The 144,179-nt window shown below is 39.8% G+C and overlaps 1 protein-coding gene and 1 pseudogene across 1 annotated transcript; both read left to right on the top strand.

The window, feature by feature from the left end:
- Nucleotides 1-26,692: 26,692 nt before the first annotated feature.
- Nucleotides 26,693-97,250, top strand: TNKS2 (tankyrase 2). Its single transcript, XM_028098608.2, has 27 exons — nt 26,693-27,128; nt 41,112-41,336; nt 43,477-43,572; nt 47,103-47,139; nt 47,306-47,381; nt 47,746-47,840; nt 50,302-50,368; nt 54,339-54,525; nt 55,575-55,696; nt 58,473-58,564; nt 58,651-58,729; nt 61,581-61,752; nt 64,231-64,310; nt 67,562-67,707; nt 68,574-68,739; nt 69,691-69,910; nt 72,747-72,856; nt 73,563-73,751; nt 75,440-75,692; nt 76,544-76,626; nt 77,944-78,064; nt 80,761-80,858; nt 81,700-81,774; nt 86,796-86,901; nt 89,830-90,016; nt 93,740-93,896; nt 94,925-97,250. The coding sequence occupies exons 1-27, from the start codon at nt 26,930-26,932 to the stop codon at nt 94,985-94,987; spliced, it is 3,501 nt and encodes a 1,166-aa protein (XP_027954409.1). The 5' UTR covers nt 26,693-26,929; the 3' UTR covers nt 94,988-97,250.
- Nucleotides 97,251-109,073: 11,823 nt separating this feature from the next.
- On the top strand, nt 109,074-109,505 carry LOC114205450 (small ribosomal subunit protein bS21m pseudogene; annotated as a pseudogene).
- Nucleotides 109,506-144,179: the final 34,674 nt, after the last annotated feature.

Raw genomic sequence — 144,179 nt, 5'->3', positions numbered from 1 at the left:
CTGCCAACTTCACAGGCAAACATCCTACCTGGCGAAACCCCAGCCAGAACCCCCCCACCTCTGTGCCTACACCCAGGCAACTGATGTTGCTGGGGAAAATCACACAACCGTGCAGATGATCTGGCTTTGAGTGAATGACCATAAATCCCAATCAGATAGATATCCTGCACTGTCCTGCTCTTAAAGACAGTAACTGCATTTTAAAGCATTGTCTACAGACTGGATCCACTTCCTTATCTCTCATTCACTTTCAGTCTCCCCCCAACTACCCCCTTCACTCACTCACTCTACTAATGTGTTTCTTAATCAGGTTGCCAAATCCCATAGACACTTTTCAATCTCCATCCTATTAAACCTCTCAACTGACCACATCCTCCACATTGAAAAGTCATTCTCTTCTGATTCCATGAAACTTCACTCTGCTTTGTTTCCTCTTTGCCTTCCTGCTTGCCCTTTATCAGTCTCATTTTCCAGCTTCCCTTCTCTCGCCAATGTCTAAAGAGTAGAGTATTCCAGCCCTCTATTCTGGGGTCTTCTCATTCTATATTGGATTATCTCATCCATTCACATTTATTCTAACATCAGTTCTGTGCTACCAACTTCCAGATTTTTACCTCCCAAACCAGGTTTCTCTCCTGACCTCAAGACCCATATCACCACTACATTCTTGACATCTCCATCTGGATGTCTTGTAAGCTTCTCAGAGTGGATGTGTTCAAAGCGAAGCTCTTCCCTTTCTACATCCTCCCCCATCCAAGCCTGTTGGTCCACATGTCAGTAAATGACACTTCCATCAAACCAGTTGCTTAAACCAAAAACCTGGAAGTCCTCATTGATATTTCCCTCTTCCTCACCTTCCAGACCTAACCCATACCAGTTTTTGCTCATTCTACCTCCAAAATAGATCTCAAACCCATTCTCCCCTCCTGAGGACTTGGCCCCATCAAAACCTTCATTTCCCTGCTAGACTACTTTCAGAGCCTTTTGACACTTCTCACTCCCACTCTTCCCTTTCTCCAATCCATTCATCACATAATGGCCAGGAAAATACTCTTGAAATGTAAATCTGATCAAAACTCTTCATTGGCTTCCTATTAAAATTAGGATAAAAATCCAGACTCCTCACCATGATTCTACAATATCTGGCTCCATGTATGTTTTTTACTTCATTTCATATCCTTTCTGACTTCTCATTCTACTCCAGCCACACTGCTCTTCTTTCAAGTCCTCAAACATTATCAAACTCTTCCCATGTCAGGGAGGTCACGTGTGCTTTTCTCTCTACCAAACCATTTCCCATGACTCCTTGCCTGTCTAACCCCTATTTATCTTTCTGGTCTCGGTTTAAAAGTCATTCCCTCCAAGAGGCTTTCCCCAACCACCACTACCCCCCACAATCTAAATTTGGTCTATCTATTATACCATCTTATTATACTTTGCCTTCATAGAAGTTACTTTGGTTTGTATTATATACTTACTTATGCAATTATTTCTAATGTGTTTTCCCACTAGAGCTAGATCATATACTGCATGAGAACAGGTGCCAGCAAATATTTGTTTGGCTCATCACTTTTATAACCAGCACTCTGCCAGCACCTGGCACATGGTCTTGGGTTTTTTTTTTTTCCAACAATTGGATTAATGAATACATGAAGATTCAGCTCAAGCCTTACTTATTCTATAATTTCTTTCTCAATCACCCTTCTGTTCCCCCACACTGGTAGATTTCAGCACGTGTTTCCTTGTTCCCCACTGGGTACTGTACATATAACTCACACTTGACAGTCTCACTGAACTTCTTTTGGGTCCTTAGATGAGCCATTACTCTGTTGTTTCTGTGTCTTCACATATGCTATTCCCTCTACCTGCTATACTGCTTTGCTCATTTAACTAAATAATCCTACTCACATGGTCAGGGTCAATTAATGTTAAAGAATGAATTGTGAACCTGCTTGAACAGCTCCCTCCCTAAGAAGGTGAGAGTAGATCTGCTTAGAAGATCTACTTCTTACACTAAAATTTTCAGTGTAAAAACCACATTAGAAATAGGAAATTCGAGAGGCACTTGAGTGGTTCAGTCAGTTGAGCGTCTGACTCGATTTCAGCTCAGGTCATGATCTCAGGGTGGTGTAATCAAGCCCCGCGTCGGGCATTGTTCTGGGCATGGAGCCTGCTTGAGATTCTCTCCTTCTCCCTCAGCCCCTCCCTGCCCCAACTGTCTCTCTCTAAAAAAATAAGAATAATAATAAATAGGAAATTCTAAAATGACCGACTACTGTTCCCAGAATCACACTTTGCTGCTGAAAGTATTACAGACTTAACTATATCTCCAACCAATGGAGAGGAAATAAATAAACCAGTTTCTCTGAATTGGCCTCAAGGGACAGTGTCAGTGCTATCTGTGTTAACAAAATTTCAGGCAAAAAAGTAATGATTACATGAGAGTGCCTAATTTTCTACATAGTTGATTGGCTTTTTCAGAAGAACAGCCTTGAAAGTATCCAGAAATCAATTGATTGGGTAATGCACACTCAGCAACCCCAAAGTTGACATAGGATGAAAACCAGGGAGACCTTAATAGGCACTGTCCAAGTAAAGATGTGCCCTGAGAACAGAGAGGGAGGAAATGACTGACATGTACTGATACAGAGTCAATCATCAATGATATGGCATGTGCTATTTTTTTATAATAACTGCGTTGCAGGCACCATAGGTTGGCTTACTTGGCATCCATCCCTACCTTTTGTTCCTTGGCTTCCTCTACTATAGAAGCTAGGAAAGCTAAATAATCACTTTCCCAGCCTTTCTCAAAACCAAGGATGGCTAGATAAAAAGTTTTGCTGAATAAGATATCTCCATTCTCCCGTTCGCTTAAATCAAAAACTTGGAGTCATCCCTGACTCCTCTCTCCCACACCCCATATCTGCTCCATTAGCAAATTGTTTGCTACACTTGTGTGATATATTCCAAGTCCAAATATTCCTCACACTTCCACTACTATTATCTTGCTCTAAGTCAGCATTATCTGTTGTCTGAGCTATGGCAATGGTCTCCTATTTGGTCTTTCTGCTTCCATCCTGCCCCCCGTACAACCTATTTTCCAAAGAACCCCTGAAGATCTTTTTAAAAATGCAAACCTCATCATATTACTCCTTTGCTCAAAACTTTCCAATGTCTTTAAATACAATAAAACATAAACTCCTTGCCATAATCTACAAGGCCTTGCATGATCTGACTTCCAGCTTCCTCTGTGGCCACCACTCTGCTGCTTGCTCACTCTGTGCAGCATCACTGGCCTCCTTGCTGTTACTCAAACATGCCAAGCACATTCCTGCCCATCATTCTCTACCATCTACCTTCCCTAACTTCATTGCACACATTGCTACGTGGCTTTATATTTACTATGTATTGATTTCTTTATTATCTCTCTAATACATACATACACACACATATACATGCACACTATTTTATTTACCAGTATATCCCCAGCATCTAAAAAAGTGCTTCACATGTAGTAGGAGCTCAATAATTATATTTGTTGAGTTAGTAAAGTTTCCATAGACCTCTGCCCATACTTGAGTTATACCATATCACCATTCTTTATCATTTCTTTTATATTTTCTAGGTTAATAATTATGGCAGACATTGTTCATTGTCCACCCATCACTTAAGCCTCATACCCTGCTTCCATGACAATAAAACTTTGATCTGTTTGGGCAACCATAGAGCCATTGATCTATCCCAATCCTAAATGATGAATCATGATTTTCCTAGACTAGTCATGGTTATTCTATTCCACTTTGCCACAGATTGTTGTACAATAGACATGTGATCTGATTTTGTCAAAGGGAAAGTTAACTAAAAGGTTTCCCTTCTCAAATAAAAGACAGAGTCTTAGAAGTAGCTAATCTTTTGTGCTTGTCTCTTCCTTCTTGGAGTATGAGTGTGAAGATAAAATGTTCAGAGCTGTAGCAGTTATCTTGCAGCCATGAGGTGACAGGCATGAAGACTAAAAGTCACTCAGTGAGGATAGGAAAATGGAAAAGTAGAAAGACAATAGGCCCTTGATGACATCATTGAGCCAGTGACTAAACCTGGAACTGCCTACTTCCAAAGTTTTTATTAAGTGAACAATAAATGTCCTTATGGCTTAAGCTATTATTAGTTTGGTTTTCCTTCATTAACTACCAAATGAAATCCTAACTGATTCAGTTATTTTATTTATGAATGTGTTTGTGAGAACAAATGTATTTTTCCTTTACATAAAACATTCTAGTTAAGAAAAGGAAAAGAAGGGCGTCTGGGTGGCTCAGTTGTTAAGCATCTGCCTTCGGCTCAGGTCATGATCCCAGGGTCCTGGGATCCAGCCCTTCATTGGGCTCCCTGCTCTGCTGCTTGCTCTCTCTGTCCAGCATCACTGCTTCTCCCTCTCCTACTCCCCCTGCTTGTGTTCCCTCTCTCACTGTGTCTCTCTCTGTCGAATAAATAAATAAAATCTTTAAAAAAAAAAAGAAAAGAAAAGGGAAGGAAGAAGGGAGAGAGGAAAGGGAGAAACAAATTCAACAAACTAACTTGTGGATGATATAATCCTGGAAGTGGAGTAAATTACAGGAAGGATAATTATGTGTGTGTGTGTGTGTGTGTGTGTGTGTGTGTGTGTGTATGTTTGTAGATATATGTATATATATCTCCCTCACTCATCACCTAGTCTCAACCTCCTCCACCTTGTCTTTATCCAATCTTTCCACTGATATTGAAGGATCATAAACTAAGCCACTCTTTTCATACATCTACCACCACACTATAAAACCTTTAATGGCTTCTCATGATTCATCAGAGAATGTTCATCTAGTTAGCATTCAAATGTTCTAAAATCCAGTCACACCAATTCATTGAATTTACCTCCCACTATCTCCTAACCTAAGCCTTCCTGCTCAAATACATAAGAACAAACTCTCCTTATTGAATTCTTATTCCTTATTACATCTAAGTAATTGATCTTAACATTCCTAGTTGCTGAATGACCCAGTAGACAAAGTAGGTATTTAAAACACTAGCAAAGCAGAGAGAGATGACTATAATGGACTTACCCAGAATTTTGGAACCAGAAAATATGGAATAAACCATTTTAATTTCATCATATATGCAAGTTTTGTGCTTTACAGTTTTAGAACTGTTTATTTTGAATTACATCTAGTATATAAATATCATAATATCATAAATTTTCTTCTAAAGGTTAAATTAAGTGCTGACCATTTAGAACACATCTTCTATCTAAAGCCTGCTCCATCCCTCGAGTGCAAGTCAAAATCCAATTTTCTCCAAATAACCTAAGACCACAATAGATCTTCTTTAATTGCATTTTTAGTTTTTATTCAAAACAGTCTATTAAAAATAATATTTGTTAAAAATATTAAAAACTGGACTCACGTTTCCACTTAAATATATACACTTATTTGTATTGTAAACTGTTCTGTGTGAGTTATAGCTCCTCTCTCTTATTAGACTCAAAATTTCCCACTCATAAAATCACCCTCTAGACTGCATCGTACTTTCGCTTTAATCTCCCACATTGCAACCAGAACAGTAAGAATGCAATGAGTACCTTTTGAACCACTGACCCACCAGTGTACATGACCAGTGTGCAAATGAATGTTTGAATAAAAATATTTTATGTTTCAAGAGTTATCAGCAAACTATTAGGCTAAAGATAAATCTCAGATTAAGTTATAAAGCAAGATACTATAATCAGCGTCAATAAATGAAGAACTGAATCCTCCTTTATGAAGTTCTGCAGGAGCGCACCAATTTTAACCAATTGCTCCTTGCAGAGTCTCTCCTAACAGGCAAGGGAAGCGCCACCCAGGAACTCCTTTGGTCAGACATTAATCATCTCTCCCCAGTCCTGCTCCTATCCCTCTCACCCAGCACTACTATCACCCCCATCATCAAAAATATGTCTGTTTTAAATCAGAACATAGATTGGCAACCAATAGCATCTATGCCTTATCAAAACTGGTTGCCAACACATGCCAACCCCCTGCTGCCTATGATTGTCTGCTACCTGCCTCACGGACAAAAGCTGGCGGCCAGCTTGCTTCTTCCTCCACTTCATTGTTAGCGGGCTATCCTGCTCCCTCCCTGTTTGGAAATCATGTCCAAACACGCTCTTCATGAGCTCCCTCCAACATGCCAAAGGGAAGGGAGGAGCTACTTTGGCACCCTAATTTTAAAAAGGTGCCAGCCCATGATGTAAAAGGAAGACAATATTCTTCTGCAAACGTGGACACTGCCTGTTTCCGTTACCGCAGTCATTAGCTGATGTCTTTGGCAGAGAACATATCGAGTAAGCATTTCCAGAATAGGCCTGTAGCCTTGGAAATATATCATCCAAAACAAAAAGCCAAACTTCTGATTGTTTCTCAACTTGCACCCACATATTCACCAAGACTCCTCATTTTAAAACAAATTTTTTAACAAAGCAAGAGCCAAATTCATATTCCCTCTATCCCCATGCCAATGACAGGTCATTCTGATTTTTACTTTTCTTTTTGGCCTATTTTCTTTCCCTTCTCAATTAAACATTTTCTGTCACCAGTAACTATTGCATTTCCCATTTGCCCATTTCTGTTCCCTGGCCTCATTTTTCCTCTCCTCTACCTGAACAATAGAAATTTTAAAAAATAAACTGAATTTTGGGTAATCTATAATTGAGATTTTAAGGTCAGTATATTAAAAACTGGATATGAATAGGACTTGACTCAATAGATCATTTATTTCCTTATAAATCTGAATATAGATGTGTTTAAGATTCATTATAAAGTACTCCTAAAGAGAAATGTAAAATTTTTCTCAGGAAACTTATTTTGGAAAGTTGCATACTCACATTATGCCAATATCACATTATGAGAGATAATAAAATTGAACTATTATAAAATCTTCTATTAGATTCAATGACATGAGTTTAATAGGCAATCCAGAGCTCCAACTTCAACTTCAATTCCAGTGTTAAAACACCTGATTATCATATGCTCCACTTAATGAGTAACTAGCTGGAGAGTGAGATCTCTTTGATTGCAGCATGATATGTACATACCAGACCACTGTTTTTTCCTATTTTTAACACAGTTAAAGAGTAACAAGTATGTTTTAGAAGGCCATGGAAAAATACCACCTAGCTGGGAATGTTGAAAAAAAAAATAAATGCTTCTAATTACAGGTTAAGTTTCTCTCATTCTGGGCTTGATTTTCCTTAGGGTCTTAGAAGGATATTATATGATATATCAAGCCACAGAAACAATAAATAACTTCCACCAACATCCTATTATTTAAGGCTTGGTTGTCTAGTGTGAAGACTAGGTCTTCAAGCACTGATTCAAGCATACCCATAATTTTTATTAACTTTTTCCTAAGAATTAATCAAGATCTGAGTCCCAATTCTACCACTCAATAGCTGTGACATTAGCTTTTCTGGGTTTCAGTTTTCTTCATTTGTAAAACAGAGTTAATAACCCACTTCACAGAACTGTTGTGAGGATTAAATGAGAGAATATATATGAAATACCTAGTTCAGAGGCTAGAATCTAGTGAATTTCCTTCAAACCCCTCTTCATCTTCAAACTTCCATGCTTACTGTTATGAGCCAATAGGGATGTATGTGAGCGTCCTTTCCACTCCTCTATAACGATGAGTTAAATGAGTATCTTTGTTTTTGGTGTTCTTGCAAAAAATATTGTTTTGTGTGTGCACGTAATTTTAATTTATATAAATAGTATTATATAATATATCTCATTCTACTCCTTACCCTTTTTATTTTTTGGTTTAGGGCGTGAAGGAGTTGTTTCTTATTACTGTAGTTTGGGAAAAATATAAAACTGTTATGAATTAGTCCTTAATAGCTCCTTTTCAAAAGAGAGACTTTCTAAGTCAGGTATGGAACAACTTTATCTGAAAAGATTAGATATACGTGCAAAGCAAATACCTGATGAAAGCATGCAGGAGTTTTTTTTATCTGCAGAGGTGAGAGGGTGCGGTGGATGCTCCAGGGTTGAGTTAATCATATTCTTCACAGTCCATTATCATCATTGGTCTGTGCAAGGCCTCGCCCTTATTTAATTTATTTATTCCCTTTAATCCCCATTCTTCATGCCTTGTTCCTTCACCCCCTGATAGGCAGCCATGCCAGTGAGTTGAATGGGTATCTTTTTGTTTATTAAGTGTACTTGCAAAATATATTGTTTTGTGGAAACATAATTTTAATTTGTTTAAATAGTATCACTCTGTATCTTTTCATTTCTTATTTTTGTCACTCTGCACCATGCTTTTAAGTTCATTTTTAGTGCCACGTGTAAATCTAAAATCTACTTAGCCATTTCTAATTCTTTTTTGTTCCCATGGTGTGCAACCATCATATTTTTACCTAACCACTTTCCCAGCAATGGACACTCAGGAAGGCATCAAACCACCTACCACCACAAATAATGCTGAAATGAAAATGTTTATATGAGTTCCTACATTTACCTGTGTGACATTTCTTTGACGTATATACCCAAGAGTAGAACTGCTATATACTAGCAATATAACTATATGCTATGTACTACTATACAAGTATAATATAATATACTCGCTATAAACCTCTAATTTTATCAAGTACTGCTGGATAACGCCTGTCTAACAGTACCAGCAGTACCTGGGAGTCCCTGTAATGTCAAACCTGGCATGACATAACTTTCTAATAAATGAAAACTGGTATCTCATTGTTTTAACTTGCATTTCTCAATTACTGATACATTTCTTCATGGGCTTGTTGGAGTTTCCTATACTGTAAATCAGGCAATCTGTGTTCCTATCCTTTGCACATTTTCCTATTAGAATTATTGTCTTTTTCTTGTTGATTTGTAGGAGTTCTTTGGATATGTTAAATATTAATTTCTTGTCAGTCTTAAATTTTCAAAATATATTCTCATTATGTCATCTATTAATTTTGTCCACAGTATCCTTTGTGGTAACTGTTAATTTTGATGTAATACCTTTGTCTTATGATCTGTGCTTTTGGACTTTTTGTTAAGTCTTCTTTCCTTGCCCCTGGGTTACAAAAAATATTCTCTTAAGTTTGCTTCTATTAGCTTTGTAACTTACCTTCCTCATTTCAGTCTTTCAGCCATCTAGACTCCAACTTTGCATGTGAGCTTAGGTAGGAATCCAGTTTTATTTTTCTTCATGTACTGAGCCAATTTTCCCAACACCACTGCTAATAAAATCCATAACATGCAGTGCTCATCACGTCACGTGCCCTCCTTAATGCCCATCACTCAGTTACCCCATCCCCTACCTACCTCCCCTCCAGCAACCCTCAGTTTGTTTCCTGTAGTTGAGTCTCTCCATGGTTTGTCTCCCTCTCTGATTTCTTCCCATTCCGTTTTCCCTCCCTTACCTATGATCCTCTGCACTGTTTCTTATATTCCACATACCATGATGTTTATAATGCTGAGGTTAAAATACTGAGATTTCATAAGAAAAGTGAATTGTAGTGAAAATGATTCAATAGTCAAGAATTTCACACAGCCAACACTTGATTCTCTTTACTCTTCAAAGGAAGAACTCTATGGTATATTAACGGGCATATTTTAAAACTGCAAACAGATGCCGCAAGAGGATACCAAGAAATATTTCTTAGAGCCATATACAACCAAGGAGTGTGTTATTAGATATTAAAATGTTTGAAACACTTGAAACATTAGCAACTGACTGAGAACCAAATGTGCTGTTCAGAGAAAAATCTCCCCACACTTTTGGATCTATATCCAGTCCAAAAATCCAAAACCATCTGACAAAGTCTGCAAACATTTTGTCCCACATCTAATGACTTAAAATTGTGATTTAGCATTTTCTAATTTGGAAGAAAATAAAGAGTAAGAAAACAGCTACATAAAACCTGAACTACAATTCAAGTCATCCATGATCAAACCTGTCAGAGAGTATTATTATTAATTTTAATATGCTTTACTTTTTTAAATGCTAATAGATTTTAAACCTAAAATTGGTGATTTATATACGCTCTAAAAATCCATTAAGTGGCCCATGGACATCCCAAGTTAGAGAAACACAGGTGATAATAAGTTACGATGACAGAGTATTTTACTCTGTGCCTCTGCATACCACTGATTCACAGCTCGCATCCAAGGTTTCTGGCAGGAACCAGGAGAGAGTCACTCTCTTCCTAGATACATGTGTTACTATGCCACACTATTTTTATAAGCAAGAAAACTGTGTAATTTGGATAAGTAAAATGAGCAGAGTCATATAGATTGCACACACCAGCAGATTTAACTCAGGTCTTTTCACCCCTAATTCAGATTCTGCTTTGCACCATTCCTTCTCAGAATTGGAGCCTTTGGGTGCGTTTGGCATAGAACAGTGCTTTTCCATTTCATTTTTTGTTTGTTTGTTATTTTTTCTTATTTAGTATTCTCCTGCTCCTCCTCTACCCCCCCCCGCCCTCCTCCTCCACCTCCTCCTCCTTCTTCCTCTTTAATATAGGTGGCACATTGCTTTAGCTATTCAAACCATCAACTTAAAGGAATTCTTACCCTAGAACTCTAACTGGGTTAATGGCTACTAACTCTCTGAAGTTCCTACATCTCAGCTAGCTGCAAAGCACTTATTCTCTCTTTTGTGCCTGTTAATGCAAAGCATCGGTTTCTCTCCCTACCTGACAGCCTGCCTCCCACTTCACTTCCAGACCTGCACATAAAATAGGAAAGCATGTGAGTATTGGATTTTTTTTTATTTCTTTTTATGCCTTGAACCAACATTGTGGTTTGTAGTTGGGCTGAAGGTTCATATTTATCCTCTCTGCCAGTCTTTAAAACTCAGTAGAACTATTTCCACTAGATGGCGGTCTTTACCAAGAACTCTAAGAGCTATGCCAGCCGGTAGGGGCAATTTGTACGTTTGAAAGCCTACCTTTTACAGAGGTAAGTATATATGTGGCCATTTAGTAGACTTACTCATACAAAGCTTCTGTCTAGGATTCCATTTTTTAACCCCCACTTTGGAAAAAGTCAATAAATGTTTAAAAATATAATGTGCTCTCAGGTGCCTGGATGGCTCAGTCAGTTAAGCATGTGACTCTTAATTTTGGCTCAGGTCGTGATCTCAAGGTCTTGAGATCAAGCCCTCTTTGGGCTCTGTGCTCAGCCCAGAATCTGCTTGAGATTTTCTCTCTTCCTCTCCCCCTGTCCCTCCCCCAGCTCGCCCACTAAGTAAGTAAGTCAGTAAGTAAGTAAATCAATCAATCAATCAATCAATCTTTTAAAAATGTACTGTGGTTTTGGGCGCCTGGGTGGCTCAGTTGTTAAGCGTCTGCCTTCGGCTCAGGTCATGATCCCAGGGTCTTGGAATCGAGCCCAGCTGCAGGAAGCCTGTTTCTCCCTCTCCCACTCCCCACTTGTGTTCCCTCTCTCGCTGTGTCTCTCTCTGTCAAATAAATAAATAAAATCTTTTAAAAAAATGTAATGTGGTTTTTAAAACATAGAACAACTGTGTTTCAAGTTGAAATTTTTTGCTTTTTTCTTTTTTTGGTTGAAATATATTTGACCTGTAACTGTGTCAATTTAAGATATCAACATGTTAATTTGCTGTATTCATATAATATGTTTGTAGCAATAATTACCTCTATCATGTTACATATTTGTCATTTCTTTTTAGTAATTGGAATAATTAAGTTCTAGTCTCTTAGCAAATTTGATGATAAAACAATATAGTTGTTTATATTCACTGTACTGTGCATTAGATCTCTAGGACTCATTTACTATTCAGTGCAAGTTTGTTGCCTTAAACAACATCTGAAAATTTTCTTAAAGAAATAAGGAGTTTTGGGGCGCCTGGGTGGCTCATTCGGTTAAGCGTCCTGACTTTGGCTCCGGTCATGATCCCAGGGTCCTGGGATCAAGTCCCAAATTGGGCTCCCTGCTCATCAGGAAACCTGCTTCTCCCTCTCCCTCTGCCACTCCCCCTGCTTGTGCTCTCTCTCTCTCTCTGTCAAATGTATAAATAAAATCTGGAAGGAAGGAAGGAAGGAAGGAAGGAAGGAAGGAAGGAAGGAAGGAAGGAAGGAAGGAAGGAAGGAAAGGAAGGAAGGAAAAGAAGAAAGAAAGAAAGTTTCACCCCGAAAAAGACTGAAAGACATATATAAAAAATTATCTCTTGTAATTGTTCATATTCTCAAATCAAAAAGTACTTGCTGATTATAAAAGTTGTGAACAATATTTGGGAAAAGTGATTGACTGTTGCTATGTATAGTTGGCATTTGTTTTGCATCTTTTCTCCAGGTGATAAAAATATTTTTAAGTTAAAATATAATCTGTTGAGGGCCACCTGGATGGCTCAGGTGGGTAAGCATCTGACTTTTGGTTTCAGCTCAGATCATGATTTCAGGGGTTGCAGGATCAAGCCCCTTGTGGAGCTACTCCCTGACCCCTCCAACTCATGCGCTCAACGGGGAGTCTGCTTAAAGATTCTCTCTCTCTGCTCCTCCCCACATGGGTGCTCTTGTGCACATGCTCGCTCGATCTCTAAGTAAATAAATCTTTTAAAATATATTATATGTTATAGAATTTATTATGTGCTACGATTTTTCCCCTGGTCATCAATGAGATTATTTCTTCCCCTCAGATGCTTTCTTATTTATTAATATTTAACAACTTATTATTTGATTAGTAGAAAAAATTGAGCACCTTGTTTGGAGAAGGATTGGTTGGTTGATAGTTTTTCAGTAAACTTTTTATTGAAGTATAACATAGCTAAAGAAAAGTACACAAATCATAAGCATATAGTTTGATTAATTTTCACAAAGTGAAATGAATGTAAATGTTTTTGTGCAATTGCAGATTTTATGTTTTTAAAATTCATTTGCTATTTGTTTGGTTACACCCAAGTAATCAGCACCTAGATCAAGAATTAGAACACTACCAGCCACTCAGAAGCCTATCTGTGCTCCTTCCTAGTGGTCACTTCCCTGCGATGGTGAGCATTATCCTGACTTCTAATACCATAGATGACTTTTGCCTCTTTTTGAAACTTATATGAATCTTCTTGCTTCTGTTGCTTCCCATGGTGTTTGTGAGACCAATCATGTTGTTTTCATTGCTGCATATCACAACTTTTTATTCATTCTACTATTAATGGACACTTGTCTTATTTCCAGTTTGGAACTATTATGAATACTGCTTCTATGAAGTTCATAAATATACCTTGGATCAAAGTATGTATGCATTTCTTGGGGTGAGTATATACCTAGAATAGGTGGGATTGCTGGGTCATGCGATTTGCGTATGTTCAGCTTTGGTAGATACCGCCAGTTTTCTGAAATGGTTGTACCAATCTACACTCCCACCAGCAAGACATGAGTTCCATTGTTCTATTTCCTCCCCAGTGTTTGGTATTGTCAGTCCTTTTATATTGTAGCCTTTCTGATGGATAAGTAGTGATTGATATCTCACTGTGGTTTTATTTTTTTTTAAAGATTTTATTTATTTGAGAGAGAATGAGAGAGAGAGAGAGCATGAAAGGGGGAAGGGTCAGAGGGAGAAGCAAGCTCCCTGCCAAGCAGGGAGCCTGATGAGGGACTGGTCCTGGGACTCCAGGATCATGACCTGAGCTGAAGGCAGTCGCTCAACCAACTGAGTCACCCAGGCGCCCCTCACTGTGGTTTTAAATTGTGTTTCCTTGAAGACTAATGAAATTGTTTATATGCCTATTAAGAATGTTCCAGTCTTTTGTTCACTTTCTTATCATCTTCTGTATCATTTTTTAAATTAATTTATAGGACTTCTTTATATATCTGAGGCTTTTCAAGTCAGTGGGTCAGACATAAATATACTGTAACTATCTTTTCCCACTCTGGGGCTTGACCTTTTTATTCTCTTAAAGGTATTTACCAACTTTTTTCCTATGTTAGCACATTCTTTGGGCCCTCTTTTTAAAACTTTGCTTATTCCAGGAGTGCCTGGGTGGCTCAGTGGTTGACTGCCTGACTCTTGATTTCGGCTCAGGTCATGATCTCAGGGTCTTGGGATCAAGCCCCACATTGGGCTCTGCACTCAGCATGGAATCTGTTTGAGATTCTCCCTCTCTCTGCCCCTCACCCCACTCATGCACTCTCTAAATTAAATAAATAAATAAATAAATAAATAAATAAATAAATAAATAAATAAAATCTTTTAAAAAAACTTCACTTGTTTGAATTTCATGAATAAACTACTCTATGCTTTCTTTTTAAAGCTTTATTATTTAACCATTTATATTTAAAAATCTAATGCATCTGCAGTTGTTTTTTTTGTGAGGTATGAGGCAAGGGCAAAACTCATTTTATTTTTGTTAACACCAACACCATTTATTAAAAAAGACCATCATGGGGCACCTGGCTGGCTGAGTCAGTAGAGCATGTGACTTGATCTCAGGGTTATAAGTTCGAGCTCCACTTTGGGTGTAGAGATCACTTCAAAATAATAAAAAATCTTTTGGAGCACCTGGCTGGCTCCGTCGGAGGAGTGTGCAACTCTTGATCTTAGGGTCATGAGTTCAAGTCCCACATGGGGTGTAGAGATTACTTAAATAAAAAACCTTAAAAATAATAATAATGGGGTGCCTGAGTGGCTCAGACGGTTAAACATCCGCCTTCAGCTCAGGTCATGATCCCAGGGGCCTGGGATGGAGCCACATGTCAGGCTCCCTGCTCAGCAGGAAGTCTGCTTCTCTCCTCCCTCTCCCTCTGTGTGTGCTCTCTCTCTGTAGCTCTCACTGTCTCTCAAATAAATAAATACAATCTTTAAATAATAATAATAAATCTTCTAAAAAATAAATTAAAAGACTATCATTTCACTATTGTACTGCAGTTTTTATCTTTGTCATAAATGAGGTAACTATATGTGGGTTTCTTTCTGGAATTTTTGTTCTCTTTCATTGGTCTATTTGTCTTTCCCTGGCTCTTCATTATTATAACAACATAACAAGTCTTGACAACTGGTATTTCAAATCACCAGCCTTGTTCTTCTTCAATTATAGGATTGACTATTCTTGGTCCTTTGCATTTTCAGATAAATTTTAGATTCAACTTATCAATTTCTATGGGGCAATAAAAACAACTGCTAGGATTGCTCTTAGAGTTGAATTAAATCAATAAGTTAATTTGGGAAAAATTGATACCTGTGGTAGCTTTATAATGTGTCGATTTAGGTTGGCAAAACTACATCTTCCAGAATTCCCTTCCCTGATGGTTTTTTGTTAGAGTGGGCCACAGGAGATGTTTTCTTTTGGCATGAGATTTGAAGGGCAGAAGTAATGCAGCAGTCATAATTTTTATGTTTAGAATTCCGGAGCAGGCACTGTTATAGCTCATGCACATTGTCACTTACCTCATGGCTCACCTTGTTGGTATGGTAACAGCAGTGGGGCCTGCAGTCGCTCCAACTTCCTGTGGGTGCTCTTTCAACTTCTCTGACTTCTATTAATTTGGTCATCTTTAATTTATCTCAATAATTATTTGTAGTCTTTTGGTGTGATGGTCTTGCCCACCTTTTTTATATTTATTGGTAGATATTTGATGTTTTTGATGCAATTGTAGATTTTATCTTTTTAAATTTTATTTGCTATTGTTTGTGGCTGGTAGACAAAAATACAAATTGATTTTTACGTTTTCATCATGTATCCTACAACCTTGCTTTTAAATTTAGTGTTAATAGTTCATGAACACTTTTGGATTTTCTACATACACAATCGTATCATCTGAGATTAATCTGTTTCCTTTTTCCTTTTCTTGCCTTTTTTGGACTGTCTGGGACCTCCAGTACTGTTGAGTAGAAGTGATGATAAAAGGTAACCTGTGGGGGCGCCTGGGTGGCTTAGTTGGTTAAGCATCTGTCTTCAGCTCAGGTCATGATCTCAGGGTCCTGGAATCGAGCCCTGCATCACGCTCCCTGCTCAGCGGGGAGTCTGCTTCTCCCTCTGCCCCTCCCTCTGCTTGGTAAACAAGGTAAACTTGTTTCATTGCCCATCTCAAGGGGGTGTTTTTAAATAATTTACTCTTACGTATTATGTTTTCTCCAGGTTTTTTGTAGATATTCCATATCAGATAAAAGAAATTCCTTCTAGGGACACCTGGGTGGCTCGCTCAGTCGCTTAAATATCTGCCTTCAGCCCGGGTCATGATCCCAGGATCCTGGGCTGGAGTCCCACATTGGGCTCCTTGCTCAGCAGGGAACCTGCTTCTCCCTCTGCCTGCTGCTCCCCCTGCTTGTGCTCTCTCTCTCTGACAAATAAATAAATAAACCTTAAAAAAAAAAAGTTCCTTTTACTCTAAATTTGCTGGGAGTTTTTATCATCAATGGTTTTTGCATGATCAAATGCTTTTTCTGCATCTACTGAGATGATCATGCATTTCCTCTTTTTTCCATTAATATGGTGAGTTACACTGATTAATTTTCAAATGCCAAACCAACCTCAACAAAAGCCAGTTTGGTCATGATATATCATTCTCTTTATACATTGATGGATTTAATTTGCTAATATTTTGTTTAGGATTTCTGCATATCTTGTCTTGTAAGAGATTGTAATGAAAATCATTTCATTTCTTAATGTCCTTTTCAAGCTTTGATACCAGAGGTTATGCTAATCTCTTAAAATGAGTTGGAAGTGCTTCATATTTTTCTATTCTCTGGAGGAGCTGTATAAAAGTAATGTTATTTCTTCCTGAAATATTTGTAAGAATTCACTCATAAGGCCATGTGGGCCTGAAAACATCATTATGGGAAAGTTTTTAATTACAGAATCAACTTATTTAGTAGATATGGGACCATACAATCTATGTTGTATATATCATCTTATTTTTTTTAATGTCTATATGATCTGTAGAAATGGCCTCTTTTTATTCCTGCTTTGGAATTTTGTGTTTTCTTCCTCTCTTTTCCTTGATTTACCTTGCCACAGGTCTCTCAGATTTACTAGTCTTTTCAAAGACCCAACTTTTGGTTCTGTTGGTTTTCTCTATTGTGCATTTGTTTTTATTTAATTAATTTCTGCTCATATCTTTAATTACTTCTTCCTACTTTTATAGATGTATTTGGCTGTTGTTTTTCTAAACTTTCAAAGTGACTATTTAGATACTTCATTTTCAGTCTTTCTTCTTTTCCAATATATGAATTTATTTTATTTTTTTATTATGTTCAGTTAGCCAGCATATCGTACATCATTGGTTTTTGATGTAGTGTTCAGTGATTCATTAGTTGCGTATAACACACAGTGCTCATCACATCATGTGCCCTCCTTAATACCCATCACCTGGTTACCCCATCCCTCCACCCCTTTCCCTTCTGTAACCCTCAGTTTGTTTCCCAGAGTCCAGAGTCTCTCATGGTTTGTCTCCCTCTCTGATTTCTTCCCATTCAGTTTTCCCTCCCTTCCCCTGTGGTTGTCTGCACTATTCCTTATGTTCCACATATGAGTGAAACCATATGATAATTGTCTTTCTCTGCTTGACTTATTTCACTTACCATAATCCCCTCCAGTTCCATCCATGTCATCGCAAATGATAGGTATTCATCCTTTCTGATGGCTGAGTAATAGTCCATTGTATGTATGAACCACATCTTTATCCATTCTTTTGTTGAAGGACATCTTGGGTCCTTCCCCAGTATATGCATTTAAAGCTACAAATTTCCCTGTATCTTTTTGGAGGAACACAATTTAACCCACTACACAGCCTTAAATTAATTGTTATTTTTACTACTTCCCTGACAATGCTAGTATTTTAGAACACTTTAACTCCATTTACCACCTCCCGCCTTTTGTGTTATTGTTATTGTACATTAATTCTATATATTTTAAATTACAAAGAACATTACTGCTATTTTATATAGTCAAAATCCATTTATATTTACACATATATTTAGCTTTTTCATTGCCCTCCATTGGTTTTCTGAATTGTATTTTTCCATCTTGAAGCATTTGCTTTCCCTTTTGCTCTTAGTCTGCTGGGACTCAAATTACATGTATGTCAGACCTGTCCACTATGTCCCATTTGTCTCTGTTGAGATTCTCTTAATCTATTTTCTCCCTTTTTTCTATTTTCTTGACTATCCGCATCATAGTTATATTTTTAAAAATTGGCTGATATCTATAATTCTAAATCACCTGTCTGATTTTTCTCTTGTGTTCATGGTCATTTTTCTTATTTCTTGGTATGCCTGATATTTTTGATTGATAGTCAGGTATTGTATTGAAAAACCATAGAAGCTCTTGGTCATGAGGGAATTTCCAGGGAGGGTTCATCATTTCCTCTGCTAGATAGGTAGAGTTAAGGCAATCACCTTAATCTAATCAGGACTGACGACTCAAGGTTAGGCTGCAGTTTTACTATAGGCTTTTTCTACCTCTTCATTATTCCCACCCCAGAGTACAGGCTGCAGAGTTCCAACCAACAACTTGGGCAGTTACCCACATTCCCCCCTTCATGACCTACCTTGAACTCTAATCTTTAACTCCTTGGTAGACTTAGATCACCAAAAACTCCACTCTGCTTTTCAGAAACTTTCTCCCTAGCTTCTTGCCTCCTATACTTTGTTACTTCAGAATTCAGCAAAATGGCTTAGAATAAACTTAATCAATAGGCCTCACTTTTCTGCCCCTCCAGCCTCTAGTTTGTGTCTGTTTAGATCCACAGGACTGCCAAAAGCTTTGATGGTTTCTCTGCCTTCCAGCAGCAACCCTTTCCCCCAAGACTCTTATGGGTTTCTAGCCACATTCCTTGAGCCCATATTTGTGAAATTCCTCATGGAAAAACATGACTGCAGAATGTTAGTTCAGCTCTCCATGGTTTTCCCCTGTTCAGAACCTTGACCTCTCAAGTTCTAAGTTGCCTTTACAGCGTCCCCATACCCAAGATTTTTTTTAATCCAACTTCTCTAGTTATTCTTTTTTTTAAAAGATTTTATTTATTTATTTGACAGAGAGATAGAGCGCACAAGCAGACAGAGGGAGAGGGAGAAGCAGGCTCTCCGCTGAGCAGGGAGCTGGATGCGGGGCTTGAACCCAGGACCCCGGGATCACGACCTGAGCCAAAGGCAGCCACTTAACTGACTGAGCCACCCCGGCGCCCCTCTAGTTATTCTTAAAGGGTGCATTTTCCTGCCATAAGTTACTCTATTGTGCTAAACGTAGAAGTTCTAACCACAGAGTTTCAGAGTTTCCCCTTCAGTAAAGCTATTGATTATGATTTGGGAAGTTAGACTGCTGAACAAGAGAGTTTATCTTTTTTTTTTTTTAAATCAGGTATATGATGGTGTCTAAATCCCAACTGTAATTAGGTGTCCTATAACAAAATATATATTTAAATTATAGAACTTGTCACTGGATACTTCTGTCTGTAAATGAATTTAGAAAAATAAATATAGAGGGGTGCCTGGGTGGCTCAGTCGTTAAGCGTCTGCCTTCGGCTCAGGTCATGATCCCAGGGTCCTGGGATCAAGCCCCACATCAGGCTCCCTGCTCCTCGGGAAGCCTGCTTCTCCCTCTCCCACTCCCCCTGCTTGTGTTCCCTCTCTCGCTGTGTCTCTCTCTGTCAAATAAATAAAATCTTTAAGAAAAAAAAGAAATATACAAAATAAAAAACAAATCTTTCTCACAGTTCTGGATGCTGGGGCCGGCAGACTCATGTCTGATGAGAACCCTCTTTTTGGCTTGCAGATGGCCACCTTCTGGCTGGATCTTCACATGGTGGAGAGATCAACTTTCTCTGTTTCTTCTGAAGGCACTAATCCCATTATAAAGATTCCACCCTCATGGCCTGATTACCTCCCAAAGGCCCCACATCCAGAAATCATTACACTGGGGGTTGGGGCTTCAACATACGAATTTTGGTGGGGACACAAACATTCAGTCCATAGCAGCCATGAATTGTGGTATATGATTAAATCAATTTTCTGTAGCTATATGTGGTGGATGCTGCATTTGCCACCCAGATCCCTCTCCAGAAATGGAGGACTTATCCCCTCAGCCCCTGGAAGTGCTGCAGGAACACAGCCCTCAGCTCTCAGCCTTCTTTGGGGATTGTTTTGCCTGAAGAAAACTGGCCCAAGATCCTACTTCCTTCCAAGGGTAGCTCATACCAGTGACTGATGAGTGCAGGAGATGTAAGCACCTGTTCCCCTGGCCCAAACTTGGGACAATTTTGAAGGGCTGTCCCAGATCCAGAGTTTGTCATCAGGTTGGTTGATTGAGACGGCATCTCAGTTCAACTTTCTCCCTCTACCCAATCCTGTCTCTTTGCCCCCCTTCCCAAGACCACTCGCTAATAAATGTCGGGCACACTAATCTCCATTTCAGAGTCAGTTTCCCAAAGAACCCAAGTTATGACACAAACATTAATACAGGTACATGGTGTTAACCTTTGTTAACATAATTTTCCCTTTTGCTGACCTCTATTTTCCAAATTTTCAACAACAAACATTTGGGGAAAAGAAAAAATATGAAAGGTTCTTTTTTTGTTTTTTTTTCTTTTTTTACAAAATAAGATGAGGATATATTTCTATCAGCTTTAGCAATAACAAAACATGCCAAATTTTTGTCTTGAACATAAAATAGCTGAAAATACCATAGAAATTGAAAAGCCAAAATACCATCCCTATTTATCTGGAGAAATTCGAAGGAATACACAGATTAAAGTAAGTAGGCCAAATAAAAAATGCATTTTTATGAAGCCTGTGCATTTAGGTAGGTTTGAAGCTAGGGGGATTTTCTTTAGAATGCTCATTTGCATGTAAAGCACAAACCATGTTTCAGTTTAAATTCATGTCTTCCCTTTAATTTTTATGGGGAAGACAAGTGAGTCACAAACATTCTGTTGAAGGGAAATCTAGTCAATTGCTTGAAAGAGCACAGCCCAAATAAAACAAGGACTGACTAGGTTGTAAAGAAATGACCTTGTGATTTAAAAGAAGAATTGCTGCTTTGACAGTGCTTATTTAAAGAAAAATACTGTTGGAAAATTTCCAGTTTCTATGTTCACCGTCTCTCATGAGATCTGACATATGTTGAAGTTATATTTTGATTTGACACACAGCATGTTCAGTGGTGGTTACTCACCTAGTATAAGACATGGAGAAGAAACCTTTGGACACAGAGCAGGTGACACCTCCTTCCGTTTTGTACTGTATTCTGGTGTCATTTTCTCTGAATGTGGTCAGGTAGACTTGTTTTTGTTGTTGGGCTTTCTTTTTTCTTTTCTTTTTTTTTTTTTTTTTGTCTCTTTTGGTGGGGTGGGGGTGAGCTAAAGCCACAGGAAGAAAAATGTGACGTATGTGTCCAGTATGTACTATATTGTTTTTGTTTTGCAAGAAGAGTTGAACTATTTTTGGTAACAAGAGTAAATGGTGGAAAATGAAAAAAAAGAAAAGAAAAATAAGAGGCATATAATCAGTTCCCATTAGGTAGTAAGTTAAATACCAAGCCAAAGCTTCCTCACTAAATCATTTTGCAGTGGCTGTCTCATTCCCAAGTTCCTGCAACATAACACTTGAGCCGAGATCACTTAGTAACACTTTTTCGTTCCCTCACCACTTGTTCATTTGATCCATCTGCCCAGTCTACTATGATCTTGTGAGCTTTCAGTCCCACACATATCTGTGTTTGACAAGCATTTCTTTTTTTTTAAGATTTTATTTTATTTATTTGAGAGAGAGAGAGACAGAGAGCACAAGAGGGGGTAAGGTCCGAGGGAGAAGCAGACTCCCCGCTGAGCAGGGAGCTAGATGCGGGACTCTGTCCCAGCACCCTGGGATCATGACCTGAGCTGAAGGCAGTCGCTTAACCAATTGAGCCACCCAGGCATCCGACAAGCGTTTCTTAACAACCATCAGTGGCTCAGTGTATTAATTTCCCAGGGCTGCGTACCACGAACTGGGTGGCTTATAATAACAGAAATTTATTCTCTTGTAATTCTGGAAATCAAGGTGTCGGCAGGGCCATGCTTTCTCTGAAACACTCTATGGAAGATCCTCCCACGCTTCTTCTAGCTATTGGTGATTACCAGCAATCCTCACATAACATTTTCCCTATATGTCTGTGTCTATGTGTCCTTTTCTTTCTTATAAGGACTCCAGTGGTTGTATTTAGGGTCCATCTTAATCCAATATAACCTCAACTCAAAGACCCTATTTCCAAATAAGGTCACATATTGAGGTTCAAATTAGATATGATTTTAGAGGAGATACCATTCAATTCAGTATAGTCTGCCCTCTGGCTCCCCCAAACCCACATCCATCGCATGTGCAAAACACATTTTACCCCATCTCAAAATCCCCCCAAATCTTAACCCATTACAGCATTAAATCTAAATATCATCAACAATCAATTTGCTATCTATATGAAAAAAATAAAAGATATTGAAAAACTATCATGTGCCATACTCCAAAATCAAGGGCAGAAGGATTAAGGATATAAGTGTAAAAAAGCAAAAAATTTTCACTTTCAGAAGAAAATAAAAAATATGTTTTCCATCTTGGGGTCATCTTTTCATTGGGAAAGTAAACAAGCAAACCATAATTGGGAGAAGATAGTTTCAACACTGATGAAGGATTAGTATCCAGAATATATAAAGAATGCCCATAAGTCAATAGTAAAAGGTAAACAACCCAATAGAAAAAATGGGCTAAAGATATAAATAAGCCTTTTACTGCAAAGGAAATACAAATAGACCATAAACATGTGAAAAGATACTCAACTTTATTTGCACTTTATATCATCTTAACTGTTTTTAAGTGTACGGTTCAGTAGTGGTAACCACATTCACATTGTCCTATCACCATTTATTAAAACTCCTTCCTTTCAGATGAGAGTTGCAGTGCCACTTCAAGCTTCCATATATTCATGAGTCTATTTCTGGACTGTATTTCATTCCATTGATTGATTTAGATATTCCCCCTCCAATACATCTTAACACATCCTCTAGGACTATCATAGTACAACTTGGTAATAAGTTTTAATATCAGGTGGGGCAAATCTCACACCTAACTCTTCCTTGTTTTTTTTTTGAGATTTGTTCTCCCATATAAATTTTGGAATATGTCCCAAGTTCCTTTAAAACCCCATTGGGAATTTGATGAGACTTGCATTGAATTTATAGATCAATTTGGGAAGAATTGCTATGTTCAGGATATCGAGTCCTTCCATCCTTGGATGTGGCATATCTCTCTGTTTATTTAGATCTTATTTAATGAATTTCAATAAAATTTTGTTGTTTCCTTCATATAGGTCTTGCACATTCTAGTTTTATTGCAATCATAAGTGGTTTTTTTTTTAAGTATGGCTTATCAAACTACTGTAAAAAGGCATTTTTGAAGCACTTGTTGACTTTTTAAAGATTTTATTTATTTATTTGACAGAGAGAGACACAGTGAGAGAGAAAGAACACGAGCAGGGGGAGTGGGAGAGGGAGAAGCAGGCTTCCCGAGGAGCAGGGAGCCCGATGCGGGGCTTGATCCCAGGACCCTGGGATCATGACCTGAGCCGAAGGCAGATGCTTAACAACTGAGCCACCCAGGCACCCTGCACTTGTAGACATTTTAAATGGACTGGATATTAGATGATATTAAGGTATTGATGTTAATTTGGTTAGGTTAATATGTTCAAATGGTATTCATTATGGTAAAAAAACAAGATCCTTGATTATTAGAAACTTATACCTAAATATTTACTAGTAAAGTGACATGATACTTTGTTTAAAAGTTAATAAAAATCATTTTACATAGTTTATTTTATAAATAATGGAAGAGATAAAAGAAGAATGGCAACATCGTGACAACTGTTGAAGCTGGGTAATGGTTACAGGGGAGTTCATTATACTATTCTCCTTATTTTTGTTTATGTTTGAAATTGTCCATAATAGACTTTAAAATATATTTTCTACTTATTTTTTGTTAAGGTATAAAAATGCACATACCCACTCTGTGGTATTTTATTATGGCAGCCCTAACAAACTAATACACTTCATATAAGTGGAATCATACAGCATTTGTCCTTTTTGCAACCGGCTTATTTCACTTCGCATATTGTCCTCAAGCTTCATCCATATCATACCATATGACAGGAATTCCTTCCTTTTTTAAAAGTGGAATAATATTCTTTTTTTTAAAGATTTTATTTATTTGAGAGAGAGAGCTCAAGCACAAGCTGGGGGGTAGGGGCAGAGGGAGAGGGAGAAGCAGGCTCCCTGCTCCTCAGGGAGCCTGACTCCTGACTTGGGGCTAGATCGAAGGACCCCAGGACCCCAGGATCATGATCTAAGCGGAAGGCAGAAACTTAACCAACTGAGCCACCCAGGCACCCCTAAAAGTGGAATAATATTCTATTGTATATGTATACCACATTTCATTTATCCATTCATCTGCTTGTGGACATTTGAGTTGTTTCTGGCTATTGTGAATAATGCTATGAACACGGCTGTGCAAATATCTCTTAGAGATCCTGCTTTCAGTTCTTCTGTATATGTGCAAGAGGGATTACTGGATCATATGCTAGTCTGATTTTAAATTTCTTGAGGAAATGCCATAATGTCTTCCATGGTAGTTGCACCATTTTGTAGTCCCACCAAAAGTGCGCAAGAATTCCAGAATTTCTCCACATCCTCACCAGCACTTATTATTTTCTGTTCTTTTGATAGTAGTCATCATAATGGATGTGCAGTAGTATCACACTGTGGTTTCAATTTGCGTTTTCCTAATGATCATTTGGTATGTATAAAAATGCAAACTAAGACCTTTTTGAAATACCATTTACATCCACTATATTTATTGGAAAAATTAATCTGACAATACCAAGAACTGACAAGGACAGAGACTTAAAAAAAAAAAACACACTGCTGGTGGGCATGCACATGATTAACAATCTCTTCGAAAATCAATTTGGCATTACCTTGTTAAGTGAACATTCATTTTCCCTAAGATTCAGCAATTCTATTCCTCGGTAGTCCATTCCTGTGGTGCTTTTCAAAGAGTCAACACTCATTTGTGAGTTCTATAATCCATTCACTGTGAATCACAAATAGCATTTTTTAAGCACTGGGGAAGTGAATATTTTATTATTTTCTTAAACTTTTGTTCTATATATGTGAGTATGTTTACTGGTTGAAGACACCAATTGCATTTGTCTCTCAAATAAATAAAATCTTTATAAAAAATAAAATGATCATAATAACAAAACTTGGAAGCAAACCAAGTGGCCAGTAAAATTGTAAATTTGTGGTGAATTCATACAAAGCAACTCTATAAAGCAATGAAAATGAATTCATGAAACTTACAAATATCTCCTTAAGTGAAAAAAGACCACAAAGACTGACATTTTTATAAAACTCCAAAACAAAACTGAACAATATGTTGTTGAGGGATACACACATGGGAAAGGATTAACAAGGACAAATTAGTATACACAATAATAAAACTGGGAACACATTTGGCAAGTGGATGAAATGGGAAAGAAAAGGGTAGATGCAATAGTATTGATGCTCTAGTTCTTACATGCATTCATGGATATTCATTTTATTAATATGCAATATAATTTAAATTACTAAATATATTATTATGTATATATAGTTATATATAATTTATATATGTATAAAAATGTTCCTTCCTAAAAGGAACATCTTCTTACACAGTAGTGAGTCAACATTCCCAAACAGAAACTGAATTTCCTGAAAAACAGGTTAAGAAGTTAGACAAGGGGGAAAATGCTTGTCAGCATGCCAAAGGTCAACATGTATCATTTCATGTGAGCATACCTTACTTTCAAGCAGTTTCCTGAAGCCAGGGCATGGAGTAGGGAATGAAAACAGCTAGATCACCTTAAGCGTGACAGTTAACTGTGCTTTCCTTCCTTTGATTGTCTATATATATATATATAGCAAATCATTAAACTTTGTCAGTGATGCGTATACCCAGTGTATCCACACCCCAACCAAGTACAATGATGATATCCCTCCTTGTGGGCACATTAGTAACTTCTGAGCTAACGACTTGGGAGGAGTAATTAATCAGAGCCATCCCTCTGAATTATTAATTTAGAATTGGAACAAACTTTCATCGCTTTCCTAATTTTAAATGAACTTGGGGCAGCTCATCCAAACGTCCCATTAAGTGGAAAGAAATTCATTTGTTTTTGAGATGTGACTCACAAGAAACAACAGAATAGCAGTTGCAGGGGAAGGGAAGAGACAGTAAAGAAAACGGAAAAGAAATCCCTCAGGGATTGTGAAAGCTGAAAAATGGAAAATTTCCACACTAAGAATTCCAAAATAATATGCAAGATTGGGGGGGAACTTTCAAAGGGCTCTTTTCAGTGTAATAACAATAAGGAAATTCATCTCAGGAAATCCATGCCTTAAAAAACACAAACCAAAACCATTCGACTTCAGCAAAACCCACTGCAAAGATGGCGGTGGGACGAAGCCCCTCTCCTCCCGCGGCCAAAGGTTTTCGCCTCGCATTTCCCACAAGCCCCTCCGCACGGCCCCGCTTGCCGAAACCTGCCGGGCCGGTCTCCCCCCACTGCGCACGCGCCGCACCAACCACGTCACGTGCCCTCCCAGGGCTCAGCGGAGCTGGCAGGAGGGGTCTCGCCTGCTTCCGCCGCCGCGTCGCTTTGGGGCCGGAACGGCGGGTTCGCGCTGCCTCCGCCGCGGAGGGGCAGCCCGGGGTCGCGGGGCCGAGCGAGGGGCGCGCGGCGGCGCGGCCATGGGACTGCGCCGACCCCGGTGACAGCAGGGAGCCCAGCGGCCCGGGCCCTGAGCGCGTCTCCTCCGGGGGGCCTCGCCCTCTTGCTCGCAGGGCCGGGGCTCCTGCTGCCGTTGCTGGCGCTGCTGCTGGCGGCGGCGGCGGCCAGGATCATGTCGGGCCGCCGCTGCGCCGGCGGGGGCGCGGCCTGCGCGGGTGCGGCGGCCGAGGCCGTGGAGCCAGCCGCCCGCGAGCTGTTCGAGGCGTGCCGCAACGGGGACGTGGAGCGGGTCAAGAGGCTAGTGACCCCCGAGAAAGTGAACAGCCGCGACACGGCAGGCAGGAAATCCACCCCGCTCCACTTTGCCGCAGGTAAGTGGGACCGACGTCGCCTCGCCTCGCCCTACACCCCACCTGCCCACCCTGGCTCCCAGGCCTGAAACCAAACACTGTGCTCCTCTGCCCCCAGCTGTTCCCCCTAGGACTCCGGTGCTGGTCGTCTCGTTCTCATCGATTGGGACCGAGGCGAGAACATGGGGCTAGGGGGCGAGCGTGCCCCACTCACTGGATTTTTTTTTTTTTTTTTTTTGCTTTGTTTTGTATCAACAATACCTATACCAACTTCCGGTCTTGCTACTCCAAGAGCCTTCCATACACAAGAAAGGGTAGGGGACGCAGTAGACCTTGTGGTTTGAAAGGCCAGTTATCTCCAAAATTTATCGTTCTTGCAAGTTCCACTATAACTTTATCAATCCTTTGGGTTAAGGTCTTAAAGGCCTTTGTAAAATACAAGGATGTAATTTAGGAGGAGTAGGTTAATTAGCCATTGACACATTAGTGTTAATGGGTTTATCAGGGGAGTCAGTCATTATTAGCAAGTTTCTGGAGAGGCTAGAACTGGAAATAGTCAAGTTTGGGTAAACTGAGATCTGACTTAGGGTGGGTGGGGGCAGGTCGTGGCTGCCACATACACACAAGTTGGGTGGAAAGTGGTAGGATGAGAGGAAAAGATGGTGGAGGTACTTCAGGTTGGATCTAGAATTGAAATTGGGACGAACCTCACCTCATTCTGAGAGATCGTTTGAATTACATTTCCTTTAATATTTACTAGGTTGACTTTATGATATAAAGGTTTTTAGTTTAATTGAAGAATTTAAAAGAACTAGGGATGAAATACTCAGTTTATTTCCATAAAGCATTTATACCTTTCACTTGGAGAAAAGATCATGACTGTATTCTCAGGTGAGCTATGCATGATTGAAAATGGGAGTAGGTTCTCATACTTAATGATAATCATGGTTTTTTATTTTGTATTACATGATTGTTTAAAGTAATTTTTTGAAAAAGCAGAAGGATACATTTTAAAACGTTCCCTCCTTTTGGAGTAGGCATGATGAGCAGAGAGTGTAAGAAAAATTTCCATGTTCACAGGCATTGCCTTTACTTGATTTGTTTGCTTTAACTTGTCCCTGTTTTAAAATCTAAATCCTACTAGAAGGTATGCTTTCTTTATCAGTTCCAACTTTGTTGGGTTCCTATTTGGGGAGCCTTTTTAAGAGGAAGGTTTGATGGGTGAACTAGAAACAGCCTGTGGGCAGCAGAAAGGGAAAGGAGAAAAACACTGAAGTCAGATCTCACCAGTTTGCCATTTTGCCTAAAATTTTAGTGATCAGTGCTATCTTTTGTCAGCTAATTTGGATTGTCCTGTTGGCCATGTAGTCAACATTTAAACGACCAATTTGGCAAATTGTCATAACCAGCTGATAAGTAATCCAAAGGGTAGTGTTACTTAGATTCTGTTCACTTGATCTGTGGGATAAAAATAGCCAAGCAAGATCTTAGTTGCTACCTTTCAAGAATTTGGTGTATTAATGAGTTCATATCTGAAAATAGTAATATTTAGAGGTTATGGGATTAGCTTCTTCCTGACCTGTTCCTCCTCCACCATCCCACCCTCCGTTCTTTCCCAGCATTTCAGAGTAGTTTTTTACAAAGATTTCATGTGGCTCTGACTGAAATGGAAAATTTGTTTTGGGAACCAACCTGTCTCACTGTTTATCCAAATTATCTGGTACAGGTTATACAACTAAGAATTTAAGGTGTAAAAGGAGAGTAAGAAAATAAAAGTTGCTAATGGTGTACATTAAACCAGAGCATTAAAAGCCCTGCATTTAAACCCAGGCATATAAGAAACTTTTTAAAAAATTAGCTTTTTTAGATTAGATTTTAGATTTAGATTATTCAATTAGATTGAATAAATTCAATCTGTTATTAATTAATGAGAGAACCTGTTTTAATTTTTAAATAAATGTATCCAGCTGCATTTTCTCTTATATGTGGAAAATACATTTTATAATTTCTTGTAGACAGCTGTCACTCATGTTGGTGTGCATATAAACATGCCATTGGAAGTTCAGTGTAGGTGTTGGGACTGGAACTGCTTGATGAAGCAGTTCCTGGTGTTTGTACATTGTAGGGTAAGCTGTGGAGGGAAATTCTTTTTTTTTTTTTAACCAATTAAAGTTTGGCGGTTTTATGGGGAACTGGACACATTTTTGTTTTTCTGTTTTGATTTCCAAGGAATAGGAATGAGATCTGTGAAGACTAAGGAAATGAATCATGATAGAACAGTTTAGGAAAAATTTGGTTTGTCTTCTGATCTAAAATATTGAGTTAAATTAAAAGAAGGGGCACCTGGGTGGCTTAGTCGTTAAGTGTCTGCTAAGTGTCTGCCTTCGGCTCAGGTCATGATCCCAGGGTTCTGGGATCGACCTTGCTGCTCAGCGGGAATCCTGCTTCTCCCTCTTACACTCCCCCTGCCTGTGTTCCCTCTCTCGCTGTCTCTCTCTCTCTGTCAAATAAATAAAATCTTTTAAAAAAAAAGAAGAACAGGCACTTGCTCCCAGTAGTTAACTCCCAAGGAGTTAAGTTTTTCTGTTAATGAAAAATAATCGACATTAATAGGAACTTTTTTTCTAGTGGGTGCTTTTTACTCTTAAACTAGATGGCATTTCTTCTAGATAAATATGATTTAAGAAGCCATTTGGTTTGGGTTTTTTTTAAAGATTTATTTATTTATTTTAGAGAGAGAGAGCTCAGGGTGGGGGGCGGCAGAGGGAGAGGGAGAGAAAGAATCTCAAGCAGACTCTTCCCTGAGCTTGGATCCCGATGTGGGGCTCAATCTCGTGATCCTGAGATCATGACCTGAGCCAAAATCAAGAGTTGGACACTTAACGGACTGAGCCACCCAGGCGCCCCTTCAGAAGCCATTTCTTATGAGAAAAATTGTTTCCTCTTCAGTCCCCCACCATACACAGGATATGAATGATTTTTTTTTTGTAATGCATCACAAAACTTGTAGAGGCAAGTTGATGGATAGGGAGGCTGCAAGTCTAATTTTGCCAAAAGCAATAGCATCTGAAATTCTTGACAGTATAATCCCCTAGAAAACAGCAGATTTCAGTAAAGGAGATTGGTTCTCTGAATTTATTTCTGAAAAATAAAGAAAGAGAGACAAAAACTTTGGGAGAAAGTCATGTTGTCTGTCATAGCCAAAGAAAGAAATACATAGCGTTCTCTAGAATCTTAGAATGGGGTTGGGGGTGGTGATAGAATTCCATGACTTCGGTCTTTGGGGTGTGCAGAGAGGTATCATTCAGTGAGAAATATGTAAAACATTTATTAGGTTTAAGGAATTCACATGTAGAGATGATGGAAAGAGATGAGGTACATATTTATATGTTATTAGACGATGACGAGTTGAAAAGAGCTTGTATTGTATTGTTCTGGCTAAACAAGGTAACACTTGTTTTGTATTTATATGCTACCCATATCTACATTGGACTAAAACTGAATTTCAGCTATTATATTCAGATTTGTGTGAATTGCATGTAAAAGGGTTTTGGAGGGGTTGGTGTCTTTTTTTGTTTTTGTTTTAAAGATTATTTGAGAGGGAGATGGAAAGCATGCTAGCAGAGGGGAGGGGCAGAGGGGGAGAGAGAGAGAATCTCAAGCAGACTCCCCACTGGGTGCAGGGCTTGATCTCATGACCCTGCACTGAAATGAAGAGTCCAGCCGCCCAACCAGCTGGGCCACCCAGGCGCCCCTGGTTTTGTTTTTTATTCAGAGGAGGGAAGTAGAATTAGAGCATCTGGAATGTATTATAAAAGGAACAGATAGAAAACTAGAGTCACTTTAGAGATGAAAGAAGACTACGATTAGACAATGCGACTGTCATAACGTGTGTAAAAGACAAGTAGAAAAGTGAAGTGGATATTGGATATGAGTTGTGTGGCTTGGGCAATCAAAACCAGCACCAGTAGGTGAAAGGTTACAAGGAGTCAGACTGCCTTTAATAATCTGTTCAACTGTGGAATTGGCTGGAAGTGTCCAAACAGTGGTTGGAACATTGGCATCTTTCGGAGATGTAGAAAGAGTGGGCAGTTGGACCAAATGGTCAGAATCTGGACTGGTATAAGTGGAATGTTTACCCCAATTGAATGTTCTAGCAAGTCAGCTACTGAAGATATAATAGCCTTTGTGATTGCCATTCATATCCTTTCCCAAAATGGTGCTGTTGAAGACCTCCAAAAACATCTCAATAACATTTCCTACTTTTGGCTATAGGCCAAAGCCATAATTATAGGAGATGCACAAAATGGACGCATATTCCTTACCTAGGACTAGAATTATAGATTGTTTCCAGGATTTGTTTTTGTTGTGGGAAATGATTAAATCCCACATCAGTAAAAAACCGCAATATCAAGTAAAGACCAAAGAATTCAGAATCTTTCTTGACTTGCCAGATCTCCCAGTATATTACCAAGACTTGAGCTATACCTCTTTCTTCAGATCTTGTTGGACTTAGAGATTGACTTCAGTAATAACTAGTTTGGAGTATCTGTTTCAGTACTCCCCCATTCAAATTGTCAGGATTTGAACAACCCAGAGGCTATGGCATTCTTTTCCAGGTTTCTCCTAGTCTGACCAGAGAGGTGGTGTATCCCAGGTTGAGCTGAGCAAAACCTTGTTCCTTGTATTCCTCATTCTAAAGAAATATGTATGGAAAATACCTTTTCTGGATCTTGGTAAACTAAAGTTAATAGTAAGTGAGAGGTTTAAAATGGCATCCTTCAGAAAAATCTGGTAAGAGTCCTGGCTGTCTAAGTCAAAGCTGAAGGCTTCTTGATTATACATTCCCAACTTCCAGACCACAAGAGCCTTCTCTGTCTCATGGTGTTTGTTGACGTTTTCTGTTTCTGAGCTTTTCCTTCTGACAAAACCTTGTGTGACAGCCCAGCCTGGACATCAATATCATTTCATATTGGACGGGTTATATCAATAGCCCATCCCACATTTGGACTGTAAAAAAAGGGGAGGTGGTGGCCCTTGGTGAAACTTCCTAAGAGTCTAAATTGTTTTTCCTGTTGTGACTTCCACTGCTCTTTGGAAGCCATTCAGATTAAATCATGTTTTAGTATAGTAGCAAAATAAGATGTTGTTAACAATAGTCATGGTTGGCAATAGTCCTAAAACTGATGACACCAAGATAGTAGTGAAATTTGACAAGAAAAAAATTGAATAGACTCCTTAATGATCACAAATCATCAACTGCATATTCTCTTGTGAGGGTCATTTGCTTACTCTTACAACAAAGTATTAGACAGTGTACTAAACAAATGTTTATCAAGTCCTGCTATATGCCAGGTACTGGCCTTGGCCAGTGAACAGAAATGAATAGGACATAATACCTACCATTAAGTGACACAGTTTATTGATCAGCAAATTTACTTTCCAAATAAGCCTGTTTTGTTTTCCTGCCGGTGCTTTTTAGTGAATTCAAACTCAATATATGATTTCATCAGTATTTTCAAATGTGGAGCAGTATTTGAAGATGAGTCCTGTTCCATAATTATAAAATAGAGTGTACCTGAGCAGTGTACCTGAGCAGCCATGACTACTAACTTTAGGCTTCTGATACCTTTGTAAAGAGATCCTTAGGATTTGGAGATTGGCATTAACTCTAAGGATATGCCTTCTCATGTTTTACCTGGCCATGATTGGAATATATCCTGCTTTTTTTTTTCCTTTCTTTTTTTTTTTTTTAATTTTTTAGAGTACTTACCAGAAGACTGAGCTGTTCTTGAGCCCATAAGAATGAGGATTTCATCAAGGATTAGCCCTCAGAGCTTGAGAAGCATCTTAAATCTAAAGGTTTTGGGCGCGTGGGTGGCTCGGTTGGTTAAGTGTCTGCCTTCTGCTCAGGTCATGATCTCACGGTCCTGAGATCGAGCCCTGCATCGGGCTCCCTGCTTAGCAGGGAGTCTCCTTCTCCCTCTCTGTCTGTCCTGCTAGTGCTCTCTCACTCTCTCTCAAATAAACAAAATCTTTTAAAAAAAAATCTAAAGGTTTTGCCAAACTCCTAAAAATAAAAGATTTTAAAATTTGAAATAGCTACTTACTGATCCCCTCTAAATAATTTTTTTTCATGCCAAGAAGTGGCTTCAGACCTTCAAAAGCTCCAACTCTTCATTTACTCTTTCAGGATAGCAACATGACCTCCACTCACATATTGTAGTCCTTACAATGCAACTTTAAAAACGTGCTGATTTTGAGGGCGCCTGGGTGGCTCAGTCTGTCTTTGCCTCAGATCATGATCTCGGGGTCCTGGAATCGGGCTCCCTGCTCAGCGGGGAGTCTGCTTCTCCCTCTCCCTCCACACCCCCCCCATTCTCTCCCTCTCTCTCTCAGATCTTTAAAACAAATAAAAAATAATTTTTAAAAAATAAAAAGGTTCTGGTTTCTGCTGTCAGTCTCCAGACAGGTTTCAGTGATCTTAATGACTAGGGAATCATGTTGATACAAAGCTATTGAATTAGTCATCTGTGTCTTGGGACTGTTGGTAACTATGTAGCTATAATAACTTGACCCTTTCCACCCATATCTTCTCCCCAGCTAAAACTTCAGTTTTAGTATTCTTTCATACATGTCAGTATTGAGTCTCTTTAACTCTGGTTTTAAGCAACCCTCTTCTCTTCCCAAATGATATTTTAACAAAAGGCTACTTCTGGGCACCGGGGTGGCTCAGTCGATTAAGTGTCAGCCTTCGGCTCGGTCATGATCCCAGGGTCCTGCTTCTCTCTCTCTCTCTCTCTCTCTCTCTCTCTCTCTCTCTCTCTCTCTCTCTCTCAAATAAATAAAATCTTTAAAAAAAAAAAAAAAGGCTACTACTTGACCTGTCTTCAGCTAGATCACCAATCATTCAGAACAGGTATCTTCCTAATTGACACTATCTGTTGCAACAACCACATGTTCAACTAAAGTTATTTCTGTGCCCACCTCACCTTTTTTGAGAAGTTAGCCTGTGAGTCTCCATTTTGATTACTTCAGATGTGTTGATTACCACTGAAAAATAGTGATCCTTCTAAAGGTTCTTCAGCACATCGAGTAACTTTCCAAAAGAAGGGGTACTTTTACTAATTTTTCTTTATTCTGATTACTTTTCTCTTACTCTCCAGATCAAGAATTCTTTTCCAAAAGTATTTCTTCGTCCATGTGGGTACTGAATGGCTGGGGTAGCAGAACCATTAATTGGGGCAACTGTGGATGACTTACTTGGAGAGGACAGTAAGATCAATGATGACCAGGCAGAGATAAGGGAAGACTCAAGTCAGAGCATAGTGGCAAGAGATTGGGCTTTTTCCTCCTTAACCTTTTCCTTCTTGGCTTCTGCAATGTCATTCTTTCTTAATTTTACTTCGCAGTCTCCTTTTCTCATGTATTAACTCAGCAAATATCAATAAATTGCTGTGTGCCACACAGTATGAAGGACACTGGGACAGTAATGATAAATTAAGAGAGACTGGTTCCTGCCTTTTATGGAACTTAAGAGTCCAGGAGATAAGTAAATAGTAAATTCACATTTTAGTAAATACCAGTGCACATTGCTGTGAACAACAAAGACAAAAATCTCCATTTTTCTGCAGCTTGCATTCTAGTGGAGAAGAGGGGGAGACCAAGTAAACAGAACGTTAAGATAGGAAGTAATACAGGTGGGTAGAATGGACTGCTTGGAGGATGGTCAAGGATGGTCTCCTTAAAGTGGAGACATTTAAACGGATTAAACAATAAGTAGAAGGAATGAATAGTGAGGGTTGACTACAGTGAGTAGTGAGAAGTGCAGAGAAGAACGGAGGAACAGCCCAAGCAGAAGGGCAGTATGTACCAAGTCCCTGAAGTAATGTTGGCATACTTGATAAGCTGAAAGAAAGCTGAGTCACAGCTTGGAAACTGAAGAGTGGCATGAAATGAAGTTAGAGAAGTAGGTAAGAGCTAGTTCATGCAGCATGCCTTGTAGGACACAGTAGAGTGATTGAATTCTATTCTGTGAGCAGTACTGGGAAGCCAGGGAACTATTTTAAAGAAATATTATATCACTGGGGCGCCTGGGTGGCTCAGTCATTAAGCGTTTGCATTCAGCTGAGGTCATGATCCTGGGGTCCTGGGATCGAGCCCCTCATCGGGCTCCCTGCTCAGCGGGGAGCCTGCTTCTCCCTCTCCCACTTCCCCTGCTTATGTTCCCTCTCTTGCTCTCTCTCTGTGTCAAATAAAGAAAATGTTTAAAAAAAAATTATATCATTGATAATATATAATACTGGTACATATTGTATCATGGTTTAAATAATTTAAATAACTTAATAATGATTGTTTATTTGTTTTTTTGGTGGGGGGTTTTTTTTTTTTTTTTTTGGTTTTTTGTTTTTTATGTAGGCTCCATTCCCAGCGTGGGGCCCAACCTGGGGCCTGAACTCACGACCCCGAGATCAAGACCCGAGCTGAGATCAAAAGTCGGAGTCTTAACTAACTGAGCCACCTGGGCACTCCATGATGATTGGTTTTTTTTGTGTTTTTTTTTTTTAAGATTTTATTCATTTATTTGACAGAGAGAGAGCACAAGTAGGCAGAGAGCCAAGCAGAGGGAGACGGAGAAGCAGGCTCTCCACTGAGCAGGGAGCCCGACGTGGGGCTCGATGCCAGGGCTCTGGGATCATGACCTGAGCCGAAGGCAGCCGCTTAACCGACTGAGCCAGCCAGGCGCCCTATCCATGATGATTGTTTTTTAAAGGTCACTGGGAACAGAAGTGGAGAGGCCCAATTAGACTATTGAAATAGTTCAGGCTGGAGACAATAGTGGTTGGGTCTGAGCAAGGGTCATTGGAAATGAAGAGAAGTTTGGGAATATGTTGAATTTGAGATGCCTTTGAAATATCCAGGTGGAGATATGTCCAGTAAACTGTCTGGAATTCAGGTGAAGAGTCTAGCTAGACTGGAGATTTAAATTTGGAGGTTGTGTATCTAAATGGTACTTAATGCTATAGGAGTAGATGAGATCATCTAAGAAGGGAAAAACGGATAGAGAACTGAGTCTGGAAGAATGCTGACATTTAGAAATTGGGTGGAGGAGGCAAGATGGCCTCAGGGAGATAGGACTGCCCAAGACTTGAACTCTTCCTCTTCTGCCACAAACCTATTTTGTCTTCAGCCTTCCCATATAAGTTGATGCCAGCTCCACCCTTTTATCTCTCAGTCGAAAAACTTCAGTGTCCTCCATTAAATGTCATCCATCTCTCACTCTCACCTTTTCACCCCTACTCTCACCGCACATCCAATCCATGAGAAACTATGCTGGCTCTGCCTTCAGAGTATCCAGAATCTGCCCTGTTATCCTGACAGTTGCCACCAGATTCTTAGAGTGGTCCTCGAGCCTATATATCTGGCCCTCATTACTTCTGACCTCATCTCCTACTTTGCTGCTGCTTTCTCACTCAGCTCCAGTCACTCTGGCCATACTGTTGGCAATTAGGCTAACTCCCTGTCTTTCAAGTCTTTGATCAAATGTTACCATCTCAACAACGCCTATGGTGATCTCCCTATTCAACTTTATAACCCACCTCCATACACACACCCTGATCACTCTCCATATTCTGCTCTTTTTCCTATAACATTCTAGCATATTTATTTTTTGCATTTATTGCTCATCTCCCCCCATCTCCACAGAACAGAAGTTCCTCAAAGGCAGGGATTTGGTCTCTTGTTCACTAGCATGTCCCAGGCACCAAGAAAAGTGCCAAATATTCCCTGACCATTTGTTAAATGAATGGATGAGACAGGAGGAAAACCAGGAGTGTGTGATGAAATGGAAATTTTTGGAGAGGCTGTTTCAGCAAGGAAGGGAGTACTTAGTTGCCAAATGTTGATGAGGGGTCTGGTCAAATGAAGACAAACATGTCCCTTGGATTTGGTAACATGGAGGTTTTAAATGACCTTGATGAAAGCAGTTATAAGGAAGAAGCAGAAGCCAGATTGGATTTGGAAGAAGTGTGACTAGGAGATAGAACTGGTGACAGCCTTTAGAGATTTGATTATTCAGGGGAGCAGAGAAATGGAAATTTGAGTTTAGGGAAAATATTGTTCATAAAATGAAAGATGTAGAACATGTTTACATACTGTCAAGAATGATCTAGTAGAAAGGGAGAGGTTGTTGGGAGTGGGGAGAGAACAGAGACCTTGAGAAGATAAGAGACTAAGGTGCAAGATGAAAAATGATGGATATTTGATAGAAAGTACACCTCTTTCAACAAAACAGATAGAAAACTAGTGCTTTGTCGTCAGCCTCATTTATTTTCACGCATGGCTTCAAATGCCATCTAGATGGTCACAGCTCTAGCTCATACTGGTTTCCTGAGTTCAAGATCTGCAGAACTTTCTACTTGGTATTTGATCCACAAGCACCTTACAAAGCATTTGCAAAACCAAATCATCTTAACCCGCAGAACCTGTTTTGTTTCTCAGAGATCTGATTGTCACCCCCATTCCTTCTCTGTCCCCAAATTAAAGAAGTCACCAGATGGTGTCAGTTTTCTCTTCTCTTTTTAGTTACTTCTGGCAACATTGTCTACAGTAGCAAAAAATTAGTAACTGTCCATGAGAAAGGAACTGCAGATCTCCAATTGATGATGGTTTGACTTATTGTACAGTTTTACAGTGGTGCAAAAGTGGTATGCATTCAGTAGAATCCATACTTCAGATTTTGAATTTTGATCTTTTCCTGGGCTGGCACTCTGCGGTACAATACTCATGATGCTGGGAAGGGGCATTGACCTGCAGCTCCAGTCAGCCATGCAATCACAAGGGTAAACAACCAATTCACTTAAAGCAATTCTGTGCAACCATTATGTTACTCTTTCAGTAACAGTATCCAATCAATTACAGGAATACCCAACACTGTTATAAAATGGGCTTTGTGTTAAATGATTTAGCCCAATTGTAGGCTAATTTAATATAAGTGTTCTGAGCACATTTAAGGTGGGCTAGGCTAAGCTGTGATTGATGTTCAGTGGGTTAGGTGTATTAAGTGCATTTTTTACTTGAGTATTTTCATTTTAATGGGTTTATCAGGGTATAACCCCATCAGAAGTTGAGGAAGATCTGTAGTTAAATTATGATACTTCCAACAAATAGGTACTGATAGAAGTTGATTTCTGGGACATTATTAGATTTTTTTTAAAGAAAGATGCAGAGCAGTGCTTTGTTTTTTGTTGTTGTTTTTAAACACTACTAGATATTTGCTTGTTCTTCAGTAACCGCTTAAAATGTATAGCAGTATTTTTCATACTATTTCTAAGAGATGCCTCAGCAATACAGGGATAATTTTCTTTGGGTCTTTGTGAGGGCTTTTGAAGAAGGAGGATTCACCCTGAATTGTATCATTACACTGAATTCAGTTAATTTGCAGCCCTGTGAGTGCCAGTTATGTACCAGGCATTGGGTATTTTTGCAGTGATCATGCCATATATTGGAATTTTATAAGATTTCATTAGGAATTGTTAGCTCAAAAAGATATATGCACACCCCTGTTCATTGCAGTGTTGTTTACAATAGTCAAGACCTGAAGCAGCCTAAGTGTCAATTGATGGATGAATGAAGGAAATGTGGTATATGTATATATTTATAACGGAATATTATTTAAACCACAAGAGTGGAATACTACCATTTGTGACATGGATTGACCTTGAGCGCATTATGCTAACTAAAAGAAAGAAATACTGTATGATTTCACTTATATGTGGAATCTTATAAAACAAAACAAAAACCCAAACTCATAGATAGATTGGTGGTTGCCAGAAGTAGGGGATGGGGAGGGTGCATGAGTAAAGGTGGTCCAAAGATACAAGCTTCCAATTAAAAAAATAAGTAAGTGCTGTGGATGTAATGTACAATATGGTGACTATAGTTAATCACTACATATTTGAAAGTTGCTAAGGGATGAGAGATTAGATCTTAAAAGTTCTCATCATAAGAAAATTTGTAATTATGCGTGGTGATGGATGTTAACTAGACTTACTGTGATCATTTGACAACATATATAAATATTGAATTATTATATTGTATGCCTGAAACTAATATGTTTTATGTCAATTATATCTCAAATTTTAAGGATAGAAAATGATTCTGTTAAAATCTGCCTGAAAACAGTTTTAAAAAACACTATTCACTATTCCATAGACAAAATCCAGATGCTACCTTAGCATGACATATAAAAGGTTCTTCCTCATCTGGCATCTGCCTAATTGGCATTCTGTATCCTATTAGGAATAATTTGCTCTTTCATGCTTCCATGCTTGTGTACATTTTGTCTCTTCGGCTTGTGCTCTTCCCTTATTCCGATCCTTCCCCTCATTTTCCCTCTCCCCATTCTCCTAATGACCCCTTAATTCTTCTGTAAGCCTTCAGCTCAGATGTCATTGCTGGAATCTCCTTGGGTAGTCCTTCTTAGTCTCTGCTTTCCCCCAATTTGGGTATTCCCTTCTTTGGACTCTAGTAACGTTTTATATATACCTCTATTATGGCAGTCATATTGTATTGAAATTCTTGGCTCTTGTTTCTCCCTGTCTTAAATTGTGAACTCTTTGAGAATAAGGAGAATCAGAGATACAAAGATACTCATTTTTGTGACATGGAGCCTAGAAATATTAAAACATAGAATCCAGTTAATGTTTGCAGCCATCTAATTCTTTCATTTCTTCCATCGGCTGCAACTAGGCGAGCCCTGGGCATACACCTTAAAAACATTCTACCACTGCTTTCTCATTCAGCTCCCACTCTGGTCTTAGAAGAACTAGTATTCAGCCTTGGTGGTTTTAAGAATATTGGGGTAAAACTTTAGATGAGTAAGAAGGGTCCTCTCTCTCTCCCAGCACACACGTATACCTCCCCATCTGCTTTAACGTATGCCTGAAATTCTTTTCATTTCATTTTTTTAGCTGTAAAAAGTTTTTAAGTGCTGTTATGTGAGAATCAGAATGGTAAGAGATTGAAATTCATTGGTACTAAATCCATAAACCATTATAAATGAGTTGTAGGACTTTTTCATTTTGTTTGATATGGGGGCAGTTACAGCAGAACTGTGGGACGTGGTCTTCTAAAGGAGGCCTCCTACCTAGAAAGAAGTTGCTTGTGTTGTGCATGTGACAAAGTAGGGGCTCCTTTGAAGACACCTGACGTCACACCTTTGCCTAGGATCACTTTTATCTTCACTGCATAGACAAATATAAACTGTAAGCAGATTTCTTTTGTTGCTATCTCATAGTCCCTCAGTTTAGTGGAACCATTTTATGAGATAGATGTGGGAAAGGGATTCTGTAGCAAGAGTTATATACTTAGCACATCTAAAAATGTATGCACTCTAAATATGCAGAACTCCATATTTGCAATTAGAAATGCTATTCTAGAGTGGAAAACATTTGAATATTGGGCTTTTGGTCACCTATTTCATAACCATTCTCTGAAGTTAGTAGTACAGTTGACCCTTGAACAACGTGGGGGTTGGGGTGTTGACCCCCTGTGCAGTCAGAAATCTGCATATGACTTTCGACTCTCCCAAAATTTAACCACTAACAGCCTATTGTTGACCATAGAAGCCTTACTGATAATATAAACGGTCAAGTAATACATATTTTGTATATTATATTTACTGTATACTGTATTCTTACAGTAATAACGAAGAGAAAATACATTTACAGTGCTGTAAAAAAATCTGCTTATAAGTGGACCCATGCATTTCAGACCCATGTTGTTCAAGGATCAGCTGTATTACCTAAACTGTTAGAGAGACCCTTGGCTTTCTCGTTAAGATTAGTGATATATTCCAGATCCTCTTTTCATCAGTTATTTTTTGAATTGTTGAATCTTTTGTTATTCTTCATCCAAAGACATTTTAGCATGGCTAGTACTTAGCGACACTAATTAATATATTTTCTTTGGCGAACTAAATGTGCATAATTTGCTTTCTTCTAGGTTTTGGGCGGAAAGATGTAGTTGAATATTTGCTTCAGAATGGTGCAAATGTCCAAGCACGTGATGATGGGGGGCTTATTCCTCTTCACAATGCATGTTCTTTTGGTCACGCTGAAGTAGTTAGTCTCCTTTTGCGACATGGTGCAGACCCAAATGCTCGTGATAATTGGAATTATACCCCCCTCCATGAAGCTGCAATTAAAGGAAAGATTGATGTTTGCATCGGTAAGACTATTTACTCTCCTGAATTTTCCTGAAACAGTTTGTTACTATTCTAAGTCTAAATTGAATTCATTTGTTAATATGATCAAGTTCTGCCAGGCTGAATTTAAATACTAAAGAACACTTTGTGATTTAATCTAACCATTATTTACTGAGTGTCTGTTTTTATATGGTACTAAGCTTAAGTTCTTTAAAGAAGAGCATACAAAATTCCTGTTCACTAGAAATTTAGATTCTTCTGAGAGAGTAAGACACATGAAGAACCAGGTAAAGTCATGGTGGACGTGAACAGGAAGTGTTAGAGGGAACTGATTACTGGGACTTGGTTGGAGTCAAGTTGCTTCTTCCTGGAGTCTTTACAGGAAGTAGTGGGAGAAAGATTGGAAAGTTAGGTAGACTTCTTTAAAAGAGCATTGAATTCCAGGTTAGGGAGCTTGATATTTTTATGGAGGTAGTAGGGAATCATTGAAGACTTCTAAGGAAACAGTCTGATGAGAGTAGCATGTTTTCAAAAGAATGATCTGATGGGGGCTAGGTTGAATAGATGGCACCAGAGAGACCAGCTAGGAAGCTGTAGAATAACCCAGATGAGAAATGATGAGGGCTTGAAGTAGGGTTGTTGTAGAAAAAAATGGCAGGATAAGTACAGAAACATTTGAAGGACAAATTATCAGTCATTTAGAATGCTTTAACAAATGATAGAGAATTTCCTGACAGGTTGATCACTGACAAAATTATCATTGAAAAGGTTGCTTATTTGAGAGTTTTCGTTAATCTGGTATTGACTTTTCTGAGCCTACCAGTCAGGGATTTTGGACTCTGCTTACCTTAGCTCTATTTCCTGATGCAAAACAGGGGCAGTTGAAATCCTGGAGACAGATAGAAAACGAGCTCTTTGCATTAGGAAAAATCCAGGTACTCTAAGCTGGACTTAACTGTTCTCCCCTCATCCCAAAGCCCCAAATCACTATTTATACTGGTCAAGTTAGTTCAGGTTAGGTCATTTATAAAGATAAAAAACACATTACCTAGTAACCTCTGCCCAATTCTCCTTTCCTGTGTGTTATCTAAGTTGCTACTCCCTCTGCTCATAGTCCTTTTCTAGTTCCTGAGTCTCAGGCATATAAATAATCAGCTTTAATAATGTAGGGTTTTCCAAATATAGTTATAGGTCTTCACTGTCCAATATGGTAGCTGAGGACTTGTAATATGGCTAATTTGAATTGAGATGTACTTTTTACAAACCAGATTTCGTAGATTTACTTTGAAAAAAAAAGAATGCAAAAATCTCAATTTTATATTGATTACAATATAAAAATACTGAAATGGTGGTACTTTGGGTATATTGGGCTAAGTAAAATGTGTTTAGAATAACTTAACCTGTTACTTTTTATTTTTTTTAATGTGGCTACTAGAAAATTTTAAATTACATATATGGCTCACATTTTATTTCTATTGGCCAGCCCTATTACAGGTAGTAGTAGAGTGGAGTGAATATAACCCTGTCAAAGAACAGGAGGTAGGCTCCCCTTCCTGCATGTATTTGCCTGTCTTTCCCCAGCACCTTACTTATGTAGAGTGTGCTAGAATATCCTTATATAACAAATAACAATACAGAATATAGCACAAGTCTTTTTATGTGCTTTAGGATGTAATGTAACGGTTTTGACTTGGGGTTTGTTAACCCTACAGAGAGTATTTTTTTCTTTTTTAAAGAATTTACCTGTGTGATTTTATTTTTCTTTTTTAATTGTATAGATCCCTATTCCTGGGCTATCCATAGCTTTAGAAGTTCCATTTTTTTTATGATAGGACAGTCTAACATAGACAGTCATTCATTTGGAATGAGAGAACAAGCTTTCAAGCAAACTAGCCTTTTATTTCCTTATATACTTTTATCTCCTTAGTCACAAGCAAAGGAAACCTGACATTGAGCTTAGGGGACATTTATTTAACGTGTCTTATACATTAAATAATGCAATATTTTATACAATCTTATCTTTAAAATATAACATTTAGCATGCTATCAGGATATGAAAGGTCTTTAAATAACTCAGACTTCTGGACCAGAATTTTTGAGATGATTTACTAAAATCAGATTGTCATGATTATCATTTTGAAAGGTAATGTTGCTATGTTGCAGTGCTCTTACAGCATGGAGCTGAGCCAACCATCCGGAATACAGACGGAAGGACAGCATTAGATTTAGCAGACCCGTCTGCCAAAGCAGTGCTGACCGGTAAGTCTATGTACTCATTGGGTATTCTAGGAAGAATATACAGAATTGGGGCACCTGGGTGGCTCAGTCGGTTGGGCGTCTGCCTTCAGCTCGGGTCATGATCCCAGGGTCCTGGGATCGAGCCCCGCATCGGGCTCCTGCTTGGTGGGAAGCCTTCTTCTTCCTCTCCCGCTCCCCCTGCTTGTGTTCCCTCTCTCACTGTCTCTCTCTGTCAAATAAATAAATAAAAACTTTAAAAAAATAAAAAAAAAAAGAATATACAGAATTGAGCTTGCTAGGTAGATGGTCTGCTTCCTGTAGTTAATGACTTCACCTAGATTTTCAAAATACTATCAATTCAGTTGTTACTCTTTTCTACATCTGGACAATTGGCATTTGATTCTTGTCTGAGAAAAGTAAAACTTCTCTTTTTTCTTTTTAGATTGATGTTTAAATTTGTGCTTCCTGCCTTATTTCGGTCAGGGGTAATAGATAATTGTGTGTTACTATCATATATTCAGGATGTTCTTTAAATGTCCCTGACTTTTCTAAGCAAAAATAAACAGTTGGAACTACATCAAAATAAAAAGCTTTTGCACAGAGAAGGAAACAGGCAACAAACTAAAAGGCACCCTACAGAATGGGAGAAGATATTTGTAAATGACATCTCTAATAAAGGATTAGTATCCAAAATATATAAAGAACTTAGAAAAATCAACATCCAAAAAACAAATAATCCAATTAAAAAATGGGCCGAAGACATGCACAGATATTTCCCAAAAGACATATAGATGGCCAACAGACACATGAAAAGATGCTCAACATTGGGGCACCTGGGTGGCTCAGTTAGCCTCCAACTCTTGATTTCGGCTCAGGTCAGGATCTCAGGGTCATGAGATTGAGCCCTGCATCAGACTCCATGCCCAGCATTGATTCTCTCTCTCTACCTTTCCTTCTGCCCCTCCCCACCCCACTCCCATGCGCACGCGTGTTCTCTCTCTCTCTCTCTCTCTCTCTCTCAAAAAAAAAAAGATGCTCAACATCGTTTATCATGAGGGAAATGCAAATCAAAACTACAATGAGCTATCCCCTTACACCTGACAGAATAGCTAAAATCAACACGAGAAACAACAGATGTTGGTGGGGATGTAGAGAAAAAGGAACCCTTGTGCACTGTTGGTGGGAATGCAAACTGGTGCAGCCACTCTGGAAAACAGTATGGAGGTTCCTCAAAAAGTTGAAAATAGAGCTACCATACGATCCAGCAATTGCACTACTGGGTATTCACCCAAAGGATACAAAAACACTCTCATTCAAAGGGATACGTGCACTCTGATGTTTATAAAAGCATTATTTACAGTAGCCAAGATACAGAAGCAGCCCAAGTGTCCATAGATAAATGGGTAAAAAAGATGTATATATACACAATGGAATATTACTCAGCCATAAAACGATGAATTCTTGCCATTTGCAACAACATGGATAGAGCTAGAGAGTATATGCTAAGTGAAATAAGTCAGAGAAAGACAAATGCCATATGATTTCACTCTTGTGAGGAATTTAAGAAACAACAACAACAAAAAAAAAACAAGCAAAGAGGGGAAAAAAGAGAAACCAAGAAATAGACTCAACTATAGAGAACAAAACTGATGGTTAGCAGAGGGGAGGTGGGTGGGAAGATGGGTGAAATAGGTGATGAGGATTAAGGAGTGCACTTGGGATGAGCACGTGGTGATTAAAATAAAAAGAAAGTAGCTTAAAATATTTGAAATCTCAGAAATTAATGTGACCAGTGAGTAGGTTTATGAAACATCTCCTTTTGAAATCAAAGAATTGATATTTCCAAGCCAGAACTGCCTAAAAATGCTACTTTTCTATGCATTGCAGTTCTGATAAAAAATTTTTGTAATGTGGGCGCCTGGGTGGCTCAGTCGGTTAAGCGACTGCCTTCGGCTCAGGTCATGATCCTGGAGTCCCAGGATCAAGTCCCGCATCGGGCTCCCTGCTCAGCGGGGAGTCTGCTTCTCCCTCTGACCCTCTTCCCTCTCGTGCTCTCTATCTCTCATTCTCTCTCTCTCAAATAAATAAAATCTTTAAAAAAAATTTTTTTGTAATGTATATGGTTTTATGATAAGGTTTTATATAGGCTGTCAGTTTTAAAAAGTAAAATATTTTAAAATCTAAAAAAATGATAATAAATGTCCCTGAGTTTTCCAGATAACATGTTTCACCCCTTTATATACTATTTTTTTTAATGTATTTTAATCTTTTTTTTTTTTTAATGGAAACCTTTCAAAAAGCTCTAACCATTATCTTTTCTAAACAGTGGATTCTGGTCATACCAGTTTCATTACCTTGAAGCATGTCAGTTAATGTTCTCTCGTAACATATTCATGTCTTTGGAACCTATTAACATGTATAAGGCTTAGTCTCAGGTTCATTTTAGACTCTCAAGCTTTTTTGAATGGTAGTATCCCCTTCATATGTTTCTTCCTCATCAGAGTGTTTCCTCTTAAAAAGCTCTCTGCCATATTGTTTTCTGTATTCTTATCTGTGTGATCACCATTAGAATCATGTCTGATCTAATAGTCAAGAGCCTGAGGTGTTCTGCTATGAGCTCTTATGCTAGGGCTTTGTGATATTTCTTCTGGTATTACCAGGAAAATTTAGACCAGTCGCCAAAGAGGTTCTAGAAAAGCGAGCTGTTACTGAAACTATCACTTCAGTGTTCATTTCCCCCTTCACTATACCATTTTTTACAAATGTATTTTACATTTGTAAAATACAAATGTATTTTACAAATACAAATATATTTGTATTGTGGACAGCAGTTTGGATTTTATTTCAGCAAATCAATAAACACTGTCCATTACATTAAATTATGTTAATTTAAGTTGTTTTCATTTTAAAGTTTTGTTTGTATGCATTTGTAAATATGGAAGCTAAGCTATGGGCATAAAGAGTTTACATTTAATCCTGTTCTTATTTGTATATATTTAAAGTAGCAATAATATAATTTTAGTGTTGAAAAATCTTCTGCATTGATAAAAATATTAAGGATTATATCCAGTTGGTGATGCCATAAGATTATCTTTTGTTATCTCTGTAATGTTGACATATTGGATTTTGTTTTGTGTTACTTTTGAATGAAGTTGTGGGTGCATTTTGTCCGTTGCACAAATAACATTAGTTTTAGGAAATTTGAGGAGTAAAAAGAAAAGGAAAAGCTCACAGTAACCTACCACCTAAGACAAACTTTGTTGAAATTTTGGTATATTTTCTTCTTGGCTATCCTTTTTTGGTGCATACTGTTTTCAAATAGCTTCATTATGTAATACTGGATTTTTTTTTTTTTACTTTCATAACAAATGTATTCCATGTTCTTCACATAAATATTTTTAAACTGCACAATATTGTGTTAATCATTTTGTATTTATTGGAAATTTATTTCCAGATTTATCTACTTTAAATATAGTTCATGAGGATCTTTATGCATTAAGTTATTACTTTTGTGATTAATTTTTTTTTAATTTTTTCCCCCTAATTCACAGGTGAATATAAGAAAGATGAACTTTTGGAAAGTGCCAGGTGTGTACTGGTGTTATAAATATGTATCGTGAATAACTTCATCATTAATTTTTTTAAATAATAAGCAAACTTTAAAAGAGAATGAATTTTTGTTTGCTCACATATATGTCTCCAGATAGGATCTGATGAAGAATACAAATTGCTAATATGTTTTTTTGTGTGCTAGGAGTGGCAATGAAGAGAAAATGATGGCTCTGCTGACACCCTTAAATGTCAACTGCCATGCAAGTGATGGCAGAAAGGTACTTCCTTTTACAGCTAAGCTTGTGCATCCTCCTGGGAACATGGAAATGCGTTTGTCTTACTAAAAATTAAAACATTTGATGAGAATGCTGATACTTTCTTTTAAGCAGTAATTTGAATTAATTCTTAAACTTAGTAAAATTTTATTGATAAACATTTTGTTGTTTGCTTCTGCCTTATAATAATGAACTTACAAACTTTTATACTATGCCTTTGGTAAATATGTTGGATTTTGTAAAACCAAAATGATAACTATGAAGATGGTGAGTTTTTTTCTGGAATTCTGGTATTATATTTGGTTTTTTACCTTTTCACATTTTTTTAGCTATTATTGTAATTTCATTCATTTGATTAATATTTCAGTCAACTCCATTGCACTTGGCAGCAGGATACAACAGAGTAAAAATTGTACAGCTGTTACTGCAACACGGAGCTGATGTCCATGCTAAAGATAAAGGGTAAGTAAGCATTGGGAAAAAATGAGGATTACTTAAATGTTACTGTCTTTATAATAATCTCTGTAACCATATAAAAATCTTCTTGCTAAATAGTATAAGCATTGAGCTTTTACAATATGCAGATTGCTCTAAGGACACAGGAATTATAAAACCTTAAAGCCACCACTTAGAGGGCTTACGCTACACCTTAGGAAGCATGACTAGGTACCTAACAATATAAGTTCTCTACTAAGTGTGAGGTGATAATAGAGATAGTACGGTAGGAGTTCCCAGGAGGAAACTCTCAGTGATGGCTGTACTGGATAGAAAATCCTTCAGGAGGAGGTGATACTCAACCTGGACTCAGCTCACGAGAGCAGAGAGTTTAGGGAACATCATTGTGCAAGAGAATTTGTGTGAGAGGATGTGCTAAAGCAGATATTACAGCATATTTAAGAAACAATGACTAGACCAGTGTGGCTGAAGCAGATGATTTACACAGGGGAGAAATGAAGGTTAGGGTTGGAGAAATAGGTAAGAACCAGGTTTTAGAGGACTTGGTATTCTAGTCTAAGGAATTCACGCTGTGAGCCTTAAGATCTTCTTAAGAAAGATCTTAAGCAAGGGGAAAGATTTTTTCTAAAAGAGGAGTTTTAAGGAACACATTCTGGCTGCGATGTGTAAGGTAGTTCAGAGAGAAGGACCAGAGGTCAAAGAGCAGTGAGAGTAATCATTGTAAGGGTTCAGGCATAATGAGGATCTATAATAATGTTGCAGAGGAATGGAAATAAAGACACAGGTGCAAGAGATACTATAGTGTAAGAATGGGTAAGATTTGTTGACTGGATGTGAGGAGAGAGAAAGGAATAAAAAGATAACTACATTTCAAATTCTGAAGCTGAGTGACTGATACCCAGTGATACACATACTAAAATCCAGGAGGGAAAATTATTTTGGAAGAATTATTTTGGAACCAGAACTCTTAGTTTCATGAGATGATGAAGGAAACTCAAGTAGAGGTAGCCAGTAGATAGTTGGGGAATGAAATTGGTGCTCGGGTTAGAAATCATACAATAAAAAATGGTGAGGGGTGCCTGGGTGGCTCAGTCGGTTGAGTATCTGACTCTTGATTTCCACTGAGGTCATGATCTTGGGCTTGTGAGATTGAGCCCCGCATTGGGCTCCACACTCAGTGGGGAGCATGCTTGAGTGCTCTCTCTCTCTCTCTAAAATAAATAAATCTGGGACGCCTAGGCGGCTCAGGCGGTTAAGCGTTTGCCTTCGGCTCAGGTCATGATCCCGGGGTCCTGGGACTCGATCCAATACCAGAAATCCAGAAACCACATTGCGTTCCTTGCCCAGCGGGGAGCCTGCTTCTCCCTCTGCCTGTTGTTCCCCCTGCTTGTGCTCACTCTCTCTCTCTTTTATAAATAAATAAAATATTAAAAGAATAAAAAATAAATTTAAAAAAAATGGTGAGGAAAGCCATAAACCTTTAAAGAGGACAGATAGAATTAATGACTACATTGTCAGTGGCCATTACTCACCAGAGGCCATCATAGCAGTATCTGTGGTAATTAGTGAGTGATTCCCCAAGTAAGCAGCTTAAAGATACAAGTCAGGATTTTAAGGTTCCGCTGTACCTTCCTGTATAGAAAGTTCTTTCTCCATTACCGTCATGAAGGAATTGTGTTTAGTTTATTAATTTACTCTATAGAATCTGAAAAAAAGTTTCAAAGAAGAGCCAGTGTTCGAGCTCTGAGTTTGGGAAGGATTATAGGAGTAAGCCAAGAGGGAGGAAATCTGTTCTACACCAAGGGGACAATATGCCCAGAGGCATGTGGGGAACTACATGTGGTTCAGCATACCATCACTAAAGGGTAAGGCTCCAGAGAGTCAGACCATTGCGTGCCAGCCTAAGCAGTTGGAACCAGTTTTCAAAAGCAAGGAAGAACCAATGAAGGACATTAAAACAAGGAGTAACTAACTACATCGGGGCACCTGGGTGGCTCAGTTGGTTAAGTGTCCGACTCCTGATTTGGCTCACAGTCGTGGGATCAAGCCCCACATGGTGCTCCACATTGGGCATGGAACCTGCTTGAGATTCTTTCTCTGCCCCCCCACCCTCTGTCTCTGTCTCCCCCCTTAAAAAAAAAAAAAAGGAGTAGCTAACATCAGATTTACTTTTAGAAAACTCTGGCTACAATTTGAAGGAGAAATTGAAATAGGGGCTGTTTGAGTAGTACAGGAAGAAATACTAAAGGCGTGGTGGTAGCCTTGGAGAAAAAAAAGATGGATGTGAAGGAGACTTGGAAGTTAGAATTGTTGGAACTTAGTGTTCAGATGGATGTTAAATTTTGTGCATTTCTATTAAAGATCACAAAAGCCGTTTGCTATTTAAATCTTTAAGTGTGAATTTAATTTAAATTAACTAACTGTAATAACACAAGCTTCTTTTCATCCCCCCGTCCTTATATTGTAGTGATCTGGTTCCCTTACACAATGCCTGTTCTTATGGTCATTATGAAGTAACTGAGCTTCTGGTCAAGGTTAGTTCTCTTCTCTTTTTCTTAGAATTATATAAAATCACTTGAAATACATCATATACCTGTTTACTTTTTGTTTTTAGTGCTTGGTGGATATAGAAGGAATACATATAATCATTCTAAGATGTAGATGATTGATAGGTCAACATTTGACTGCTTTGAGATTTTTTAAATACCTTAAGATTTTAAATATAAAATAGCACTGTCATCTTGTGAAGAGCACCTTAAATGATTCTATAATTTGTGGCTAACGGTGAAGTTTCAAAATCCTTGAAAATACCAGAAAGCAATTTTTAGTGATTCATATATTATGAAAACCACCAGTTACATTTGCAAGATCTTCCCAGTTATACTTTGGGTTGCAGCAGGCTCATTTGGTAAGCTGCACTTCTTCCAATATTCTGGGTGGCTCTTTTTTAACAAGCAGCTTCCCAGGACCAAAAACAAACTTATTTTGCTCCTTGTTGGATGAAAATAGAAGATACATATTCTCCTTCAGAGTAGGCAGAAGGATGTTACCCACATCTATTTCCTTTTGTCCCCCAGTCTCTGCACATATATTTGACCACATTCTTTAGGCTTCTCTTACTCTGCACCATTCTGCCCCTTTTAATATTTTCCTCATTCTAGCAGCAGCCGTCATGGCAAAGATAATCTGTTCTCAATGCCTCCATGCTTTCTTTTCGGCATGTGCTACAACAGGATATTTTCCCACAGAAACAACTTCAACGATTAGATACTCTCTGAGTAACCCCTAAGCCTTTTTAAATGTATAAGGCGGTGGCTGTAACATTATACATTTGTAGCAGTAATGCTTTTCTTATTGTAAAACTGAATCTTGAATTCAGAACATTTGGAATATTATTACGGATAAAAGTGAAACATGAGACAGACTGCATTGGGACTTGCAGACAACTGAACTGTGTTTTCCTAAGACCTGATGTTCAATAAATAAGAATGGCAGGGCGCCTGGGTGGCTCCGTTGGTTAAGCGACTGCCTTCGGCTCGGGTCATGATCCCGGAGTCCCAGGATCGAGTCCCACATCGGGCTCCCTGCTCAGCAGGGAGTCTGCTTCTCCCTCTGACCCTCTTCCTTCTCGTGCTCTCTGTCTCTCATTCTCTCTCTCAAATAAATAAATAAATAAAATCTTTAAAAAAAAAAATAAGAATGGCAGGCTGACGAGAGGTCATATGTATAGAGGAGGTTAGCTGAGGTGAGGGTGCAGTTACCAGAGCACTCAAGCTCAGGAGTGTCTGGATTCGGCAAGTAGATACAGACAAGGGAATACAGGCAGAAGGTGTAGGCAACACTGAGTCAGTTGGCAACTCTTGCTAAACAGTTGGCTAGCAGAAGCTGGCATTTAACTGCAAACATTCACTTAACTGCTTTTCATGACCTGGGCACTGTAGAAATTGTGATGTGATGTGATTGCTTAAGAAGCTAACATGATTTTATGCCAGTAGTAGAAGTATAGTGTCAAAAGCAAATGTAGCAATAGATTCAATGTACTTTTTCTCAGTCAGACCACATTGAGACTCTGTTGTTATTCTAGGCACTCAATAATTTCTTTAATGGGGGTGCCTGGGTGGCTCAGTTGGTTAAGCGACTACCTTCGGCTCAGGTCATGATCTCACGGTCCTGGGATCGAACCCTGCATCGGGCTCCCTGCTCGGCAGGAAGCCTGCTTCTCCCTCTCCCACTCCCCCTGCTTGTGTTCCCTCTCTCGCTGTCTCTGTCTCTGTCAAATAAATAAAATCTTTAAAAAATAATAATAATAATTTCTTTAATGGAGCTTTTAAACTGAAGTCTATTTAGCCGAGGGCTAAATCGGCTAGGGTGAAAGGAAATCTAGAAACCATCTGATAAGAAAGATGAATGAAGGAGCTGAAGGTGTTTAAACTCAAAAACGTAAGAGTTGCTCTCATATTGCCAAGAATATGTATCTTTTGCTCCAAAGAAAACCAGTAGATCAAAGTTTAAAATACATATTTAACTTAATGTAGAAGAGAACTTCTAATAAGACGAGTTATTTGGTAATTATGAAGAGTCATATTAGTTGAGAATTAGTTTCCCATCATTGAAAGTACTAAAAGAGTGAATAGCTCATTTGCCATCTGCAGGAATGGTGTAGAAGGGATTGTGAGAGATGAGAGATTGAACTAGAATGACTTCTGTGGTTTATCCAACTCCAGTACTTGGAAATGGCTGAAATTAAAAAGACTAACAATACCAAGTAATAACAAGGATGGGGGAACACTAGAACTCAAATATTGCTGATGGCAATGCAGAAATAATACAGCCACTTTAGAAGACTGTCAGTTTCTAATAAAAGTATACCTGTATCTACTATATCATCCATCCAGCAATTCCGTTCCTAGGGACATAGCACGTGTCCATAAAGAGACTTAAAGATTAATGTTCATAACACCTTATTCAAAATAGTCAAAAACTAGAAATAGTCCAAATGCCCATCAACAGGATGATGGATAAGTAAATTATGGTCTGTCAGTACAATGGAATGCTACTCAGCAATGAAAACTATTGATACAACAACATGAATGAATCTCAGAAACATTGTGTGTGAAGGAAGGTAGACACAAAAGTACATATCGTGTTATTCTGTTTTTATGAAGTTCAAGAACATATAAATCTAATATATGGTGCCACCAGTCAGAATGGGGGCATGAATTATCTATAAAAGCATGAGGGAACATTCTGGGGTAATGTATAAGTGTCCTGTATCTTGAATTGGGTGATGGTATCATGGATATACACACACACACGTATTTGTCACAATTCCTCAAACTATTCACTTAGGAACTGTGTTTTACTGTATGTAAATTATACCTCAAAAAAGGGGAAAACTTAGAGAAGATGCAAGTTAAATCTAAAGCTTCATTCTTTTTTTTATGTTAATCACCATTCATTACCTCATTAGTTTTTGATGTAGTGTTCCATGATTCATTGTTTGTTCATAACACCCAGTGCTCCATGCAGAATGTGCCCTCTTTAATACCCATCACCAGGCTAACCCATCCCCCCACCCTCCTCCCCTCCAGAACCCTCAGTTTGTTTCTCAGAGTCCATAGTCTCTCATGGTTCATCTCCCCCTCCGATTCCCCCCCCTTCATTTTTCCCTTCCTGCTATCTTCTTCTTTTTTTTTTTAACGTATAGTGTATTATTTGCTTCAGAGGTACAGGTCTGTGATTCAGCAGTCTTACACAATTCACAGCACCCACCATAGCACATACCCTCCCCAATGTCTATCACCCAGCCACCCCATCCCTCCCACCCCACCCCCACTCCAGCAACCCTCAGTTTGTTTCCTGACATTAAGAATTCCTCGTATCAGTGAGATCATTTGATACGTATCTTTCTCTGATTGACTTCTTTCGCTCAGCATAATACCCTCCAGTTCCATCCACAGCGTTGCAAATGGCAAGATTTCATTCTTTTTGATGGCTGCATAATATTCCATTGTGTGTGTGTGTGTGTGTGTGTGTGTGTGTGTGTGTGTGTGTGTGTGTGTGTGTGTGTGTGTGTATACACACCACATCTTCTTTGTCCATTCATCTGTTGATGGACATCTTAGCTCTTTCCACAGTTTGGCTCTTGTGGACTGGACATTGCTGCTATAAACATCGGGATGCATGTACCCCTTTGGATCCCGACATTTGTATCTTTGGGGTAAATACCCAGTAGTGAAATTTAAAGCTTCATTCTTAACTGTTTTTAACTATAAAAGAGTTAAGTAAGGCTCCTTGTGCATACGCCTAGCAACTGGCTACTTGGTTTTCCATGGGGAAAAAATGTATTTCTGAAATAACAGGTTTAAAAAGTGAACTTTGAGGGTATAACCTGTTTAAGCTTGCATGATGTTAAATTATACAGTACTAATAATTCTAAAATCTCTTAAAAAATTGAACACTAAATATATGCTTTACTCTCCCCACCCCACCGCCATCCCTCAGCATGGTGCCTGTGTAAATGCAATGGACTTGTGGCAATTCACTCCTCTTCATGAGGCAGCTTCAAAGAACAGGGTTGAAGTATGTTCTCTTCTCCTAAGTTATGGTGCAGATCCAACACTGCTGAATTGTCATAATAAAAGTGCTATAGACTTGGCTCCCACACCGCAGTTAAAAGAAAGATTATCATGTGAGTATAAAATGATGAATGTTCAATGAGGATATTAAGATGCCAACAAACTGAAAATTTGTTCTTTCTCATTTGTTTTTAGAAATTTTTAAATAATGGAAAATTTTCCTTACCGTGGGTATCTATTGTTCATACTAGCATATTTAGTTATCTGGAGGTTTCTACTCATTTTACTCTTAAGATGCTATGAAAAGAAAATATACTTGTATTTTTTTTCTCAAGTCAAGTTAAATGAGATGGTAATGGTTTTGAAAAGAATTATTTGTTCCTATCTTTGGTGGGAGTTTCTTATTAATCTGCCATGTCATTTGTAGGATTCCTGTCTTGTAAACATGGTCCCCAGATCCTAACCATCTAATATTTTTGGTATCTGGCAGTTGTGTGGTTTTCTGTCTGTAACTGAAGTAAATGTAGTGAGAAACAGCCACCTAGTTCAGATATAGTATTGCTATACATAAACAGGAAACTCATATTAAATATGTATTATTCTGGAACAATAAAGGATAATGGGTGGTTTCACAAACCTGATGAATAAAAGAGGAATCTTGAGAAAATACTCTTTGATTTGTTCATCAGTAGGTGGCTCTTGGAAATATTCAATTTTCTGGTCATCAGTTCTCTGATGTTTGAGCAAAAAAATCATCTCCTACCGCCATGATGTTAGTGTACAAACCATGATCACTCTTTGTTTTATTTCTTTACTGAGAAAAGTTCTCTGCTTTAGGAAATGCTTAGTTAGAACTCTCTGGTCTGGTAATGTATTGCAGTACTCCAGATTCCTACAGACCAAAATAGACCCTGAGTTGGCCATGGGCTAAATCCGTGTGTACATTTAGGGATGAATTATGTCATAACTGAGGGAAACTGGTATAGCACTGTCTCTCTTTTGGGGGGTTATATTTGGAGAATATCTTTAGAGCTTCTATCTGACTATTTTGGTAGATAATTTTGAAAATAATTTCAAGAAAAATACTGAGTATCTTTTACTAGGTAAGTCCCATCAATTTGATAATTCTCATGCAGATTTACATGTTTTTCTCTTCATCTAGATGAGTTTAAAGGCCACTCACTGCTGCAGGCTGCACGGGAAGCTGATGTAACACGAATTAAAAAACATCTCTCTCTGGAAATGGTGAATTTTAAGCATCCTCAAACACATGAAACGGCATTGGTAATGTTTCACAAGTTTTTAAGATGCAGTAACCAAAAACATGGTGAACTGATCATAACGTCCTACTTCTTTTGATGATACAGAGTAACATAACGTCCTACTTCTAGTAAAAGAATTGTTTTTAAAAATCTGTGTTTTTTAAAAATTAATGCCTGAACATATATAAAGAAAAAAATGTCAAACAGTACAGAAAAATAGACAACCCACCCCAAAAGGCAATACTATTATTCATTTGAGTATCCTTCCAGAAAAAAACTTTATTCATATACTGGCGTATGTATGTAGCTTTTTTATTGTTGTAATGGTAATAGTACATATCGTTTCCTTTTCTTATAAAAATTATAAATGCTTGTGATTGAGCATCTTAAACCCACTGAAAGTAATGAAAAAGAAAATAATTCTGTCATCCATAGAAAACCCACTTGGTTTTCCTTCCAGTATTACAATTTTTTTCAAAGTTAGATCTGAAGTCTGTGTATATCCCCTCTATACTATGTAAGTAAAGTGTCTGTGTGAGTAGAGGCTGCTTCCCTGGTAAAGGTAATAACACTTCTATGGAGCTGTAACAGTAGATGAAAATCGGACAGCCTGTGGAAAAGCAGTCAGAAGAGAATGAGAGCTAGTAGAGATAAAGTGGTGGAAGATAGGAAGGCAGTGGTGTAATCAGAGACTACCTTAGAAATACCAATTTTTTTGGAAGATTTTTATTTATTTATGAGAGAGAGAGCGTGCATGAGCATGGGGAGGGGCAGAGGGGAGGAAGAGGCAGGCTCCCCACTGAGCAGGGAGTCCGATGCGGGGCTTGATCCAGGGCTCCATCCCAGGACCTCGGGATTGTGACCTGAGCCAAAGGCAGCACTTAACTGATTGAGCCACCCACATGCCCCAAATAACAATTTAGAAGGAACAAAACCAGTCCTGCTGTATGAATTGCAGAATGTGGTTTGGGGGAAGGAAGAGGACCCTAAATAAACCAATGTGTTTCAGGGCAAATTTAACGCATACTCTCACTTACCTAATATTTTGTAGGTAATTAATTTTCTTGGTTATTGGTTAATTTTCTTCCTTATGCCATGATGTACACTATGTGAAGGTTATGTAGAAACCTATCTATAAAACATATGAAGCCTTTTTGTTAACTTAAGTTGTAAAAAAATCCAAGTAAAAAAATAACAAAGCTGCAGATTAATAAGAAATGCTAGTGCAAATTTAAAATCATAATATTATCAAGATGGTGCAGAGAAATTTAGAAAAACTAACGGGAAAATTTTCTGATCTGAAAAGCTAATACTACCTATTATCTCCCCCTAAATATTCTGCTATTAAGCAACTTATTTTTGCTATTAACCTTAAAACATACTAGGAGTTAAGTATTGATGGACAGTTGCGGTGCAGGGGCAGTGTCTTCCAGGTTTCCAGAGGTTATAGGCACTGGCTCAGGATGGGCCAGAGGAGTAGGAGTGCTGTTTTGAAATGGACATGGTCAAGAATTCTTGGAAATAAACCGTTTCCATTCTGTGTGCTGTCCTGATAGCCTGGGATGATTACTCATAACATACCAAAGTAGCTATGTTTGCCAGTTAGAAATGGTTTTATTGAGGGCAAAGGAGTGATTTTGATAACAGCAACCACGACAAAGAATGAATCTGAAGCAAAGTCATGAAGATCAGATAAGCTTTATAATTACCAACAGGTTAAAATAAGAGAACAAATTTCACATGTACTGTGTATTTAGATGTATATAACAACTTAGCAGTTATCCAGAACTTTTATTCCATGAATTCTCAAGCTTCAATTTAACTTCATATTTTTACATTGATGTAGTCATTCATGCATCCAGACATTTATTGAATGCCTGTTGTAAATGAATATCATCCTCAGTATTGGGGATGCAAAGATTTGGGACATTGACCATGAGATACATTCTAGGTTTATAACTAGCAAATCCCTACCACCCATCTCCTTTCCTCTTTTTTTTTTTTTAAAGATTTTATTTATTTATTTGACAGAGGGAGACACAGCGAGAGAGGGAACACAAGCAGGGGGAGTGGGAGAGGGAGAAGCAGGCTTCCCGCTGAGCAGGGAGCCCGATGCGGGGCTCGATCCCAGGACCCTGGGATCATGACCTGAGCTGAAGGCAGACACTTAACGACTGAGCCACCAAGGCGCCCCTCCTTTCCTCTTTGATATATCATAGATATAGATGCTACAGACTCCAGTTTAGTGTATCATCTACACCCATTGATTTTGACAAACAGGTAGTCCAAGCTCCTTATTCTATTTGAGCAACTAATTGAGAAAGATGTAATCTTGTCAGCTGTTTGATCTGTGCTGTTACCAGGCAGCATCCAGAGCTGATGAGTGTCTTTTATTACTTGATGTAAAGAAACTCCAACCTTTGGAGTGTTTTCATTAATTAAACTTTAAAAAATAACATAGACACCATGCTATGTGGGAATAGCTTTAAAAGAAGTGTTGGTGACGTTAATTTAAATTTCCATCACATCAGTAGTGGCTTTTTCAAAGATATAGGGCAACTATAAAACTTGATCAGAATATTTAGTAACATATCTGATAAATAGGATTTGCAGCCTTGGCCAGAATTTGGTAATTGTTATACATTCTATCCAGTAGAAAGCCTTTGAGTAGCAAAGTCAGGTCAAAAATAAAGAAGTTAAATAACTTCTTAGTTGTTCTTGATTGGAAACACAAATGTTCTTAAGTAAAAATTAGTTCTGTATAGTCCTTGATTAATGCTGCAATTTAAATTATCTAGCATTGTGCTGCCGCATCTCCGTACCCCAAAAGAAAGCAAATATGTGAACTGTTGCTAAGGAAAGGAGCGAACATCAATGAAAAGACAAAAGAGTAAGTCTACTTTTAGTAATTAAAAATTACTGACACTTTTTTTTTTTGAAAATACATTGATTGTTGGCTGACTTTTTCTTTTTAAGATTCTTGACTCCTCTCCACGTGGCATCTGAGAAAGCTCATAATGACGTTGTCGAAGTAGTGGTGAAACATGAAGCAAAGGTATACTTCCTTTTTGGTAACCTTTGGTAATCGACTGAGTTATTTTCTGTTTAGCAGATGAAACTCCTGGCTTCCTAAACTGTTTACTCTCTCATAAGTATTACTTTTTTCCTCTTAATCTATACTTAAAAATAGTCCAGCAGATACTTTTCTTTATCTGATTTTTTTCTAGAAAGCCTAAGGATTTACTCAAAAATACATGCTTCCTAAATATCCTTCCTTCTCCATTCCTTTTACCCACACCGCACTGGTCAAATTATCCTTAAGGTCTTTTTTTTTTTTCTTAAAGATTTTATTTATTTATTTGACAGAGAGAGACACAGCAAGAGAGGGAACACAAACAAGGGGAGTGGGAGAAGGAGAAGCAGGCTTCCCACTGAGCAGGGAGTCCGGTGCAGGGCTCGATCCCAGGACCCTGGGATCATGACCTGAGCTGAAGGCAGATGCTTAAGGACTGAGCCATCCAGGCGCCCCTTTTAAGGTCTTTTTCTAACAGAATACTCTTCAGAATATCCTCAGCTAGAGACACACTGATTATGACCAATCATCTTCAGTCTTCTCTCACACGTATCTTCTGTTCCTTGGCTACCATGATAACTCTTGTTGTTTACACCAGCCACAGTCTTTCTTACTCTGTTATTTCTGTGACTAAACCAAAGGACTTGGAACAGAAAGAAATAAATTATTTAAATAATTTGACTGAAAACAGTTCCCCATATTGTGAAGTCAGTGTTCTTTAGTTGGCATTTGTATACAAAGCATTTTATTCTTGGAATAATTATGTTTTCATCAGGCTAGAAATCATCATTTCTTACCCAGGAATTTTAAAAAATACTACTCAGTAAAAGATACACTTGGCATCCCAGATTGGAAGAGATGACAGTTACCTAATTCAACAGTTTTCACAGTTTTTAACCACGGATCCTTGCCTTTTCCAAACAAAATCCTTAGTAGAAATTCACTATGTAACAAAGAATTGTGCTGCTCTGAATGAAGGGAAAAGAAAGGAATAGAGACCCTTAGCCCTTGGGTGACCCCAAGGCTCTTCCCTAAATGTGCTTTGCAAAATAGTTTTCTGATCTGTCCTTTCTTGGGTTCCCGCTGGAGAAACCACTTAGAATTCTTTCAAAAACTTCTTGTTTGTGTTTCCTTTCAGTGTCCTAATTTCTCTTTGATTTGGGGGAATTCTTGATAATGTATAATCTCAATCTTTCCTATTGTAAATTATTGAATAAAATAAAGTTTATTCTGCTTGACTGCTTGGCATATCTCGTCTGTCTGTTCTATAACTTTTCATTGATTGCTTTTTTCATACATGTGGTACATTACTAGAATATCTGGATACATACTAAATGTGAGTTGTGAAACTCAGTGAACAGTCCTGACCAGTGGGGCCAACCATCCAGGTTTGTCCAGGAACGGAGGGATTTCCAGAAATACAGGACTGTCAGTACTAAAACCAGGGAGGTCCCAGGCAAACCAGAACAAGTTCGTCACCCTGATCTTAACACAAAGTGGTACCCAACTAAAGTTTTCAAGTGGATGTATTTCACATTTCAGGAGTTTTGGTATGTGACTAAGTAGATTAATTGCCCTGAGCATTTTAAATCAATTTTCAAGTTCCGTTAAGCATGGAGACTAGCAATTTATAATCCAGTTTTTTTGGTTTCATTGAGAAAGTCTTACTATATTCCTGTTCAAATATTCTCCAGCTCCATGGATATGAATTGGACTGTGTGTCAGATCACACTAGTGGCCACAGGGTTGATTACTTAGGAACTTAATTTCTCACTTGTGTTTTAAAAAATTATTTACCTGTTGGGTAAATAGTGCAGGTGCAGATGAGATGGGGGAATTAATGTTTTACTATATTGTCTTATTACATATCCATCAGTTTCTCCCTTTATCCATAAATGTATATATACATATTACACATTTCAAAGTAATTTGCAAATTGCTATGCACTTCTCCCAAAATATTTCCATGTAGGCATCATCTAGAGGTCAGTATTTATTTACAGGTTTTTTGGGGGTGCAAAATTTACATGCAGTGAAATGCACAAATCTTACATGAACATTTGCTGAATTTTGACTAATGTATACACCTGTGTTACCAAAACTCATCAAGGTACAGAACGTTATTTCATGGCCGAGGCAGGGCCCCATCCAAGGCAATCTCCACCCCTAGATGCAACAACCATTTCATTTATTTCCTGTGTAGATTAGATTTGCCTGTTCTAGGCCTTCATGTCTATGGAATTGTACAATGCACACTCTTCTCTAGGCTTTCTCCTCTGTATATTTTGGAGATTCATCCATGTACCAATCCTTTGTTCCTTTTATTGCTTGAAAGTATTCTGTTATGTGAATAGACCGTAATGTATTTATCTATACAGATTATATTTTACATGATAAAAAAGGTAGAAGATTAAGCCAGTAGGAATAAATATTTTAATGCTAATTTAGTCTCTGGCTTTGTTACTGTTGTCTATCTTGGGGTTAGTCTCCACATTTCTGGACCTCAGAGATCCATAAAAACATATGGATTAAACTTCGTTAGGCAATGTCTACCTCTAAGTGCAGTAAATATACTAACACTTTTTAATGGCAAACACGAATGTTATTCAACATTTCCTGCTTTTACCCCAAAACAGTCTTTTCTGATATCAGCCTTCATGAACTGGTGAATTTATGCTCTAAATTTGAGCAAAAACATCTGTTTTGGCCCTGGATAATAGACTTCATGAGAGAATAATTGGGATTTTTAAATTAGTAACAAGCGTTAAACACGTGATTGGATGGTTTTAAATTTTGAGTTACAGGCTAATTTTAGCACTTTCTGCATTGTTAAGGTTAATGCTCTGGATAATCTTGGTCAGACTTCTCTGCATAGAGCTGCACACTGTGGTCATCTGCAAACCTGCCGCCTACTCCTGAGCTATGGGTGTGATCCGAACATCATATCCCTTCAGGGCTTTACTGCCTTACAGATGGGAAATGAAAACGTGCAGCAACTTCTTCAAGGTATTAAATGCTTTCATGAAACAACTTTTTAAAATTAACCTTTAAATTTTTTCACATAGGGACGCCTGGCTGACTCATTCAGAAGAGCATGCAGCTCTTGATTTCAGGGTCGTGAGTTTGAGCCCCACTTTGGGTGTAGAGATTACTTAAATAAATAAAACTTAAAAGTAAAAATAAAGTTTTTCACATACTATGTAGAAGTTGGTAATAAAAAGAAAATGTAGAATATTTGACTGTTAATTCAGTATACTCAAGGTTCCAAATGTCATTAAGTCTTACTATGATTTTGTTCCAGAAGCATCTGCTCAATTCTCTAATAGCTGGCTCTTAAGTTTTTATCTAGAAAGTATTTAAGATGTAATAGTTGCTATTTTTTTAAAGACAGGCAAACATAAAAAAGTAAGTGTCTCTCAGTTGAGCATCCATAATGACAAATAATACTCTAAAAACTGGCCCTGCCTGTTCACTTTTTTTAGGTCTTTTGTATATAAAGCATGTAGAATTTTTGTACAAGGTAACCAACTATTTGACTTATTAAAACATATTTAACTATTGAATACTTGTATATTCATTATATTTTTAAATATTTAGATCAAATATCTATACATTTTACATAGGTTATACATTTCACCCTAGAAGTCTGGTCCAGTAAATTTTAAAGTGACTTTGATGTCTGAAAGCTCAGTTGAGAAGAAATACAACAGATCAAGCCTCTTGTATCTTTAACAGTCATCTTCGATGATCTTTATGCCTGTGATCTGGAAACCACCTTTTGAGAAAAACACTGAATAGATGAAGGCAGGTTGACAAAACAACCTGGAAACTGCCCAAACTGAACTAACTATGAGACTCTTTCAGGATTCCCTTTAGTTCCTCATATAACACACATTTGTTTCAGTGTCAGTTTGGGGGTTATAACACCAGTCCTATTCAGTTGCCTTGTGATGGACATGTACAGTCTTACTAGTTTTGTGCTAAGTGCGATTTCTTACCTTTCCAGCTAGTTTTTTTTTTTTTTTTTTTTAAGATTTTCTTTGTCTATTTGACAGAGCACAAGCAGGGGGAGCAGCAGAGGAAGAGGGAAAAGCAGGCTCCCCACTGAGCAGGGAGCCTGGTGCAGGACTTGATCTCAGGACCCTGGGATCATGACTTTAGCTGAAGGCAGACGCTTAACCAACTGAACTACCCAGGCGCCCCTCCAGCTAGTTACAAGTAAATTGTCAAGGTAGAGTTTTCAGGTCAAAGGATAATATGTAATTGTTAAATCATCTTCTAGAACAGTTGTTAAGTACTATATTATACTCCTAACAGCATATGACAGGACCTGTTTGTCAGCACTGGGTATTATGATTCTTAACCTTTTCATTTGGTGGACGTGTGTGTATGAACTTAAGTAATAGATGCTTTTTTTTTTTTAATACAAAGTATAGAAATATTGTCAGTGTAGTTCCCCCATTTCCTCTTTGCCCACTAATGGATAAAAAAGAAAAACCCAGGATCTCTCATTTTAATTTGCATTTTTAAGATATATGTTGCAATATATTTTCCATTTTTTATTTGCCTTATAACTTTGTTTAATGTTATCAACATTGGTTCTGCCTTTAGTGTACTACTCTAAGATGCTTTTTTACTCCAAGTATAAAAATATTCACTTATATTTTCTTTTAGTATTTTTAAGGTTTAATTTTTTTATCTTAAGGTCTTTAATCCATTGGAGTTTATTTTGTTCTAAGATACAAAGGTACATGTTTTCTTCCTTTCCTGTGAGATTTTAAATGAGCTATAAAACAATTTCAGATCTGAAAGTGACTTTAGTTATCTTCTAGTCCATCTTTTCTCTTTTTAGAACTGAAAAAATCTGAGGCCCCTTGCCCCAGTTTAGATAGCTAGTTAAGGGCAGAACCATGGTTAGGTCTCTGGCCATTGGTCTCCTAATTTAAAGTTTTTCTACCATCCAGTGGCCTTGGTTATAGAACATGCCATCTTTCATCTGTTTTATATTCCATTACATTGTTTAAATCACATTTATTATTCATATTTACACACATTTTGCTTATTTATATGTATATACATGAAATGTTTCCCACAAAAAACTTTTGTCTCACAAAAAAAATTTTTTTTTTTTAAGATTTTATTTGACAGAAAGAGACACAGCAAGAGAGGGAACACAAGCAGGGGGAGTGGGAGAGGGAGAAGCAGGCTTCCCGCAGAGCAGGGAGCCCGATGTGGGGCTCGATCCCAGGACCCTGGGGTCATGACCTGAGCCGAAGGCAGACGCTTAACGACTGAGCCACCCAGGTGCCCCTTGTCTCACAAAAATTATTAACAAAGTCTTTCTGGTTTTCCTCTGCTACCATGGAGATTTATTATATAATCTGCCAAACTGTAAAAGAACTTTACTTTGAGATAAGCTGCCTCTCTTAAAGCTTGGTCCTGCCTTTTCCATGGGAGTTAATCACTCTTTCTTTCTCTTTTCAGAGGGTATCCCGTTAGGTAATTCAGAGGCAGACAGACAATTGCTGGAAGCTGCAAAGGCTGGTGATGTAGAAACTGTAAAAGTAAGATATGATCTTATGTTTTTGTTAACTTTGGGTTTTTATTTTCCGTATTTAATGAATCTGTACTGTTGTAATGAAGAGCCTGGTTATTTATATGTGCCTTGTTTTAAAATATAAATAATGATAATCTAGTTCTCTGCAAGTAAGAATCATTGTTCAGTGAAAGAAACTTTTTAGTTTCACATGCATCTCAGTAAATACCTCACAATCACAAATTTAAATAAAGTGCATGTTACGACGTGGATAGAACTGGAGGGTGTTATGCTGAGCGAAATAAGTCAGTCAGAGAAAGACATGTATCATATGACCTCACTGATAAGAGGAATTCTTAATCTCAGGAAACAAACTGAGGGTTGCTGGAGTGGGGGTGGGGTGGGAGGGATGGGGCGGCCGGGTGATAGACATTGGGGAGGGTATGTGCTATGGTGAGCGCTGTGAATTGTGTAAGACTGCTGAATCACAGATCTGTACCTCTGAAACAAATAATGCAATATATGTTAAGAAAAAAAAAAGAAGATGATGGCAGGAGGGGAAGAATGAAGGGGGGGAAACTGGAGGGGGAGATGAACCATGAGAGACGACGGACTCTGAAAAACAAACTGAGGGTTCTAGAGGGGAGGGGGTGGGGGATGGGTTAGCCTGGTGATGGGTATTAAAGAGGGCACGTTCTGCATGGAGCAATAGGTGTTATGCACAATGAATCATGGAACACTACAACAAAAACTAATGATGTAATGTATGGTGATTAACATAACAATAAAAAATTTAAAGAAAGAAATAAAGTGCATGTTTATGGAAATAAATTTCATTTAAAGAGCCTATTCATTTGTCCCTTTATAAAAGAATAAGATATCAAATTATTGTCTATTGTTCACATTCGACACAACAGGAAAGGGACAAAGAGCTAAACGGTGTGTCACTGTGTTGATGTATTTCTTCTGGTTTCATTTCTTTGCCCTCTCTACCACTGTTGCCACTGTCTCCTAATAATCTTCAGTTCATCGAGCCAGCTTCTGAAGCTCTTACATGGCCCATCTCCAGTGGTTGTCCTCTGTAGAATAACCCTTCCTCAGATTTTCCTTTACTTTTTACCATAGAGTCATATATAATGTCTTAATAAAACATATTTCTATTACCTACAGAAGTTGTATATCCCAGTAAATAACTCAGAAGCCTAACATTCTGAAAGAGCAAGACTACGTTTCCATTCAACTAATATGGATTAAAATTAACTCATGTTTTATGAATGAAATAATTCTTCAGTAATGGGATGGAGTTTTGGGATTTTTTTCCACTTTATTCTAATGTTATTTTAATTCCCAAAGCTAGCAGGGAGATAAAAGCTTTGTTATATTCGCCCATCCCTACCCTCATTGCCCCTAGACTTTTTCAGAAATAGTGCTGGTCCCATTTGAGGGAACAATGACATGTAATAAGTTTTATGAAAATCTAAATTTATTGATTTGTGACGGAAGTAGCTATATGAAGCAATTCACTGTATTTCTGTTTGGTGTCCTCAATCCTGAACAGATCCACCACACAAAGTCAATTTTAGATTTTCTGAGAATGAAATATGTTGTCCCATCTGAACTTGAGCTCTGAGGAAACTTATTCACTGTCCTTTTAAGTACAGAGATTTCGGGAAGTTGATTTAAAAGTCCATGTTATCTTTTCCTACTGCTTTATCTGTGTAGATAGTACAATCATCTCCAAGTAACAAGATTTTATTTTTTAAATAATTTCATTTTTCAAAGAAAAAACACCGTTAAAATGGAATGTTACTCTTTGACATGTTTTATATTTACATTTTCATTCCCTTAGGTGGGAGGTTAATAAGATATTAGGAGGATTTGGTTTCTATTACTAAATACTGCTGACTTGTGGAAAAACAAGTCACTTGAGTTAAAAGTAGTAAGCTGATTTTTTTTTTTCTGGAAAATTGATTTAAAAATTAAAGGCAGGGGCGCCTGGGTGGCTCAGTCATTAAGCGTCTGCCTTCGGCTCAGGTCATGATCCCAGGGTCCTGGGATCGAGCTCCGCATCGGGCTCCCTGCTCTGCGGGAAGCCTGCTTCTCCCTCTCCCACTCCCCCTGCTTGTGTTCCCTCTCGCTGTCTCTCTCTCTGTCAAATAAATAAATAAAATCTTTTTAAAGAAAAAAAAAGAAAACTTGTCTCAGAGTACACAAAACTAAACTGAGAAGTAGGGAGTAAAGTGGCTGGTAAAAACTACCCAACCTAGCAGCACTTGGCACATTTATTAAAAATACTCATTCCTAGAGCCCAACTTCAAAGCCATGAAATACTCTTTCAAATGGGACCCTGAATCTGTATATCTAACAGACTCTTCTTTGGGAAGCATAAAAAAGCTTTATCAGTCAGTAATTAAACCTCTTGAGGTTAAACCCACAGATAGCTACCTCCATTGAGTTATTAGGCTTAGGTTATCCCTAAGGGATAGGGTAGAATAGTAAAAAGTAAGACTTTTTACTAATATTGATAGTCTTTAAACTTTTTTTGAGCACCACGATTTATTATTTATGTTGCTTTTCTTCCCTAAACATTTGTACTTTTCATACAAGCATGAATAAAAGTGTTATTCTTAAAGCTTTTCTCAGCCAGGCTTCCTCATCTAAACCCAAGAACACAAAAAAGTACTTGAGTATTTTCTTAATTTTCCCAAGGATCATAAGTATAGTTCTTTGACTATAAGCATCACCTAGGAACTTGTTAGAAATGCAAGTTCTCGAAAAAAGAAAAAGAAATGCAAGTTCTTAGGCCCCACCCCAGACACACTAAATTAGAAAATCTGGAGGCAGGACCCAGTGCACATGAAAATTTGAGAACTGCTGGTGTAGAGCAGAACTTTTTAAACTTTAATGTGCTTACAGATCATCTGTGGGTCTTGTTAAAATGCAGATTCTGACTCAGTAGATGAGGGTCTGAGATTCTGCATTCTTAACAAACCCCAGGATCCAGCGTACCTCTACTTATATTTGTCACAAAATGGAAGTTAGGATTGCTAATAATTGGTACTTTAGATTACATTTATGTTACTATTTGTAGTAGTGATAATGATAAAATTTACCCACTAGCTTCAGCAAAAGATGCTACAGACATAGATGAGAGGACCACCGGGATTCCCAGTAAATGACAAGGTGAAATAAGAATAAGTAGTTTCTGAGAATACTGGTTTAATGAGATAAGGAATTAAAATATGTCGTGTTATGTGTATACTGTGTTTCATCCTGCAGAAACTGTGTACTGTTCAGAGTGTCAACTGCAGAGACATCGAAGGGCGTCAGTCGACGCCACTCCATTTTGCAGCTGGCTATAATAGGGTGTCTGTGGTGGAGTATCTGCTGCAACACGGAGCTGATGTGCATGCTAAAGATAAAGGGCGAGTACCAACAATTGCCATGGCCTCTTTTCCTTTATCTGACCTTTTTAGGAAAATCTGGAAAAACATTTTTTTAATAATTGTATGATAATTGGTAGCTCTTTTGTTTTCAGGGAAGTCTGTTACCTAATCCTGGCTTAAATGTAGCTTCTTAATTTTGGTTAAGATTTTATGATGATTAGCATTTATATATGTAAAGACTTATTTGCATAATGCCTTATAATCTTAGAATGACTAAGGAGATTAGTGTGATTGATTTTTAATATGGTAAATTTTTCAGTTTGCCTTGAGGATATTTGAATTCTTCCAATTTATCTTAAAATTATATTTTTTAAATATACAATTCTTGGGGTGCCTGGGTGGCTTAGTTGGTTAAGGGTCTGACTCTTGGTTTCAGCTCAGGTCATGATCTTGGGGTTGGGGAATCAAGCCCCACTTGGAGTCTGCTTGAGATTTTCTGTCTCTCTCCCTGCCCCCTGCCAGTGTGTGCGCTCTCTAAATAAATAAATAAGTAAAATCTTTAAAATACACATACACATCTCAATTCTAGATTGAGTCTATAGGTGTTTGTTATATTCTCTACAATTTAATATATTTTTAGGGCAACCCTCTCGCATCCCCTCCCTCTTTCAGAGCTTTGTACTATCACTTTACTATTGCTCCCACCAAAAAGGAAAAATATATATATTTTTAAAATTTCCTCCCCACACCCTCCAAAAATAATTCCATTTCTGCTTTCAGTAAATTTAGGTTCTATAAAATATAAGCAGTGTGATCCCTTATGCAGTTCAAGAAATTTATCAGCTATATGCAATTATCTAAAACATATCTTTGTGTTGCATTGCTTATGTAATCTTTCATTTCAGAGGCCTTGTACCTTTGCACAATGCATGTTCATATGGACATTATGAAGTTGCAGAACTTCTTGTTAAGCATGGAGCAGTAGTTAATGTAGCTGATTTATGGAAATTTACACCTTTACATGAAGCTGCAGCAAAAGGAAAATACGAAATTTGCAAACTCCTGCTCCAGGTATATTTAAGTACTTACTGTGGACCTGGTTTATTACATAGATGTTTATATTTCTAATAACTTTCAATATAAACTTAAACTGGTAAAGGGGTATGAAGCAAAGCTATCTAATTCTCTACCTAGGTTTCAGAATAAATGTCATGAACACTGTATTTTAGCCTGCGAGGATGTTTACCACACACAGATTTATTATTGTATAAAGTCAGCTATCATCAAGTAACAGTTCTCTGATTATTATCCTAATTTTTCCTGTATAGTACTTTAACCTCAAAATATTTGATGGATTATGTAATTCATAAGCCAGATTTATTTGGCACTAATAAAATTGATAGTACTGGTTTAATACAGGTACCCATGTAGATATTTTACAGTAAAAGCACAAGTTAGGGCACTTGGCTGGCTTGGTAAGTAGGTCATGTAACTCTTCATCTTGGGGTTGTGAGTTCAAGCTGCATTTTGGGTGTAGCGCTTACTTAATAAATACCTTAAATTAAAAAAACGTTAAATTTATACTTTATTTCAGGGTTTGTGGAAACTAAAAATAACATACATGAAAATAAGTTATTTATGAAATTCTGCCCTATTTTGAATGTAGTTTAAAATTTTTACTAAATTACGTTATAGGGGCTCCTAGCTGGCTCAGTCAGTAGAACATGTGACTCCTGATCTCAGGGTCATGACTGAGTTCAAGCCCCATGCTGGGAATGGAGCCTACTTGAAGAAACAATAATAATAAGTTGAATTATAAAAGCCCAATAATAGTTAACTGTCCCTGTATTCTTTTTATTATAATTTTCTGTGTACTGTATTAAATATAACAAACGTTAACCTTTAAGGTAGAGTCTCTCAGTATAGAATAGTTTTTTTTTGCTGTAGTTCCACTGACTATTTTCTCATAGACTAAGGGCAAACTTAAGCCAGTTCCTCTTTATCTGTTTTTCACATGCCCAGCATGGTGCAGACCCTACAAAGAAAAACAGGGATGGAAATACCCCTTTGGATCTTGTTAAAGATGGAGATACAGATATCCAAGATCTACTTCGGGGAGATGCAGCTTTGTTAGATGCTGCCAAGAAGGGTTGTTTAGCCAGAGTAAAGAAGTTGTCTTCTCCTGATAATGTAAATTGCCGTGATACCCAAGGCCGACATTCAACCCCATTACATTTAGCAGGTAAGTGAATGAAGTTTCACAGATTTAAGCTGGTGACATCTAAGGTTCATTTTACCAGAGTAAAATATTTCCTGAAAGTAAACTGAAAAGATGCAGCTCAAATATCTCCTAATGCCACCATTACACCTGAGTGTGTTTGTGCAGGCCAACTGTGTTTCGCGTTCACTTTAGTACTGGTGCATTACCTGCAGTAAGAACAATGGAAGGAGACTCTGCCGGTCAGTATAGCGCTTTGGAATCTCTATTCCACTCACCATAGTTTTAAATTGTCTTTGGTGAGTGAGTTTTGGCTATAGAAACTTGAAAAATCAGCCTGCTTAAACAGCCTTCCTCATGGGAAGTTAAAGCTTTCCATTCTTTTGAGGACAGCCGTTAAGCACAAGCAGAAAAAAAATCTTAAGGCTTTCAAAAGTTATATAAACCTATTACCAAAGTTGTTATATTAATTCATTAGGCCTGCTGTCACAAGGTACCACAGACTGGGTGACTTAACAGAAATTTCTTTTCTCACAGTTGTGGAGATCAAGGCATTGGCAGCATTGGTTTCTCCTGATGCCTCTCTCCTCGGCCTGCAGGTGGCCACCTTCTCACTGTGTCGTCACTTGGCCTTTTGTCTGTTGTGTGCACATGCCTGGTGTCTCTCACTACCTGTCCTAATCTCCTTTTATAAGGACACCAGTCAGATGGGATTAGGGCCTTCCCTAACAGCCTCATTTTAACTTTTACTACCTCTTTAAAGACCTTACCTTCTAATACAGTCACATGCTAAAGCACAGATGGTTAGAGCCATTACAAGAATTTGGGAGACAGTTGAATATATAACATTTTTGTAAGTTTCACTCATGAAATTGAAACAGTCCACCTTTGTTTTTAGTGCAGGTGCACAACATTTCGGTTCAGCTTCTTTAGCTGCATTGAAAATGCTAAGGAGGGCGCCTGGGTGGCTCAGTTGGTTAAGCAACTGCCTTCGGCTCAGGTCATGATCCTGGAGTCCCGGGATCAAGCCCCACATCGGGCTCCCTGCTCAGCAGGGAGTCTGCTTCTCCCTCTGACCCTCTTCCCTCTTGTGCTCTCTGGCTCTCATTCTCTCTCAAATAAATAAATAAAATCTTTAAAAAAAAAATATTAAGGAATGGGCCATTAAAATCACTGAGCTTACAGCTGATACTTCAGTGGTGTTACGTTGTAGGCATAATTTGACTCAGACAAGTGTATCTAAATATAGTTTAAAAAGAAAAAAGTAAATAGAGAAAAAAGTAATGTAGGTGTTTCTGCCACTTTGTGTAATATGGGAGATGGAAGTCTACCCTTCTCTTTTTTTTTCCTCTGTTTATTTTAGTCTCATAGTGTGAATAACTGAGTGTGTTCCTAGTATTTAAAAGATAATTTTGCTTATATATGATTTTTACCTTTAAATTTTCACCCTCTGTAAGTTGGGACCCCACCGTCCAAGGAAAAGAATTATTCTATCTATATGTCTTTTAGAGAATTTTGGAAGTGATAAGCACAAATGCTAACATGGTGAGAAAAGGCTTTTATACTTCCACTGGCAATCAGAAGTTTCTCGTCCATGCAAGACAGGATGTGACCTGTGTGTATCTGAATTATGCTGTGTATATTTATTTAGATTAGCTTTTCTATATCTTTATGGTAGCTTATCTAGAACATTTAATAGTTACTATTTAAACCCATGTTGTTGGGTGCCTGGGTGGCTCAGTTGGTTAAGCATCTATCTTTAGCCCAGGTCATGATCCCAGGGTCCTGGAATTGAGCCCCATGTTGGACTCCCTGCTCAGTGTGGAGCCTGCTTCTCCCTCTCCTTCTGCTCTTCCCCTCTGCTCCCTCTCTCTCCTGCTCACTCTCTTTCTCTCTCTCTCTCTCAAATAAATAAAAATCTTTAAAAAAAATAAAAATAAACCTATGCTGTCTTTGTAAGTGGTAAATAGGTTGTATATACAAAACATTTTTGTCCACTTGTGCAGTACTATACCTTGAGACCTGGAAGGACTTTGGATTCATTGTAATACTTAGCTTATGGTAGTTCTGTGGTTGTGTTTTTCCCTCCTTGATCTTATTAAATTTTTTGGCTTTACATCCTTCAGCAAAAGAATAAAAACTACAAGAAAATAAATGTGAAAAATATTTGACTGTTTTAAAGTTTCAGGTGATAGCTGGTTTTATGTTGGCAAAGTTAAGTTCCAGATTTGCTCTCGATCTATGATACTAAGATAGCTGACAGTTCCCAAGATGACAGCTAAGAGGTTATGGTATATTTATAAAATGCTAAGTTTTATTTCATGGCTTTAGCAACACTAGATTTTGCTGCCAGACTTGCAGAGATATATATCCCAAAGATCTCTCTCTACAAAATGTCTCTATGTCCTTCTGGGAAAATAGGGTCCTGAGACCCATGCTGGTGTGCTGTCTCCTACTCTGCTGGCCTCTTGTGTTCCTAACTTGGCTTTTATATGCTTGAATGCCTCTTACTTGTAGCCCTTGAGACCATGTACCTGAGTTTAGGAAGTTGCATATAACAACCATAAAGGCAAGGACTTTGGTAGAAGATTTTAAAAGGAAAGATACAAGCAAATCCATCAGTATAACTTTTGAGAGTCTCTGAAATGAATGAGTGTCATCACTGAAAGCTTCCAACTTGAGACCAGTGGGCAGTTTTTTCCATAAGATAAACTTTTAATAGACTGCAATGGGGAATATCAGATTTCTATAAAATCGCTTTATTTTTTAAAGAATGTTTATACAGATATATACAGATACATAGATGTAATTAATTTTTATATTAACAAGTGAAAGTAATTTTACTTCTTTTCTAAATTAGCTGGTTATAATAATTTAGAAGTTGCAGAGTATTTGTTACAACATGGAGCTGATGTGAATGCCCAGGACAAAGGAGGACTTATTCCTTTACATAATGCGGCATCTTATGGGGTAAGTTCTTTCATATTACCTTTAAAAATCTCTGAAATTTTCTAAGTGAAAATCAGTATTGCAGTTCAAAGGGCATTTAGTTTGACTTTCTCATTTTATAGAGGAGTAAATATGAGAACTAAAGAGATTAAATAATGTCCAGGTCTCAATTCTGAATCTGTTTTAAGTGAGCTCTGTGACATGCAGCACTTTTGTCATTCATTGTATTACCTTTCTTAGCACCTCTTATTTTCAGTGGGATATTGATGGTTTTGTTTATTTGTTGGTGCCAGGAAACCCACTAGGACTCCTAGGAATCTGTAGAGATTCAGATGCATTGTTCCTGAATTTATAACAGCCCTAAATGTTATAATCAGTATTGACCATCTTCAGTAGTATAGTTGCAATAAGTGAAAAAGTTTGCTGGTTTATAAATTGATGTTCAGCAGTTATAACACTTGAATAAATGAGAAATTGTTTAAGTTATATTCATTTATTTAGTTCCCATCCTGTGTAGAATTCTTAAATATTTTCTAATTTCTCAAGTTATTAAAACATCTGTAATTTTTAATCAACTACCCATAAATTATGATGTTGGGGAGAAACATAATTTTTCATTTCCAGAGTAGGTTTGAAAATATGGAAAAATAGGTATATAGCTAGTTTCTTTTTAGGAACTAAAATGTGATAATATTTCAGAGTGTAACAGGAGTATTTTCTTTTACAGCATGTGGATGTTGCAGCTTTACTAATAAAGTATAATGCATGTGTCAATGCCACAGACAAATGGGCTTTCACACCTTTGCATGAAGCAGCCCAAAAGGGACGAACACAGCTTTGTGCTTTATTGTTGGCCCATGGAGCTGACCCTACTCTTAAAAATCAGGAAGGACAAACGCCTTTAGATTTAGTTTCAGTAAGTGATGGACTCTTTGAAAAATCTCAGTGCTTTTCTGACTTTTTAAAGTTCACTTGGTGTATATAAAATGTCTTCGTGGTGAATGTGGCAAAATTATTTTTTAGCCCAATTTAAACATACGACTTCTTTGGTGTTAAAATATAATATGTAAATAATAGGATTATCGGGCAGTTAACTGTTGTATCCTGAGTGCTTTTGGAAATAGGAAAAGGAAGTACATGGTATAGCTGCTTACATTATTAGTTGGGAAACAAAACAGGTGCATGCCCTCTGTGAAGGCTGTTAACAGTGCATACTGTGCAAAGTCATACAGGACATACGGGTCTTGATGAACTTGCCCAGCCAGGGACATTGCCCTCAAGGTACAGCCACAGAGCCTGCTTCTAGTAGGGATTCCCTTCCCTCCCCACCACCTCTTCCCAAAGTTCCTCTTGCTTACCTCACCAGTAGTGTTCATGAAACAAGCTTGTTCCTCCAGTTTTCTATGATATTTTTGGTTTGGTTTTTTTTTCCTTCTTCTCCCAAGGGAACTCGTGCAGGCATCTCCATTGTAGCCTTTACCTCTGCTTTGTCTGCTGTGACACTGGTGTCTCTCTGGCCTCGACCACTGAGGAAATTGACCAGCGTGGTGGAGGGAAAGGGAGAAGAAATTCTTGTTGAGATGGGATGGACGGGAAGTCTCCTCTGCAGATTGCTTTCTACTGAGAGAGAGTCCACTGTTACAAGTTACACTGAGAAGCTGATTGAATTCAGCTGCACTGGGGGTTAAATAGATTTTTCTCAGCAGGCTGACAACCCAACTTATCTGCAATATTTCTTCAGGGAAATGTCTTTCTGGTTCCAAACTACCTGGGAAGTGCACTTTTCTAATTCATTCCACGCATTTGTTAGTCGACCAGGCATAAGTGATGTGAAACAAAGTGCTCTAGAGGACAGGTATGGGCTTTAGAGTCCAACAGACCTGCCGTAGAATTCCAGCTCTACCACTTGGAGTTGTACAGTCTTTCACCTTGCCTAATCTCTAAGCGTCTGTCACATCATCTATAAATGGGGTTTAAATATGTCTGGTTAAGGGGCACCTGGCTGGCTCAGAAGAGCATGCTGCTCTTGATCTTGGGCTTGTGAGTTTGGGCTCCACGTGGGGTATAGAGATTACTTAAAAATAAAACTTTTAGGGGCGCCTGGGTGGCTCAGTCGTTAAGCATCTGCCTTCGGCTCAGGTCGTGATCCCTGGGTCCTGGGATCGAGCCCCGCATCGGGCTCCCTGCTCAACAGGGAGTCGGGTTCTCCCTCTGCCCCTTCCCCCTGCTTGTGCTCTCTCTCTCTCTCTCTCTCTCTCTCAAATAAATAAAATCTTTAAAATAAATAAAATTGATACTATTGTAACTCATTTCAGTGTTTTTCAGAAAATCATAATATCGAAGTTAGATTTTTTTTATGCTTTGCTATATTTAGCAGGTTTTTTTTATTTTCTGTGTCTTGAAACTGTTCTGAATTGTTTTATATTTAATAACAGTTTGATGATATCACTTGTTCTACTTTTTAAAATAATTATTTTTATATAATATGCAGTTCTAGTGCAAATCTGCTGAATCTTTGTCATATTTTTAAATGCATTCTGTTGGGTATAGGAGAATTTTAAAACTTGCTTCACAGATTTAATCTCTCTCTTACACGCACACTAGGCAGATGATGTTAGTGCTCTCCTCACGGCAGCCATGCCCCCTTCTGCTCTGCCTTCGTGTTACAAACCTCAAGTGCTCAATGGTGTGAGAAGCGCAGGAGCTACCGGAGATGCTCTGTCTTCAGGTCCATCCAGCCCATCAAGTCTTTCTGCAGCCAGCAGTCTCGACAACTTATCTGGGAGTTTTTCTGAACTGTCTTCGGTAGTTAGTTCAAGTGGAACAGAGGGTGCCTCTAGTTTGGAGAAAAAGGAGGGTGAGACATTCTGCAAAAATAACTTTGTCTTGTAGCCACATATTTGTCATTTAGAATGCTAACAAGTCATTTTTTAACCTTAAATACAACTGTTAGTATCAGATTAATTAGCATAGTCTTCAAGTTTTAGTCTTTTATTGTTTTCTTCATGTTAGTAGAATTCCTAATGAAACTTTCTCCTTCTGAGTTGAGAGTTAATGAGTCTTATGCCACTAACCTACTACTTAGATGTAAATATGCTTTTTGAAAGGTTTAGAAGTCTTGTGGTTGAATAGGTCTGCTTTTATTTACCTCTTCCAGTGCATTGTTACAGTTATGAAATACCTTTACTCCATGTCAAATACCCAATTGTGAAGATATTTTTTTTAAGAGAAAGAAAAAGACACACATACAGTCTGTAAAACTGTTCTCTTTACCTTTTACCTGTCAAAATTTATCTCACCTTATGCAGCATTGTGGAACTTGTTTGCATAAACTTTTTTGTGAAGTAGCTTACATTCTCAAAGATAAGGAATTTTTTTTTTGAGCAGAAATAAAATTGACTTATTAGTTTCAGTATGGACACTTATTTTAAAGATACAGTTAAAAGTAAAAATTTTTTTAATGAAAAGATTTTTTTTTTAACCTGAGAGTGCCCCATTGGCTCTTTCTTCTAATGATGTTGAAATTTTGTAGCTTTCTCTTTTTGCAATTTTTGATGCTATGTTCAGATATTCAGTATTATATCCCAAATGCCAATTAGTAATTTGCTTCATCTTTACATTCTTCATGTGTATAGTAATACCACAAAACTTTGATGTTGTTATGTTGATATATGTTACTCTGTTCATTCCGGATTTTTTATTTTCCAGTTCCAGCAGTAGATTTTAGCATAACTCAATTTGTAAGGAATCTTGGACTTGAGCACCTGATGGATATATTTGAGAGAGAACAGGTGAGTAGATGAATTATTTTGCTTGGTTTGGTTTTCTATGGGACCTCAAGGAAAAATCAAGACATACTTGAAATGCCGTGGACCATTCAGCCTGTTTGTGGGGAGAGGAGAATAGTTTTTTAAGACTGGAAATCAGTCACTCTTCTAATTTGGCTATCTTGGAATTACTGTTTAGTTTTTTAGCACATAAAGGTGGACTCTCATGAAATTAAAAAAAATACATAGAAACAAATGAAAGTACACATTTCTTTCAAGTGCACATGAGACATTCTCCAGAATAGATCACATTATTAAGTCACAAATCAGGGCTGAACAAATACAAAAAGATGAGGAGATCATAGCATGTGTATTTTCTGACCACAATGCTATGAAACTTGAAGTCTACCACGGGAAAAAGTTTGGAAAGACCATAAATACGTGGAGGTTATACAGCTTTGCTATTAAACAATGAATGGGTCAACAGGAAATCAAAGGAGAAATTTAAAAATGCATGGAACAACGGACTCTCATGTAGTAATAGTAAAATAGCTTTCTCCAGTGGAAAGCTTAGCTTATTTAGCCCTTAAAGTAGGTTATCTTTGAGCTCTTGTTTGTTTAGTTCAGTTGTGTCAGTCACTACCTGCTCTGACACTTTGCTGGCCACTATGGGAAAGCACATAGATACGCTAGGTATATATCTGGGCTTTTCTGGAACAGCCCCAGTTTAAAGTACACTGTCAGAATATACTTACTGATTTTTTTTGGTTCAGAGAATATGGTTAATGTAGACTTGTACCCCTAAGGAACTTTTGATCTACTTATGGAGCTCTAACAATATATGAAGAAATAACTTTGAGGCATGGATTTTAGAAATCCCAAGGAAAAAAAGGTTACTGCTTGCTGGATTATTCGGGGAAAGCTTCAAGATTTCTGAATGTCTTCAGTTTCATAGAGTGAGAATAATATATTCGAGGGAAAAGGAATAGTTTGAACCCTGAGGCAGAAGTACTAGTTAGCGTAGTCCGGAGGCTGGAGGAAGCAGTGAAGGCATTGTATAAATAGGTTGGTTGTAGAGTGATGGTAGATAAGTGCATTTTTATTTTGCAGTTTAAGTCAGCTCAAGTTCTTATGCTGAATGAAAATAATGATATTTTTGGTAGTTCATACCTGTAATTTAATTAGCTGCAACTTTTCAGCTTCAGTTAGTAACTGGTTTGCTTTCATTTCTAAGCTGTTCACAAAAATCCGAATATATAAATCTAATACATTATAAGAACACCAGTATATGAATGTCTACCAAATGTAAGCCTTCTGAACAGTTTCATCCTCTTTTGTCAGATCACTTTGGATGTATTAGTTGAGATGGGGCACAAGGAGCTGAAGGAGATTGGAATCAATGCTTATGGACATAGACACAAACTAATTAAAGGAGTTGAGAGACTTATCTCTGGACAACAAGGTATTTCATTTTAAATTAATGCTATCGTCAGTTTAACAGTTGGCATAAAGACAACCCTCAACTTACTAAATGATAATATATAAATCTGTGAGAGCAAGTCCATTTAATAGGAAGAACACTAGGATTCGGGAAACCTGGAATCAAGTTGTAACGCTGCTATTGTTAAGTTTCCTGAGCTTCTGCTGGTAATTTTGTGAACCTAAGTAAAATTTCTGGGCCATTCAGAAGTTTGGGAATTGCTTTCGCTCTTAAGTTACTCTAGCTCTAAAATTTTATGATTCTAAAAGATCAGAAACTTGAGTATCTCCTATCTTATGGTAATAGGCAATGCCTAGGCATTCAGGCTGCCTATAAAATGTTGTAAATCTTTATTTTGTTGTAAATGGCTAAATTCTAAACACTTGTAGGGGAAGTACTGGGAAACAGTGTTGTAACTGAGGAAATTTGGCAGAACAGCATTGAATAATATCTTTATTTCTTCTGAATGTTGGTACTTTAAAAAAATGCAAATTGCATTTGTTCAACAGATGTTAACATTTCCTATGTACCAAGTCCTGGGTATGAAAAGGTGAATTGTTCTAAGTATCAAGACCACATTGTTAAACTGAGGGCGTGATTTACCATGCCTGGGGTCAGACAGTTCCTGTCATTGAGGTCCTGGCTATACACCTGGAGTTCAAAAAAAAACCTAGACTAGCAAAAATGAAGACATTTTCAGGGAAGGATGTATGATAGGATAGGGTCCATCTCTTGAAAAAGAAAAAATACCTCTAAAAATTAGGTGATTGAAGCTAAGGAATACTTCAGACTGGAATTCTGGAATAGGATCAATTCAAGGTGGATGTACTTTACTTGCCTGGTAGGGTCTAAGGCAAAAATGTTTAAAATGTGAGGTAGTCTGGAATATGTCTTATTGTGACAAAATTGTGTAAGATAAAAAGGAGGGGAACACCCATGGCTCCCTGGAATGTTAGAATACAATATAAAAAACATCAAAAATGAAGAGAAACCAGAACCCTCAGTTGTGGATGGCCATCATGACTCTACTAGAATAATAGTAGGTAGATCTGGTTAGGATAGAAATTACAGTGGAGTACTGGAATAAGAGGGATCATTTAGGATAAAGGGGCAGGTTAAAAAAGAAATTAGGCAGTGTTCGTTAAACATACAGTGTCTGGGATACAGTTATTAAGACTGCATTGAAAGGCTCAGGAAACAATGGCAGAAACAAGATATACTGCCTCCAAGTGGCAGAGATATGTAACTCAACGCCACTTCTGGTCTGTAGTCATTCTGTTACATCCAGCTGCAATTGCAAAGGAACGTTCATTCCTACATGAAGAATTGTCATGACACAGAATGACTCTTTCTGCTCTAGCATATCAAGGTCACTTGCCTGCATAAAGTTACCACCTTTCTTGTCTTCATTTGAAGCCAGGATTCTATACATTTGTTATACCTAATTTGCAAAGTGGAACCAGTGGTAGTCTTCTGACAGTGTTATTTTGCTGGCTTAGCCCTAGCTATCATTCAGTGCATCAAGTCAGTAGATTACTTGTCCTCATCTTTGAGCACTGATAAAAGATCTTGGGATGGTACACAGATGCTTTAGTCAAGCATGTGTTGTAGTCTTTATTCTGTTAAGTCTTTATTCTCTGAAATATTCCCCTTTATAAGTCCCCACACTTCTTGTAGATATTGTAATTCAGCTATAAGTCTTTATCAGAGTTTAGCATGTTGCTGGTAGTCTTGTTATTCAGACCAGTACTCAGAACTAGAATAGTGCTCTAACTCTCCAGGGCAAACTGCCGGGCGCTGATCTAGCAGTAATGGATTTGATCCCTACCTGGGAAAACAGCAGAGCTTTAGAGATCTTGTTGTGAGGACTGAAGGAGAGGTGTGTTACAAATATACCAAAGAAATTAGAACATTCTTTTTAAGATTCCACTTAAACTTTTGTGAGAGTAAAGGTTCAAAATATATAGTTATCTTGACCATTGATGTTCAGAAAACACAACATTCATTGCTGAATTAAAAACTGTTATGGGTTAGAATAAGCATTCAGTAGTTAGTAAACTTTATGGAGTTATTCTGAGATGATTCAGAATTATCTGAGGCTATACAAGTTTCTGTCATAATTCATCCTCATATTTACAAAAATTAAAGACTAAACGCTGAAAGGACTGTATAGTTAGTGAAGGAAATAATCCGAAGAAAAAAATGTGTGACAAGCTCCTTAAGAATAAGAGATAAAGAATAAAAAGATTTTCTGAACTATTCTCAGAAAACCCTTACAGCTTGTCGAGTCAAAATCAGTAGTCTAAATGCAGTGTGGTGTTTTGATTTGGATCCTAGAACAGAAAAAGGACATTAGTGGGAAAAACTGGTGAAATCCAAATAAAGTCTATAATTTACTTACTGAGTGTGACAGATGCACTGTGGCTATATAAAATGGTAACATTGGGGGAGCATTAATGTCCTTAATGGTAACATTAGGAAGTTGAGTGAAAGGTACACAGGAATTCTCTGTATGATCTCAGCCTTCCTGAAAGTCTAAATTCATCCAAAATTAAAAGTTTTTAAAAATCAGTAGTAAGCATCAGATAAATGAAGCGGCTGTTTTTGGTTGATGTTAATTGGGGTGGGTTTTTTTTTTTTTGGCAAATATTTTTTTACCTTCAAATTTCATTTGCTAGGTCTTAACCCATACTTAACTCTGAACACCTCTGGAAGTGGAACAGTTCTCATAGATCTGTCTCCTGATGATAAAGAGTTTCAGTCTGTGGAGGAAGAGGTATGTTCATATACCTTAAATGAATCTTGGTTCAGTAGCTAAACTTCCTAGAGGTTTCCAGATCTTAAAAACGTAGGGTTTTTTAATTGTCCCTAACTCTTTACCACCTGGAAAACATTCACAATCAGCATTTAAGATACACTCCCTCAATAAACGTTAATTCCAGTAATTTGGTTCAGTACTACAATTAATACTAACCCACAATTCTGTTGGAGAAGAGTTTACTGTCATTTGAAAAAAAAAAAAAATGCCAATATTCCCTCCCTTCATGAAGGCAATTATAAAGCCCAGTATCTCAGACAAAACCCAGAGTATGTGGATGCTACTTATCTGGGAAATTTTTCTTCCAGCCTTCTTTGCACAAAACTCTTGGATCCACTGAAATCTCTGAATAGTGCCTTACACTTTGAAGAACATATGTGGGAGGAACACAGATAAAAAGTTGAGTAGGACTGAGTTCTAAAATTCAGGAAACTCCAATTCTCAATGAAGTACAAATTGTGCTTTATTATAAGGGCAACATGAATGGAAACAGATAAATAATTGTTTTTTAGCATGTCAGGTGGTTAGCTTTGTATGTTTAACTCACCTGTGCATCTGTTTCTTTTTTCTTTAGTTTGCATTATATAATTTTCACCTGTAGTTCTCACATTAACTAGCTAATTAGCTATAGCTATCTCTAGAAAATAATACTTGTGAACTTATAGAATTCATTCCTTAACAAAAATATTAAAATCTCATTTTGTATTCTCAAAAATAGAATCATAGGAGTCAAGAACCATGTTCCCCATATCAGAAAAAACAAAAGTTAATACACATATATTTGACATTTTTCCATCAGATGCAAAGTACAGTCCGAGAACACAGAGATGGAGGTCATGCAGGTGGGATCTTCAACAGATACAATATTCTCAAGGTAAGAAGTTAGTGAAAATAAAGTTTTCTGAGACCATAGTTTTTCAAAGCCTGAAACGATAATTAACTTTCATAAGAATATAATGGTCTTTCAAGTGGGATTTATCCCTGGGCTGCAAGGTTGGTTCAACATCCACAAATCAATCAACGTGATACAATACATTAACAAAAGAAAGAACAAGAATCATATAATCCTCTCAATAGATGCAGAAAAAGCATTTGACAAAGTACAGCATTCTTTCTTGATCAAAACTCTTCAGAGTATAGGGATAGAGGGTACATACCTCAATATCCTAAAAGCCATCTATGAAAAACCTACAGCGAATATCATTCTCAATGGGGAAAAGCTGAGAGCTTTTCCCCTAAGGTCAGGAACGCGGCAGGGATGTCCACTATCACCACTGCTATTCAACATAGTATTAGAAGTCCTAAGCACAGCAATCAGACAACAGAAAGAAATCAAAGGCATCCAAATCGGCAAAGAGGAAGTCAAACTCTCACTCTTTGCAGATGATATGATACTGTATGTGGAAAACCCAAAAGACTCCACCCCAAAACTGCTAGAACTCATACAGGAATTCAGTAAAGTAGCAGGCTATAAAATCAATGCACAGAAATCAGTGGCATTCCTAGGAATACACCAACAAGAAGACAGAAGAGAGACAAATCAAAGAGTCGATCCCATTTACAATTGCACCCAAAACCATAAGATACCTAGGAATAAATTTAACCAAAGAGGCAAAGGCTCTGTACTCAGAAAACTATAAAGTACTCATGAAAGAAATTGAAGAAGACACAAAGAAATGGAAAAACGTTCCATGCTCATGGATTGGAAGAACAAACATTGTGAAGATGTCAGTGCTACCTAGAGCAATCTACACATTCAATGCAATCCCCATCAAAATACCATCCACTTTTTTCAAAGAAATGGAACAAATAATCCTAAAATTTGTATGGAACCAGAAGAGACCCCGAATAGCCAGAGGAATATTGAAAAAGAAAAGCAAAGCTGGCGGCATCACAATTCCGCACTTCCAGCTCTATTACAAAGCTGTCATCATCAAGACAGTATGGTACTGGCACAAAAACAGACACATAGATCAATGGAACAGAATAGAGAGCCCAGAAATGGACCCTCAACACTATGGTCAGCTCATCTTTGACAAAGCAGGAAAGAATGTCCAATGGAAAAAAGACAGTCTCTTCAGCAAATGGTGTTGGGAAAATTGGACAGCTGCATGCAGAAGAATGAAACTGGACCATTTCCTTACACCACACACAAAAATAGACTCCAAATGGTTGAAAGACCTAAACGTGAGACAGGAGTCCATCAAAATCCTAAAGGAGAACACAGGTAGCAACCTCTTCGACCTCAGCCACAGCAACTTCTTCCTAGAAACATTGCCAAAGGCAAGGGAAGCCAGGGCAAAAATGAACTCTTGGGATTTCATCAAGATAAAAAGCTTTTGCACAGCAAAAGAAACAGTCCACAAAACCAAAAGACAACTGACAGAATGGGAGAAAATATTTGCAAATGACATATCAGATAAAGGGCTAGTATCCAAAATCTATAAAGAACTTATCAAACTCAACACCCAAAGAACAAATAATCCAATCAAGAAATGGGCAGAAGACATGAACAGACATTTTTCCAAAGAAGACATCCAAATGGCCAACAGACACATGAAAAAGTGCTCGACATCGCTCGGCATCAGGGAAATCCAAATCAAAACCTCAATGAGATACCACCTCACACCCGTCAGAATGGCTAAAATTAACAAGTCGGGAAACGACAGATGTTGGCGGGGATGCGGAGAAAGGGGAACCCTCCTACACTGTTGGTGGGAATACAAGCTGGTGCAGCCACTCTGGAAAACAGTATGGAGGTTCCTCAAACAGTTGAAAATAGAGCTCCCATACGATCCAGCAATTGCACTACTGGGTATTTACCACAAAGATACAAATGTAGGGATCCGAAGGGGTACGTGCACCCCAATGTTTATAGCAGCAATGTCCACAATAGCCAAACTGTGGAAAGAGCCAAGATATCCATCGACAGATGAATGGATAAAGAAGATGTGGTATATATACACAATGGAATATTATGCAGCCATCAAAAGGAATGAGATCTTGCCACTTGCAATGACGTGGATGGAACTGGAGGGTGTTATGCTGAGTGAAATAAGTCAATCAGAGAAAGACATGTATCATATGACCTCACTGATATGAGGAATTCTTAATCTCAGGAAACAAACTCAGTGTTGCTGGAGTGGTGGGGGGTGGGAGGGAGGGGGTGGCTGGGTGATAGACATTGGGTAGGGTATGTGCTATGGTGAGCGCTGTGAATTGTGCAAGACTTGAATTACAGATCTGTACTTGTGAAACAAATAATGCAACATGTTAAGAAAAAAGAAAAGAAGATAGCAGGAGGGGAAGAATGAAGGGGAGTAAGTTGGAGGGGGAGATGAACCATGAGAGACGATGGACTCTGAAAAACAAACTGAGGGTTCTGGGGTGGGGGGGATGGGTTAGCCTGGTGATGGGTATTAAAGGGGGCACATTCTGCGTGGAGCACTGGGTGTTATGCACAAACAATGAATCATGGAACTCTACATCAAAAACCAATGATGTAATATGTGGTGATTAACATAACAATAAGTTTTTTAAAAAGAATATAATGGTCTTTCTAGCTTACTAAGTCTTTGACATAGCATTAGGGGCTATTTTAGGAAAGATTATATCCTTGGAAGGTTAAGATTCTCAAAATCCCTATACTATTTTCTTTTTTTTTTATACTGTTTTCTTTTTGGTGTTGTTTTCATAATGAATAATTCAGCCCCTGCTGAACATACTCAGGTGTAGAGGATATGCTTTATCTTGGAATAATGATAAATCCTGTAGGTTTAGGGCTTTAAATATATAAACTATTAAGGTACTCTGTTATAACAAAGCTGAATTTTTTTGTGGCTCAGGAAAGGCCTCCATCTTTATACCATGCTTCCTTTTATTTGTCTTGTGACTACTCTAGGTTTCTTTTTTTTTTTTTTACTCCAGGTTTCTGTGAGTCCCCAAACATACCACTTTTCTATAATTTTAATAGTACTCCCTCTGTATCTACATCTTTTCCAAAAACAGTCTTTAAAAAATGTTTTAAGTCATTCAAATGAGAGTCCTTTTTCTTGACAGGACTTTCTCAGGTATTCTTCTCAGGGCCTTTTCCAGCTTTGCTATGTTTTTCTTGAACTCTACAGCAAGCAAAAATGCACACTGTACTTGAGATGCATAAGTATTTTTGTTAATTATGTTGATATATTTAATAATTCTAAAATAAGACAATTAAAATGTGGGAAGTGTCTTTATAATACCTAAATTTTAAACTCAAAAGTAAATAGTATCAAATCTTTCATCTGTTTTATATTACTGTTTCAGAATAATAAACTATTATGAGTATAATATTAGATATCATATTTTAGAGTTAGTGAATACTAAAACTGTTTATTGAAATTGCTATGTTCATACTATTAGATGATTTAAAACAAAAGCACACATTATTCAGGTAAAGGAATCCTACTTCTGGAAGCTCCTTTTTATTTATATCATAGTATGACAAGAATAACGTCTTGAGATTTCCATTCATGAACATACATAATAATTTTTAATAAAACAGTTATGTCTATTACAGGCAGATTTCAGTCAAGGCTGCATTATCTGCAGTAACAAAATGTATAGAGATTTGTTAAGGGTGAGGGCAGGAGAGAGAATATGTTTTTGATTTTCAAAATAGTTAAAAGTCGAGAAAAGATACACTGTTTTCTTCCTCCGCAAAGATATTTTAATGCAATATTTAATGAATTTTTCAGTGATAAAACTTTTATTTTCCTTTTTTTAACATGAATGAGATCTTTCAGTTGTGTTCGTTGATTACATCTGTAGCAGTATTTTGAGTTTTTTTTTTTAAGATTTTTATTTATTTATTTGACAGAGGAGAGACACAGTGAGAGCGGGAACACAAGCAGGGGGAGTGGGAGAGGGAGAAGCAGGCTTCCCGCGGAGCAAGGAGCCCGATGCGGGGCTCGATCCCAGGACCCTGGGATCATGACCTGAGCCGAAGGCGGACGCTTAACAACTGAGCCACCCAGGCGCCCCTATTTTGAGTGTTTTTGAGCCAAGACTAAAACCACCATCTCCCAGATGTGCTCTAGGACCAGTAGGGGGTGTAACACCTTTAAACACAGCCAAGAAATAGCTCTAGGATTGTGAATTTTGATCCTAGAAATACTCCAAATGAGACCAGCATCCGTCCATCTTTAACTCTTCTCCAAACAAAAATTTTAGGAATTGGAAGGATAGGGAAGATAGAGGGTGTGTCTCTGTGTCTGTGTACATATTTTTAAAATGGTGTTTGAGGGCGCCTGGGTGGCTCGGTTGGTTGGGCAACTGCCTTCGGCTCGGGTCATGATCCCAGAGTTCTGGGATCGAGTCCCACATCGGGTCCCGGCTCGGCGGGGAGCCTACTTCTCCCTCTGACCCTCTCCTCTCTCATGCTGTTTCTCTCTCTCTCTCTCTCAAATAAATAAATAAATAAAATCTTCAAAAAAAAAAATGGTGTTTGGGGCGCCTGGGTGGCTCAGTCGTTAAGCGTCTGCCTTCGGCTCAGGTCATGCAGAGTCCTGGGATCGAGCCCCTCATTGGGCTCCCTGCTCCACAGGAAGCCGGCTTCTCCCTCTCCCACTCCCCCTGCTTCTGTTCCGTCTCTCGCTGTGTCTCTCTCTGTCAAATAAATAAAATCTTTAAAATAAATAAATGGTATTTGGTGTGGCTATTCCAAATATTTTTAATTAATAACAGATGAAGGTCTTTATGTTTGAGACCAAGTATTTTTAGTTGACTAAAATAAAACATAGTTTACATTTCAGAAAAAACTTTTGCCTCTCTACTGGCTATGTGGCCCATTTTGGTTAAGATGAACAAGTAGGTAAGTATGACCTAAAGATTTTGATTTTTCCGATTTCTTTTTTATAGATTCAGAAAGTTTGTAACAAGAAACTATGGGAAAGATACACTCACAGGAGAAAAGAAGTTTCTGAAGAAAACCACAACCATGCAAATGAAAGAATGCTATTTCATGGTAAGAGTCCTCTTCCCCGAGATGCCTGGCTGGCTCAATAGGGAGAACATGCAACTCTTCATCTCAGGGTTGTCAGTTCAAACCTTACTTAAAAAAAGATTCTTCTTCTACCCTGCCACCATCCTCTTCTACATTAGTTTTTTTGGTCACATAGGAAATAATGAGTCTATTTTTCTCATGCCACTTTTTAAAAATAAACATTATTTCTGTAAATACTACATTTATATTTGTATTTCCAACCTCTTTTGAGTTTATATATTTTATAATGGATTGTTTATAAATAGGACTGCCATAAGGACAAAATATAGAAATGGAAATGTTAACTATTCATATTTTCCTATTCTCTTTATATTGATACTGCATATTATGATCACTCTGAGAAATGGTGTATTTTCCTTTTAACTAGTTGATTGAATTAAATTAAAATTAAAATAAGGTCTGAGGGGTGCCTGGGTGGCTCAGTCAGTTAAGCATCTGACTCTTGATTTTGGTTCATGTCATGATCTCAGGAGGTCGAGCCCCGAGTTGGGCTCTGTCTGCACTGAGTGTGGAGTCTGCTTAAGATTCTCTCTTTCCCTCTCCCTCCCCCACGCCCACCTCACACAAGCTCGCTCGCTGTCTCTCATTCTCTCTCTCAAAAAAATAAAAATAAAATGAAATAAGGTCTGAAAAGCGCCTCATAAGACCGTACACATCTATTCTGCCTTTGATTCTAAGTGTCAAAACTACATTTAACTTCATTGTGTTAGAAGAGCCATTGTCAGTTAGGGGTGCCTGGCTAGCTCAGTTGATAGAACATGCCACTCTTAATCTTGGTTTCCTGAGTTCAAGCCCCATTTTAGGGATGGAGATTACTTAAAAAAAATAAAATCTAAAAAAAAAAGCCATTGTCATTGAATTTAGGAAATTTTCTGAGAACTTCCGTAGAATTGAGAGCACCTTTATTCTTGAAATTTCTTGGGTTTTTTTTATGTTGCAAACTAACAGATGTTCATTGGTCTGTCTGTCTTTTTTTTCTAAGCAGCGTGGAGCCCAACATGGGGCCTGAACCCACAACCCTGAGACCAAGACCTGAGCTGAGATGAAAGGTCAGACGTCCAACTTACTGAGCCACCCAGGCGCCCCTGGTCTTTCAAATTTACAGCAAAGATGAGTATAGATAGTAATGTAGTGTTTATCAAGTCTTCAAGCCCATAGTAGCTCCCATCTGTTTTTTCATTTGGCCTTAATCGCAGAAAATTTTTTAGAGACCTATAAAGTTCTATAAAACACAGCATTTAAATTTCACAATCCCCTGGAAGAATGGCTATAGCAGACTGAATTGGTGCATAATATCTAAATAGTATTTCTCATTCTGAAACCCTAAAAATCATTATGATAATGATTTGGCACAGAGTATAATATTTACGTACTGACTTGATTGTAATGAATGATTTTTCTATTTTATAGTATAAATGATTTTGGTTTTTCCAATTAATTCAAATAAGTGATTCTATTCAGTGTATCTGTAAAGTGGAATTCAGCATATTTTCCTGTCCCTTTATGAACAGGGACACTAATCTTGATGAATCAGTTAACTGTTATATTGGCTTTTCCCAACGCCCACCCCTCACCCTACTCTCCAGCCTGGTTCCCATGGCTACCTCCTTCCCTTTGGCTAAGTTCTCCTTGGCACACATGAAAGGAAGGGAGAGAAAGTAGTATGCAGAGAATGAAGGAACACACCACATATGCAGATAGAATCTGGTGTAACAGGATGAAAAGCAGAGAAGTGGAAGGATGTGAGAGAAGAAGTATAAAGAAGAGAATGAACAGGGGTGCCTGGGTGGCACAGTCAGTTAAGTGTCCAACTCTGGTGTTTGGCTCAGGTCATGATCTCAGGGTCGTGAGATCGAGCCCCATGTAGGGCTCCACGCAGTCTGCTTAACACTCTCTCTTTACCTTGCCCCTCCCTCATGCCCCCCCCCACACACACATACACATGCATGCGTGCTCATGCTCACTTCCTCTCTCTCTCTCCCTGTCAAATAAATAAATCTTTGAAAAAAAAACATGAACATGAGAAGACCACTTTGGGGATGGCTGGGTGGCTCAGTTGGTTATCTCCCCCTTTGGCTCAGGTCATCATCCCAGGGTCCTGGGATCGAGCCCCACATTGGGCTCCCTGCTCAGCGGGGAGCCTGCTTCTCCCTCTGCCTTTGGAGCTCCCCCTGCTTGTGCTCATGCGTGCTCTCTGTCAAATAAATAAAATCTTCTAAAAAAAAAAAAGACCACTTTGGCCACTTTTGATACCTAGAAAATGTACACAGATGTGAGTGTCAGTGAGACCTAATTGCATTCAGCGTTGCTGTATGAGGTGAATTATAAAACTCTTTGTTCTGGATTTGTATGGATTTGGGGTCTAGAATTTGATAACTTTAGCACTGGTATTTCAAGTAATCTTTTTTCTACTTGAATCTGTGTGTTTTTTTTTGTTTTTTTTGACAACTCATCCACCACCTTATTAGAAACATCGAAACATCAACCAATGTTAGCAATTCTTCTAAAGTAGTTATTTTGGGCGCCTGGGTGGCTTAGTTGGTTAAGCGACTGCCTTCGGCTCAGGTCATGATCCTGGAGTCCCGGGATCGAGTCCCGCATCGGCCTCCCTGCTCAGTGGGGAGTCTGCTTCTCCCTCTGACCCTCTCCCCTCTCATGCTCTCTCTCTATCTCATTCTCTCTCAAATAAATAAAATCTTTAAAAAAAAAAAGTAGTTATTTATTCTAAAGGCATAAAGTAGCTGACAGTTAACTTGTTATCCTTGTTTTTTTATATTCTTTATTGTGGTGTGCATGTATGTATGTTCAAGAATTTAACTCCAAAGAGGATTTCATTTTATTTTTCTTCTAAGATAATTTTAAATTGTTACCCATCTACATGTATTTTAGGATCTCCCTTTGTGAATGCAATTATCCATAAAGGCTTCGATGAAAGGCACGCCTACATAGGTGGCATGTTTGGAGCTGGGATTTATTTTGCTGAAAACTCTTCCAAAAGCAATCAGTATGTCTATGGAATCGGAGGAGGTACTGGGTGTCCAGTTCACAAAGACAGATCTTGTTATGTTTGCCACAGGTAAGAGGTTACTTGTTCTCTTTTTTTTCTTTAAATTCAGTTAACATATGATGTTTTATTTGTTTCAGGGGTACAGGTCTGTGATTCATCAGTCTTATATAATACCTAGTCAGTGCTCATTACAACACATACCCTCCCCGGTGTCCATCACCCAGTTGCCCCATCCCTCCACCCCCCTCCACTCCAGCAACCCTTAGTTTATTTCCTATGACTAAGAGTCTCTTCTGGTTTGTCTCCTTGTCTGGTTTCGTCTTGTTTCTTTTTTTCCTCTCTTCCCGTATGAGCTCAGTCTTATTTCTTAAATTCTCATTTATTTTGATAAGAATTTGATAAGAACTGGTTTCATATTTGAGAAATTTGGGGAGAAGGGCATCATCTTGGACAAGTTTAGGAATCCAAGCTAGGCATGTTTCAGGTTGCTTTTGGCCCTCTCACCAGTTGTAATAATAGCTAGTATTTATTAAATGATCTGTATAGGACAAGCATAGTTCTGAGCACTTGACCTATTTAACGAATTTAATCATTGGAACACCGAGTGTTTTAAAGAATATGGAGTAGGAAATACCTTTGGACTTGAGAGATTTTACTGTGTCCCTTAAATATTATAGGACTATAGATTTTTTTAAAATAGAGTATTCAGGGTGCCTGGGTGGCTCAGTTGTTAAGCGTCTGCCTTTGGCTCAGGTCGTGGTCCCAGGGTCCTGGGATCGAGCCCCGCATCGGGCTCCCTGCTCCACAGGAAGCCTGCTTCTCCCTCTCCCACTCCCCCTGCTTGTGTTCCCTCTCTCACTGTGTCTCTCTCTGTCAAATAAATAAATAAAATCTTTTTAAAAAATAATTAAAAAAATATATAGTATTCAAGGGGCGCCTGGATGGCTCAGTTATACGTCTCACTCTTGATTTTGGTTCAAGTCATGATCTCAGGGTTGTGAAATCAAGCCCTATGTCAGGCTCCATTGCTGGGTGTGGAGCTGCATAAGATTCTCTCCCTCTCCCTCTGCCCCTCCCATCCCCCCTATTTAAAGTTTATGGAGGGTTTTTTTGGTTTTTTGTTGGTTGTTTTGTTTTTTTAATTTGAGAGAGAGTCAGAGTGAGAGAGATCACAAAGGGAGAGAGAGAAGCAGACCTGCGGCCTATCAAGGAGCCCTATGTGGGGCTCGATCCCAGGACTCCGAGCCAAAGGCAGACGCTTAACCAACCAAGCCACCCGGGCATCCGCCCCCAGCACCTCCTATTTTAAAAAAATATATATATGTATGTATATATAGTATTCGTGTGTGCATATATATATATATATATATATATATATAGTATTCACATGCTAAAGTGGCATTACTTGCCAAGCCTAATTATTCCATAGAAATGCATGAGGGAGTGAGGGAGTCTGTCTTCCACTGAGATAGGATCCTAATTCTCTATTTATGATATTACTACTTGAAAAGTTATAGTGAAACATATCAATCCCTTTTAAAAAGCACATTATCATCAAATAACTACTTCGTACTTTCTCCACTTTTAGTTACCCTGGTCTAGTAACTCAGTTGTTAAAATCGTTCAGATAACTTGCCCCTATTAAACTCCTCATAGGTAAGTATAAATTATCTTTTGCCATTTGAAAAATTGAGTAAAATTAATTGCTGAGATTTATTCTGTAGTTAGGACACTGCTTATAAAAATCTAGAACAATCTTCATCAAACATTAGCAAACATGAGAATCATTTAGAGGGCTTGCTAAAACACAGGTTCCTAAGCGCTGCCTACTCAGTTACTGATTTAGTAGGTCTCAGATGAGGCGCAAGAACTTGAATTTCTACCAAGTTCCCAGGTGATGCTGATGTTTACTGATCACTAATCTAGAAGAAGGTCCATGAGCAGTAGTCCTCAGCCTTGGTGACACACTGGAATCACCTGGGGAACTTTAAAAACTGATGCTGATATCTTTTCCGCCCCACCCTGCCAAGAGATTCTCTTAGAATTGATCTGGGCATTAGGAATTTTTGAAGTCTTCCCAGCTGATTTTTGAAAGGTTGCCAAGGTAACTGTAGTCCTGGAGGAAAACAAGGTCTGTTTTTATATTACTCTTGTTGGTTTCCCCTTAAATTTAGACTTGTGTAGGTGCCTAAAGTCAGCCCTTCTGGGCATGAACTCCCATCCACTTCTGCTTTAGATCATAAATTAATTGGACAGGTTAAAAGGCATATAATTTCTTGAGATTCTATAAATTGAACTCTGCTGTCTTATTATCTGGAGGTAAAAGTTCTGAGCATTTAACCTATTTGACTTACATTTAAATAGTTCTGATTATAATAAGCAGTGTTTTAGTACCTCTTGTAAACTGTCTTTTGAATGGAATGGTTGGTTCTCTGCAAATAAGTTTATTAACTTAAGACTTCTGTATTTGGATTATCACAGGGCTGATTTAACTGTAATAGAAATCTATTAGAAATGCTAAGGTTTACAGCAGTCATATTTAGAATAAAAAGTATAGATAGCCTCTCTTCTTCGGAGAACAGAATCAACTAGTTCACCAAAATCTTTTCTCCTCTGAAAAACAAGAGAAACCAAAACAAGAGAAACCATGAAGTAATTAAAAAAAAAAAAAGTTCATTGGAAATAAGGAAGGTCAATCATATGCCTGAGGGGATTGGGAGAGAATCTACTTAAACTTCTGGTAAGGGAAGACTATTTGAAGAACTAACATTTTAGCTGAAACCTAAAAAAATGAGTGTTAGCCAGTTGAAGAGTGGCAGAGTAGATACCATTTTTTGTGGTAGAGGAAACAGTGTGTATGATGGCCGTGGGGTTAAGAAAGTTGGCCTGTGTGAAGAAAGAAAATTAATGTTCCTGGTGCACAATGAACACAAAGCAAGATTTGAGAATCTGGAGCCATTGTAAGGAATTTGGATTTTCTTCAAGTACACTGAGTAGCCTCTACAAAGTTTTAAGCAGAAAAGTGATGTAATTTATTAATGTTTTATGTGTTGGGTTGTTTTTTTCTAAATAACTGGTTGCTTGGATGGAAAATAGTTTAGCTAGGAATTAGAGGAGAAATAGGAAGAGAAGTTCAGAGGCCATTGTTCCCAGTCCAAGTAAAAATTTTGGTGATTGGAACTTAACAGTAGCCATAGAATTAAGAGCATGAATTTCAAATACATTTTTTTTAAAGATTTTATTTATTTTTTTGAGAGAGAGAGAGAAACAGCATGAGAGGGGAGAAGGTCAGAGGGAGAAGCAGACTCTCTGCTGAGCAGAGAGCCCGATGCGGGACTCGATCCCGGGACTCCGGGATCATGACCTGAGCCGAAGGCAGTTGCTTAACCAACTGAGCCACCCAGGCGCCCTCAAATACATTTTGAAGGTGGAATCAATTAGACTTAGTTAAATCTCTTAGATAAATGTCCAACTTTGCAAGCTACTTCATGGGAGCCCCTTAAATCCTTCTTCTCACTTGGGCTATGGTTTGTGCTTTTGATCTGGGTACAAGATAGAGCCTCCATCTCTATAAGGTCGTTACATTTTCAGTTTATATAGTTAAGAATTAAAGTGGCAAATTCATTAATGAGAGTAGCAGGAGACATTCTTACAAAGTTCTTTTTAAGGATGAAATGACAAAAACAACTCTGTTTATGTCTGAGTACGTTAAAAAACTTAGGTAACATACAGAAATGAAACTGCCCTGTACTTCCTTGTTGTCACGGAGATCTTTTCCTTTTCCTGTTATAGGCAGCTGCTCTTTTGTCGGGTAACCTTGGGAAAGTCTTTCCTGCAGTTCAGCGCAATGAAAATGGCACATTCTCCTCCAGGACATCACTCAGTCACTGGTCGACCCAGCGTAAATGGTCTAGCATTAGCTGAATATGTTATTTACAGAGGAGAACAGGTAAATTCAGTTTTATTTGTTCATCTTCAGAAATGATTTAGAGCCATACTTCTTCTTACTAGTCTCTTAAATTGACAAGGCATAATTGCCTTAAGAACTGGGTTGGGGTTTTTTTTTAACCTTTATTTGGAAATAATTTTAGATTCATGGAAAAGTAGCAAAAATAATAGAGAATTCCCGTATACCCTTTACCCAGATTTTCCCAATGTTAACATTTTATCATTCTCCCACGTACGTGCAGATACAGATTTTTTTTTTCCCTGAACTGCTGGAGAGGAAGTTGTAGGCTTGCTGTGTAACTTAAAATGCTTCAGTGTGTATTTCCCCAAAACAAGGACATTCTCTTTTAAAATTATCAACATTGGGAAAATACCATTGATAGACTTTATAGACTTTATTCAGATTTTGCCAATTCTGGTGGATCTTTTTCTTTTTTTTTTTTAACCTTCTGTAAAATATAATTAATCAGAATCCTGTATTTAGTAGTTAACCTGTCTGTAGCAAGGAAGCGTACAATTCCTTCTTGCTGTTAGTGACACAGATCCAGTCAAAAGCATCTCTAGAGCAGTGTTCTGAACTGAGGATATGTAGCAGGATCACCTCAGTTACTAAAAACAAACACATGCTTAGGATTCATCCTGCTTATTCGGAACCTAAGTGGGATTGAAATCAAAGTAAGGATGTTTTTAAGAAAATGTCCTTAGATGATTCAGATCCACACACTAACTTAAAACCTCTTCTCTAAAGATTAGGAATCCTTATGGTAAAATCGCCTTTCGAAAAAATTTGTTGGGCGCCTGGGTGGCTCAGATGGTTGGGCGTCTGCCTTCGGCTCAGGTCATGAGCCCAGGGTTCTGGGATCGAGTCCTGCATCGGGCTCCTTGCTCGGTGGGGAGTCTGCTTCTCCCTCTCCCTCTGCCTCTCCCCCTGCTTGTTCTCTCTCTGTCTCTCTCGCAAGTGAATAAATAAAATCTTAAAAAAAAAAAAAAATTTGTTTACCAACATTTAAATTAATCTTTCTCTTCCAGGCTTATCCTGAATATTTAATTACTTACCAGATTATGAGGCCTGAAGGTATGGTTGATGGATAAATAGTCGCTTTAGGAATCTAAATCCACTGAACCTAAAATCATCTAAGCAGCTGGTGGCCTCTTAAATTTTACTCCTTTGCTGAGAAATATCATCTTGTCCACAAGCCTGTGGCAAAAGAATAAAAAATGTGAAAGAAGTTTAACATTCTGACTTGATAAAGCTTTAATAATGTACAGTGTTTTCTAAATATTTCCTGTTTTTCAGCACTTTAACAGATGCCATTCCAGGTTAAACTGGGTTTGTCTGTACTAAATTATAAACAAAGTTAACTTGAATCTTTTATATGTTATGCATTGATTCTAACAAACTGTAATCCCCTCAACAGAACTCATTTTACTAATACAGTACTGTGTTCTTGAAAACACAGCATTTACACTGAATACAATTTCATTTGTAAAACTGTAAATAAGAGCTTTTGTACTAGCCCAATATTTATTTACATTGCTTTGTAATATAAATCTGTTTTAGAACTGCAGCGGTTTACACATTTTTTTCATATGTACTGCACATCTGTACTTCATCTTGCATCATCATGATTGAGTGAACTTTACATTCGATTCCAGAGGCTATGTTAAGCTGTTAGCAAAGACTTTGTCAGTTGGGAAAGACTGATTTATCAGATTTAATTTGCTGATGGAAGCATTTATCTCTCATTAGGAATCTTTCCCATTGAAGAACTTATTTCATGAATACTCTGGGGATTTAATTTGTGATAACTTTGTATGTATAAGACACATTCCAAAGAGCTCTATGAACCTCCTGATTATTAAAGACACTTCTTTTCTGGGTTTCACATGGGAAAATTTTCTCATTTCATTTTGTGAAAATTAGAGCAAGTGCTTCTTTGTTTTAGAGGCTAAATCCTGCCACTGAGCAATTATGTATTCTTTTCGTGTAGTGTAAATAGGAAGTTACATTTCAGAGGTAGGAAAGGTAATCCTGAATAATTTTCCAATCTGTTCTAATTACCCTAAATCTAAAGAGGGGGAAAAAAGCAAATGGGAGTGGGTCATTTTTTTTGTCCTAAGTATTTTTTTCTTCTTCTTCTTCCTTGGCCTCACCGTTACAGCCAATCTGTACACCATAAGAAGGCTGAACCCAGAATCATGAAATAAATGTGGGTGTCCCAGTTCTGTCCAGGTCACCTACATGGGCAGGTGCTGTGACACGGTGCTTCCTGGTCCTGGGTAGCCTCACTGTGACATTCACAGTCACTTGGAAATACGCTTTGTGCACTACATGGTGACAGGCTTGTTGGCAGCTGTAGAGGGGAATGCTGTCCCATAAAATGTCATTCCTGTTTTCTAATGGAAAACTATCTTTTCCATGAAATAGGCTTAAAGCTTCTTGGCACAGAGACATGAATTATATATAGCTTGGCAGTCTGTTGACTCTAGCTGCCTCAGGAGGCAAGGCAGGTTTTTACTGACTTAAGTCTCTGTAAGTGAGAATGTTCCCCTTCGCTCTATGTACCAGTTCACTTTTGTTTTATATTTTATTCCATCTCTAAATTATCTGGCTCTTTGCAGTAAATTGTACATAAAGTGCTAGAAAATCATGTTTCTTGTCCTAAGTAAGAGTTAATCAGAGTAAATGCATATCTGGAGTTGTTTCTATAATGTAAATTGTGATCAATATCTGAGAGGTCGATTCTTGACCTTGAAAGTGCTTTTATACAGTTCTCTAATAATTGCAGTTACGATCCTAAAGTAATTTCTTGGAACCCAAGTGGAGTCTGCCGAATTTTGTATAATTTTTCAGATTCTGGAAGCTTCCAGATTTTATAATTAGAAGATAATGAGATGAGTTAATGGAGTTCATATTTACATATCTCTCAACAGTGAGCCCATACCACTCCCCCATAAGTGAATCTGGAATTGCTTATCACATAAAGTCATCAAGGTCTCTGAGGTTATATACTGCAGCCTGTGTTGTTTCATCTAATCCATTGCTTAATTACTGTGTTGTTTTCCTATGAATGATTACATTGTGGTTAATATGTTAGCATGGCAATATTTTCAGATAGCTTTTTGTTTGTTGGCAGTTTGGGGGTGGCTTAGGGGGTGGTTGGGAGGATTTTTTTGGAGTGTTTGCATGAAATATCTTACTTTATAATGATGGAATTGCTTTTTCTTTTGTCTTGTGATTTTGTTTTTTTTGAAATGAGATTTAACTTTGTGTGTGAGTAGTACTATTATATCCACCTTGTACTGTATCACATTCCATACCCTCATTTAATTCTTAATAAAGTGTTCATTTGTTTTTCTGGGTAGCATGGTAATTACTGGAATAGTATAAATATGTTGAATGGTCTTTGAGAATATGGATTAAGATTACAATAAACCACAATTGCAGGAAAACAATGTAGTTCTGAGTCTAACAGTGATAGAGTGCAGTTTAAAGTTTGAAATTTTGAATGTTGTGACCATAACTTATTCAGATGCTTTAAGATGGAAGTAACTATAAGATGCTTTCAGACATTTAATTGCTCCCCTTGAAGCTTATTCCTGGGAAATCTGTCTTCTTCTAAAGAAGAATGAATTTTTTGTGTTTTTGTGTGTGTGTGTTTTTTTTTTTTAAGTAAGCTCTTGACCCAATGTGGGGCTTGAACTCATGACCCCGAGATCAAGAGTTGCTGTTCTACTGACTGAGCCACAGCCACACCTAAAAAAAAAACTATAAATTTTAAAATCTTAAAGTTAGTGGTATTTATTACTCTTAAAAGATAGTGATGTCTCTATTTTAGATTTCAGTATAAGTGTTTTTGTGTATGGGATCAGTTCTCTGCTTTCCATGATAAAATAATGGTGCAGATAACCCATGAGTCGTTTTGCTTTGAAAGATTTTTCAGCAGCTTTATCTTACTGCTTCAGTTAGGATAATATTAAAGTGTTTGCTTGCTAGTTCCTAAGCATGCTAGTGTCTGATATGATCCAGTTTTTGCTGGGTGGTGAGGAAAGAAAACATGTAAATTTCCATAAGCTTTTGTAATTAGTATTCCTGACTGGCCCTTTACCTGCTGTCCTACCCTGTTAGAGAACTAGAGTGACAGAGGAAGCAAGTAGTAGTAGCCAATCTTCACCAGGAAAATGGTCAGGTTTGTTTTTTTTTTTTAAGATTTTTTATTTATTTATTTGACAGAGATACAGCGAGAGAAGGAACACAAGCAGGGGAAGTGGGTAAGGGAGAAGCAGGCTTCCCGTGGAGCAGGGAGCCCGATGCGGGGCTCGATCCCAGGACCCCGGGATCATGACCTGAGCCGAAGGCAGACACTTAACGACTGAGCCACCCAGGCGCCCCATGGTCAGATTTTTATAAAGTTAGACCATAATGTAGCCTTTTCACTATCTGCTCAATCTACACCCCCCACCCTGCCACCTCCTTTTCATGCATACTCCTTAGGAGGACTGTGACCTAAAATACTTACTTATACCCCCTTTTTTTTTTTCAAATTTTTATTTAAATTCTAGTTAGTTAACATATAGTACAGTATTGGTTTCAATTATATGCTTTTAGAAGGTTTTTGCTCCCCACAGAGAAGCCACCATTGTCCGAAGTATCTTTCTAAAAAAAAATTAAGATAAATTAAAAAAAAAAAAGTATCTTTCTACTTCATCATCCACCCACAGTTGTCATCCTCAGAAACCCCCCGCCAGGTGGTCTTCCAGTAGACCAGTGCCCCAGAGAAGTTCCCGCAGCGGGAGTTGGTCTGCACACTGTTTGGTACCAGCCCATGGAGAGATGAAAACAAAATTGAGAGGAATTTTTTTTTTTTAAGATTTTATTTATTTGTCAGAGAGAGAGGGAGAGCACAAGCAGGGGGGAGCGTCAGGCAGAGGGAGAAGCAGGTTCCCCACTGAGCAGGAAGCCCGATGCGGGACTCTATCCCAGGACACAGATCATGACCTGAAAAGAAGGGAGATGCTTAACCATCTGAGCCACCCACACGTCCTGAGGGGAAATTTTTATAGCAATTGCAATTTGACATTGCTATAATGTTTTTAATTTCTTTAACAAAAACATTGGTCTGCAACAAATTGGAAGTTAAGAGGAAATAAAAATTGGCCCCTCACATCATTTGAAATAGGAAAAATACCTTTTGTTAACCTCATACCACTTCGCACATCTTGGCACATAGTAGTTCCTCGGTAGGGGCGCCTGGGTGGCTCAGTCATTAGGCGTCTGCCTTCGGCTCGGGTCATGATCCCAGGGTCCTGGGATCGAGCCCTGCATTGGGCTCCCTGCTCGGCGGGAAGCCTGCTTCTCCCTCTCCCACTCCCCCTGCTTGTGTTCCCTCTCTCGCTGTCTGTCAAATAAATAAAAAAATCTTAAAAAAAAAAAAAATGGTTCCTCGGTAAATTTTCTTGTGTGAATAAATTAATAGTGATTAAGTGGTTGGGTTAGTGATTGGGTTCTAGTGTCAGATAGGTCTAGATTTGAATTTTACCCTGTCCCTCACCAACTGTGCAAGCTTAAATTATATAACCTTTATAGTACTCATCTCCTAGGGTTGTTGAGAGAATTGAATGATGTTCTGTATGTGCCACTAAGTAGTTGGCAATAACTGGTTATTGTAACTAATATTACTGTTTACTAGAATGCTCCAGGGCTAGTGGTTGAGTGTTCTCAGTTGTCATGGAAACATAGAACATAGAATTTTAAAACAGCAAGAATTATTAGCCACTGATCCCTTCAGTGTTCAAATGAAATCTTTAAAAGCTCAAAATGTAAAGTATATAAATCTTTAGATGCCTGAGAATCTTAGTTTGAAAACTGCTGATAAAAGCACATAGACCTTCTGGCAACCTGGTTGGAGAACCCACAGCCCAAGCTGCATCGTATTCCTACAGTACAGAAAAAACAAGTGGACTCATCAAAAACCATTGTGAGCACAAGTCAGCAGACATAATCTTGGAGGATTAGCACCCCCACAAACTTAAAATAGAGGGCGCCTGGGTGACTCAGTTGGTTAAGTGACTGCCTTTGGCTCAGGTCATGATCCTGGAGTCCCGGGATTTGAGTCCCGACATCGGGCTCCCTGCTCAGCAGGGAGTCTGCCTCTCCCTCCGACCCTCCCCCTCTCATGCTCTCTGTCTCATTCATTCTCTCTCACATAAATAAATAAAATATTTTTTTCAAAAAACTTAGTAGAAAAACAAATAAAAATGGTTGTAATGATTGGAGCAAGGGAAGAAAGCATAAAAATATTAGAAAAGACACTGAAAAAGGCAAAACAGGTACAAAAAGCTGAGTCTCTTGGAAATTCTCTGGAGGGAATTGGTGAACTAGAAGATAAGTCAGGAAAAGTCAGGAAAATACCTATATTGTAACAGAGGAAGAAATGGGAAATAGAAGAGGGCTAAGAGACAGGGAGTATAGAAGATCCAACTTAAAAAGAAGAGGGGAGGGGGCGCCTGGGTGGCTCAGTTGGTTAAACCGCTGCTTTCAGCTCAGGTCATGATCCCAGGGTCCTGGGATCGAGCCCCACATCGGGCTGGGCTCCCTGCTCATGCAGGAAGCCTGCTTCTCCCTCTGCCTGCCGCTCCCCCTGCTTGTGCTCTCTCCCTCTCTCTCTCTCGCTCTCTCTGTGTGTCAAATAAATAAATAAAATCTTAAAAAAAAAAAAGAGGGGAGGGAAGACATTTGAGGGTTTTTCCACAATATTAAGGACATGAAATTGAAAAAAAAACATAAATATCTAGGAGGGCAAATGAAAACAAGTCTACTTCTAGCAGGTAGTAGAATTGCAAAAGCCAAGAGAAAAATCTAAAAGCAACCAAAGAAAAAAGACATCACCTGCAAAGGAAAAATTACACTAACAGCAGGCTTTCCAGTGGCAGCAGTGCAGGCCTGGAGATGTAAAATAAGTGCTGAGGTTGTTGGCTATGAACTCTACATACAGATAAATTAGTATTTAAAAGGGAGGTTGGGGGACACCTGGGTGGCTCAGTCGGTTAAGCGTCTGCCTTCAGCCCAGGTCATGATCCCAGGGTCCTGGGATCGAGCCCCACGTTGGGCTCCTTGCTCATCAGGGAACCTGCTTCTCCCTCTGTCTGCCTGCCGCTCTCCCTGCATGTTCTCTCTAAATAAATAATAAATAAATAAAATCGTTTTTAAGAAAGAAAAGGAAGGATGGAAAAAACATTTTCAGATTGTGCTGAAAGAACATAGGGTTGTTCTTTAGGAAAGAAGGCAGTTGAGTCCAGAAAGAAGGAGTTAGATGCAAGCAGGATGAATGAAGACATTGGTAAACAAATGCTTCTGTAAAAAACAGAATAAGTGTTTTACTAACTGGTAGGGAATAATCTTCAAGACATAACATGAAAAAGGCATGAAAAGAAAAAAAGAGGTTAACCAATACCTATGATTGGCTACTATTCTATAAAAGGAAAAAGTAAAATATGCATTTGCTTCTTTATTCATAAAATATCTCCAGGATACATGTGAACTGTTGGAAGGACACCTGAGGTACCAGGGGGACAGAGGTGTTAAAGACTTCACTGTATATCCTTTTTTTTTTTTAAGATTTTGAGAGCGAGAGCAAGCATTAGGTTGGGAGGGGCAGAGGGAGAGGGAGACTCCCCACTGAGCAGGGAGCCTGACATGGGGCTCAGTCCCAGGACCCTGTGATCATGACCTGAGCCAAAGGCAGATGCTTAACAGACTGAGCCACCCAGGTGCCCCTTAAGACACTGTATATCCTTTTATTCTTTTTGATTTGTGTATCAGGGCTATTTTATCTATTTAAATGAAACACTGTAATAAGTATAAAAATACTGTAGAAGTAAAAAATAGATTTGATGTTTTAAAGACAAGGTGGAATGTACTACTTGACAATAATATAGAAGATGGGAGGAACTTTAAAATGTCGAACTTGAGAGTTTGTTAAGTGTGCATATTAAATTTTTAAGGATAATCACTAAAAGTGGAAATGGAATTGTAAAAGTAAAAAAGGGTTAAAAAAATGGGGCGCCTAGGTGGCTCAGTCGTTAAGCGTCTGCCTTCAGCTCAGGTTGTGATCCCAGGGTCCTGGGATCGAGCCCCGCATCGGGCTCCCTGCTCCACGGGAAGCCTGCTTCTCCCTCTCCCACTCCCCCTGCTTGTGTTCCCGCTCTCGCTATCTCTCTCTGTCAAATAAATAAATAAAATCTTAAAAAAAAAAAGAGGTTAAAAAAATGAATACTCACATAGAAATGGAAATAACAGACAAGTCCTGCACTTTTTTTCCCATAAAAGAACCTAGGGTAAGTGGGAAATACCTGTAAAGGGCTAAGAATAGGCTAGACACATTCCAGGGGAGAAAGGGGGTGGAGATTAAGAATAGAATTAATGCTTTAGCAACTAAGTGTAATATTGGTGCAGGAATAAGCTCATTTAACCATTTGAGCAGAGTATGTATGGGATTTTTATATACACCAGAGATAGCATTACAGATAATGTGGAAAGGAGGACCTTATGGAATAACTGGTTATCCACATGAAAAAATCTATTTGGATACATACACAAAAATTGTAAATGTATTTTATGTAGTACTTATATATGAAAAGCAAAGTATGTTAAATGTTTAGGAGAAACTATGGAAGACTTTCTGATTTGGAGAGACGAGAACTTTTAACTGAGCTTTAAAGAATGCTAGCCCTAAAAGAAAAGACTGATAAATTTAACCATATTAAAATTAAGAACATCTGTTCATCTAATAACCTCTAGTTATTAGTAGAGAAAGTAAAGGGGCAAGTCGCAAAGTGGGAGAAAATATTTGCAACACTTATAAAGGGCAAAGGACTCAGGCTATATTAAAAACTGCATATAATATGTGTATTTAATTTTTTTAAAAGATTTTATTTATTTATTTGAGAGAGAGAATGAGAGCCAGAGAGCACGAGAGGGAAGAGGGTCAGAGGGAGAAGCAGACTCCCTGCTGAACAGGGAGCCCGATGTGGGACTCGATCCCGGGACTCCAGGATCATGACCTGAGCCGAAGGCAATTGCTTAACCAACTGAGCCACCCAGGCGCCCTAATATGTGTATTTAAATCAATTTTATGTATAAGCCAAAAGCCAGCCTCCTGCTTATGGGAGAAACGTAAGAACCGGATGAAGGCTGTCCATTATCACTACTTAGCAGCCTTCTAGAGGAGCTAGCTGATACTATTAGTCAAGAGAGGGAAGACGTTAAAAATGATAAAGGAGACAGTAAAACTGTTTACTTACAGTTGGTAGTATATGAAAAACGCAAGAAAACTGAAAAACTGTTATAGTAAGAAAATTCAACAAGATGAGTAGGTACAAAATAAGCAGAAAGTAGACTTCCTATTTATGCATAAAAAGCAGTTGTGAGATGAAATGGAAGGAAAGATCCCATTTATAATAACAAAATAGATATAATACCTAAAAACTATGTAATGCTACTTAGAGACAAAATAAGACAGCAGAAATAGAATACCATATATGCTATTCCTAGAAAGATTCAGTATGATAAAGATTTTGTTTCTCCCTAGATTAATATATAAATTTGCCATGACCTAATAACATATTGAGCCTTTTCTTTTTTAATTGAAATACAGTTGACACACAATGTTAACATTAGTTTCAGGTGTACAACACAGTGATTCCACAAATCTGCTTATGCCTGCTCACCACATGTGTAGCTCCCATGGGTCGCCTCCAACACCGTCACAGTACCATTGACTACGTTCCCCATGCCGCACCTTTTATCCTGGTGCCCTGCTCATTCCATCACCAGAGCCAGTGTCTCCCACTCCCCTTCACCCATTTGGCCCATCCCCCCACCTCCTGCAACCATCAGTTTGTGCTCTATTTATGGATCTGTTTCTGCTTTTTATTTGTTTATTCACTTGTTTTTTAGATTCCCTGTGTAAGTGAAATCATACAGTATTTGTCTACATGCTAACATTTTTGATGGAAGGAGTGGAAAACCAAACTGATTCTAAAGCTACCATGGAAAAATGAATATACAAGGACTCTTACTAAAAATTCCCTAAGGGGTACCTGGGTGGCTCAGTGGGTTGAGCGTCTGACTCCTAAATTTGGCTCAGGTCATGATTTCAAGGTCCTGAGATCGAGTCCCGAGTCGGGCTCCACGTGGAATCTGCTTCCTTCTCTCTCTCTCTCTCCCTGTGCCCCCCTCAAATAAATTTTAAAAATCTTTTAAAAAAAATCTTAAGAAGGGGCGTCTGGGGGGCTCAGTTGGCTAAGCGACTGCCTTCGGCTCGGGTCATGATCCTGGAGTCCCGGGATCGAGTCCCGCAGGGGGCTCCCTGCTCGGCAGGGAGTCTGCTTCTCCCTCTGACCCTCCCCTCTCTCATGTGCTCTCTCTCTCTCTCTCATTCTTTCTCTCAAATAAATAAATCTTTAAAAAAAATCTTAAGAAAAAAGTACTGAAGGACTATTAGTCATATCATATGTTAAAAATAGTTTTAAACTATTATTAAAACAGTAATCCTGATACATGAGCTAATCAGTGGAATGGAAGAGGGAGCCCAAAAGTGTGTGATAAGGGAGCCCAGTATGTGATAAAGGTGTAGTATATTATGAAATTGTGGGAAACATAATGGTCTTGCAACAACTGAGCGTTCATCTGGACCCAAGCCTTATTCCTTACATCAGAATATTGCAGGTGAGTCAAATGTGTAATGATAGGAAATGAAAAAACAAAATTATAAGAAAAAAGGCAGAACAATGTTACTCATCTAGGCATAGTGAGGATCTTTCTGATGTAACACAAAACCCAGAAGCTATGAATGAAAGGATCTATAAATCCAACTTAAGAAAAATGTTACATCTGCAAACAAAAAGGTAAATGGCAGACTGACAAATATTTGCAACACAGACAAGGAATTGATTCTCTTTAACAAAAAGCTCCTGAAAAATCAAGAAGTAAAACAACCCCCCAAAAAATGAATATGCAGAAAAGGAAATTGTTATTTAAATGGCATTTAAAAAAGAGAAAGGCAACTTAACCCCATGTACTGCAATACCATTTTCCACCTCTATTAGCAAAGATCAAAGAATGGTATTCAAAATATTTAACACCCTGGCCCTGGTCAATCAGAACAGACTCTGAAGACTCCTTCTTCGGCCTGTTGTCAATCCTTCAATTGGTGGATTGTGGGAAGGGTGTTGGAACTAGAGCAGAGATACCCCAGTGGAGCACTCAGGGGGCTTGGGGCAGCAGCTTGTTGCTGGTGGGTATGGAAGTATGCTGATATTTAACTACCAGTACAGTCCCACCAGTACAATACCAGTGCGGTATAGTTACCTACCACACCTGGTGGAGGAGAGTACCGGTCTTGCACTGTTGACAAACAGCCTCGAAAAGGAAAACAGTATTATTTGCCCAAATTTTAAATGGGTCCTTTGAGTGAAAGGACCCATGATTAGAAAATACATCACAGCCTTATTTGAAAAGACAAAGTGGTACGTAGCACATCTATCAATAGGAAACTGGTTAAATAAATTATAGCACATTCATACACCGGAAAGTGTGGAGTTATGAAAAGAATGAGCCAGTCCTGTGTGTACTCATCAAGACAGATTATTGGAGAAGGGAGTGGGGAGCAAGACTCTTGATCTCAGGGTTCTAAATTCGAGCCCCACGTTGGGTGTAGAGATTACTTAAAATATTTAAAAAACAAAAAATATATATTTTGTTTTCGTTTTGTTTTAAGATGAGATTAAGTTAGGGAATATCTAAGGGTTCTCTTAAGCTCTAAGTCTGCAAAAGGGTAACTGAAACTGAACTGAGAAGATCCCCAAACCTGCTCTATCTTCAGTCTTCCTCTTCCTGGTTCCTGGCCTCTCCGTTCTTCCGGTTGTTGAAAACAGAAACCTTGGAGTCTTCATCATCTTTCCCTTATGGCCCACGTTCACCCTTGTCCACCACTGCCCCCCATTCCCAGATCCCATAGTTTTGGGGTTTTTTTATTTTTTAATTAAACTCTAGTCTACTTTCAATTCAGGAACCAGAGTAATCCTGTTGAAGCATAAGTCAAACTATGTCCTGCCTCTCGCTCAGAATTCTGCAGTGACTCCCCACTTCGCTTAAAAAGATGAAGTCCTTCAAATGCACAGCTTGACATGCATGACCTGCCTGTGCCACCCTTCTGTCACTACTGCCCCACTCGACCCCTGGCCACTTCAGCCTTCGGAACAGGCAGGCATCTTCCCCCCAGTATTCCCCATCACTTACCCCCCCACTTCCTTATTGTTCAAATGTCACCTTCTCTGGGAAGCCACCTTGTTTTAAATTTCCTTGCATCCTCCCTCTCCCCCAGCTCACTCCAATCCTCCTTAACCTGCTCTATTTGTCCTACTACACTAAACAGGTTCTAAATTCAATATAGTGTATTGATTATATTTATTGCCCATCTCCCCCCACTGAAAGATAAAACTTCACAAGGACGGATTATGGTGATGTAGCCCGGTGCCTAGAACAGTGCCTGGCACATAGATGACACTCAATAAATACTTGGTGAGGGAGTGGGCTTATATGTTCTTCATTCAGTTCCTGCAAAGTCTACTTAACCATTCTATGGAGAGAGTAATAGCTAATAGTGGCATTACCAGTAGTAACAATCATAAAGACAGTCATTTATCTAATTCACTGCCAGCAATAATGTACTGTCAATACTTAATAGTTATTTTTAAAGTTCACCCCCTGTAACTATAATAGCAGCAATCCCCGTCACCATGTATTAAATCCTTACACCGGGAACCAGATAATCCCACATTGATTATCTTTCAGATAAGGGAACTAGAGCCAAGAGTTAATGCCCATGGCCAAGGCTGATAAATCTTTTCAGATTCCCTTTCTTCTGTGTTCCTCAACCTTGTAAGTGCTCTTGGCAAGCTATAGTCTTTTCTCGAGACTGTGGGAATGCCATTTGTTGCCTGAACCACACAGAGATGCAGGATGGGTCAGTCTGAGGTTTCTGGTACTTCCCAGTCTCAAATCATGCGCCATGATCGCTGTGTTTCTCTCCTGGAGCCAGCACTTCTCCCCACCTCAGTCAGCTCGCAGATGCCGTCAGAGGAGCTTTATGTCTCTAAAGCAGAAAACTAGTCCACCGTGCCTGCAGTGCCTCACCTCTTCAAACATGTTGGGAAGGATGTTTTTACTTAGGCTCTCTAATCAACGGAATTTTAAACTGACCAATTGGAAGAACAGATGGATTCTGGATGAAGCTGTAATCCGGAGGTTGAAACTGATTTCTGTTGGCAGTTTCAACCCTATTTGTCAGGAGGGGAGAGTGGGAACTCTTCTGGGGGAGTGTTCTGTCCCAGAAAGAAAAGAATGTTTTCTGTTCTGACCACTGAATAAAGGGAGAATGAATCTAGGCAGAAATGACCTGGCTGAAGTTTAATAGATTTTAATATAAAAAGGCTAGCAGATTCCAGTGGAAGCGAATATAGTCAATTTGTATTTATAGACAGGGATTAAATAAACTAATCCGACAGGAGTCTTTGCAGGCAATTGTTTGGGAGCAAGATAGATCCATCTGCGTGCAAAGAATCGTGAATGAATGAGGATCCATGGCTCAGTGGGCAGGCGGAGCCTGGAGGAGACCACCAGTCCAGATAATCAGACATTCACATTTCCCACTGTTTTGTTCTATTGTATCCAAATGTGAGAAGCTGCTTTCCAGTCCCCCGCATACAAAGCTCTTTATTGGACTTTACTGAGGCATGAACCCCACTGCTTTACTGAAGCTGCCAGCCTCAGAAGGAGTTTTGCTTGATGGCGTCTGGCAGCTTGGCTGTGCCCCCAAGTAGATTTATGAGCTGTGAAAGATGGTCAAATTCACACCCTAAGCATTCCTGATAGGATTAGAGGGTCGGAGACATGCCTGCATTTGCATACCGCCCCGATACAGGGCACAGCTTTGTGCCTTCCCAGCCCTTCTGGGTGGGGTGCGGAGAGGGGCGCAGGAGGTGACACCACGCTCCCCTCTTGCAGCTGGCAACACAAAGGGTCACCAGGAGACTCCAGATGATGTTATTTGGCATTTAACATCTTCAAATGGCAGCATCTCCCAATGAAAAGGACTGAACTGAAGTGGTAAAAGCATTCCCTTTCAGGGCTAGCTACCCGTCTAGGACTCCCCATGGAGAGAAAGATCATCTCTTCTCTGGGGGTGGGATTGACTCTTCCAACCACCCAGACAAGCCCTGAGGGTGGGCCTTAAAAACACCCATTTACATCATACTCATTACCGATTGTTCTGATGGTAGCAGTAAAGCATAGTGATTGTAGAAAATCTGGAAAAGGCTGAAAAATACAGCAAAGTGAAAATCACCCATTATCCCATTTCTTAGAAATAGCTAACCATTACCATTTTGGTTATATTTATTTACAGTCTGCTTTCTAGGCACATAGGCAAGTAATTGGTGGTTTTTGTTTTAACAAAGCCGGATCTTATTGTTTAACAATCTTTTAATATTCTATCTGAAGCATTTTCCCATGCTCTTAAGTATCTAAGAGAAAAGCTTATTTTTAGTGACTGCATAGTGTTCTATCATAAAGAATAAAATGTCTCAGCTTAGGCTGCATTAGCCCAAGTAATGTGTTTACTTCAGGGGACAACGTGCATGAACAACATGTTGTTGTGTGCCACACAAACAAGATGAAGTATTAAGACTCTCCCCCTGAGTTTAGCCTGACACTAAAAGGCTATAGGAAATTATATTAGGCTAAAAGATATTCTAAGTCTATAATAATTAATTAAAATATGGGCTATCAGTGCAAGAAGAGACTGAAAACTATTAAAACAATAGAAATTTCAAATCAATGGGGGAAGAATGAATTATATAATGGTTCTAATACAAGTGATTAGGGGAAAATTTAAATTAAATGCTTACTTCAGGGGCTCCTGGGTGGCTCAGTCGGTTAAGCATCTGCCTTCGGCTCAGGTCATGATCTCAGGTTCCTGGCTGGGATCGAGCCCGCCATCCGGCTCGCTGCTCAGCAGAGAGCCTGCTTCTCCCTCTCCCTGCCGCTCCCCCTGCCTGTGCTCGCTCTGTCAAATGAATAAATAAAATCTTTAAAAATAAATGCTTACTGGTGGAGCTGGTTCCTGAGGGAGTTGGGTCCTGCAGAGTGAAGATTTAAATTCCAAGGTCATGGCAAAACATCTGAAGTTCATTGCCAGGACTGTGATGGTACAGGAAGGGAACACAGAAGGTGCATACAGGACCCTAAACAGAATCCTCACCATGGATGGGCTCATCGAGGACATTAAGCGACAGCGGTACTATGAAAAGCCTTGTTGCCAAGGACGACGGGAAAGCTACGAAACCTGTCGGCAGATCTACAACATGGAAATGGCTCGCAAGATCAACTTCTTGATGCGCAAGAATCGGCCGGATCCATGGCAGGGCTGCTGAGGCCTGTGGATAGTAGGCCCAGTATGAAAATCCCTATCCAGCTGTCTCCTTTCTTTCTACAATCCCATTTTCTCTTACCTTTCTTATAATAAATTCAATCACATATGTGCAAGAAGGCCTGCATATGTAGAAGCAATCCCATAGTCAGCAGTGGACCCTCTCTTTTATTATGCGAAGGAGAAACTAAGTCAAAAAGTAGTCTAGGAGTAGAATGGTGGTTGCCAAGGGCTGGTTGGGAATGGGGATTTAGTGTTTAATGGGTACGGAATTTCAGTTAGGGAAGCTGAAAAAGTTCTAGAGACAAATGGTGGTGATACTTGCACAACAATGTGAATGTACTTAGTGCCACTGAACTGTACACTTGCATGGTGAAAGTGGCAAATTCCATGTATATTTAGCTATAATAAAAATTTTTTTAAGTAGTCTAGGAGAGGTGAGGAACTTTTCTAAAATGTAGTGGAATATATCTACCATTTCCCACTCAATTCTTATGAAACCCAAAGCAAGGCATTATTGGAAGAGCATCTGTTACTCTTTACTGAATTGTCCCCTCCTACCAACTGTTAGATAAAAGGAGAGGAGAGGAGGCATCTACGTATTTGGAATAAATTTTGCTACTGAAACACCCTTCAAAAAAGTAAATAAATAAATAAATGCTTACTTCACATCATATTCTAAAATAAGTTCCAAGTGGGGCTCCTAGCTGGCTCAGTCTAAAGAGCATGTGACTCAATCTCCAGGTTGTGAATTCTAACCCCACACTGGTGTAGAGATTACTTAAAAAAAATAAAATCTTATAGGGCGCCTGGATGGCTCATTGGTTAAGCATTTGACTCTTGATTTTGGCTCAGGTCATGATCTCAGGGTCGTGAGATCGAGTCCTATGTTGGGCCCTCTCTCTATATATAAAATAAATAAACAAGGGGCCCCTGAGTGGTACAGTTGGTTAAGCACCCAACTCTTGATTTCGGCTCAGATCATGATCTTGTGGTCGTGGGATTGAGCCCCATGGCAGCTCTGCACTCAGCTCGGAGTCTGCTTGAGATCCTCTCTCCTTCCCACTCATTCTCTCTCATTCTCTCTCTCTCTCTCAAATAAATAAATCTTTTTAAAAAATTAAATCAAATCTTTAAAAATAATATAAATATTCTCTACCTTCCCTCTACCCCTCGTCCCCCCGCAAAGAAAATGAAATAAAATCTTGGGGTGCCTGGCTGGCTCAATAGGTGGAGTGTGCAACTTGATCTCGGGGTTGTGAGTTTGAGCCCCACGCTGGGTGTAGAGATTACTTAAAAAGTAAAATCCAAATAAATAAAAATAAAATAAAATCTTTTTAAAAAATAAAATAAATCCCAAGGAGATTAAAAGTCAAGTATTCTTTGTAAAGATCTAATTTATTTATTTGACAAAGAGCACAAGCAAGGGGAGTGGCAAGGAGAGGGAGAAGCAGGCTCTCGGCTGAGCAGCGAGCCCGACAAGGGGCTCAATGCCAGGACCCTGGGATCATGACCTGAGCCGAAGGCAGACGCTTAACGATTTGAGGAGTCCCTCAAATGGCAATTTTTTTTAAAGAATAACACTCTGTAGTGAAGGTGCTAAAAATGGGTACGCTCATACGGCAGGTGGGAGTGTAAATTGGTGGAACCCCTCTGGAGATCAATCTGTTATATATAACACCACACAGTAGATGATACTTGTTACTATTTCTTTTAATATCTAAAAAGGGGGGCTGGGAAATGCTATTTGAGGATTTCCAGATTGTACAGCAGTTAAAACATCTAACGCCCTTCTATTTCGTAATACTGCTTTACGCATTTGTGGGTTAGCGAGTGGTGGGAGAATATGAAAAGGTCTGATTGTGGCCTGGGAGATTCCAGGTGGTATTGACCACAGGCCAGAGAGTAATATTGCACTTTGTCACAGAACAGTCATGAGATATTTGAGTCCTAGATCCCAAGACATAGTTATATAAGGAATGCCAGTGGGGAAGACCAATACAGGCAGAATCCCACATATCCAGCCGGCTGTTTGGTTTTGAAGTACAGCATAACACTGTGCCCATTGTAAGAAGGAACTATCAGTATAAATTAGGGAAAAAGAGAATGAGAAAGAGAGGTACAATCTTCATTGTCATTTGAAGAGAAGTCTGAGGTGTTCCACAGTTCAGAGGAATAAGAAGGCATGTTCACTGGCACGTGGATCCCTGCGAGGAAGATACAGGTTTAATGCTTGATATGTGAATCCATGAGGAATGTCCTTCTAATTTTATGGCTGTGGGAGTGCAGAAAATGACCCAGTAGGGGCTCTTCCATTTTGGAGTTAAATCCCCTGCTGTATTAGACTTCCAATCCTTTAAGTAAACCATGTCTCCTGGGTTTATGTGAGGTAGGTTGTTAATAACAGTTAAACCAGGTGTGGGGAGGATATGGTCTGTGTGTTCGTGTAGAGATTAATGAATTAGCCCAGCCTCAAATGAATAATTTTTTTTTAAAGATTTTATTTATTTATTGAGAGAGAGAGAGAGAATGGTAGAGAGCATGAGAGAGAGGAAGGTCAGAGGGAGAAGCAGACCCCCTGCTGAGCAGGGAGCCCGATGCGGGACTCGATCCCGGGACTCCAGGATCATGACCTGAGCCGAAGGCAGTCGCTTAACCAACTGAGCCACCAGGCGCCCCTCAAATGAATAATTTAACAGAGCATTATAGTCTTCATCTATTGGTAGGTCTACAGTGACGAAAGTCTTCCCATATAATAATTCAAAGGAGCTTAGCCCTATTGGTTGTTTTTGGGCAACTCTCATTCTGAGAAGGCCTACTGGTAAAAGAGTAATCCAATTTTCTTGAGTCTCAACGCTGAGTATAAAGACTTTTCCTCCATCATTTATAAACCAGTCTTGGGCACTTTTTTTTTTTAATCCCTGTTCCTGGGGTGCTTGGATTTCTTGATGTAAATAGACCAGGGATATATCTTTTATTGGTATTAGGACTGGTCTGAGACTCAGTATTTGCAGACATTATGAGGCTTGCTTGGCTGCATGGTCTGCCAAGTTACTTCTTTTAGATTCCATAGACATGTCCTTTTGATGTCCCCTGAGGTGAGTTACAGCCACATCTTTAGGGTAGTGTGCAGCCTCTAAAAGGGCTATTATTTTAGGTCCATATTTGATGGGACAGTCATGATTTGTTAATAACCTTCTCTCTTTCCAAATTGCCCCATGCGGGTGAGTGCTATTAGCTCCACTTTCTGGACACATGTATGTGCTGGGAGGCCTTTGGCCTCAAGGGTCTGGGTTAGACTGACTAAAGCATTACCCAACTTTTCTTATCCCCTTTTCCATGAAACCACTGCCATCAGGAAACCAATTGTCATCTGCATTATCAATAGGAGAGTCTTCTAAGTCTGATCTGCTAGCATAAACAAGACCAATAACTTCTAGACAGTTATGTTCTCTAGAAGTACCATAGTCAGGTCCAAGCATAAGGGCAGCTGGGTTTGAAGCCTGACAGGTCTTAACAATCACGTCAGGTGCGTCTAAGAGCACAGCCTGGGATTTAGTCAGTCAGCCCCACCCCCCACCCCCTTTCATTCATTGGTGGCCTTTAGTGTCTAAAACACTTTCAACCTGACGTGAAGTCATCAGTCAGGGACTGTCCCATAGAAAGTTCCAGAGGCTTCCTCTGGCAGGAGGGCTGGTGCAGCCACTGCTCGAAGACAAGCCGGCCACCCTTGTGCTAAATTGCCAAGCGGCTTTGAGAAATAGCTGGTCTTGTTTCATTTCCTAATTTCTGGGTAAGAACTCCCAAAGCTTGACCCTATTTCTCGGCTACATATAAAGTGCAAGGTTTTTCTAAATTTGGTAGAGCCAAGGCTGGGGCTGATAAAAGCTTAGCTCTTAATGTTTGAAGGCCATCTGCTGGGCTTTAGTCCAGAGTAAAGGCTCTTCATCGGGGCCTTTCACTGAATCATAGCATGGCTGGGCTAAGGGCCCAAATCCAGGAATCCACAGGCGGCAGAAGCCTGCCTAGGAAAGTATGGAGTTGCTTCTTTGTAGTTGGGGGCTCAAGACATAATATAGCTTTTTTTTCTGTCAGTAGGTAGAGTACAGTGACCTGGTGTTATTAGCTCATATTCTAAATATTGTACTTTCTGTTTGGATATTTGTGCCTTTTTAGGGGAGATGTGATACCCTCTGTCTGCCAAGAAATCAAGGTTATAGAATTACTGTCAGACATTTCCTTCGTGGGACTACAGATTAAAATATCATTCACATATTGAATTATAGTCCCTTAAGGCAAGGATATATCAGGTCTTTACTAAGTGCAGTCGCAAATAGGGGAGGACGGACTCTAAATCCCTGGGGCAAGACTGTCCAGGTGGACTTGAAGGTGAGGTCCATTCAAAGGCAAATAGTGGCTAAATCTCTTCACTTAGAGGGATGCAAAAGAAGGGGTCTTTTAAACCAAGTGCTGTAAACCAGTTAGCTTCACCTGGGTGAGAAGAGTATATGGATTTGGCGCGATGGGATGAATAGGCACCACTGCCTCATTTATAGCTCTTAAATCTTACACCATACGACATTCTCCACTTGGCTTTTTCCCGTTGGAGTGTTATAAGGAGATTGACAAGGCCTTAAAATACCATGTTTAAGAATCTTATCAATATGTGGTTGTATCCCAGGTATTGCCGCAGGTTTTAAAGGGTATTGTCTTTTATGAGGTATAGTAGTTGGGTCCTTTAAGGTCACTTTAAGTGGGTGGACTTTAAAAGCCCATCCTGGGACATCACAATCCCAGACCTGTGGATTTACTTCCTCCCAGATATTAGAAGGTCTTGTTTCCCCAAGTGTTAAAGAGAACAAGCGGTCCTTTTCTTTAGTAAGAGCAAATCTCCCTAGTTTATACATCTAGTCTCATCCAAGTAATGGAGTGGGACAAGATGGAAGGACCAGAAAAACATGACGAACCAATCGACTTTTTGTATTTACAAGTTAAAGGCATTGTCTGATGGCACATTTTAGTTTCCCCTTCTATGTCAAGTTTTACCGTTAGAAAGACAAGTAGGACCAGCAGTGCTGAACAAAGGGCGGAGGAAGTAGCACCTGTGTCAGTGAGAAAATTCACGAACTCACCTCCCCCCGCCAGGGGGACCTGGGGCGCAGTGATTTTGCTGTCAAAGGGAGCCAGACCAGCCTCAGGGGCCCTTCATGCCAGGTCCTCTGGTTCCCGCTCTCAGGTGGGGAAGTGGGTGCCTGACTTTCTCTCTGGAGACAAGGACAGTCTTTCTTCCAATGTCCTTCTTGTTTCCATGCAGGACATGGCCCCGGGAGAGAGCCTTTGTCGGGACATTTTCCGCTCCATCTGAAACATGGGTCTTACCTGACTTCCCGTCTGCAGTCGGCCATTGCCCCTGCTCAGTCTGGTTTGGGAGGGGGTCCCCAGTAGGGGTAGCCAATACACCAGCCTGTGTCTTACCCTCTAACTATGCCTTGCGGTCCTTTCCCTGTCTGAATACAATGTCTCTATTATTAAAAACTCCGGTAGCCACCTCCAGGAAGGACCGGACAGGAATTTGAGGGCCTAAAGCCATTTTATTTTTTTATTTTTTTATTTTTTTTTAAAGATTTTATTTATTTATTTGCTAGAGAGCGAGAGCGAGAAATACAAGTAGGAGGAGTGGGAGAGGGAGAAGCAGGCTTCCCGCGGAGCGGGGAGCCCGACGCGGGTCTCGATCCCAGGACCCCGGGATCATGACCCGAGCCGAAGGCAGACGCCTAACGACTGAGCCACCCAGGCGCCCCCTAAAGCCATTTTAATTACCTTTCGGCCGATGTCAGGTGCCAACGGATTCACAGAATGCATGTTTAAAATAGTTATTCCCTGGGAGCTGGCTCGGTAGGAGGAGCGTGCGGCTCTTGCTCTCGGGGCCGCGAGTTTGAGCCCCACAATGGCTGTAGAGATTACTTAAAATAAATAAAAAAAATTTTTAAATGAATCAAATAAAAGAGTTATTCCCTCAGGCATAGTAGGGTCCAGGTTTGTATATTTACGGATAGCCTCTCTGAAGTGACCCTGAAATAGAGCAGGATTTTCATCAGCTCCTTGACTGACTTCCCAAATCTTGTCAAAGTTTACAGGTTTCATAAATCATTTTTTCATTCCTTCTATCAGACAGGTGATGGATCGTAACGGTTTCCTCCCTGACTATCCTCTCGATGGTTCCCCTGTGATTCAATAATTGGGACAGCAGTGCCCCCTACTGGATAACATTCCCTATCAATCGTCACCAGTTCATCAGAGAACCCTTGAGGTCCCCCCACCCCCCGCCCAGATCCGGCTTTTCCTCAGGGGTGCGGCAAATATATATATACACACATCTTGCCGGGTCAAGTCAAACATATTGGGCACTTGTTGAAAAACCTCAAAAAACTGAGAAGAGTTTTCAGAATGTCATCCTAACTTTTTATTTGAGCCAAGTCTGCCGTGGAGAACAGGACATGGACTCTGATAGTGCCCATTTCTCCATTAGCAACCTCCCTTCAAGGACCAAATCCTGATTTAGGGGGTATTCCGGGAAGATAAAGAGTCCCATTCCTAGAGTGCCCTGCCAGGCTATGTGCAGAAGAATCTGGGGGCTTATAAAGAGGAGGAAAAGTGACAGAATCAATGTCCCCTTTATTTGGAGAGGAGGCCTGTGATTCCTCCAGTAAGCTGAGTTCATTAGGAGGAGGAGCAGTGACAGGGTCAGCGTCCCCTTCACGAGGGATGGCCTGTGATTCCTCTGGCAATCTGGGTTTATCAGGGGGAGGAAGAGGCCTGTTTAGACAATCATCCAATATATCAGGAGGGGGCTTGTTAGCCTGGTTAGCAGCCAAACACATTCTGCAAGAGGCCTTAAGGTCGGGGTCCTGATTTAGGGCCACAAAGGCCTAGACATAGGATCTCACGCATGCAATTTTCCCTTGCCCTGTTTCTACAGAAGAGATCTAACTAATAGGTGGTATTGAAGTTTAGTGTCCCATTAATGGGCCTTTTTTTCTTGTCTCCTAAGGAGTACTGAGGCCATGCAGCAGTACAGAAGATCAGTTTTTTTCTTTCTTAAATCTTGCAATCTGAATTGTTTCCATTGGGTTAAAAGGCATCCCAAGGGAGAGTCCTTGGGAACTGAAGAAGACCCCATGCTCCTAGAAAAGTAGAGAAGGTCCATTACTAAGAAAATCCCACCCCACCCCCAACTCCCAGGTGGCATCCCACGCAGGATACGCCAGAGGTTCCTGGTATCAAAGCAACCTGAGGCATCCCTTAAACAAAGCCGCTTTAACAACTGCCCTACCCAGGAGGAGGGATGCCAGCATCCCCCCCACTTCCCCATTGCATCCTAGGCTACAAATGCGTGCCAGTGAATGGACCAAAGAAGAACCCACTGTTCTGGGGTGCCTGGGTGGCTCAGTCGTTAAGCGTCTGCCTTCGGCTCAGGTCAGGATCCCAGGGTCCTGGGATCGAGCCCCGCATCGGGCTCTCCGCTCCGCGGGAAGCCTGCTTCTTCCTCTCCCACTTTCCCAGCTTGTGTTCCCTCTCTCGCTGTGTCTCTCTCTGTCAAATAAATAAATAAAATCTTAAAAAAAAAGAAGAAGAAGAAGAACCCACTGTTCTAACCCATGGAGAACACTAGGAAAACTTTACAAGGCGAAATTACCCAATATTGTAATTTAAGTAGTCAGTAGGGGTCATTGATGAAAAACAGTAAAGATAGAAATCCATCATGATCTCAGTAACAGTCCAACGCACGTCGTCTTTTCAGCCAGCTTTCCTAGAAAACGGTCCCCAGTTGGTTTTAATTCAGCCGGGTACTGGTTTCAGCCAGCTCTGAGTGGAGGACTCTTGGCCCAAAGTGATGAGCCCAGAGATGCGGAGGCGATCACAATTAGACCAATGAGGAGACCTTACCCGGGAGTCAAGATCAGCAGCCGTCCTAGTGACATAAGTGGCTGTCCCGTTCCCCAAAAAGACAATTTGTATAAGAATAGGGATAAGGAAGGGGCACCAAGTTTCGGGTCTGGTTACCATTCGGGCCAGGGTACTAGCTTCCAGCCAAAAGGCAGGCTTTCTCCTCCCCATAGAGTAGCCAGAGGCTAGAGGATTGCAGCCTGAGCGATGGACAGGAAAGTGTTCCAGTAAGACCACACTCCTTGAAAAGCCCCTGGAATGGAAGTAGAAGAAGAGAAGACAGAGTACTAACCAAGTTGGCACCGAGGCTCAGACTCTAGTTGAGAAGACTCAGGCCCCACATTCGGGTGCCAAAAGGATGTGATGTGGGCCAGGAGCGAATGGTCGAGAAAGAATTCTTGGGAAGTTTTCAGTGCAAAAAGGTTCCCTTATCACATTATACGAGGACAGGACCCGTGGGCAGAAAAAGCTGCCCCTCTGTCTGTGAGAAGTGACTGATTAAATACCTTCTAGTTAGTAGGGGACTGAGGATAGCCTAAGGCTCTAAGGAATTTGGAAGTGAAGCTGTCAGGACCATGAGGGGCTAGCTGCTGCTAAGATAAGGTTACTGACTCCTGCCTAGCAACACAGCCGACTTGCGACCCTTTGGGTGTATGTCAGCGGGCCACAGGTTTGAAGGATGATTGCTAACATATATCTTGGCGAGTGTTTACGGCTTTCAGGGAAAGCGGCACTAACGAGAGCAAAGCTATGGTGGGAAAGCAATGAAGAAAGTCCTGGAGAGAGCTGTGGAAGCATGACGATCTGCACACCTCAAGAGTTCTGCCCGGAGACTGTGGGCTGAAGCCAAATCTGGGCTTTGCTTCTTTTTCTCCCACCGTTACCACAAGGGGGGCCATCCTGTCTCATGGATAAGCCACAATCACTCTGTGGCATGTTAGAATATTGTATGATATGACTGGCATTGGATATTTTTTAAAGCCTGTGTTTGGGCCTCTTGCCTTTTATTTTCAGGATTAAATTGTTTTGTGGTGTGACATGTGTTTTCAGAGGAGTACCCTAGTTCCTAGCCTTGTGTCTATAGAAAATACATTCAAATTCTATTATTCAAATAAGGACTATCATCTAGGAGTCATTTAGATTGTGTTATTAGGTAGGAGGTTGTGTAAATCCATCGTGCTAGAGAGGGGTTCCCCATGCTGGCTGTCGGTAGAATCACCCGGAAAGTTTAAAAAATACGGCTGTTTGGGCCTCACCTCCAGAGATTCTGATTCAGTTGGGTGCAAATGGACTTACTGGTTTTTTTTTTTTTTTTTAAATCCCCAAATGTCAGGGGCGCCTGGCTGACTTGGTCAAGAGAGCATGGGACTCTGGATCTCAGGGTCGTGAGTTCGAGCCCCATATTGAGAGTAGGGGTTACATACATGCATAAATACATACATCCCCAAAAGTTCTAACGTGCACCCAGAGTTGAGAGATGCAGTATTTGATTCCTTGTTCAATTGCCTCTCCAACAGGGCTGCTGGCTTCATGTAGACAGGGACTGCTTCCAGTCTTGACATGACTATCTGCCCAGCATCCAGCACAATGCCAGGGACATGTGTATTAAATGAATGTAATGATGCCCTTGGGAGTTCATTGATTTGAAGCTTGAATGGCAGCTTGTTTAGACCCAGCACTGGCTTTGGGCAGGGGTGGGGGGTGGTAGAGGAGTTGTAGGCTCTAAGAACTAGTTTGAGCAAAGTTTGGAGGTAACTGAAGGAAACAGGTGAAGAAGATAAGCCTATGATAGGTGACCAGGGTATGCAGGGGTTTCAGCAAGGGTTGGGGACAGGCTCAGCTGGCCCTGAGTGTGAGAAGACTGATTCGGTGTGAAAGGCTGAATTTACTTACTCCTTGAAGAACCCTGGGATATCAGTTGTATGAGAAAAGTGAGATGTGGGGCCAGTTAAGAGCTTGCAGTAGAGGCAGGGGCTGGCCAAGCCCAGGGGGCTGCAGAGACCCCCATGATCAGAGGCCCCCATGGTGAGAGGCATGCCCCTGCCTTCCTGTAATTCCAAGCATGAAGTTATGCTATACATCAGAGCTCTAGAGGCTAGAGCAGTGATCAGAGGGAAAGACTGATGAAACTTGAGTAAGGGGGATGGGTGGGGAAAGAAGGATTAAAAAGCTGGTATAGAACAGTTCCGAAACTAGAAAGCCAGAGGGAAGAGATTCGGCTTTGGATTTTCTGCAAGTGACTATTTGAAAGGATGAGGGGAGGCCCAAGGCCTGGCTTCTTTAGAAGAGTGTTGTGTTGTGTTGTGTTGTGTTGTGTTGTGTTGTGTTGTGTTTCTGGCCCTGAAACAAAACCGTAATGGTAGTGCTTGGTGTAAAGGAGGGGGAAGCCAAAGTGTAATTTTTATATATTGGCTTGTTTTGAAATATTATTTCATTTTGAATAGGTATTATATTTACCATGATTCAAAATTATTAAAGGACAAAAAGGTATTCAATAATGCCTCTCTCCTCTCCTCATTCCCCAGTCACCGGATTCTCCCACATTTGATAAATGCTGTTATGGTTCTAGTGTACCCTACCAGAGATTGTAACATATACACAAGCAAATAGAATATCTATCTATGAATATGTCTTAACCCACCCTTTAAAATTTGTATTATACACACTCTTCTGCTTTTTCTTGTTTTCACTCAATGACTATCTTGCAGATCTTTCCACATTAGTATATGGAGAGTGTCCCCAGCTTCTTTACAGATGCACAACATTTCCTTCTGTGGATGGGCCACAGTCCATATTACCAGTCTTGTATTGCTAGACATTGACAATGTTTCCAATATTTGTCATTAGAGAAAGAAAGAAAGAGACAGAGAGGGAGGGAGGGAGGAAGGAAGGAAGGAAGGAAGAAGAAGAGGGGGTGCCGGGGTACCTCCAACTCTTGATTTCAGGTCAGGTCATGATCTCAGGGTCGTGGGATGGAGCCCCATGTCGGGCTCCGTGCTCAGCAGGGAGTCTGCTTGAGAGTCTCTCTCCCTCTCCTTCTACCCCTCCCTTCCCCCCACCCTATGCTCTTGCTCTCTCTCTAAAATAATCTTTTTTTTTAAAGATTTTATTTATTTTTTGACAGAGAGAGAGCACAAGTAGGCAGAGGGGCAGGCAGAGGGAGAGGGAGAAGCAGGCTCCCCACCGAGCAGGGAGCCCGACGTGGGTCTTGCTCGATCCCAAGACCCTGAGATCATGACCTGAGCTGAAGGCAGACGTTTAACCGACTGAGCCACCCAGGCGCCCCTGTCTCTAAAATAACCTTAAAAAAAAAAAAAAAAAGAATGCTTCAGAACAACTATATGGTCACATTTCGCCTGTGTGAGTATATCTGTGGGATCAATTCCCAGAAGTGGAATTGCTGATCAAAGGGTTAGAGGGAGTGTGGGGGAAACCAAAGTGCAATTTTAAAAAATAAATGCATATAGTGCAAAATTCAAAAGATATAAGAGTGTAGAGTGAAAAGCAAGCCTCCCTCCCACAGCATCCCCTGCCACTCAGTTCCCTTCATCGAAACAGCCAGAATTATTCATTTCCTGTGTACTTCCCCAGAGATTATGTGCATAATCATATATATATATATATATATATGTAGTGGTTTCTTCTTTTCTTATTTTTTAACCCAAATAGTAGTACACAAAACACCTTGCTTTTTTTTTTTTTCTCTACACTAAATCTCCAAGATACTTCCACATTGGTGTAATGTCGCCTCTGTACAAAGGGGGATTTTCTAACCATACTCAGTGTGATGCAGTTGCACACACTCCTTTTCGCTGTGTTTCTCATCCAGCTACAAAGCAAGTTAGCTCAAGCCTGAGATTCTCATAGAGTTGGAAAAATTTAGAGGTTACGTGTTTTTAAGATGTGTGTGATGTGATGGGGGGTGTTATTATTTAAATATCCTACTTGCATTTCCATCTCTGAACCAATGTGGGAAGAAGAAGGATTCAGGAGGGCAAACCTGAAATGAAGCCTCACGAATGTTCTGTAGTGTCTGACTTGCCCAGTCCTGGAGACTCCTGGAATCTGTCACTTCAAGCTCCTGCAAATCTCCTATTCCGCTCAGCCTTCACCTGCTTTACGCATTGGTGTTCAGCATAAGATTTTGTTAGAAGCAAGGATTTGTGTCTTGATACACCCCCGTGGATTTCAGAAGAGGGTAGTGAAGCCAAGAGAGATTGAGCAACTTATTCAAGGTCACTCCGCTAGTATGAGCAGGACCAGAACCTGGAGCTCCCAAGCACTGCTTACATCCTTCTCTCCTGTCTCCTCCTCATCCACAGATTACGTCCTCAGTGGGCAGCAGGGCTTCTAACCAGCTCTTCTACATGGCATGTGCGCCTGTTATCATGCACGACCTGAGTGAAAATAACTCTTGCACAGCGGATGTTCTGGGCATCCCAGCAGCACCACTGGGGGAACATCAGGGGAAGAAGGCAGTAGGCAGATCCCTCCTGCAGCACTCAGTCATCAGTGCAAGGCCAAGGAAACGGCAGACCCAAGAACTCACCAAAGAACCATGAATCAAAATGAGACACTCCTGGGTCTTGTCCAGATGATTTGCATGGTAGTTACCAACCGTGGTATTCTTATCAGAAGCATCTGGGCAATCCGCAGGTTAAAAATAGTTTTGCAGGTGCTGCCGCCTGGGGTCACTCTTGGAAGAGCAAAATGGGTTCCTGAAATCTGTATGTTTCCCAGGCTCCCCGAGTGGTTCAAATAGAGCTAATGCTGAGCCCAGGTTTGAAGAAATCCCAGTGACTAGAAGGAGCAGGTTAGAGTCAGATATGGGTTCAGGGGCAGCTCTTTCCCTCAAGACACCTGCTCTGAGCCTCAACTGAGGCTCCCACAATGTTAAATGTAGGGAAAGATCATGCATGCCTCGCAGGGCGGCTGTGAGGTTCAGACGAGGTAATGTCTGTGAAAATATTTGGCAAATTATTCGTGGCATAGAAATGTGAGGAGGCGCTACCTCGCTGTGGCCAAGAGGAAGATATTTGGAGGAGCCTGATTTATTTTCAGAGCTCAGCAGCAGCTCCCAGTTATCCTTGGGAAGTCTGCTTCAAACTCCACGCTTCTTTTTCTACTGAACATCCTCTCCTTCCCTTGCCAGCGGGCTTGGCTTGTGACTTCATTTGAGGTCAGCTTCCCCTTTTCGGGGCTTTGCGCATTGATTGGTTTCAGAGGCTCGGACTCCTGGCATCAGGTATGGGACAATGAACAGTCCTCTCCCCACAGACCCATTCCTGGCCCTGCCCCTCAGGGTACGCTGGATTTAGGAGCTCCCTTGTGGTTTGAATCTGGGTCACAAAATTGCCCTTGGTGATCCCCGCGGGGTCACGGTTGCAGCGAGCGCGTCAGGGGAGGGCCGCTGAAACGGAATAGACGGAATAGACGCCTTACGTTTGCCTCCCCGCTTTCCTACAGAGAGATGCAAAGGTGTCTCAAGGTTAATCAGGTAGAGCCCGAGTGAGGTTGGCTTCCCTGGGGCTCTCCCTGAGGGCTGTGTTGTTGATTCACAGGGTGTTTAGTGAGGCCTTCAGTAGGTCTCTTAGAAAGGCAGATAATAGCACCCCGTCCTCCCAAAAAAAGGAGTTCCCACTCTCTGGTCTCTGATCTCATGAGAATGCAGCCTGCCTCAGCCTGGATTAAAGGAGGTTTTCTTTTCTCTCTCCCTTTTAAAGTGTCTGTAGGCTTGGAACTACCATTTAAAACAAGAGATAAATGGCAAGAGGCCATTTCATTCCGAGGTGGAGTAAAATCTCAGAGAAGGTTAGCTAGCAGAGAGGGATGGGCAAATCCTTCCCCTCCCCCCGCCTCCCCCCGCGCGGGCATAGAGCGTCGCCCGGGGCAGAGAGAGCTCGAGATGCCCACCTGCACAGCTGACCTCGACTGACACGAAGGACTATTCCTTCCTGTGGCCTCCTCCTTAGGCCGGCTGTTCTTGACCTTCCATGGCTAATGTACACGGACTCATCGTTTTGGCAGGCCTTGTGATTTTTTTAATAGAAAAGGGAAGCCATTTGAAGACAGGAACCATAGTTCATTAACTGTTGTCTATGAATGGACAATTACAGCACACAGCTGAAGATGAAGCAGGAAAATCGAGAGAGGAGTACATTTTTTTTTCCAATTGCCAAAATGCTGCATTTTGCCTTCTCTTTAGGTGAGGACCTGCCAATGCAAGATTTACACCCGAATTCGTCCACAGGGAGTGTGAAGGACATTTTTTAGGAAGACCTGGGTTTTTGTTGTTTTGTTTGCTTGTTTGTTTTAAAAGATTGATTTATTGGGGTATCTGGGTGGCTCAGTCGGTTGAGCATCTGCCTTTGGCTCAGGTCGTGATTCTGGAGTGCAGGGATCGAGCCCCGCATTGGGCTCCCTGCTCAGTGGGGAGCCTGCTTCTCCCTGTGCCCCTCAACCCGCTCGTGTGCTCTCTCTCAAATAAATAAATAAAAATATTTATTTATTTATTTGAGAGAGAGAGAGCAGGGGGAGGGGCAGGAGAGGGAGAGAGAATCTCAAGCAGACTTCCCATTGAATGCAGCCTGATGAGGGGCTCCATCCCACAACCCTGAGATCACGACCTGACCCAAAACCAAAAGTTGGACCTGGTTTTCTCATACATCTAGATTTTAATTAGCTTTTGCTCCAACCTCAGTAAACATTTCCTGAATGCTTTTAGGGACAAGGCAGTACAAAGGAGGAGGGAGCAAAGAACAATTCCTAGCACTTATTACGTGCCTTCCAGCAAATGTTGTCCTTCAGAAAACGAAAAACCATCAGCTTCCCTCCCTTTGCCTTAGTAATTGCCCCGACTTTGCTCTATGTTGGAATTACCTGGGAACTTAAAAAAAAAAAAAAAAGTACTGACTTCACATTCTCACCCCCATTTTGATTTAATAGGGCTGTGACATAAGCCAACAGGATTTTTAAAAGCTCCCCAGGTGATTCTAATGTCCACAAAGTTAGGGAACCACTGGCTTAACTTCTATCTCTTCTTTCAGGAAGACTTCCCTGATTTTCCCCCTCTCCTATCATCACACACATTCATGACCCTGACCCTGTGGGGTGGCGCGCCCATGGGCTCCTGTGGGACCAGCTACTTAGCCTTTCACAATACTGGTTACTTTACTCAACACTCGTCCTTGGGAATACTGGGAGATTCTTGAGGGCAGGACCAGCGTGAATCCCCACAGCTGGGCACATCCTGGGCTCTCTAAATTCCAGTTGAAGGAGTGAATTAATTTTCCTTGTGTGTGTGAATTAATTTTCTATTTTACTCATTGTGACCATGCCAATTTACTTTCTCTGGTCATAGATAATAAATGTAATTGTGTATTGCCCACTTAATCACACTTCCTCCAATTTTCATGGTCATTGGATCATGTAATAAAAATGAAGCTTTTACAGTATTTTATCTTTAAGGTATTTTATAAATTATTTGAGGAAATACTGCCAGCTCAAGCTATCAAATAAAAGTTCCAAAAATGTGATTTTTCACAAGAGAAGGTTAAATGATTAGACTTGGTGCAGGAGCGTTACATGTGAAAAGACGTATTTTCATTTAGGTTTCTGTAGACTTGAAACTCGGTTTTCCGCTTTATTTAAAAAAAAAGTTTGTAAGATACGCTTTGCAAAATTAGGCAAAGGCAAATCAGTAAAAATGTCCATTTTGCTCGGTTTATATGGATTTAATGAAAAGGCGCGCGCACGCGCGCGCACACACACACACACACACACACACACACACACATACTTCTGAAGTTGAACCACGCTTTTTTTCCAAAATCAGACAAAGACACAGATCTGCAAACACAGGCCCCCTGTAACATCACGGAAGGGGTCAGATTACACGGCGGGATGGCGGGGGCCCTCAGAACGCCCGTAATTGTCTTCACGTTCCCAGCCCCGCATTTCCAGCTCCGGCGACGCCCGCAGACTCCTCAATGCCCCGCTTTGTAACCCCGCGGGGCCGCGTGAATGGCGGCGAAGGTAACGTGACGGCGCCGCGCGGGGCCGCCCCGGGAGGGGCGCGGGCCTGGCCAGTGGGAAGGTCGGACGCGGAGCAGCGACATCACCCCACCGGCATCAGGCCACCGCCTCCATTCAGCGGCGGAATGTGGGCGGGCGGGGGGCGCGGGCCCCTCGGCCTGCCGTTAACCCTGTGCGCGCCCCAGGCGGGGCCCCGCCCGCGCCCCGAGCCCCGGCCCAGGGTCCTCGGCCCCATGTGGGCTCGCGGCTCTTTCGCTGTTGTCCTTTTTGGTTTTAATCTCGCCATTTAATCACTGTGATCACGTCCCCCACAACCATATATTCTCGCTGCAATTCAGATGCTTTAGAAAGCGTTTTAAGGTAATCGGGGGCCCGGGAAGCCAATGCAATGTTGGTGACTTCTCTTCACTGAAAGTCCTAGCACAAGCGCCCCGAAGGGGAGCCGGCGGCCCGGCAAGCTCTTAAACAGCTGCCTCCTCCATACTTTGCACCTGGGAGCACCGAGGTAGAAGCCCTGTCTCTCTCTGTTCTCCCCGTCTCTGTAACTTAATTATATTCCTAAGTAAAGGCGTGATCAGTTTCCAGTTAGTTTTTCTTCAAACTTTTTTTTAAGGATTTTATTTATTTATTTGAGAGAGAAAGAATGAGACAGAGAGAGCATGGGGGGGGGAGGGTCAGAGGGAGAAGCAGACGCCTCCCCGCAGGGAGTCGGGGGAGTCCGATGCGGGACTCGATCTCAGGGCTCCAGGATCAGGACCTGAGCAGAAGGCAGTGGCTTAACCAACTGGGCCACCCAGGCGCCCTCTTTAAACTTTTTATTCAGGAAATAGTCTAACTTACAGAAGAGCTGACAGTGGAGTGCCATAATATAAATGAACTCCATCTAGATTCACCGCTTGATAGCATTTTGCCTTATTAGCTTTATCATCCATCTGTATAGAGAGATTTCTTGCTCCTGCATCTTTTTGAAAGTAAACGGCTGATCTCATGACTTTTTGCCCTGAAATAATTTGCATGCAGCAACTAGGAATAAGGACGGTCTCCTTCATAACCACAATTATCACACTTAAGGAAATTAACCGTAATTAAATAGTACCACTTAAAATATAGGCCACATTTAAATTTTCTCAGTTCAAAAACAAAAAACAAGAACAAAAAACTTTTTTTTAATATTTTATTTATTTATTCATGAGAGACAGAGGGAGAGAGAGAGAGAAGCAGGTTCCCAAGGAGCAGGGAGCCCGATGCGGGACTCGATCCCAGAACCCGGGGATCATGACCTGAGCCGAAGGCAGACGCTTAACCATCTGAGCCACCCAGGCGGCCAAGAACAAAAAACTTTTAACTAATTTTTTAAAATCCAGAATGTAGGGATGCCTGGGTGGCTCCGTCGGTTAAGCATCTGCCTTCGGCTCAGGTCATGATCCCAGGGTCCTGGGGTCGAGCCCCGCATTGGGTTCTTTGCCCACCAGGGAGCCTGCCTCTCCCTCTGCCTGCAGCTCCCCCTGCTTGCATGTGCTCTCTCTGACAAATAAAATCTTAAAAAAAATCATAAAATTAAAAAACAAAAACAACAAGGGGGTGCCTGGGTGGCTCAGTTGGTTGAGCATCAGATTCTTGATTTCCACTCAGGTCATGATCTCAGGGTTGCAAGCTAGAGTCCCATTTCCAGCTCGAAAGCAAGGTGGAGTCGGCTTGTCCTCCCTCTGCTCCTCTCCCTGCTCCCTGTCTCTCTCAAATAAAATATGTTTAAATAAATAAATAAAAATGAAACAACAACAACAAACAAATAAACCAAGCTTTTGACAGAAATCCTTTGTTACTAAGCTTCTGGTACAAATCTTGGGTTTCACATGCAGACCAATGGACCTGTCTGCCCTGGGGTCTCACCCGATGCTTATGCAATAAAACTCCCTTTCCCAGACCCTTTTCTCCAGAGCCAAGTGTCCCGTGGTGGCTCTTAGTCGTTGCATTTTCTCTTCTCCTTTGAATCCCAGTGATTTACTTGCTGCTTTACAACAATTCTGATGAAACCCAAATTAAAGCATTCTGTTTTCTCTTTTTACATTGACCTTTAAAAACATTTTTGAACTTCCCCAAAGTCCTATCACTCTTGTCCCATGTGTGGACCTCAGAATTCTTTTCCTACAGTCCTTATTGCCTTTTTCTCTTGGCTTAGTTACAATGAGTGTGTATTGAGTGCTTGCTATATGGCAGATACTATATTAAGTGCTTTCTATATACCTCACTTAATCCTCAGAGCAGTCTTAGAAAGTTGGCACCATTAATGTTCCTTCCATTGTCTTAACTTTTTTTTTTTTTAAGCAAGCTCTATGCCTAACTTGGAGCTTGAACTCACCACCCCGAGACCAAGAGTCTCATGCTCTACTGACTGAGCCAGCCAGGTGCCCCAATGTTACCTCCACTTTATTTGTATTTATTTATTTATTTATTTTTCAAGTAGGCTCCATGCCCAGCATGGAGGAGCCCAACGTGGGGCCTGAATTCACGCCCCCAAGATCAAGACCTCAGCTGAGATCAAGAGTCAGATGCTTAACCAACTGAGCCACCCAGGTGCCCCCATTACCTCCATTTTAAAGATGAGGATGTTAAGTCTTAAGATCAGTAATTTGTCTAGTGGGTGTGATATGGGAAGACATAGAGCGGGGACGCAACCCTTGGTTATCTAATTCCTGACTCCATGTTCCCAGTGCTACCTACTACCTCAAAGACATTAGCATGTCTGGAGCCCTCCTTTTATTCAACATGTAAACAGCCTATACAATTCGTTCAGCAGGTGACTTTGCTGTGTCACTATTTTCAGAAGTCATTTGGTAGAAATTGGTGATTCTCATGTACGGGAGCTGTGTATTGAACACAAGGCTAACATTTTAACAAATGACATTTAGAGAGTCCTTATCAGCTAGCTTTTGGCTCACTGAGGCCATAGAACACCACTGTGATATTCCTGGGTGTCAGAGAATGTTAGATCACCCCCTAAACCAGTGCCTTCCCAATTTCTGGAATTCGAAGACCATTAAAATGGCCTAACACTTTTGGGGGAAAGACATAAGATTGCCACTTCGTTACTTTGCCAAGTGAGGACATTATTTTTTTAATTACCATCTATGATACTAGTATCACCATTTTATAAAAGAACGGTTATTTTAAACCGATTCCCCTCCACTCCTACAAAAAAATTTGCAGTCACTGAATATTATTACATGTTATTTAGTTATTATTATTTTAAAGGGGTTATTTATTTATTTTTAGAGAGAGAGGGCAAGCTGGGGAGGGGGACAGAGGGAAAGAGAGAGAGGATCCTAAGCAAGCTCCACACTCAGCTCCAAGCCTTGCATGGGGCTTGATCTCACCACCCTGAGATCACCACCTGAGCCGAAATCAAGAGTCAGACCCTTAACTGACTGAGACACCCAGGTGCCCCCAAAGATTTTATTTTTAAATAATCTCTATACCCAACGTGGGACTTGAACTCACAACCCTGAGATCAAGAGTTACATGCCCCGTGGAGTGAGCCAGACAGGCACCCTACATTTCTTTTTTCCTAAGAGAGGGGGTGAAGGGGGCGCCTGGGTGGCTCAGTTGGTTGAGTGACCAACTCATGATTTTGGCTCAGGCCATGATCTCAGGGTCTTGAGATCAAGCCCCCTGTCGGGTTCTGTGCTCAGCCAGGAGTCTGCTTGAGATTCTCTGTCTCCCTCTGCCCCTCACACTCTTTCTCTCTCTCTCAAATAATGTAAGTAAATAAATAAAGTCTTAAAAATAAATAAATAAATGCTCCTAACACAGTAAGGCTTAATTTAGACAATATAGAAGATGTGTGGGGCGCCTGGCTGGCTCAGGAGGTGGAGCGTGTGACTCTTGATTTCAGGGTTGTGGGTTAGAGCCCCACATTGGGTGTAGGATTGCTTAAAAATAAAAAATAAAAAATAATCTTTAAAAAAGAAGCGGCGCCTAGGTGGCACAGTCCATTGAATGTCTGACTCTTGATTTCAGCTCAGGTCATGATCTCAGGGCCGTGAGCCTGAGCCTAGTCGGGCTCCAGGCTCAGGGGAGCCTGCTTAAGATTTCTCTCCCCCGGGCGCCTGGGTGGCTCAGATGGTTGGGCTCGGGTCATGATCCCGGAGTCCTGGGATCGAGTCCCACATCGGGCTCCCTGCTCCTTGGGAGCCTGCTTCTCCCTCTGCCTCTCTCTCTCTCTCTCTCTCTGTCTGTCTGTCTCTCATGAATAAATAAATAAAATCTTAAAAAAAAAAAGATTTCTCTCCCTCTCCCTCTGTCCCTCGGCTCCCCCCCCCACTTGCACTCTCTCTCCTTCCCTCTCTTATTCTCTAATAAAATTTTGTAATAAATAAATAAATAAATAAAAATTAAAAAAAGAAGAGCATACAATTCCTGATCTCTGGGTTGTGAGTTTGAGCCCCATGTTGGGTATAGAGGTTACTAAAAAAAAAAAAAAAAAAGTTTATTTAAAAAAACTTAAAAAAAAGAAATATTGTATGGTTCTAGATATTGCTTTAAGAAATGAAACATTGGGTGTGCTTGGGTAGCTCAGTTGGTGAGGAGGAGCCTGCTTCTCTCTCTGCCCACCACTCCCCCTGCTTGTGCCCCCTCTCTCTCTGACAAATAAATAAATAAAATATTAAAAATAAAAAATAAATAGGGACACCTGAGTGGCTCGGTCGGTTGAGTGCCTGCCTTTGACTCAGATCATGTTCCCAGGGTCCTGGGCTGGAGCCCCGCATCGGGGAGCCTGCTTCTCCCTCCCCTGCTCCCCCTGCTTATGTTCCCTCTCTTGCTGTGCCTCTCTCTGCCAAATAAATAAATAAAAAGAAAAATCTTTAAAAAGAAAGAAAGAGGGCGCCTGGGTGGCTCAGATGGTTAAGCATCTGCCTTCGGCTCAGGTCATGATCCCAGGGTCCTGGGATCGAGTCCTGCATCAGGCTCCCTGCTCCTTGGGAGCCTGCTTCTCCCTCTGCTTCTCTCTCTCCCTCTCTGTCTCTCACAAATAAATAAATAAAATCTTTAAAAAAAAAAGAAAGAAAGAAAATACTGCAGTATAAGTGATAACAATTTATATGATGAAATTAAATTATTTAAGAATACTTTCTGCAATGTCAATTTATCATATGGAATTCCAATATAATTCTTGAGTATAATATGTAAAACTTAGGGTTCATTTCTGAATTGAAGAAATTTATTGACAAATCCAGTTGCTACTGCCTCAGCAGAATGAAGTATCTCAAAATTGAATTGAATAAAAACCATCTAAGAACTATACAGACTCAAAAATTATTCTCTAATTTGGCATTTCTGGCAATAGACCACAAATTATGCTGTTATAATCCCAACAGCGTAATTAACAATTCTGCTGAAATGAAGACAAAAAATATACAATAACTTGTGAATTATACTTTGCTTTTACTCATCCTACATTCACTGCCCTATCAACAGAACACCAGACATGCACCATAATCATTAAATTCCATTGTCTTGGACATTTTGCCAATTTTCATTCATATAAAATCATAGTTTTCATATGTAGATATTTAAAATTTTGTTATTTAAAGATAGAGTGAAGATAGGATAGAATATATTATAAGCTTTTGTTATGATTATTTAATATTTATTTTTTTATTTTTTTAAGATTTTATTTATTTCTTTGAGACAGAGAGAATGAGAGAGAGAGCACATGAGAGGGGGGAGGGTCAGAGGGAAAAGCAGACTCCCCGCTGAGCAGGGAGCCCAATACGAGACTCGATCCCGGGACTCCAGGATCATGACCTGAGCCGAAGGCAGTGGCTTAACCAACTGAGCCACCCAGGCGCCCTGATTATTTAATATTTAGACATATAACTGAACTTCCCTCCATTGGAACTCTCGCCCCAGGGCCTGCAAATGTTGGAGAGAGACCTAAAGAGACAAGCGCTATTTGGTGTGAGGTTTCTGCGTAGTACTGGGGCACCTGGGTGGCTCAGTTGTTGAAGCATCTGACTTTTGACTTCAGCTCAGGTCCTCATGGGATCAAGCCCTGCTGTCAGTGGTGAGTCTGCTTGGGATTCTCTCCCTCTTCCTCTGCCCCTCCTCCTGTACTTTCTCTCTCTCTCCCTCTCTAAAAATAAACAAATATTTAAAAAAAAAATCTCAGTATTTTCCACTCCTATTTCCACAGCTCTGGGACCCTTACCTCCATGACCTCTCCTGGTGTCTTACCCTCTCCCTCTTGGGTTTCCAAAGAGACATAAGTGGAACAGAGCTTCTATGACACGTACTCCTCAGTTCAGTGCAGCCCACCCCTCCCCGAGGACCCGGCACAATTTACTGGGGTTTGGACCCCCGTCTGTCGGAGCAACACCACGCAGTATAAGGTGCCTTTGACTCCCACGAGCTCTTATACCTGGGAGGTTAATAGGCAGCAGTAGTTGCCCAACCACATGCAGGGTTCAGATTTGGGAACAGCCCCCCGGCTCAAGCCCACAAGCTCACAGAGCGCTAATATTAAGTCCCCTCCCACACTCAGATCTGAGCTCTCCGTTTCAATATTTAGCAAGTACTGGGAGGTCTGTGAATTTCAATTCAGAACTAATGGCAAACATTGAGATAAACAATAAAATGACAAACAAAGGAACTTTTGTGTCATTGATACTTAATTTTGTAAAACTGCACTACCAAAATAAAACCCCGGTCATGCAAATTATTTTCAAAGTTCAAAGAAGATACTTTAGACACTAAACAATAGTTGTGGTGGTTCAAATGGCAAATGGAACTGCGTGGCTATTAAAAGAGACCATCTCTTCTGCTATTCTATTGTATTTTTTAAAAAGATTTTATTTATTTATTTGACAGAGAGAGAGAGAGCAAAAACAGTGGGAGCAACAAAGGGAGAGGGAGAAGCAGGCTCCCCGTCGAGCGGCTCTGATCCCAGGACCCCGGGACCATGACCTGAGCTGAAGGCAGACGCTTAACCCACCGAGCCACCCAGGCGCCCCATCTTCTGCTATTTTAAACAAATTTACCACTAAGTAGTTGTCAAATTTTGAGGCTGCTAGGAACTTAAGGCTGCAGCCAAATGCCCCTGCTGGCCACTTCCGGCCCCTCCCCTCTTACATCCTACTAACCGGGCTCATTATCCACCCCCCCCTCCCCCCGCCCCGGCAAAGAACGTCAGCTCACCAGCCTTCACTCCGCCCCAGCCTTCCTCCTCAGGCAGCCTACTTGCTTTTAGGCACACGTGTAAGCACACATGCTTGCGGTGAGGTCCCCCTTCATTCTGGGTGACTCACTCGAAGTTTTTATAACACTGTAGGCGCCAGCCATTCAGTTGCTCAAAGTGGCTTCACCCTCCAGATTTTCCCAAGGGTTTATGTTGCGGACTTTACAGGGCTTTGCGGGAACATCCAAACCCATCTAAGGAACCAGTTGCATACCCACGGGTTGAGGCTGCAGGTGTGAGCTAAGGAATTAAAGATAGGACTGTCCTAAATATCTTTCCTCTAGGCACACTGCTGCTGGTAAGTTTTCAAAATATTCCCACCCTCGCTCCCTGCTTGGCGGGAGGCCTGCTTCTCCCTCTCCCACTCCCCCTGCTTGTGTTGTGTGTCTGTCAAATAAATAAAATAAAAATCTAAAAAAAAAAAAATTCCCACCCTCTTTGTGTGTGTGTGTGCACGCGCGCGCGTGCGTGCACGCGCATGTGTGTGCTGTTGTGTTGGGTATTGTTTTGCTTTGCTTTGCCTTTTTTTTTTTTTTTTTTTTTAATTGAGAGCATTCCCTAGCCTTGGGGCAGGGAATGGAAGGGATGAGAAGAGAGAAGGATAAGTAAGTCCTGTAAATGAAGGTAAATATTTCACCCCGGGGCACTGCGAAGGAGTACTTATTCATGGTTGAACATAAACTGTGACATTCTCCCCCCCCCCCCCGCCCCCCGGGGATCCCACATGGGCCATCTTCCCTTCACCCCTAGCCCCATGTCTTCAAATCGAAGCACAAGGGCCCTATCCCTGTCTTGATTTGGAGAAGAATCGTTCTCAGTGTGATCATTGTACGTGGGAACAAAAGAACATATGGATCAAAGGTTTAGGGTCTTCAGCCCCACCACGATCACATGACCACCCAGCTCAAAGGAGGCAACTGTCAACTGAAGTATTGGTTGGAAGCTTCTGGCCTTTCACGGAGAGCCGCGGTGGTTACCTAGAAACAGTCCCCTCACGTCATTTACATTGTTTTGCAATGTGCTGCCAACAGTCCTTGGGGAGATTCTGTATTTAGCCATTTCTAGTTGTATGCTTAATGAAAGCATCCTTTTTTTTCTTTTGGGGTCTCTCTGAAGCATAGAGTCCTGCTGCCTCCAGCCCCCCAGATTAATTTTGGGTTTCCTTGAGAACTTTGGACTCAGTGACCTCACACTCCAAAATCCTGGTGGAGGTTTTATTGTCATCATTTTTACATGAGTAAATATTTTACATGATGTAAATGTAAATATTGTTTTAATTGAATAGATTATTTACTGGTTGACATTTTTTAAATGTTAGGACTTCTTATCTAATAATAGCATTAAATGCATCTATGTCTTCCTTTATTCAGGTCTTTCTTTTCTGGCCTCAGAAGTGCTTCTGTGTTCCTCATATGGCTAGTGCAAAAGTCCCGAGTTTGTTCTTAAGAATTTTACCTTGTGTTGCTATTATTAATGGCACTTTCCACGATCTTTTCTAACTGCTGTTGTCTGTATATGATGACCACCCATAATATTGCTGAAATGGCCTTCTTGTTTTAAAGGAGAGAGGAGGGCTTTGCTCTGCTGTTACACCTGCTTCTAAAAACTGAAACAGGGAAGAGTTTGAATGTGGTGAGCTGGAGGTCACAGGAGGGACACACTTGGGGTAAGTTCATCAAAGCCCTGCAGCTGTAAGCATCGGTCAAGGAGTAAGGAGAGTAGCTCTTTGAAGCTTTAAGGAAGCTGTGGAGCTGGGAGGTCGGCTGTGGTCTCCAAGCCCACAGACGTTCTTGTCTCTCTTCAAGTCGTTCTCATCAAAGGAGGTCTCACATACCTCCTTGCTTCCACATCAGGGCTGTGAGCACTAGATCTCATACTCATCAGATACTTCTCTCAGCTACACGTTTCTTGCATATTTCTTTTCATGCTGTTCTTAGCTAAGGTGGAGGGTTGCTGATCACCATCTTGTGTAAGCGCCCTTTAAGGCTGCAGGTTCCCCTTCGATGCTTGCACTGGAAATGGGGGCACTTATGGCATGTTTGCAATGTGCCAGGAACTGTGCTTTCCCTGAGCATCCCACTTAATCCCCCCAACAACCCCATGGGAAATTACTAGTATCTTCCTCCCTAATTCTACATAGGAGAAAATTGAGGCTCAGAGAGATGAACACATTGTCCGAGGTCACACAGCTGGTTAGTGGGAACCCCAAGACTTGGACCCATGCATATTGGTCTCCGTCACCTAGTAGCCTTTTGTGGTAGTGGAAGAAAAAAAGACCTAAATTATGCCTCAACCAAATGGAAATTGTTTCCTTTATTAAACGTGTGCAGCACCCACGGGGGTGCCCTGCTCAGATCTCCCCTTAAGTGAGAGCCCATTGCGAGCAGTGTAGTTAGCTGACCGTGTCCAGCAGCGGCTCCTTCAGAATCTACCACAGTGTTTACACGGAAAGTGTGTTCTTCCCAGGCCACTCCCAGCCCATGGCTGTGCCAGCAGAAGAGCTAGAACCAGGCCATTCCTGTCCACTGTGGGACTCCTCCAGTCTCTGTGCTGGGGCTCCACACCGGCCTGGCTGAGGTCTCCTCAGAGCTGCAAGGGCCAGTCCTCTTTCCTACCACTCTCCCTGCGTAGGACTCAGAGGTTCTTCCCAACATGAGGCCCAAACTCACAACCCCCGAGCTCAAGAGTAACATGTTTTACCGACTGAGACAGCCAGGCGCCCCTGTAATGTCACTCTTTCTCCTTTTTCTTTGTGTTGGAGTTGCCTTTGTTGGATATTAACCTAGCCCCTTGTGGTAGGCAGAATAATGGCCCCCAAAGATGTCCGTGTCTGAATCCCCAGAATCTGTGACTAAGTTGCGTTAGATGGCTATTGGGTGGTAAGGTTGCAGACAGAATTGAGGTTGCTAATCTACTGGCCTTGAGATGAGACGACTATTCTGGCCTATTTGGGCAGGTCCAACACAGTCACAAGGGTCCTTTTATGTAAGAGACGGAGGCTGGAAAGTGAGAGAGCAGGAGATTTGGTAATGAAAGCAGAGGTCACTGACGGCTGACTTTGAAGATTGAAGGCAGCCATGAGCCAAGCCATGTGGGCAGCCTCCAGAAACTGGAAAGGCCAAGGAAATGGATTCTTCATTGTTTCTTTTTTCTCAGGTTGGCCTCACTGCCTACTGCTTCTAGCTTGACCTTTTCAAGGAATCTTGTTTTGTCTTTGAACCTTGTCCTGTTGAAGTTTCTTTCAGTCATCAATTTTCTTTCTGTCATCAGAATGCAGAAAATTAAGACAGATTTTTCAGGTGACAGTCGGCCCAGGCAATGAGATAGGGTTGAAAGTTGGCATCTTACAGGCCCAGTAATATTCCTGTACATATTTATTTGCTTTCTGGATTGAAAATGCAGGGCAGACTGACAGCATGCCAAGTATATTGTGACTAGCCATTTCCCGTGAGTGCCAAGCAAATTTACAGTCAAATTGGATGGGTCTCTAAATATCTCTTTCTAGTTAAATAAAATTGAGAGAGGAAAAAAATTAATGAAAACTATATCCATAGCAAAAGGGAATATTTTTGTGTGTAATAACAAAAGGACTAATTTTTTGTGTGTGGCAATTGAGGGGGGCAGAGAGGTTTATTACTATATATAATAGGTTGAATTGTGTCCCCAACAAAATTCAGTTAAAGTCCTAATCCCCAGTGCCTCAGAATGTGACCTTATTTGGAAATAGAATCATGGCAGATGCAGTTAATTAAGATGAGGTCCTATTACAGGGGAATGGGCTCCTTTTCTGGTGTCCTTCTGTAAGCTCTTGTGATCTTTATAAGAAGGGGACATTTAAAAAAAAAGGAAGAAGAAGAAGGGGACATTTAGAGACAGACACTTACAGGGAAAATACCATGTGAGGAAGGCAGGAATCTAAAAGCAAAGGAGGGGTGACCGGGTGGCTTAGTCGGTTAAGCATCTGCCTTTGGCTCAGGTCATGATCCCGGGGTCCTGGGATCGAGCCCTGCATCGGATCTCTGCTCAGCAAGAGCCTGCTTCTCCCTCTCCCTCTGCTGCTCCCCCTGCTTGTGTGCTCTCTCTCTCTCTGTCCAATAAATAAATAAAATCTTAAAAAAAAATAAAAGCAAAGGAATGTCAAATCTTACCAACAAAATGACCAGAAGCTAGGAGAGAGAGATGGAACAGATTATGTCTCATAGTCTTGAGAAGGAACCAACCTTGCTGATACCTTAATCTGGACTTCTAGACTCCAGAATTATGAAACAATACATTTCTATTGTTTAAGCCACCCCGTTTGTGGTACTCTGTTATGGCAGCCCGAGAAAATGAATACAATTACTATTTAAAGAAGTATAAGTGTAGAATAAAACTTTATGGAAGTACTCAGGTGATTTCAACTTTGTGATCATTTCCTATGCAGCTAAAGAGATTTTTGTTTATTTACTCAAATAACAAATTTTTAAGAGATTTTCTTTTTCTTTTAAGTAATCTCTACACCCACGGTGGGGCTCGAACCCACAACCTAAAGATCAAGCGTTGCACACTCCACTGACAGTTCTAGCCAGGTGCCCCAAGAGATTTAGTTTTGTTCATCAAGAGGGAAGTGGTTCCTGTGGAAAACAGTGTGGAGATTCCTCAAAAAATTAAAAATAGAAATACCATTACTGGATATTTACCCAAAGAAAACAAGAACACTAATATAAGAAGATATATGCACCCCTATGTTTACTGCAGCATTATGGAAGCAGTCCAAGTGTCCGTGGATAGATAAATGAGTAAAGAAGATGTGATGTACACATACAATGGAATATTACTCAGCCATAAAAAGAATGAGATCTTGACATTTATGACAACATGGATGGACCTAGAGAGTATTATGCTAAATGAATTAAGTCAGAAAGAGAAAGACAAATAGCATATGATTTCATTTATATGTAGAATCTAAAAAACAAAACAAAAGAACAAGGCAGAAACAGACTCATAAATACAGAGAACAAACTGGTGGTTGCCTGAGAGGAAGTGTGGGGGGAGGGGCAAAATGGGTGAAGGAGCCTGGGAAACACAGGTTCCCAGGTACGGAATGAATAAGTCACAGGAATAAAAAGCACAGCATAGGGAATATAGTCAGTGGTACTGTAATAGTGTTGTATGGTGACACATGGTAGCCACACTTATGGTGAGCACAGCATAACAGAGTTGTTGAATCACTATGTTGTACGCATGAAACTAATGTAACATTGTGTGTCAGTTATACTCCAATAAAAAAGAGGGGAGTATTAAGTACAACTATACTTATTTTATGTTCATACTTTGTGTTATGTATCAATGAAAAAGCCTGAAGTCTAATTATATTCACATGCACTAATTTGGAAACATCTTGAAAATATATTATGTGAAAAGTAAATTGTAGCATAATACATACAGCATGATTCCATACAAAACCCAGTATATTTGTAAATACATATATGCACTGGTACTGAACAAGGCCTGAAACTTTACATATACCTTAGGTTAAGAACCTCACACCACTTCTCAGTGGTCTTGGTATCTATCATATCCAGAGGGGAAAAACAAAACCCTAGTGGTTCCCACCAAATTATAGCAGTCAGTGCTTACTGCTATGAAGAGGAAAGGGAGGAGAGAGAGAAAAGCTGAATCGAGATTTTCACATTTTACTCTTTATACATCCATATTTTATTTTTTTTAAAGATTTTCATTTATTTCAGAGAGAGAGAGAGAGAGAGGGAGAGCAGAAGCAGGGAGAGCAGGAGAGGGAGAAGCAGGTTCCCCGCTGATTGGGGAGCCCAATGCAGGGCTCGATTCCAGGATTCTGGGATCATGACCTGAGCCAAAGGCAGACACTTAACTGACTGAGCCACCCAGGCGCCCCAATTATTATTATTTTTTTAAGTAGGCTCCATGCCCAATGTGGGGCTTGAACTCACAACCCTGAGATCAAGAGTTGCATGCTCCACTGACTAAGCCATCCAGGAACCCTTACACATTTATATTTTAGAAAATTTCAATGAAAATGTCTTTATCAGAATTTTGTTGGTACAATGTTATGGAAGGCCTTTTAAACACCTCAATACCTTTTAAAGTCCTAAGGGCAAGGCTCCTGGGTGGCTCAGTTAGTTGAGCATCCAACTCTTGGTTTAGGCTAGGTCATGATCTCTGGGTCATGCCCAGCTCTACACTCTGTGCTCAATGCGGAGTCCGCTTGGGATTCTCTCTCCTCTCCCTCTGTGCCTCCCCATGCTCATATGCTCTCTCTTTCTCTATAAATAAATAAATAAATAAATAAATAAATAAATAAATCTATAAATCTTTAAAAAATAAAGTCCTAAGGGCTCATGTCCTCATGTCTTTAAGCCACAGATTCCATGTATAAGAATTTATCTTACAGATACAGTTGCACGTGTGCACAATAAAATAATTTCAAATGTATTTTTATGTACTTATATTAGTTATCTATGGCTACATAACAAATTGCCACGGACTTAGCAGCTTAAATAACACACATTAATTATCTCACACTCTTTGGGTCAGAGACAGCTCAACTGGATCTTCAGCTTCAGAATCTTTCATGAGGCTTCAATCAAAGTATCAACCTGGGCTTCAGTCTCATCTGAGGCTCAGCTGGGGCAGGATCTGCTTCCCAATTCAGAGTTGTTAGCAGGATTTACTTTCCTGCAGATGTCAGATTGAGGGCTTCAGCTCCTTGCCGGTTGTCAGCCAGAGTCTGTTTTCAGTTCCTTGCCATGTGGGCTTTTCTGTATGGTGGCTTACTTCATCAAATTCAGCGAAAGAGAAAATCAATAGAGAGTCTACTAGCAAGAAAGAAGTTGCAATATTATGCGATGTAGTTATGGAAGTGACATTTCATGTCCTTTGTTGCATTCTATTGAGGTTGGAAGCAAGCGACAGGTTCTGCCTATACTCAAGGAGAAGGAGAAGGGATTACACAGGGGTGTGACTACTAGCAAGTGGGATAAATATAAGTAATTCTATATACTTCTATACTCGTATATACAGTCTGCCACAGTATATAACTCATAGAGTTGCTAAAATCAAATAATATAAATATTTATTCTTATCTGAAGGATTTGGATTTAACTTGATTTCTTTTAGATAGATTTTGTTGCTCGAGGTCATAGGTGTTTAGGTTGCAAGGACCAAGAACTTATTGTTTTAAGTAATATGCAACTGTATGTTCCAAATGGAGGATCAAAATGTTCTGGATAAAACTACCCCCCTTGTTAAGAAGAAAATTAAAACTGAACTTCAAGATTGGGAGTAAGTAGTTGTCACATGGGATCATTGCGTTCTGCCAAGTTTTCGCTAACAATCATTAACTGGTATTCTGACTCTCCCCACCCCTCACCCTGATCATATTTATATATATACAAATATATATATAACAACAATATATATATTTGTTGTTATTTGTTTTGTTTTATTTAACAGTATACTTTATATAGTGTTGGATATCAGTTTATGGAGAGATCTTTTGTTTTTTAAGTGGCCACATAGTATTGTATTAAGTTGCACCATATAAAATTGTCATTTTCTTGAGGTCAAAATGGTCAAATGATAGTTTCATATGTATTCTGTGAAAGGGAAGTATATGCAAAATGACCTCCAAAGGCTGAAGGACCATAAGAGGTAAGAAAAAAGCCAAGAAATCCAGCTTGACAAGAAATGGCTTATTAAGGGGACTTAGAGAAGCATGTCTTGGGCTCTGCAAAACCAGTAGACCTCCTTGACCCCACCTCCCTTAACACCTACTCTTTTAGCCCTGGAGGCTGGAAGTACCTGTTGGGGGACACCCAGGAGGAAAATGCATAAGAATATGTGTGTGTCATAGTCATACCTCCAGGGCAGATCAAGCATGTTATGCCCCTAGGGTGTGCTTAAGGGTGTGGTTAAACAAAAGGAAAGAATGTGGGAGGGAAGGGGCCTGTGCTCGAGGAGGTTTCAGGTCACAGCACAGTCATCATGGTGGATTTGTCCAAAATGGCCTTAGTTTGGTTCACACAATATGGTTCAATCTAACATAAATGAATTTCAATTTACTTAATCAATTTCCCATTGATTGAAGTTGTTTCTAATTTTTTGCCAATATAAACAATGTTGCTATTAATAACTTTGTATGTGTTTCTATGTATCCTTGTACTAATAAGCCTTAGGATAAAAATAGAGAACTCCCAGGTTAAAGTGTATGGATATTTTAAATTTTGCTAAAATAAACTGCCAACTTGTCTTCCATTGAGGTTATACCAATTTACACTCCCACCGATGTTACTTGAGAGTTCTTGTTTTCTGGAGCCGTCTGCAGCATAGTATACATTTTTTCCTTATGCTATAATGAGGCACAAACATCTTTATGACTTGCCCAGAATTAGATCTAGAGGCAGAGCTGGGAGTTGGCCCAAGAATTTTAGATTTACATCGTTTCTTTTCATCATTTCATTTAGGGTTTCACTCATTTCCCACACCTGTTTTTTGAGTTACACCAAAGTTTACCTCAAGCTAACATCTTCCAGGTGGGTTTCCCAGATAACCAGACCTACACTCACCTTTCATCTTTCTAATCTCCTACATGTAGAAGCCTAATTTCTTTGGTTTTTGCTCTCATTGTTTTCTAAGTGTTTCACGGTGTAATCCTAAATTCCAGCTGGTTGAAGCCTGGTACTCTGTCGGGGTATCCCCACCCCGCTTCCTGAGCCCCAAAGTCCAGGGCATCTGGCACATTATCAACAATTATATGTTTATTGTTTAATTAAGTCATTTTAAAATGTATCATTCTGTAAGGGAAGAAGATGTAATAATATTTATTGGGTACCTATTACGTGGCAAATATTGCATGGTGTTGGGCGGTATCCAATATGGTAACCCTGGAAGTAGGTAACCCTTCTTCAACAAGAGAAGAGAAAGAAACATGAAGAGATTAAGCGACCTTCTCAAAGTAACCCAGAGTAGGAGGTGGGCAGAACTAGTATTCAAACTGGTCATCCCTGACTCCAATAACAGTGCTTGCCCACAGCACAGGGGCTGCCTCCCAGGGCCAGGACTAGGAGGCAAGCGGGACAGGAGGCTCTTTGCCTCGGGTGCAAAATATAATGGAGTACCAACAAACTCACTAGTCAAGATAAAAAATGTTTTAATGCAATATATATTTTTTTAAGATTTTATTTATTTATTTGAGAGAGAGAGAGAGAATGAGAGATAGAGAGCACAGAGGGAAGAGGGTCAGAGAGAGAAGCAGACTCCCCGCTGAGCAAGGAGCCCGATACGGGACTCGATCCTGGGACTCCAGGATCATGACCTGAGCCGAAGGCAGTTGCTTAACCAACTGAGCCACCCAGGCGCCCTTAATGCAATATTTTTAAAAAAATCAAAATTAATGCAAAACAATCCCTGATAAACAAAACATCAAAATTTTCAATAAAGACAGTATCATTCTTCACTGATTTTCCTTTCTCGCCTCAGGCTCCAGTATAGCTTCCCATAGTACTGTTGCTGATTCTGTCTTTATTTTTTTTTAATTTTTATTTTTTAATTTTTTTTAAAAGATTTTATTTATTTATTTCAGAGAGAGAGAGAATGAGAGATAGAAAGCACGAGAGGGAAGAGGGTCAGAGGGAGAAGCAGACTCCCTGCTGAGCAGAGAGCCCGATGTGGGACTTGATCCCGGGACTCCAGGATCATGACCTGAGCCGAAGGCAGTCGCTTAACCAACTGAGCCACCCAGGCGCCCAACTGATCCTGTCTTTATTTAAAATCGTAAGTGGGGTGCCTGGCTGGATCAGTTGGTAGAGCATGTGACTCTTAATCTTGGGATCATGAGTTCGAGCCCCATATTGGGTGTAGAGATTACTTAAAAATAAAATCTTAAAACAAATAAACAAACCACAGCTAAGTCATTGAGTGAAAATGTTGTTTTAAAGGATCAAAATGTTGGTGGTATGTCAGGGCAAACTGAAACAGAGACTGAAGGACTTTGAAGGTTGAAAAGACTTTGCCTGGGGGGCACCTGGCTGGCTCAGGCAGTAAAGCATGTGACTCTTAATCTCAGGGTCCCAAGTTCAAGCCCCACATTGGATGTGGAGCCTACTTAGAATTAATAATAACAGTAATAATAATAAAGACATAAAAAAAGAAAAGATTTGCCTAGTAGAGATGAGTTCAGAAAAGCAAACTGGGAGGGGCACCTGGGTAGCTCAGTCTGTTAAGCATCTGACTTTGGCTTGGGTCATGATCTCGGTGTCCTGGGATAGGGCCCCGGGTCAGGCTCCCCACTCAGCAGGGAGTCTGCTTCTCCTTCTCCCTTTGCCCCTCCTCCTGCTCATGTTGTCTCTTTCTCTGAAATACGTGAATGAAATGTTTAAAAATAAAGACAAGTGAACTGGGTATAGAGTACATGGGTATACTTCCACTTTTCCCTGCTATCTCTGTGCTAAATAATTTGGGAAGTACAAGAGAATAAGATGGTTCAACACTTTTAATAAATTCTCTGTCTCCAATAAACTGAGTGACAGATGTCTTGCTACATCTGATGTCCATGATGATCCCAGGTCTGACAGTAAACTCGGAGGTGCCCTGGCAACTTTCCCTTCTCTTTAAAAAAAAAAAAAAAAAAAGATTTTATTTTTAAGTAATCACTACACTCCATGTGGGGCCCTAACTCAAGACTCCAAGATCAAGAGCCATACACTCCACTCCAACTGAGCCAGCCAGGTGCCCCTCCCCTTCTTGATGGCACCTGCCGGGGGAGAATACCCAAGTTCTCCCTGTCCATCCTCCTCATTATTTTAGACATTTGATCCTGTCTTCTCCCACCTACAGATTCGTCCTTCTGGCTCAGCCTTCCAAATCTTTCTGGATGCTCCAGATAGAGAAGCCTTTTCTACTTCCCTGGCTATTTCAGTTGTCTTTCTCTGGAGCTTTTCCAAATCCATAATCTTTCTTGGGGTATAACATGTGGTACTGTACACAGAGTAGTTGTTGACTTTCACGTGTTATTATCACTATGCAAAACGATGTATAGGATTCTGGAGTGCGAGTAGTGTGCCATAGGGACCTCAGATTTAACCTAGCCTAACTCCCCTCAGTGTACATATTGGAGACATTGGGACTTAGTCAAGTCAAAGTCACTCCAGAAGCTGAGGGCAGTATGTGTCCATTTCCCTTTCACTGCAAAAAAAGAATATCAGTCCGTATTCTGTTCTTGAGATGAAGTCCTGGTATAGTTCTTCTTAAAGAGTAAAGGATCAAAAGCAGTAGCAATCTGCATTGTGTACTTGGGCCTAGAATTTGGCCTGTCCTTCTTTCGTAGAAGTAAGTTTATCAGACTGTCAAAGGGCACACAAGAAGGATTGGCATTTGTCTTGTATGGAGAGGTAAAACTATCATTCTAGCTATGGTTCTAGACAGTGGTGTTTCATTTCTTTCTTTTTTTTTTAAAGATTTTATTTATTTGTTAGAGAGAGAGAGCATGGGCGAGAGAGAGAGAGAGAGAGAGTGAGCAAGGGTACAAGCAGGGGGAGCTGCAGGCAGAGGGAGAAGCAGGCTC

The sequence above is a fragment of the Eumetopias jubatus genome, unplaced genomic scaffold (assembly GCF_037043125.1).
Source record: "Eumetopias jubatus isolate StellerSeaLion01/CBP00866 unplaced genomic scaffold, mEumJub1_p1.0 scaffold_17, whole genome shotgun sequence".
NCBI classification, from domain to species: Eukaryota; Metazoa; Chordata; class Mammalia; order Carnivora; family Otariidae; genus Eumetopias; species Eumetopias jubatus.
Note: the sequence above shows the minus strand (reverse complement) of the source record. Positions and strands in the feature narration are given on the sequence as shown.

What these genes read in the sequence shown, in the direction of transcription:
- TNKS2 (XM_028098608.2), top strand. Translation starts at nt 26,930, where the DNA reads ATGTCGGGCCGCCGCTGCGCCGGCGGGGGCGCGGCCTGCGCGGGTGCG. An exon ending in TAGTTTGGAGAAAAAGGAGG is followed by an intron (nt 75,693 to 76,543) that starts GTGAGACATTCT and finishes TTTATTTTCCAG; the next exon opens with TTCCAGCAGTAGATTTTAGC. An exon ending in ACAGATACAATATTCTCAAG is followed by an intron (nt 81,775 to 86,795) that starts GTAAGAAGTTAG and finishes TCTTTTTTATAG; the next exon opens with ATTCAGAAAGTTTGTAACAA.